Source organism: Triplophysa dalaica, chromosome 3, assembly GCF_015846415.1.
Source record: "Triplophysa dalaica isolate WHDGS20190420 chromosome 3, ASM1584641v1, whole genome shotgun sequence".
Lineage (NCBI taxonomy): Eukaryota > Metazoa > Chordata > Actinopteri > Cypriniformes > Nemacheilidae > Triplophysa > Triplophysa dalaica.
This window is the reverse complement of record NC_079544.1, coordinates 26936217-27068919: the sequence shown is the minus strand read 5'-3', so window position 1 is coordinate 27068919 and position 132703 is coordinate 26936217. Positions and strand designations below refer to the sequence as shown.

General features: G+C 39.7%; 11 protein-coding genes, 1 long non-coding RNA gene and 7 other non-coding genes across 28 annotated transcripts; 15 read left to right on the top strand and 4 right to left on the bottom strand.

Moving 5' to 3' along the window:
- Positions 1-1015: 1015 nt before the first annotated feature.
- On the top strand, positions 1016-1087 carry trnam-cau (transfer RNA methionine (anticodon CAU)). Its single transcript has one exon. It is a non-coding gene; the product is annotated as a tRNA-Met (tRNA).
- A 1000-nt stretch (positions 1088-2087) lies between these two features.
- Positions 2088-2159, top strand: trnam-cau (transfer RNA methionine (anticodon CAU)). Its single transcript has one exon. It is a non-coding gene; the product is annotated as a tRNA-Met (tRNA).
- Positions 2160-2354: 195 nt separating this feature from the next.
- On the top strand, positions 2355-2426 carry trnam-cau (transfer RNA methionine (anticodon CAU)). Its single transcript has one exon. It is a non-coding gene; the product is annotated as a tRNA-Met (tRNA).
- Positions 2427-3167: 741 nt separating this feature from the next.
- On the top strand, positions 3168-3239 carry trnam-cau (transfer RNA methionine (anticodon CAU)). The gene has a single exon. It is a non-coding gene; the product is annotated as a tRNA-Met (tRNA).
- A 196-nt stretch (positions 3240-3435) lies between these two features.
- On the top strand, positions 3436-3507 carry trnam-cau (transfer RNA methionine (anticodon CAU)). The gene has a single exon. It is a non-coding gene; the product is annotated as a tRNA-Met (tRNA).
- Positions 3508-3703: 196 nt separating this feature from the next.
- trnam-cau (transfer RNA methionine (anticodon CAU)) lies at positions 3704-3775 on the top strand. The gene has a single exon. It is a non-coding gene; the product is annotated as a tRNA-Met (tRNA).
- A 6929-nt stretch (positions 3776-10704) lies between these two features.
- On the top strand, positions 10705-11767 carry LOC130418230 (uncharacterized). The gene is made up of 3 exons (XR_008906307.1): positions 10705-10782; positions 11119-11217; positions 11375-11767. It is a non-coding gene; the product is annotated as an uncharacterized LOC130418230 (long non-coding RNA).
- A 22-nt stretch (positions 11768-11789) lies between these two features.
- Positions 11790-12996, top strand: LOC130417452 (gastrula zinc finger protein XlCGF8.2DB-like; the record flags this gene model as incomplete). Its single annotated transcript, XM_056743015.1, has 1 exon — positions 11790-12996. A coding segment is annotated over one exon (945 nt), but the record flags the coding sequence as incomplete, so codon positions are not given.
- Positions 12997-22151: 9155 nt separating this feature from the next.
- Positions 22152-27241, top strand: LOC130418224 (gastrula zinc finger protein XlCGF7.1-like). 2 transcript variants are annotated; one of them, XM_056744239.1, is made up of 3 exons: positions 22152-22208; positions 22667-22911; positions 26206-27241. In XM_056744239.1, exons 2-3 carry the CDS (start codon positions 22821-22823, stop codon positions 27033-27035), a joined length of 921 nt encoding a protein of 306 aa, XP_056600217.1. In that variant the 5' UTR covers positions 22152-22208; positions 22667-22820; the 3' UTR covers positions 27036-27241. The 2 variants fall into 2 exon arrangements, with proteins under 2 accessions (XP_056600217.1, XP_056600219.1); XM_056744241.1 differs by lacking the exon at positions 22667-22911 and having other exon boundaries at positions 22167-22208.
- Positions 27242-29135: 1894 nt separating this feature from the next.
- Positions 29136-33365, bottom strand: wrnip1 (WRN helicase interacting protein 1). The gene is made up of 7 exons (XM_056744231.1): positions 32720-33365; positions 32096-32290; positions 31487-31719; positions 31114-31337; positions 30757-30912; positions 29836-29915; positions 29136-29568 (listed from the first exon to the last, which is right to left on the bottom strand). The coding sequence occupies exons 1-7, from the start codon at positions 33236-33238 to the stop codon at positions 29287-29289; spliced, it is 1689 nt and encodes a 562-aa protein (XP_056600209.1). The 5' UTR covers positions 33239-33365; the 3' UTR covers positions 29136-29286.
- Positions 33366-34814: 1449 nt separating this feature from the next.
- On the top strand, positions 34815-43002 carry gpaa1 (glycosylphosphatidylinositol anchor attachment 1). Its single transcript, XM_056744229.1, has 13 exons — positions 34815-34904; positions 35419-35534; positions 35630-35809; positions 35944-36055; positions 36807-36954; positions 37311-37412; positions 37495-37691; positions 38346-38542; positions 39539-39692; positions 39936-40007; positions 40247-40443; positions 40873-41043; positions 41976-43002. Exons 2-13 carry the CDS (start codon positions 35461-35463, stop codon positions 42217-42219), a joined length of 1848 nt encoding a protein of 615 aa, XP_056600207.1. The 5' UTR covers positions 34815-34904; positions 35419-35460; the 3' UTR covers positions 42220-43002.
- A 3807-nt stretch (positions 43003-46809) lies between these two features.
- On the top strand, positions 46810-58647 carry LOC130418229 (phospholipase A and acyltransferase 3-like). Of its 6 annotated transcripts, none has more exons than XM_056744253.1 (8): positions 46810-46912; positions 50867-51531; positions 51881-52084; positions 52549-52924; positions 57386-57439; positions 57736-57844; positions 57977-58245; positions 58322-58647. In XM_056744253.1, the coding sequence occupies exons 5-8, from the start codon at positions 57422-57424 to the stop codon at positions 58436-58438; spliced, it is 513 nt and encodes a 170-aa protein (XP_056600231.1). In that variant the 5' UTR covers positions 46810-46912; positions 50867-51531; positions 51881-52084; positions 52549-52924; positions 57386-57421; the 3' UTR covers positions 58439-58647. The 6 variants fall into 6 exon arrangements, with proteins under 6 accessions (XP_056600231.1, XP_056600230.1, XP_056600233.1 ...); XM_056744252.1 differs by having other exon boundaries at positions 51633-52084; XM_056744255.1 differs by having other exon boundaries at positions 50867-52084; positions 52549-52710; positions 52795-52924.
- Positions 58648-74129: 15482 nt separating this feature from the next.
- Positions 74130-77216, bottom strand: LOC130418226 (oocyte zinc finger protein XlCOF19-like). 4 transcript variants are annotated; one of them, XM_056744246.1, is made up of 3 exons: positions 77165-77216; positions 76790-76958; positions 74130-76414 (listed from the first exon to the last, which is right to left on the bottom strand). In XM_056744246.1, exons 2-3 carry the CDS (start codon positions 76872-76874, stop codon positions 75714-75716), a joined length of 786 nt encoding a protein of 261 aa, XP_056600224.1. In that variant the 5' UTR covers positions 76875-76958; positions 77165-77216; the 3' UTR covers positions 74130-75713. The 4 variants fall into 4 exon arrangements, with proteins under 4 accessions (XP_056600224.1, XP_056600223.1, XP_056600222.1 ...); XM_056744245.1 differs by having other exon boundaries at positions 77030-77214; XM_056744244.1 differs by having other exon boundaries at positions 77072-77214.
- A 4700-nt stretch (positions 77217-81916) lies between these two features.
- On the top strand, positions 81917-82035 carry LOC130418545 (5S ribosomal RNA). Its single transcript, XR_008906354.1, has one exon. It is a non-coding gene; the product is annotated as a 5S ribosomal RNA (ribosomal RNA).
- A 2499-nt stretch (positions 82036-84534) lies between these two features.
- Positions 84535-97441, top strand: sharpin (SHANK-associated RH domain interacting protein). The gene is made up of 9 exons (XM_056744236.1): positions 84535-84820; positions 85154-85328; positions 86096-86182; positions 89877-90018; positions 90985-91075; positions 91158-91476; positions 95270-95364; positions 95605-95715; positions 95822-97441. The coding sequence occupies exons 1-9, from the start codon at positions 84653-84655 to the stop codon at positions 95846-95848; spliced, it is 1215 nt and encodes a 404-aa protein (XP_056600214.1). The 5' UTR covers positions 84535-84652; the 3' UTR covers positions 95849-97441.
- A 771-nt stretch (positions 97442-98212) lies between these two features.
- LOC130418219 (alanine aminotransferase 2) lies at positions 98213-109682 on the top strand. Its single transcript, XM_056744233.1, has 11 exons — positions 98213-98486; positions 98723-98812; positions 104417-104525; positions 104834-104967; positions 105943-106186; positions 106928-107007; positions 107079-107215; positions 107341-107515; positions 108089-108244; positions 108719-108831; positions 109059-109682. Exons 1-11 carry the CDS (start codon positions 98382-98384, stop codon positions 109147-109149), a joined length of 1434 nt encoding a protein of 477 aa, XP_056600211.1. The 5' UTR covers positions 98213-98381; the 3' UTR covers positions 109150-109682.
- Positions 109683-110123: 441 nt separating this feature from the next.
- Positions 110124-111179, bottom strand: LOC130418228 (gastrula zinc finger protein XlCGF7.1). Its single transcript, XM_056744248.1, has 2 exons — positions 111039-111179; positions 110124-110834 (listed from the first exon to the last, which is right to left on the bottom strand). The coding sequence occupies exons 1-2, from the start codon at positions 111121-111123 to the stop codon at positions 110230-110232; spliced, it is 690 nt and encodes a 229-aa protein (XP_056600226.1). The 5' UTR covers positions 111124-111179; the 3' UTR covers positions 110124-110229.
- A 6721-nt stretch (positions 111180-117900) lies between these two features.
- zgc:113293 (uncharacterized protein LOC550593 homolog) lies at positions 117901-120534 on the top strand. The gene is made up of 5 exons (XM_056744242.1): positions 117901-118100; positions 118664-119008; positions 119471-119773; positions 119991-120101; positions 120207-120534. Exons 1-5 carry the CDS (start codon positions 118058-118060, stop codon positions 120221-120223), a joined length of 819 nt encoding a protein of 272 aa, XP_056600220.1. The 5' UTR covers positions 117901-118057; the 3' UTR covers positions 120224-120534.
- A 4571-nt stretch (positions 120535-125105) lies between these two features.
- Positions 125106-130394, bottom strand: LOC130418220 (gastrula zinc finger protein XlCGF52.1-like). The gene is made up of 3 exons (XM_056744234.1): positions 130363-130394; positions 127739-127874; positions 125106-127115 (listed from the first exon to the last, which is right to left on the bottom strand). Exons 2-3 carry the CDS (start codon positions 127821-127823, stop codon positions 125950-125952), a joined length of 1251 nt encoding a protein of 416 aa, XP_056600212.1. The 5' UTR covers positions 127824-127874; positions 130363-130394; the 3' UTR covers positions 125106-125949.
- Positions 130395-132703: the final 2309 nt, after the last annotated feature.

Genomic DNA, 132703 nt, shown 5'->3' with positions numbered 1-132703 from the left:
TAACCCAGAGGTCGATGGATCGAAACCATCCTCTGCTAACCACTTATAATAAACAACAGTATCAGCCAAAGCATGATTAGAAACTTTGAAATAATATTGAAATCAGTCCAAATACCTGTGTAGTGAGTCTTGTTGTTGAATGGCCAAGCAACGGATTCCCAATGACTTAACGGATATGGGACCGAACTCCTAAACCAGGGATTGTGGGTTCTAGGCCCATCTGGGGTGTGTTTGAGCAGAGTGGCGCAGCGGAAGCGTGATGTGCCCATAACACAGAGGTCGATGGATCGAAACCATCCTCTGCTAACCCATTTTAATGAACAACAGCATCAGCGAAAACATAATTAGAAACTTTTAAGAAACTTTGAAATTATATTGAACTGTGTCCAAATACCTTTGTGGTGAGTCTTGTTGTTGAATGGCCAGGCAACGGAGCCCCAGAGCCTAATGGATAAAACACATCCAATCTGGGGTGTGTTTGAGCAGAGTGGCGCAGCCTAAGCGTGCTGGGCCCATAACCCAGAGGTCGATGGATCGAAACCATCCTCTGCTAACCCCTTTTAATAAACAACAGTATCAGCAAAATATAATTAGAAACTTTGAAATTATGTTGAACTGTGTCCAAATACCTGTGTGGTGAGTCTTGTTGTTGAATGGCCAAACAACGGAGCCCCAATGACCAAATGGATAAGACACTGTCCTCCTAAGCCAGGAGTTGTAGGTTCGAGGCCCATCTGGTTTGTGTATGAGCAGAGTGGTTCAGCGGAAGCGTGCTGGGCCCATAACCCAGAGGTCGATGGATCGAAACCATCCTCTGCTAACCCCTTATAATAAACAACAGTATGAGCCAAAGCATAATTAGAAACTTTGAAATTATGTTAAGCTGTGTCCGAATACCTGTGTGGTGAGTCTTGTTGTTGAGTGGCCAGGCAAAGGAGCCCAAGAGCCTAATGGTTAAGGCACTGGCCTCCTATGCCAGGGATTGTGGGTTCGAGTCCCATCTGGTTTGTGTATGAGCAGAGTGGCGCAGCGGAAGCGTGCTGGGCCCATAACCCAGAGGTCGATGGATCGAAACCATCCTCTGCTAACCACTTATAATAAACAACAGTATCAGCCAAAACATAATTAGATACTTTGAAATTATATTGAACTCAGTCCAAATACCTGTGTGGCGAGGCTTGTTGTTCAATGTCCAAACAACGAAGCCCCAATTACCAAATGGATAAGGCACTGGCCTCCTAAGCCAGGGATTGTGGGTTCGAGTCCCATCTGGGGTGTGTTTGAGCAGAGTGGCGCAGCCTAAGCGTGCTGGGCCCATAACCCAGAGGTCGATGGATCGAAACCATCCTCTGCTAACCCCTTTTAATAAACAACAGTATCAGCCAAAACATAATTCGAAACTTTGAAATTATATTGAACTGTGTAAAAATACCTGTGTGGTGAGTCTTGTTGTTGAATGGCCATGCAACGGAGCCCAAATGACTTAATGGATAAGGCACTGACCTCCTAAGCCAGGGATTGTGGGTTCGAGTCCCATCTGTGGTGTGTTTGAGCAGAGTGGCACAGCGGAAGCGTGCTGGGCCCATAATCCAGAGGTCGATGGATCGAAACCATCCTCTGCTAACCCCTTTTAATAAACAACAGTATCAGCCAAAACATAATTAGATACTTTGAAATTATATTGAACTCAGTCCAAATACCTGTGTGGCGAGGCTTGTTGTTCAATGGCCAAACAACGAAGCCCCAATTACCAAATGGATAAGGCACTGGCCTCCTAAGCCAGGGATTGTGGGTTCGAGTCCCATCTGGGGTGTGTTTGAGCAGAGTGGCGCAGCCTAAGCGTGCTGGGCCCATAACCCAGAGGTCGATGGATCGAAGCCATCCTCTGCTAACCCCTTTTAATAAACAACAGTATCAGCCAAAACATAATTCGAAACTTTGAAATTATATTGAACTCAGTCCAAATTCCTGTGTGGCGAGTCTTGTTGTTGAATGGCCAAACAACGGAGCCCCAATGACCAAATGGATAAGACACTGTCCTCCTAAGCCAGGAGATGTAGGTTCGAGGCCCTTCTGGTTTGTGTATGAGCAGAGTGGCGCAGCGGAAGCGTGCTGGGCCCATAACCCAGAGGTCGATGGATCGAAACCATCCTCTGCTAACCCTTTATAATAAACAACAGTATGAGCCAAAGCATAATTAGAAACTTTGAAATTATGTTAAGCTGTGTCCGAATACCTGTGTGGTGAGTCTTGTTGTTGAATGGCCAGGCAAAGGAGCCCAAGAGCCTAATGGTTAAGGCACTGGCCTCCTATGCCAGGGATTGTGGGTTCGAGTCCCATCTGGTTTGTGTATGAGCAGAGTGGCGCAGCGGAAGCGTGCTGGGCCCATAACCCAGAGGTCGATGGATCGAAACCATCCTCTGCTAACCACTTATAATAAACAACAGTATCAGCCAAAGCATGATTAGAAACTTTGAAATAATATTGAAATCAGTCCAAATACCTGTGTAGTGAGTCTTGTTGTTGAATGGCCAAGCAACGGAGCCCCAATGACTTAACGGATATGGCACCGAACTCCTAAACCAGGGATTGTGGGTTCTAGGCCCATCTGGGGTGTGTTTGAGCAGAGTGGCGCAGCGGAAGCGGGCAGTGCCCATAACACAGAGGTCGATGGATCGAAACCATCCTCTGCTAACCCCTTTTAATAAACAACAGTATCAGCCAAAACATAATTAGAGACTTTGAAATTATATTGAACTGTGTCCAAATACCCATGTAGTGAGACTTGTTGTTGAATGGCCATGCAACGGAGCCCCATAGTCGAATGAATAAGACACTGGCCTCTTAAGCCAGGGATTGTGAGTTTGAGTCCCATCTGGGGTGTGTTTGAGAAGAGTGGCACAGCGGAAGCGTGCTGGGCCCATAACCCAGAAGTCGATGGATCGAAACCATCCTCTGCTAACCCATTTTAATGAACAACAGCATCAGCGAAAACATAATTAGAAACTTTTAAGAAACTTTGAAATTATATTGAACTGTGTCCAAATACCTTTGTGGTTAGTCTTGTTGTTGAATGGCCAGGCAACGGAGCCCCAGAGCCTAATGGATAAGACACTGGCCTCCTATGCCAGGGATTGTGGGTTCGAGTCCCATCTGTGGTGTGTTTGAGCAGAGTGGCACAGCGGAAGCGTGCTGGGCCCATAACCCAGAGGTCGATGGATCGAAACCATCCTCTGCTAACCCATTTTAATGAACAACTGTATCAGCCAAAACATAATTAGAAATTTTGTATTTATATTGAACTGTGTAAAAATACCTGTGTGGTGAGTCTTGTTGTTGAATGGCCAAACAACGAAGCCCCAATTACCAAATGGATAAGGCACTGACCTCCTAAGCCAGGAGTTGGGTGATCGAGGCCCATCTGGGTTCTGTTTGAGCAGAGTGGCGCAGCGGAAGCGTGCTGGGCCCATAACTCAGAGGTCGATGGATCGAAACCATCCTCTGCTAACCCCTTTTAATAAACAACAGTATCAGCGAAAGCATAATTCGAAACTTTGAAATAATATTGAACTGTGTCCGAATACCTGTGTGGTGAGTCTTGTTGTTGAATGGCCAAACAACGGAGCCCCAATGACCAAATGGATAAGACACTGTCCTCCTAAGCCAGGAGTTGGAGGTTCGAGGCCCATCTGGTTTGTGTATGAGCAGAGTGGCGCAGCGGAAGCGTGCTGGGCCCATAACCCAGAGGTCGATGGATCGAAACCATCCTCTGCTAACCCTTATAATAAACAACAGTATGAGCCAAAGCATAATTAGAAACTTTGAAATTATATTGAGCTGTGTCCGAATACCTGTGTGGTGAGTCTTGTTGTTGAATGGCCAGGCAAAGGAGCCCAAGAGCCTAATGGTTAAGGCACTGGCCTCCTATGCCAGGGATTGTGGGTTCGAGTCCCATCTGGGTTGTGTTTGAGCAGAGTGGCAAAGCGGAAGCGTGCTGGGCCCATAACCCAGAGGTCGATGGATCGAAACCATCCTCTGCTGACACCTTTTAATAAACAACAGTATCAGCGAAAGCATAATTCGAAACTTTGAAATAATATTGAACTGTGTCCGAATACCTGTGTGGTGAGTCTTGTTGTTGAATGGCCAAACAACGGAGCCCCAATGACCAAATGGATAAGACACTGTCCTCCTAAGCCAGGAGTTGTAGGTTCGAGGCCCATCTGGTTTGTGTATGAGCAGAGTGGCGCAGCGGAAGCGTGCTGGGCCCACAACCCAGAGGTCGATGGATCGAAACCATCCTCTGCTAACCCCTTATAATAAACAACAGTATCAGCCAAAACATAATTAGAGACTTTGAAATTATATTGAACTGTGTCCAAATACCCATGTAGTGAGACTTGTTGTTGAATGGCCATGCAACGGAGCCCCATAGTCTAATGAATAAGACACTGGCCTCTTAAGCCAGGGATTGTGAGTTTGAGTCCCATCTGGGGTGTGTTTGAGAATAGTGGCACAGCGGAAGCGTGCTGGGCCCATAAACCAGAGGTCGATGGATCGAAACCATCCTCTGCTAACCCATTTTAATGAACAACAGCATCAGCGAAAACATAATTAGAAACTTTTAAGAAACTTTGAAATTATATTGAACTGTGTCCAAATACCTTTGTGGTGAGTCTTGTTGTTGAATGGCCAGGCAACGGAGCCCCAGAGCCTAATGGATAAGACACTGGCCTCCTATGCCAGGGATTGTTGGTTTGAGTCCCTTCTGGGGTGTGTTTGAGCAGAGTGGCGCAGCGGAAGCGTGCTGGGCCCATAACCCAGAGGTCGATGAATCGAAACCATCCTCTACTAACACCTTTTAATAAACAACAGTATCAGCGAAAGCATAATTCGAAACTTTTAAATAATATTGAACTGTGTCCGAATACCTGTGTGGTGAGTCTTGTTGTTGAATGGCCAAACAACGGAGCCCCAATGACCAAATGGATAAGACACTGACCACCTAAGCCAGGAGTTGTGGGTTCGAGGCCCTTCTGGTTTGTGTATGAGCAGAGTGGCGCAGCGGAAGCTGGCTGGGCCCATAACCCAGAGGTTGATGGATCGAAACCATCCTCTGCTAACCCCTTATAATAAACAACAGTATCAGCTAAAGCATAATTAGAAACTTTGAAATTATATTGAGCTGTGTCCAAATACCTGTGTGGTGAGTCTTGTTGTTGAATGGCCAAGCAACGGAGCCCCAATGACCAAATGGATAAGACACTGACCTCCTAAGCCAGGAGTTGTGGGTTCGAGGCCCATCTGGTTCGTGTTTGAGCAGAGTGGCGCAGCGGAAGCGTGCTGGGCCCATAACCCAGAGGTCAATGGATCGAAACCATCCTCTGCTATCCCTTTTAATGAACAACAGTATCAGCCAAAACATAATCAGAAACTTTTTAGAAACTTTGAAATAATATTGAACTGTGTCCAAATACCTGTGTGGTGAGTCTTGTTGTTGAATGGCCAGGCAAAGGAGCCCAAGAGCCTAATGGATAAGACACTGGCCTCCTCTGCCAGGGTTTGTGGGTTCGAGTCCCTTCTGGGGTGTGTCTGAGAAGACTGGCGCAGCGGAAGCGTGCTGGGCCCATAACCCAGAGGTCGATGGATCGAAACCATCCTCTGCTAACCCCTTTTAATAAACAACAGTATCAGCCAAAACATAATTAGAAACTATGAAATAATATTGAACTGTGTCCAAATACCTGTGTGTTGAGTCTTGTTGTTAAATGGCAATGCAATGGAGGCCCAATGACTTAATGGATAAGGCACTGGCCTCTTAAGCCAGGGATTGTGGGTTCGAGTCCCATCTGGGTTGTGTTTGAGCAGAGTGGCGCAGCGGAAGCGTGCTTGGCCCATAAACCAAAGGTTGATGGATCGAAAACATCCTCTGCTAACCCCTTTAATAAACAACACTATAAGCCAAAACATAATGAGAAGCTTTGAAATTATATTGAACTCAGTCCAAATACCTGTGTGGTGACTCTTGTTGTTTAATGGCCAGGCAACGGAGCCCCAGAGCCTAATGGATAAGACACTGGACTCCTAAGCAAGGGATTGTGGGTTCGAGTCCCATCTGGGGTGAATTTGAGCAGAATGGCGCAGCGGAAGCGTGCTGGGCCCATAACCCAGTGGTCGATGGATCGAAACCATCCTCTGCTAACCCATTTTAATGAACAACAGCATCAGCGAAAACATAATTAGAAACTTTTAAGAAACTTTGAAATTATATTGAACTGTGTCCAAATACCCGTGTAGTGAGTCTTGTTGTTGAATGGCCATGCAACGGAGCCCCAGTGGCCTAATGGATAAGGCACTGGCCTCATAAGCCTGGGATTGATGGGTCGTGTCCCATCTGGGGTGTGTTAGAGCAGAGTGGCGCAGCGGAAGCGTGCTGGGCCCATAACCCACAGGTCGATGGATCGAAACCATCCTCTGCTAAGCCCTTTTAATGAACAGCAGTATCAGCGAAAACATAATAAGAAACTTTTAAGAAACTTTGAAATTATTTTGAACTGTGTCCAAATACCTGTGTGGTGACTCTTGTTGTTGAATGGCCAGCCAATGGAGCCCCAGAGCCTAATGGATAAGGCACTGACCTCCTAAGTGAATCGCCGGGGCAGAAGCATTCAATACTTGGACAACTGGGAGGGTTAAGGCGCAGAGAAGAGAAGTTGGGTACCATCCTGGGACATTCTGGAGCAGACTCTGATCACAGACTTCTACCGGCTACGAAGTGAGCCCCCTCCTAGTACGCCCTGTGGCGCCACTGGTGGGGGGTACTGTCGGGCCTCGGGTCTAGCTCTTTTGGTTTTCGTCTGTCCGTCCTCTGTCTTTGTTGTGTTGGGCACAAGGGTTTTATTTTGACAGTTCGCCTTGTGCCCGGAGTCCACGGGTTGAACCCCCCCAAGTGTTGCATTGTTAATTCTCTAATTTCGGTTTCCTTGTCTTCACCGGGGATCTCTTGATTCTTTCTCCCCTCTCCAGCTACCTACGTGGATTTAAGTCTTCCTGTTGGCCTTGTGAGTAAGGATTCAGCTGCTCTATGGATGGACAGGTCGTTGCACCAACGGGGAACATTCCAGGAAAAGGAGCGTGATCAAGATTTAATACCTTTGTTGGAAGGCACCACCAGCCGACGCTCATAAGCAGAACGCAAACATTTGGATAGCACATGTGACTAGAGTTGAAGTAAGATGGGGCAGAGCCGGTGGTTCTCCTGTAAGTTAGAGAGAGAGAGCCTATTAATAGTTTGTCATAAAATGTAGAGTTGTCCAGTCAGAAATCAGTGGTACCTCATGGGTGAATTTTTGAGAAGGATGGAGTGTGAACAAAAATGATTATTGGCTGCACCAAACGATCTCGGACTTGAGTTAATCAGGGTTTTTAGTGTGATAATAACACACTCTTGTTATGTGGACATTGTAATATTACATATTTTTGCTTTCACCATTTACGACATGTATACATTTGAAGTAACTATTGAAAGATAGCTTCACCATCCAAGCCCAAGATGTCCAAAAAAAAATGAAAAACTCATGAAATACTAAATAACGGGTAGGGTTTTAAATGTAAAAAATTTGATCCTACCCAAGACACACTGATGTGCTTCATGTAGTTATTTCGGTCCGTGTATCATCTGATCATTTGATTATTCCATTCAAAACAACAAACGGGAAAAGAATTATGCACATTTTTTGGGAAAACGATGTTTTTCTTCTTATTTCAGCTTGAACGGGAAATCCAATAAATAAATAAACCAAATCATTTTTGGGTGATTTCGCAAGTCTTCTGCGCAATGCACAGCCGCCTACCTGGATCGGCTCTCACTAAATCCTTGGTGTTTCCAGTCTGACGTCATCACGCAACTCTGCAGCAAGTTTAACGATCATATGTAGTTTATATGGTTAGAGTTAGGTTAGGGCTAGTATCTGGGTTAGGGTGAAGTACCGGGATCAAGTGCATGCGATCTTGCGAAACTCGAAATGGATGCATTTACATATGCTTCGTTTGTACTTTTCACTCCCGTTAAAAGAGTCACACTGAGAGAGTAGAAAATATTTCCACCATGACGGTGGAAAATATCTCAAAAATATAATATTGGACAATGCTTAACGTTCACATACAATACTTTCCAGAGCTTATACAGTCGAAGTTTGTTAGCATTCTTGCTTTTAATATGTGACATTTAAGTGAACAGATGGCCAAAGCTTGCTAGCAGCAGCAAAGGTGTAAATCCATACATTACGGTCGTAATTTAGAAGTTATGTGATGCAAACTGCCCCTCACCCCGTAACGTCACTCAACCGAATTCATTAGGTTCCCCCTGCAAAAACTACAGTTCTGCTATAGAGTAATTCACAAAAACGTTCAGTTTGTGTTGAAACTGTGAGGTTTTTATGTAGTCATTTGCACTATTACATTGCATCAGTTTTAGCTAAATTAACCTAGTAAACTGCCAAATGATTGCAGTCATATGCCTATCTAGGGAATAATTTCCTTTATGCAGATTTTGCTTGCATTAGGCTACTGTTTTTAGGTAAGCCACAGCCAGTGGCGGAGCTAGAGTTTTCACATGGGGTGTCCTGGGGTGGCCAAGGCAACTTCAGGAGGTCCATAGACCATGACAGAAAGTCAGTGTGTAATAGTGATGCGCGGATGGCGGTTAGATCCGCGGGCGCTGCGTATGATCCGCGGGACGGGTGTGTCGGGTAATAAAAAAATACATTCTGATAATTGCGGGTGGATGATTTCATTTACAATATTAAAAAAAATTCTCAAAAAATACGAATTTGTTCTGAATGCATTTTAAAGCAGGCGCTAATTTGCAGTAATTTAAAAGAAATTAACGCGTGGTGGCGGTAGAGGACGGCCTATTTCTTAAAGCAGATATGGGGGCAAAATAGATCCGAGAGAAATTCAAAAAGGGAGAAATAAAAACAAAACAAAAGGTAGGAAAGAAAAGAACCGTGTGGAAGCGTTTTAACGAAGTGTTAAGGATGAATCAAGTGGGTATGTAATATGCGTGAGGCACTGTATGTATATGAAAGCCATAAGACTGGTACCTCTTATATGGTACATCATGTGTGTGGATTTAAACATTTACAGTCAAAGACAATGCTATAAATTCGGGTCGGGTGCGGAAATCTATATCAGTGGAACTTATACGTGCGGGCGGTTGGCGGGTGGATCATTTATTTAGGGGATATCTGCACCCTATTTGCTTTAAATGACGACACATATTTGAATTAACCATCAAAAAATTCTAAATAGTTCAAAAAAGTAAATGTCATATTGAAAAGACGCATGCACTAAACTTGTCTTGTTCCAAGTTTGACATTTTCACTTTTTTCTGGCACTTAGTATCAGGTTTATGGTGTCTACACTCTTAGAAATGAAATGTTGTATTTGATTATGTCAACTGGTCCCACAAAACTTAGTTGCTTAAATGGAAAAGGTAATATACAATTAATCGTAACATAATGTTTTAAGTAAATCGCTCATAACATTGTTAATTAAATGGTACATCACACACTTATTTTGAATAAATGTAAATTATTGTCTTGAATTTAATGACTATAGCTTGATCTAGGATGACCTGATTTAGCTAAATTTATTTAACAGAAATAAGCTTTGCTAATGTTATCCATTTGTGTTGATTGTACTTAATGATTGGAACTTAGAGCAACTAAGTCTGTAGGTCAAATAAAAACACTAAAATAAAATGAATTGCTCAACATTTTTTATATTTTACATTTGTAACATTTATTAGACATTATCTCATTTAACTTCAATAAGATGATATTGAGAAAATAGAACTCAACAGAAATGCAAAACAATTATTGTTACCGCCCAGGACCTAACCAAAGGCAACACATTTTTGAGTTTCAAACTCAAAAATATAACTAACTCTTTAAAACTTTTAAGATAAATGAACATTAAACACTAACAAGTGTTTCTTTTTACTGAAAAGTGCACAATATAAAACACTTATTTAAGAAAATAACTCTCAAAATGCAGTATACGCAAAGCATGCTGGGAAATATAAGTCCTCTGCCCTATTATTACTATTTTATGTTAACACAACACAACTCCTTTATGTTGTCCCAACATGAATGGATTCAGTTATATGACTAAACATAAAACAATCATGTTGTAACCATATTTTCCAAAAGTTGTGTTGATTTAACTTAAGCAAGTTAAGTAAATTGAAAAGGCAGCAAAAACATTTTTTTTGAGTGTACCAGCTCATAAGTGCTCGCATGAAAGCCAGTTTGTGGGCTGTGTAAGCAAACATCGATGTGTTTCAAATTGCTGCTGGTTTCGGATGCTAACTAGCTATTTCAATAAGACCACCTCTCAAGTGAAGTCCGCTTTAATGACTGTAGACGTCCCCTTCTCACCCTTTTTGTACACCAGAAGTGAAGCTACATTTCGTTTTATGACAAACAAGAAAATGAAGCAATCCTGAAATGCAACCTAGAGATTATGTTCATAGACATGCATGTATTTGTTTCACACTTCATCTTCTGGACACTTTACAGACAAAGCGATTAAAGAACACAGTTTGATGTGATTAAACAAATACTAAATTCTCAAGTCCCCAAAACATTAAATAGGCCTACTATAAATACTATAAATATCAACACTGAAAAACGACTTTTATTTTGCTTCACAGCGGTCACTTAGCGACGTCACGAGGATTGTTCTGTTTGCTGTGCTTCTGCCAACTGCTGCTGAAAGGTATGCTATTATTTTTAAAGCTTCGATATATATGGTGTTTAAAACCGTATAAACCGTAAAACACATGTGCTTTAATGAGATCGTCTCACGAAATCGTTTTGCGGTTGTTATGCGCATTAAATGTAAATTGTCACTTAATATAATAGTTAAAGGCCTGTTAACAACATATGCGAAAGCTCTCAAATGGGAATGTGCTTATTATTTATTTATACATTACCTGCCTAATAGTATGATAAAGCAAATATTTACAATTTTTATTTGGATTAGATTATTCCCATACTGTATAATTTATAATTTATTTCACATCTTGACCGGTATCTTGTATCTTCAATGTAGCAGTTCATCTGTAAAGATGGATTTTGTCAAAGTGGTTATTGGCGACATCAGTGATCCAGAAGCAATCAGAATAAAAAGCGAAGATACTGAGAAACAGAGGTTGGTGTCTAATTTAGATTCCTATTTTATAATGCAAACTTCTGCATACATTTTTACACAAAGTGCAATTTTTAATATTCTTTGGTGATTAATGTGCAATTTCTGTGTGAGTTGTTTCAATTTTATTTGTCATATGAAAATAAGATGTCACCAACAGGAAAATAAATGAGTAGTGGAGTGAAGGGCTCTGATGACCTGGAGCTACAGTAGAAACCGTTATTCAGCATGCTGGTTCTGTATTAAATGCTTGAAAACCGTCTGTTCTACGGCACATTGGAGTATAATGAAGCAACATCCCCACATTAACCATCTGAAAGCAAACCAAAATGCTTCAATGAATTGCAAACTACGACGTACTAGATAGTGTGGAACTGATTTTGTGCTTGTGTTGTAAACTAATATTGTTGCACAGTGATGAAAGCAAATGATTCGGCTCTTCAGTGCAGTTAGATACATGGGTTCAGGGCTGCGTCGTTGACAGCAATGTTTTGTCAATGATAAAATATAATAAAAGTGCTGTTTTATGCTTTTAATTTGTGGTTCATGCTGTCTTTTTTACTTAAATATTGATTTTAGACCTGACGGAGGTGAAAGATCCACAACGGAATAAATTCGAGGAGAAATATCAGTGTCAGGACCCTTATGAAAACATACCCGGAGAAAAACCTCGTACATGTCAACCAACTAACACAAATTCTTCACAAAAAAAGACGTTTGTGTGCCCCCAGTGTGGAAAGAGTTTCAAACAAAAAGGACATCTTGAAGATCATATAAGAATTCACACTGGTGAGCGGCCTTTCATTTGCCTTCAGTGTGGAAGGAAATTCACACACAAAGGAAATCTTAAGGATCATGTGAGAATTCACTCTGGAGAGAGGCGATTTGCATGCCAGCAGTGTGGAAAAAGATTCATGCATAGTGCAAACCTTGTGGATCACAAACGAATTCACTCCGGAGAGAAGCCCTTCACATGCACTCAGTGTGAAAAGAGTTTTACACATGCCACAAGTCTCAAAACTCACTTGCTCTCTCACTCTGGAGAAAAGCCATACACTTGTGATCAGTGTGGTCCAAAATTTCGCCTGGCGGCACACTTGAAAAGACACCTGAGAATTCACACAAGTGAGAGGCCGTATGTGTGTTCTTTTTGCGGAAAGAGCTTCTTATGGCTGTGCTACTTTAAAGACCACCAGAAGAGACACGCTGATGTGAAAGCCCACGTGTGCTCTGACTGCGGCAGTGCCTTCACTAGAGCCAGCGAATTAAAACGGCACCAAAGAACCCACACTAGAGAAAAACCCTACAAGTGCTCATATTGTGGAAAGTGCTTTTCTGAGTCTGGAAACTTGAAAAAACACGAGAGAGTTCATACTGGAGAGAAGCCGTACCTCTGCCCTTCATGTGGGAAGAGTTTCAGCCAGTTTAGCCATCTACTGAGACATTTAAAAGGACATTGTCCAAAGTTGTCACAGTTTATCCTCAGACCCCAAGCTGAACGACTTCTTCCTGGGACCTGAAAGTAAACATCAGCCCTAAAGTTGATCACAGATTATCATGCGGTCTGAAGATAAATGTTGAGCCTGAAGCTGAACAAAGTTTGTTGTGTGATGTAAAGGTGAACACAGGGCCTGAAAGTGAACAAAATTGATCTTCCGGACACTTTCAAGTAATTTGTATGAAATTCAAAATGGCAATTTCATCTAAAAGGGTAATTTGCTAAAATGCTTTACTTGAAGAACAACAATTAAGATTTTGGCAATAAATTATCCAAAACCAGTAGCATAGTGTTATATATTTTGTTTGCTCATGTACTTTCATCTTCCCTGATGGTTGCAACAATGTTTGAATCCAGAGAAATTCACAATTGAACCAGTTTATCCCCCTCTTGCTGTCAGACTACTCCTTTCTGGTCCTAAACTGATGTGGTTTTCCAAGCACATGGCCCAGGACTAACCGTACACTGTAAAAAAATTCTGAAAAAACAATTTAAAATAAATTGTAAACTGGAAAAACAGAAATATACCGTAAAATATTTTTTTCAGTAAAATTATAGGATATAAGGATAAATATTAAATTGTTTCCCCCTTTTCTTGTGAATGTGTTGTTCTGTAATTTTATAGTTTTTGACTGTATATCAACAATAAACTTTAAAAAAAGAAATCTTGTTAAAAAACTTTTCTGGTAGATGGGGCGCCAGAAAAAACGTAAAATAAAGGGAGATTTTTACGGGAGAATTACAATTCCCCTGTTTTTCTTGTAAATTTTTCGTTTTTTGGCATAAAAAAATATATATATATAAATTTCATGTTTATTTTACGTTTAACGAGGATAATCTGTAAAAAAAAAATTTTTACAGTGGAGCTAGATTTATGGGAAAGAGAAGACATTTCGTTTCGTTTATTATATTTATATTGCATCGATTTTGGAGCGTTACAGTTTCACAAATGAATGTGTTTTGTACTTAAAGACACCACATGTCATTGTTTTGTAGTCAAATCCGACTTTAGTGACACTCCCAATGTGTGTATGACTTGCCATGCGTTCCAATTCACCTACTTATACTAGTCCTAATAGTAGGTACTTTTGAGCGCATGGCAAAATAGAGTGCACAAACTGGGACAAACTAACAGGACGTGGAAGTGACTGTTGTTGCCTAGACGAGTCACCCACATCAAAATACAGCTCTTCTTTCAAATAAGGTATTAATCCATTCAATATGTCATATGTATTGTTTACTGTATAGTTACATTTGTTAATTTAGTGATGCATAAGTTATATAATATATTAATGCAGTGGAGCGTCACTAAACTCCGCCTACTCGTGTTGATTTGTGTGTAATATCATCCGTCAGATTGTGCATCATTCTGCACTTAAAAGGAGTAGACCATCAGGGAATCTTTGAAATACTATTTTCAACATGCTACGATGCGGGACATACTAACTCTTCTTTCCAATACTATAAGAATACCCAAGAATTACAATTGCTGTCATGAATGTAAAATACCACCCACTGGCCCAACGACGGAATCCAATGGTATGGTTGAAGGGAAGTTATGAAGTTATTTAAAAACTGATACAATTTGGTTCAATTTACATGACTACTGTTGGAGGGATTTGACTCCAATTTTAATATAATATCAAATAAGTTATATGATATTTTCAATGTATCTGTTAATCAAAGTTAATTTTACCTTTAAATCTTCATACTTTATTTATATATATAGTTTTCCTTTCACACAGAGTCTCACGCGACCGGGTTCGTGGATCTCACGGTCACCAAACTGTCAGTTCTGATCTTAAATCAGAGATTGCCGGGTAAACTAATATAATTAAGTCTGCCCGCCCAATGCTTGCTAAGAAACATAACAATAGTTATTTTAGTCACGACCATGCAACTTGCTAAGGCAGGTGATAGGTGGAATTGTGGTACGTGTGAGCTTTAGTAAATGTTCCCCACCTGTAATTTCAAAACTCCAGTCCGTCCTATCCTAACAAAATTGATTTTGGGGAAACAGAACAGGCTCCTTTCAATCTACCAGTAATAACAGTGTCTGAAGAATTTAGATATAATCAATAATAACAATTTATAATGCCAGGCTTGGCTCTGAACACTGTAATAGGCTTTGTGAGAGATGTTTTTATTGCTCTTATTTTTGTTGTCCTAATGTTTGACCCAATTGCTTCCATTGTTTACTCAAATTGTAAGTTGCTTTGGATAAAAGCATCTGCTAAATGACTAAATGTAAATGTTAGGTACAACATCAATTAAAATAATAGAATGCACATACAAATAATAGACAAAGATGATTAACATAATATAAGAATAAAATAAAACCACAAAGTTTATCATGCCTGGCAAAATTAAGACACACAGTTGAAGTGTGGGAAGTTCTGGTTACAGATGCTTCCCTGAGTCTTTTGCACCTTATATACCCATGTAACAAAGAAATGTCTTAAAGAGTATGTAGCATATGGTTTTTAAGGTTCTACTTTGGTTTATGGAGTGTCCAACAACAAGTTTATGTACATACAATGTGTAAAAACACTATAATGTCGTAATAATAGGCAGTTATTCGTACCTTACTTGTTGATTGACTCTCAAATGATTCGTTCCACGATTCATCCGTCTAGGCCCCTCCTACCCGCTACCTTGTGTCATGTGATTGGTCAGATGGTGTAGTCTGTTGTGATTGGTCAAACGCGTTCATCATTTATCGCAAATGGAACCCCCCTACCATCATTACAGGATTACGGTTTACATGTGGTTGGATGTCTTTTTATATATGTGTAGCTAGAGATGGCGGCGATTTTACCGTACCAATTTGAGCCCGAGTCTGACGAGGAAGAAGTCGCTAATCCACAACAAACTCCACCACGACTGGAGCAGGATGTTTGTCAGTGGCACGTGACAACTCTTGTCATAAAAACTCGCAGTGTGACAACATGCATGTTTTGCTTTTGCTCATCAATGAAATCAAATATTATTTTTTCTTAAAATACTGTTGTAAAGGGATTTTTGTCACGGAAGGAAGGAGAAAGGGTCTGCGTGGCTGGTAAGTAGCTTTTATTGCTCACAAAACAAAACAAAGTAAATAATATTTAATTGTGTCCTCTCGACACATTCGCAATCCTTGGGTTTCGGTTTCTCAATCGCCTCCTTCTACGCAGCCAAACTCTCTGTCGACTCTCCCCATGTGCTGGCTTTTATCCTCTTCACGCCAATCACTGCAAATACAGACAGGTGTTTACAATCAGTCTTTGACCTACTTATTTCCTGCTGATTTCCTGTCTCTCTCTCTCCAGACTCCACTAGACCACGCCCCCCTTGCCACATACCCCCACCGCCCGACTCAGACCGGGGCCCCATCCGGCCTGCAGCTTCCCGCCCCCTCCTAGAGAGGAAGTCCGCTACTACCATCTGGGTCCCCGGTCTGTGGACCACCTGGAACTTAAAGGGTTGTAAAGCCAGATACCAATGGGTGATCCGCGCGTTAGTATCCTTCATGCGGTGGAGCCATTGGAGGGGTGCGTGGTCCGAACTGAGGGTGAACTCCCGCCCCAGGAGGTAATAGCGAAGGGTGAGAACGGCCCACCAGATCGCCAAGCACTCCTTCTCAATGGTGCTGTACATTAGTCGCAAGCTCTCAAGGAGGGAGACGATGTACAGCACCATTGAGAAGGAGTGCTTGGCGATCTTGGCGATCCACCTCCTGGGACAGGACCGCTCCTTGCCCCCTGTCCGATGCGTCCGTCTGTAAAAGAAAGGGGAGAGAGAAATCAGGAGCGTGCAATAGCGGGCCACCACACAGAGCAGCCTTAACTTGGGTGAAAGCCTGCTCGCATGGCTCCGACCATTGTACGGGATCTGGTGCCTCCTTGTTAGTGCGATCCGTCAGAGGGCTGGTGAGGGTTGAATAGTCCGGCACAAACCTTCTGTAATAACCTGCCAACCCCAGGAATTGCCTCACCTCCATTTTGGTCTTGGGTCTTGGGGAGGTTGCAATTGCTGCTGTCTTGTCAATTTGGGGACGCACCTGCCTGTGACCCAAGTGGAAGCCCAGATACCTAACCTCCACTCGCCCAATTGCACACTTCTTCGGGTTAGCCTTGAGTCCCGCTCCTCTCAGCGAACCCAAGACCGCATTTAGGTGCTGCATATCCCGCTGCAAATCATTACTATAAATGACAATGTCATCCAAGTAAGCAGCAGCATATGCCGCATGTGGACGTAGGATACGGTTCATGAGACGCTGAATGGTCGCTTGGTCTCCGAATCAGCCGAACGGAAGTGTGACAGATTGTCGTAATCCAAACGGCGTAGTGAAAGCTGTTTTTTCTTTGGATAAAGGATATAAGGGGATCTGCCAGTATCCTTTTGTCAAATCCAACGTCGGATAAAAACGAGCCGCACCTCGCCGATCAAGCAGCTCGTCAATCCGCGGCATTGGATATGCATCGAATTTCGACACAGCATTCACCTTGTAATAGTCCACACAGAACCGTACCGAGCCGTCGGTTTTGGGAACCAGAACTATCGGGCTGGCCCAGTCACTGTTGTACTCCTCTATTACTCCCATATCTAGCTTTAGTAGAGTAGGCGGGGCGAGACCGTGGTTCGAGTCCGGTGAGTAATTTTGAATGAGCGCCAGCTATGCGCACACCGGGCTCGAATCACGTAGGAGATAGGGAGCATATAAAAGGAACGAGCGACCGGACCCGAACATATGTTAAGTTTATATTTATGGTCTTGTGTATTTGTATTTATGTTTATGTTTGGTTCGCCGGCGGTCGTCCGTGAGGGGCCGCCGGCTTTATTACTTTATTAAATGTTTGTAAATGTTTTCCGGTTCCCTACTCCTTCCGTCCATATCTTGAACCTTATTACATTAGCATAGCGTCTAATTCTTCCTGAACCACTTTTTTCTTGTGTTCAGGTAAACGATACGGCCGACCACGTACAAACACTCCCGGTGTGGTCTCAATATGGTGCTCTATGAGTCTAGTACGGCCAGGCAGAGGCGAGAACACATCGGGAAAACAAGCCTGCAACCTGTCAAAGTCAGTGATCTGGGATGGCGAAAGGTGATCCCCCAGGGGCCAGAGTGTTCGGTTGAGTTTTTCTTCCTACCTCTGGCCCGAGATCATCCTCCCTTTCTCCACCGTCGCCAGCATCACTGCGTCCAGCTGACTCCATTTTTTAAGGAGGTTGAGGTGGTATAATTGATGTGCTCTGTTTCTGTCTAGTCTTACCACCTCATAATTGAGGTCCCCTACTCGTTGTGTAACCACAAAGGGTCCTTGCCACTTGGCGAGTAATTTTGGGCTGGATGTTGGAAGCAATACGAGGACTTTCTCTCCCGGTGTAAATTGACGTAATCTGGCGCCCCTATTATATTGCCGGCTTTGTCGGTCCTGGGCCTGTAACAAATTCTCCATAGAGAGCCGCCCCAAGGTGTGGAGTTTTGTTCTCAGGTCCATTACATACTGAATTTCGTTCTTGCTAGCGTTAGGTCCGTCCTCCCCAAGTTTCCATTAGGACATCTAACACCCCACGGGGCTGACGTCCATAGAGCAACTCGAAGGGGGAAAACCCAGTGGAGGCTTGGGGAACCTAGTGCACGACAAATAACAAGGGCTCCAGCCATTTATCCCAATTTTTGCCGTCCTCGTGAATGAACTTTCGGATCATGGTTTTTAAAGGACAGATAAAACGTTTGACCAGTCCGTCCGTTTGTGGGTGATACACACTGGTCTGAATCGTTTTCTCACCCAACAACCCGTATAGTTCGCGGATTGTCCGTGACATGAACGTCTTTCGGGATTCCCACGCGGGAGATTAACGAGAACAATGCGTCCACCACACTTTTAGCGGAAATATTGCGGAGCGCCACTGCCTCGGGGTATCGGGTTGCATAGTCCACAATGACCAATGCAAAGCGGTGCCCTCGTGCGGAATGCTCTAACGGCCCGACCATGTGCATACCATTTCGCTCGAAGGGGACCTGGATTAAAGGAAGAGGGCACAATGGTGCTTTTGAAGTGGCCGGTGTGTTTTGCGGCCAAAATAAACGGGCCGTTAAGCGATTCAGTGTTGCGGTATGCCCCAAGTGTCTTGCCATCGGATTAGCATGAGCCGCCTGAAAAAGCATTTTCCGGCGGCTCGTTGGAATGAACCATTGTGCTGTATCCTTCTTTGACTGAGCATCTTGGGTCACTCGATACAACCTGTCCTTTATCATTGTCAAAATATGGATAGGTGAGCGGCTGTGCCGGTTGGAGAGACTGCCCGTCGATTGCGCGGACCTGCTCAAACGCATTTTTCAGCGATTCATCTCGGGACTGATCCAGGGGAAAATCATCGCACGATGAGAGAATCCGTCTCTCAATCGCGCTCCGTTCCACTGAATCTGTCGTCGAGAGTCCCGGCTCCGCCACTCCAAATTGTGCAACCGCCCCTCTCCACTCCTGTCCATCCCCAGAGACACCCGCACATAAATACCCTAATAACACACTAAAATCCAGCCAATTCGTCCCCAAAATCAGTGGATGTCGGAAGTGTGAGTTAAACGCTACCTCAACTGTATACAGCCTGAATCCACCAAGGTCCGCGTGGGGAGGTGGCCACCGTCCCCAAGCTCCAGCGACCGGTAACGCAGTTGCTGCTGCTCCGGGGTGCGACCGACCCGTTGGAGGACCACCTTTCGAAGGTCCGTGTAGTCCAGGAGGTTCTGGACTGGCAGTTGTTGAGCCACGAGCTGGGCCTCCCCCGACAACAGCGGGATTAGCCGGGGCTCCCAACTCCATCAGGGCCAGTGAGATACATCCGCGGACCTTTCGAAAAGGTCTATGAAGGCCTCCGGGTCGTCCTGTGGCCCCATCTTATGGAGCAGCACGGGGTCGGAGGGCCGGTGGCCGCTGGTATCTCCCTTCTTGTAATCCAGCCACGGAACAGCTCGCGGTCATCCGACTGTGCCTGGAAGAGCCTCTGGAATCTTACTTCCTGGTCTCCCTGTAGCGACAGCAGGGCCTGATGTTGCTCCTGGTAGAGACCAGCGAGCGCATGGATAACTTCCACTAACGGCGAGCCTGGCGGGTTCTGCATTGCGGCGGCGTTCTCCTACCTTCCCGGGTTTCGGCACCAATGTAAAGGAGTTCTTGTCACGGAAGGAAGGAGACAGGGTCTGCCTGGCTGGTAAGTAGCTTTTATTGCTCACAAAACAAAACATAAAGTAAATATAAATAATATTTAATTGTGTCCTCTCGACACATTCGTAATCCTTGGGTTTCGGTTTCTCAATCGCCTCCTTCTACGCAGCCAAACTCTCTCTGTGGACTCTCCCCTCGTGCTGGCTTTTATCCTCTTCTCGCCAATCACTGTAAATCCAGACACGTGTTTACAATCGGTCTTTGACCTACTTATTTCCTGCCGATTTCCTGTTTCTCTTTCTCCAGACTCCGCTAGACCACGCCCCCTTGCCACAATTGTTAATACGTTAGTAATACTATTATTTCGTCTTAACTGTGCGTTGTCATGGTACTTTTCAGAAAGTCGACGTCATGAAAAATTATTGTAGTTTTACCCAAATATATCTGTATAGGTGCACATGAGGCAAATGTGTCAAAATGCAAAGTTAATAGCAAGATAAACCAACTGTAAAATAACGGTACATGCTAATGTTAGCAATTTATGCATTAGCTAAACACATACATAAGGTACGAAAAATTTTCCTGAAGTAAAGACAAAAATCAAAAGTCACACTAACAGGTTGGGATTTGGAGGAGCTAACAGGTCCAAAAAGAGTTTGTATTGCTACCTCTTTCAAGGATAGTCGTTTCACATACCCTGCAGTGAACGTGCCAAGATTATGAAACCAATCTTCGGTTAAATTACGCGCGAACAGTACAACCCTGGGGTTATACTTCTTCACGTCTCGATTTTGTGATTCAGAGTCGACTCCCATTTTTACAAGCAAATTACTTTGTTATTTATTCACCTTCGGACTTACAACTTGGCAGACAGCTTACTTTCAAACACGGCAACATAACAGACTGGATGAAATGTCATTTTCATGATCTCATGCTACGTACTCTTTAGAGTTAAAAATCTCAATACACTCTTTGTTAGGTTTGAGGGATATAGACCCTTTTACCCTTCGCACCATGACCTTTTAAACAATGCCAAACATGATGTTCAAGTCTTCATAAACGATATACACAGTATGAAAAGAGTAAGCACTTTTCCAATGATCATGGCTTGAAGAGATGAAGGGGAGGGGAGAGGTGTGATAAGTTACTTATAGAAAATAGTCATGCTTTGCTGTATGCAAATGTACCTTGAGTATTTATGTCATTTCTTTAAGTGATTGTCCTTCAACAAAACCTCGAGTTATATGCTGTAGATGAATTTGGTTCACTTTAAATTCAGTTGACAGTTGTTAATTTGTTTCTTTTATTTACTGAACGCTGAAGAAATTAAATAACAAAAGCAAATGTAGAATTCCTCTTTATTGAATGTAAAAAATGAGAAATAAATCTAGAGATCTTTTAATATTTATGGAGCTACAGTACCAAACACCGCTGCTTTACCATTGGAAAATCCCAATGGCAAACCTGGCTCATACGGGACACCTCAATCAATCATATAATGGCAGTGAAGTCAGTGGCGGTTGAGTTTTAAGTTGCATAGTTTCTTGAAACAATTTAACATTGGAATTGAATCTGTTCATTTAAAAATAGAGTTTATTGTGCTTACACAGCAGTGACTTTAGTCACTTAAAATTTCCTTTAAACCTAATTTTTGAAATCTGTAAGCCTTTTATAGCTCTATTTTTATTTAGTAAAATATTACATTTAGCAGACGTTACAGTGCACTTAATACAGGGACAATCCCCCCTGGAGCAACATGGAGTAAAGTGTCTTGCTCAAGGTCACACTGGTGGTGGCTGCTGGGATCGAACCAGCAACCTTTTGATTTACCAGTTCAGCGGTTTAATCCACTAGAGTCTAGACCACCATCTCCATTTATATTTAAAATTATTGAACATTTATTAATCATCGTTAGACAACAGGCATATGCTGCAGTAATAATTAGCAAAGCAATTCCAATGAAATTATTTTGAAAACCTGTATTTATTATTCAACAATATTCAGTATAATACGTATATGAAAAAATGCAAAGAAGGCTCCTGGGGTATATAGTCCATAAATCAGTGCTCTTTGGATACAGGATTTCTTAATTAATCAAGAAACACATCACTGCAAAGGCACTTGAAAGTACTATCAAAAGGAAAAAGCCTTTATTGGCACATGGCTTTATGTGAAATCACATCACACGTACACCGATGCAGGCTTTTTTTAGATAAAGCCTCGTGTCAATGAGAGTTGATAGAGTTGACCAATGATAAACGAGTCATGGCGGCGGGGGCGGGGTTTGCGCTTATCTGGTTGTGGTTTGGGGGGATTTACTCGTGGTGCGTCTCTGCAGATGAAAGGTTAGCGAAATTTATGGTGTTTAAATCAGTACGAAACGTTTTAAATGCTTCAACAATTCTGCTTTAACAAGATTTTATTACGAAATCATTTTGTGTATGGAGTGTGTAATAAAAGTAAATTGATACTAAATGTAAGCTATTAGCCTGTTAAAAGATGCGAAAGCTGAAATATTTTGTACACCTTGTTGTTGTTTTTAGCCTTAACGTCAGTGTATTCATGTACAATACCGCTTAACGTGACCTGCCCTACATAATTGCATTAGGTTGTTGGGTGTGAGTAAAAAATGATATGAATATTTTGAACAACCCCGGCCTTTAACTTAAGCAAGTCCCTTATCGTCTGTGAATCGTTTTACTTAGAATGTTTATTTCAAGAAGTGATCAGTTAAATAATTCAAGTGATGTCATCAAAGGATAAGAAACGGTGCCTAAAGTTGTTATTATTGAATATGTTTCAGATCTGGTCATGCATCTGGCAACTTTAGTGTAGCAGTTCACCAGTATTTAAATGTTGGAACTATTCCTATCATTTTACCCTGGAAGTGACCACTTGGATTTAAACCAACAAACATCTTGTGTAGTAATAAATAAACATAGTAATACAATCTAAAGATGGATTTTTTCAAAGTGGTTATTGGCAACATCAGTGATCCAGAACCATCGAGAATAAAATGTGAAGATACTGAGGAACAGGAACAAAGAGGTTGGTGTCCAAGTTGGGTTCTTATTTAATAACGCATACTTCTGCATACATTTTGACACAATGTGCAATTTTTTATATCGCTGTGCCATTACAAATAACAAATGTGTAAGTTCTTTTAGGTTTTTTTGTCATGTGCACAAGATTTCACAAAGAGGTAAAAGAAAGGAGTTGTGGAGTGAAGGGCTCTTATGACCTGCAGGTAGAAAGCGTTCTTCAGCCTGCTGGTTCTGTTCTTTTTTGAAAAGTTTCGCATACACATGACAGCGTCATAAAACCGATCTGCATTTACACGGATGCGGGAAAACAAATAAAACACTGTATTATGCATTACTCACAACAATTTAAATGACAGCACATGTGTTTCATTCTACACTCATTTGCAGACAACAAGTGTGTGTAAACACTTACATATAGAAGTAGGACAAAGATGTTGAGGAGTGGAGCCAAAGATTATGCACAATATTTTTTTATTACAGTAGCTAGCATATTTACTTCCAGAATCTTCATATGTATTTGTTTTGTCTGTTACTGTTGATCCCTTAGTTAAAGTGAACATCTATACTGAATACACATACATACTGTAGTGTGCACAGCATGACAGTGTACATAAATGTACATGTGAGTGCTATGACAAACTCCACTCAACAGCACACTGAACGAGAAAAGACACGAGAGTAGTGTTTAACATTGTTCACACCTGTGTGAAGTTTGGTGAGCATGTGGTTAATTATTTTATGTTTGTGTTTAGAGTTATGAACAAAAATAAGATTTTTAGAAGAGTTAAAGTATAGTTGCAAAATGTTTGTGACCTTTTGCATTTTGTGTGTGTGTTTGGTGGTATTGTGTGTAGAGTTTTAATGGACCTGTAGTTTCAGAAATGGTGTGTAGACAATACGTTAAATCTGCAATACGACAGAAACTTATGATAGTATAGTAATGACAGTAAGATGACATTAAGGACGATAGTACAAGCGACATTAAAGACGACAGTAGGGGAGCCCAGCCAGCCAAAAAAAGTGACTGTAAAAAAACTTAATCTTATGACCAAATTTTTTCGAGGCATTTCTTGCCTCGACGTAACCTTGTGACTTAATCTGCCGGTCGTGAAAATGTAATGTTTTGTGTTCGTAACCAGTTAGTCATTTATATATTTGTTTTTATACTCTTTCGGCGAACATGCAGTATAACTAATTTAACTTGTCCTTATTTGCCCATAAGTATTTTAGAGACTTTTTAAATAACATAAATATAAGATATTTATTTAATATGATTGTTGGTCTTTTTATACGGATTTATATGTTGTCTTCAGGTGCTGTGTTATGTCCCGTTGCCGTGGTTATTCTAAACCGGTTTAAAGTGTATATATACCTTAAAAATAATAAAATATAATGAAATAAAACCTAATGTTTTTTTTGCACTCTCTTATTTTACTAAAAGCCGTTTATTGATTGAGCAGTATTGAGTCTTCCCTGATAAAACTAGATTTCCTGTCAGAGGAACTTTAATTCCTGTCTGTACAGAAGGCCCTCAAAAAAGCGTTGTTACTACTGTAAGACAACATTCTGTCAGAATATAAGTTAAGGAATCCATTTAAAGTCTTTTTTTTTTGTGAAATTAAAACATGTCTTACTCGGGAGAAACTTCTGGTCCTCCTGTTAGACACAGCTCTGCTGTGCATGTGCTGTTCTGATCTTGAACGTGCAGGAGGCGCGCACTGTTACATTCCCCTACAGCAGAGAGTGGCCTGCATGTAGCGTATTTAATATCTATAGGCTTTTTGAATCAACAGATTTACAATGTCCAGGCTAAAAAGTTTTAAATGTTTATTGGTAACAAAACAGGACCGTTCTTGGTTATCATGTAGCGTCAGGAGTTTGTGCAGGCGACATCATGAATTGTTTTTTTAAAGGCAATAAAATTACTTGCATGGGACGTGTGAGCTACATTGCTAGCTGGTATGTCATGAAATTACAAAAAAGGAGCAATACATTACGTAGCCATTAGCTGTTAGCTGGGAAGACAGTAGGTATGACAGTAACCAGACAACAGTAAAGATAACAGGAGAAAACGACAATAAGGACAACAGTTAATACAACAGAGAAAAAGACACAGGGACGACAGAGTAAGATGATGTCAACAGACAACAACATACACATAAACATAAACGGATTTCCCTGAAGAAGTAGGCAACGACCATAGAAAAAGCAAATGTATAGTAAATTATAGCAAAGCATCAAAACATTTTTGGAATACATGGAACTCCATAGTTGAAAACCTTTGAGATCTTATGTATATGTGATGCACCATAGACTGTCGAGGAGCTCACTTATGCTCTGATCCAAGTCTGGGAGGATATCCCCCAAGATACCATCTGCCATCCCATCAGGAGTATGCCAAGACATTGTCGGGAGTGCATATGGGCATGTGGGGCCATGCACATTACTGACTAACATTATGAGTTACTAAATCAGCCTGTATTTTCCTTTTCTACTGTGATTTTGCTGTGATTCCTGCCCTGAATGTGTTGTTGATCTTGGCTTTCATTCACGATTGTCACATTATTTTTTTCTCACTAAATTATGCAAAGTATATAAGTGACGGCAGGCTGCGTTGACACCAGTAAGTGATAAAGTTAGGGCTGGATATCGATTCTGATGTTCTGATTCGATTCCGATTCACAAGCTCTCGATTCGAGTCAATGATTATTGATTTAATACAAATCCCATAGATATTTCTAAAAAAGATCAGTAAACATCAGATAATGGTGAATTAAAAAAGGAAATGAAGAGCCACAAACCTGTATATTAAACTTTAAACACATCTGGGTACAGTTGCATACCTTGATAAAACAGGATCAGATTACATTTAAGATACAGTATAACAAACAAAATTTCACAAAATAAGCTGTTAAGAGAGGCTGCAATCATATGTACCACTGGCTTTTATGTGAGGGTTATGTTCAATTTGACGACAAACCGCATCTGCCATGTTGATTAAGCAATGAATGGACCATATTTTCCCTGTTGTTACATCCACCCGTTGTAAAAAGAAAAGTGACAGTGGATAGTAGTAGCAATAACATTCTTGTTAATAAATGTTCCGTGCTTGCGAAAATCTAACAGAAAACACCTTTTTAGAATCAATATTGAATCGGCATCATTTAAAAAGAACTATAAATCCTTTTTATTTGTCCAGCCCTAGATAAAATAAAAACGGATAAAAATAACATCTGCTTTTTAATGCTTTTAATTTGTGGTTCATACTCTTCTTGACTGAAATGTTGCTGTTTTTCAGACCTGATGGAGGTGAGAGAGGAAGTTCCACAACTGAATAAAGTCGAGGAGAAACATCAGTGTCCGGAAAAACCTCATACCTGTCAACAAACTAACAAGAAATCTTCACCAAGAGGGACTTTCGTGTGCCCTCACTGTGGAAAGAGTTTCAAACAAAAAGGACACCTTGAATATCATGTAAGAATTCACACTGGTGAGAGGCCTTTCTTTTGCCTTCAGTGTGGAAGCAGTTTTAAACATAAAGGACATCTTAAGGATCATATGAGAATTCACACCGGAGAGAAGCCCTTCACATGCACTCAGTGTGAAAAGAGTTTCACGCGTCCCACAAGTCTCAAAACTCACTTGCTCTCTCACTCTTCAGAAAAGCCATACACTTGTGATCAGTGTGGTCTAAAATTTAGCCTGGCGGCACACTTGAAAAGACACCTGAGAATTCATACAAATGAGAGGCCGTATGTTTGTTCTTTTTGCGGAAAGAGCTTCTTATGGCTGTGCTACTTTAGAGACCACCAGAAGAGATACGCTGGTGTGAAAGCTCATGTGTGCTCTGACTGTGGCAGCGCCTTCACTAGAGCCAGCGAATTAAAACGGCACCAAAGAACCCACACTGGAGAAAAACCCTACAAGTGCTCATATTGTGGAAAGTGCTTTTCTGTGTCTGGAAACTTGAAAAACCACGAGAGAGTTCATACTGGAGAGAAGCCGTACCCCTGCCCTTCATGTGGGAAGAGTTTCAGCCAAATTAGCCATCTACTGAGACATTTAAAAAAAAGTTGTCACGGTATATCCTCAACCGCTAAGTTGAACAGATTTCGTCCTAGGACCTGAAGTTGATCACAGTTTATCATGCGGTCTAAAGATATTGAGCCTAAAAAGGAACAAAGTTTATTCTCTGGCCAAACACTTTCAAGTAATTAGTGTGAATTTAAAAAATACAACATTTCCCAAAATAGCAATTTCATGTAAATTTGCTAAAATGCTTTACTTGAAGTATAATAATTGAGATTTAAGCATTAAAATATCCAAAACCGTTAGCATTGTTTTAAATTTTTTTCACTTTCATCTTCCCTGATGTTTTCAACAATGTTTGAGGTTTGAATCCAGAGAAATTCACAATTGAACCTGTGTTCTGTCCCTCTTTGGGTCATTTTCACTAAACCACTGAAACATCGTGGCAGTACAGATCTTGCTTATAAAAACTGGATGTGCTACTAATATGTTTTCAAATGACAAAAAAATATTGACAGAATATTAATTTATAATATAAATTAATCTTTTTGAATGACTTTACTAAGTTTGATTTTATGTGAAGAAACGCATCTACCAGTAATAATAAATTATTAAATTTTAAAGGTACACTACTGGTCAAAGGTTTTGTACACTTGACAGTACAATGTTTCTCAATGTCTTAAAAAGGTTTTTATCTGAAGCTGTGTGCTACCTACTGTAGTTTTACAGACAAAAATATAATTTTGCAATTATAAACTTTTTGTTTAATTAAAAATTACTTCGAAATGGATGAATGAGTACATAATGAAAAAGAGCAGCCAGTAAGAGCAAGGAATAGAGGGGAACTCCTTTAATATTGACGTACATCTCAAAAAATTACAATATTGTGAAAAATGTAAATATTTTTTGTCACTCATTACTGAGAGTGAAACCCATTCATTACATAGAGTGAAATATTTCAAGACTTTATTTTTTAGTGTCTCAGAAAATTTGAATATTACATAAGTTCAACAAAAAAAGGATATTTTAAACAGAAATGTCAGGCTTCTGAAAAGTATGTTCATTTCTATGCCCTCAATATTTGGTTGGACCTCCTTTTGTATGAATTACTGTATCAATGCAGTGTGGCATGGAGGCATCCTGTGGCACTGCTCAGGTGTAATTGAAGCCCAGGTTGCTTTGATAGCGGCCTTCAGGTGATCGGCATTGTTGGGTCTGGTGTCTCTCATCTTCCTCTTGACAATTCCCGATAGATTCTCTATATAGATTCTCTATGGGGTTCAGGGAAGGCAGGTTTGCTGGCCAATCTAGCGCAGTACCACCATGGTCATTGAACCAGCTTTTGGTACCTTTAGCAGTGTGGACAGGTGCCAAGTCCAGCATCTCCATAACGCTTGTCAGCAGAAGGAAGCATGACATGCTCTTAATTCCATGATAGATGGCTGCATTAACTGAACTACAGAAAACACAGTGGTCAAAGCCCTATTTTCAGATGAAAGTAAATTTAGCTTTGTATTTGAAAATCAAGGTCCCAGAGTCTAGAGGAAGAGTGGAGAGGCACAGAATCCATGTTGCTTGAAGTACAGTGTGAAGTTTCCACAGTCAGTGATAATTTGGGCTGCCATAACGTAACAGTTCCGTGAAAATTATTTATTCTGTTATTTGTCAATCACAGTGCTTTAATATCTTTAAAGTGTGTCATAACTCCACATTCACATATGAATAGTATATCACACTGATAAGTAATTTACAGAACTTTATTGTGAAGAAAATATTTATCCTTTTCTGAATCCACCTGGATCTTAGTTTTCTTTGCCACAACATACGTGTTGGGCAGCTAAAGAAAATTAACATTAAATCTCAAGAATCAAGAGCCCAACTAAAGCAAACACTGATCACAATAATGGTGATTTGTTGAAAATGATCATTATACCAAAACAAATTCTTATCAGAAAAAAAACTTTTAAAAATGGTCTCTTATTTTTTTTGCGGCTATATGTTGTGTGTGGTAAATGCCCACCCAGGATATATGCTTATCTTATCCAAAGATTAGATGGTTCCATTGACGATGATGTGCAGTTCCTAAGACTGCAAAAACATGTAGTAGATGATAGTGGCTATCTGTTTTTTAATCATACAGAATTTAGCATGCATGAATAGAAATACAAAAATTCAGAAAAAACGAAATAAAGTACTAAATATTTTAATTACAACTCTTTATTAAAACTTTTATAATATCAAACATCAACAGCAAAATCAATCTCCATTTTTCAATAAGTTCAAAATGTAGGTTTACAACCCACAATCATATCTGCAACCTTCAAAGTATTCTGCGTTAAGCAAAAGTCAATCATGAATTTGTAGGTGTCCAGCTAAAAAAATTCACACCACGGAGTTCCTCGGGAAGGTATTCTTGATCCACTGAGCCATTGAAGTTTGGGTTATATTTGTATCCTTTAGCATAGCCAAGATTCTTCATTAGTTTGGTGGGGGCGTTACGTAGGTGAAGTGGTACAGGTGGCAAAGGGCCCTGGTGGTTTCTCAGAGAGGCCTTTACATTATTATAGGCCTTGTACACCTCCACAGATTTAGGTGCTCTGGCCATATAAACCACACACTGGGCTAGAATGACCTAAAATAATTAAAGAGACAGTCACATTTTCAAGGTGTACTTTTTTATTAGTGTGCTAGCACAATGTTCCATCAGCTAAGCTATAGGAACACCAGATAGAAGGTCAGTAATGTTAAAGGTGCCTCTCTATGGCTACCTCTGTTCTGCTACTTTACATAGGCCTACTCATCTTAATGTAGGTTGAAGTCAAAACGACATTTCCCTTACCTATCACTTGTCTCCCTTTAAAGTACAATGATGAAAGAAATCAATTTGGTTATACTATACCTCACATTCAGGCATGCCAGTGAAGTGACAGGCCTGAAATGCTGATACAGCCTGAGTGAGTGCCAAAGGGTCTGCCAGACCTAAAATGGACAGACAGATCAAGTTAACAGTAACTTTTCTTTAGTTGATAAATTCAGAATTAATAGTTACAACAGAAAAGGAAGTTAGGGTCACACAATATGTCAAAATGAAAAAAATATTGCAAATGTGCATTTCGCAACTGTCACATTTGTTTTACGTACTACATCTGTAAAACATGACTGTTATTTTTTTCTCCATTTCATTGTTCATAGTCTGTTTGAAATACTTGAAATTGATCTTACACGTGTAAAGCATAATCATTTAATCGAATGGCGCAGTCCTAAAGAAAGGGATTAAATTAGTACATCTTAAGCATTCATGTAAAAAAACTCTCTTATCTTCTGAGATCGTAAAATAGAAACATTTAGAACTCAACTGTTCAAAATAAGGTTTAATAGAGAAATGAAATGTGTTGATTTAATAAGAAAAGATTGTTTGCAAATATAAATACCCAATATTTCTGGGTGGACTATCCCTTGAAGAAAAAATGAAATATAAATAACGTAATTTCTTTATATCCGTGGTTCTCAACAGGGGGGCCTGGGGCCATCCAGGGGGCCCCAGTTGACTTCTAAGGGGCCTCAAGATTTACTACAATTAGACAAACTAAAAACCAATATGTCTTATTGTATGGCAATTTAAATAATAAATAAATGTTTATCTAGTTAATGACAAGCTCTAAAGTATTTTATTGAGAAGAATCTTTAAAAAATGTATGAGTGGGAAGGTGGCCTTTGATTTAAGTTGAATACAATGGGGGGCCTTTTAGTCAAAAAGGTTGAAAACCACGGCTTTAAATTATGATTACTCATCATAAATGTAAAAGGGAAAGCTACTTGCCAATATCCTCACTAGCGAACCGGACCAGTCGGCGAGCTACATACAGCGGGTCTTCACCTCCCTCCAGCATCCTTCCCAGCCAATAGAGGGCAGCGTTAGTATCAGAACCTCTCATTGACTTGTGAAGGGCTGAGATACAGTTATAGTGCTCCTCACCTTTGTGACACACACAGACATCAAAGGGTCCCAGAAATATTTTAATGGATATTAAGAAAATAATTGCATCCTATTATTATTATAAGTATAATAATAATAATAAAAAAACTCCCTATGCAACACTTTACAATACGGTGTCATTCCTAAGCAGTAACAACGAATAATAATAAACAATTTTTAATTGACAATATATTTGAATACCTGCTTTATCATAGAGAATGTGTGATCTCTGAAGGCCCTCCTTAATGTGTTGCTCATGCACTATTATTTGTTGAGGAGCTGCGTCGGGTTTGATGGAACCGGTGCGCATCTGCGCAACACACGCCTGCACGGCCAGCTGGAGACCATTGAGACCAGCTCGAGCATCACCATCACACAGGTGTGCTACAGTGTCCAGAGCTTTCTGTTCAACAAACACCTGAGGGCTAGGGGACGCGGATGTCAAAACCAAGTGTATAAATAAATATGTGAGGGGTAGAAAAGATTGTGACATCATCAGTCTGGCTCATTTGAGTGACAGGGAAGCCTGATCAGTGTTTGAGAAACGAATCCGCATAAAGACACAAACACTTACTCTGAGCAGAGTGTTGAAGAGCCCTGTTCTCCTGCATTCTCCTGTAAAACCTGCAGTCCAAGAAAGTCAACAGCCCGACGCAGAATCGAGCCCATCGCCTCCACCGACAGCTTCTCCAGAACCAGAACCCTACAGCGGCTTAATAATGCGCTGTTCACCTGAAAGGATGGGTTCTCTGTGGTGGCCCCAATAAGAGTGATGGTGCCACACTCCACGTGAGGGAGGAAAGTGTCCTGACATGAGAACAAGACCACAAAATAATACCGATATGGATGAACAAGACTTAAGCACGCCAAAGGTTCCAGAATAAAACTTTATGTGAGTCACGATAGCATTATTGCTGGTTTAAGATAAAACATCTGTGTGAAACACTACAGTCTCAAGTTGATGTGACAAATTTACATGATATCTCTTGTGTCACTAATTATTCTATTTATTGTTTTATCATTTCCTTGCTAAATTATCCTGAAGTCTTCTTGTGGTAAAATATTGCACTTAGTTACAGATTATTTTTGTTGTTTAATGCATGACGTCGTTCATATTCCAAGTTTGGCCGAAAGATTCAAACATTTTTGGAGCGACAGCGGCTTAAATTATAATGTAACTGACCTGCTGGGATTTATTGAAGCGATGTATCTCATCGATGAACAGAATGGTATTTCTCTTGCACAGACGGAGCTCATTCTGGGCCTGTTTGATCACCTCTCGCACATCACTGGTTGACGCGCTGGTGGCGGAGAGCGTCACAAAGCGTCCTGTGCCTTTCTTCTTTATGGAACTTGCAATAATGTGGGCGAGGGTGGTCTTTAAACAATCAACATACAAAACAAAACGGTGCACAAAACATGCAGTTTAATGAATCAGACAGGTAAAATGATTCTGTGGGGTGGTGGATAAAGAATATTTGTTGGAGCTCCGGCCATCTCCAAACTTGGAGTATTAAACAGTGGTTAACATAAATATCTTTCAATAATAAAAACTAAGCTGTTATTTCCCTTAACGAGATTATACTAACCCTTAACACTGAATCAGACTGGTATTACTAAAGCGTCAACCCTCTGTTTATCACACAGTACGTGCTTTTCAGAGAGCATTGATACGCCGTGTAGTGTATAGGTGAAAAAATATAGTATCGTTTAATTCCTGTGGGGATAAAAACACAACAAGAATACGCAGTATATCGTCTTGCAGACCTCAAACAAAACATCAGTGCGTTAAATACAAACCAGAGACCTTTCCACACCCTGGTGGACCCCACAGTATTAAAGATGGGATATCCTGTGACTGCAGCAGAGATCTGAGCAGGGTCTGTTCTCCGATCAGTTTATTCTGCCCGAAATATTCATCCAGTGTGCTGGGTCTAAGTCTTTCTGCCAATGGTTTTTCGTTTTTCAACATTAATGTTTTCGAAGTTGATGTGGCGGATGGTACTGCATCAGGACATTCAGGTTGATGCATCACTTTCACTTCTGCAGTGTCTTTACAAGTGACCACCGATTCAAGCTTGTGTCTGTGATCAGCTCCTTTGGATTTGCTCTCAAAGAGGGAGAAGAGTGCAGCAGGTCGCGTGTCAGTCGTGTTGATCCGGGGTTTTTTGGACGGTGGTGCGGGTGTGTCATGGTCAAGCGCGTCTTGACCAGACTTTACGTGGCTCTGTAAACACTCATCCAAGTGGGCATTAATTTTACCTACTTCAAATCCCCTCGTGCAAACCGGACATGTAACGCTACCATCTGATGCATTCTCAGCCATATGTGACAGCTTTGCTGTGTTTATATCTCGACGCTACGTGTTAAATTACCTGTCGCGTCTTCTCACTCAATCCCACAACAAGCTCGATCTTCCTCGTGGTTTCAAGGCGCGGACGTTGATCTCGCGATATTATGTGAAGTTAGTGACCTCCGTTTACAACACTGCTGCTGCAAAATGTAAAGGATGAAAACCAATATTTCTTAATAAATGCACTTTTTTAATAAGTCATACTTTATCCTATTCAGCGTGGCGGGTACAAAAAATGTGATATACGATGTATGTTCGATTATCTTTGAATCTAAATATGTTCAAAGATTTTGCCTAGATCTTGATTTCGCTCATTGTAAAGTATCTTACACTTATTGATAACAATAAGAATAACACGTATAAAAATGTATGATAACTTTATTGAGATGCTTTACTTTTTATCTTTTTGCTAGGCGTGTTTTTTATTTTATGTTAATGTAATGCAGTGCTGTTTCTTTTTGAAAATATGAATAAAAAACACACAAGCCCGGAAATTGAATAACATATTTTCTAGGGACCCAACAATGGAAATCTGTCATGTTCTCACCCTCTCGCTTTAAACCTGTATTACTTGTTTCTTTTTCAGAAGACAAATGGAGATAGTTTACCCATTCACTTCTCCTGTATGGACATAAGGGCATGTGAATGGGTTTCGCCGTTGTTTGGTTATTAACATTTTTCAAAATATCTTCCTTTGTGTTCTGCAGAATAAAGTTTAAACAGGTTTGAAGTGACGAAAGGGTTTATTTTCGGGTTAACTATCCCTTTACTATCCCTAGTAAAGGGATAGTTAAGCCCTTTACTATCCCTTTAGTAAGGGACTATCCCTTTAAAGCTTATGTAGGCTACTCTTTAAGAAGAACCTTGATTTTAGATTTTATTAGGTGCAGGAATTATTTCATATTTGTGAATTGTAAAAGGTTTATGACAAATAAAATTGCCCTAAAATTTGTTGAATGAGACATGTTTTTGTTGATGGAATAAGACCCTAACACTTTTTAAAAAAAAATTGTTTGCTGTACTGCATTACTTTTTGTTTTATTATTGAACACACAAACACACACATATTAGTGCAGTTTTCATAGCTTTCTTTTTAAGCAAAGAACAAAAAGAATCATGGTTTTAAATCAACATAAAATTCGAATATTTGGCATACAGTAAGCCAAATAAATGTTTTTACAGTAGGCCTACAGCCGTGTGGTCTGAATTGTACTGATGGCTTACCAATAGGGTTGATCTGATATCTCATATATATTTTTGGTATATAATAAATATTGTACAGGTTCAATTGTTGTTAAATAATAGTCTTACTATGGGGAAATCTCACATTCACACGTGTAAGTGACATAACATTTTCTATTTGTATGGATAAATAATAATTTACTGTAAATATACTGTTTATGTGAATTTGTTATGAGAAAAATAAATACATGAACAAATAAAAAAACTATGACCTTTTCTAAAGGAAGTGTACCAGTTTGTAACTGACCAATCCTGTGACAACAAAGCGGAAGTTTGTCCGCACCATATTACTTCCCCCCAGAAACACGGAAAGAGCGAAAAGAAATGAATGAATGAATGTACGTTACAGCAAATGCTGTTGTAAAACTGGATATTGATCCTATTTCGGCATTTTAAGGTACAGTGTAGAAACACAATTACAATTTATATGATATTAGTTTATTTAAATGATATCGCCAGTGTTGCAATTGTTCTAAAAACGTATTTAATTTCCAATCGCAGCGGAAGAGCAGGAGTATGGATTAAAACAGCTGCACATCAGTAAAGCTGAATACATTGACAGTTAACGTTACATTCATCAAATTTAGAAATCCAACCTTAATATGTTTCTATGTTATTCATTTATTGCTGTCATGTACATGCGGTTTCCCTTGACGTTTTTTTACTGTTGAATCTTTATCGTAGCGCTTTACAATATTGATGATTTGTTATAAATATGAATATACTTTATTAAATGAAAGTTTCGATTATTTGTTAAAGTATTGTAAATGTCAAGAAAATGTTGTGTTGTGTTAAGGACAATGTTTATTCGCCTACTTGAGTAATGAAAAGAAACAACAGTAAAACATTTTGAAAGGGGTTATTAAGATGTTTGGAAAGAACCCACATTAATATCAGCAATATACCCACAGATCACAGTTCTCCTGGAAGAAAAACAGCAGTAGATTATCACAATGGGACTGTTGTCTGACCCCAACCGCAGAAAGGCCTTGACCAACCTCTTGACCCGCCTCAACACGCCCATATGGTAAGGGTTAAAAATGTTTTTCATTTATATGTTTTTCTCATCAACTTTTAAAAAGGTCTTTATTGTATGGTTTTTCTGTCCATTTGTTCACTCAGTATTGTTTGCTACTTGGCGGCCATCATGTGGTTCATGGGTCTAGCATTTGAGCCCTTTACGCTACGCACATACATGTCAGAGAACGCCATGGGCTCTACCATGGTGGAGGAACGGTTCCCCTCTGGAGAAAGAGCCCTGTCCACAGCGAAAGAGTTTGATGCACACAAACGAAAAGCTGGGTGAGTCTTACAAAATCACCCCGTTTGGTTTGAATGGTCTTTGTTTTCCAGACATTTTATAACTGTGTATAAAATCTAAATTCAGGAATATCATTGTTGCTCCAGTGTTTTTCACACTCTCTCTTTCTGTTTAGTGGCATGCCAGTGGAGTGGCTGGTTAAGACGATGCAGGCCAGAGGACTGGAAGTGTTCACTCAAACTTTCTCCCGCACGCTGCCCTTCCCTGATGAGAACAAAGAGCGCTACGTGAGTGACTTGACTGTCTATATAATGACACAATACAGTTTTAGAATACAGATGTTCAATTTTTAGTCGCTCTAATTGATTCAATAAAATGTTCCTTTAAATGATGTTCCGTGTCACTCTGTGTTTTACCTGCCTATGTTCCATTTGCGACACTGCGATGCTGTACGCGGTAGACCAATCACAGCATGCTAGACAATCTGACCAATCAGATCAGAGTAGTTTGACAGAAAGGAGGGGATAAGACAGATGAATCGCCAGAGTCAGTCAAGAAGTATGGTAAAAATAACTGCCTTTTATCAGATAAGTGTCTTTACACCCTGAATACACGTTACTTGTTGTTTGACACTACATAAATCAAAGTAGGACCTTAAAAAAAATAAAAAATATTTACCCTTTTAAAGAACCGTCTCATTCATTTTTGTTTTTGAGTGGCATTACCATTATTATTATTACATAATAAATACATTAAACTTTAGAGGAGTGTTTTTCAACTTCTGTCCTCGGTCGAGACCCCCCATCCTAAACTGTTTTAGATGTTTCTCTATGTAAAGTATCGATTCGACTCATCAACTCCAAATGTTAGTTAGTGTGTTAATAAGTCTTCCAAATACACACATTAACCAGCTGATGCGTTGAGCATAGTGTTTTATAGAGAGAGACATCTAAACCATTTTGGGAGGGGGGCCCAGTGGACTGAAACTTTAGGGGTTTGTCAAGAATGAATGAAATATGTTACTCCTCTCACTTTCAGATGGTTCGAGGCACTAATGTGTACGGGATCTTGCGGGCGCCTCGAGCTCCCAGGACAGAGGCGCTGGTGATCAGTGCGCCCTGTAGTCCTGGTAACAGCAACAACCAGGCGGTCGGACTTCTGCTGACTCTCGCACAGTATTTCAGGAGTAAGTCTACAAATGCGCTGAAAATGTTGATTAAATTAGCTTAAAACATAAGAATGCAGAAAAAAACAAAAAGCATGATTTATTTAGATTTCTTCACATCTGAGTTCTTTATACGCGACAATAACCATTGGCTTATCTTTTCATAAAGTATGGCAATGTTTAGGTGTGGTGATCCAGAAATCTCTTTGTTTTCTGTATGGAGACACACAGATAGTCTGATAGTTATGTCAACTATCCATATTGTATGCTTTTAGACTAGGCTTGCTTCTGGGAGCAAGGACACATTATATAAGCGCCTGTTTTGATTAGTTATTAATATGAGATTGATCCTATTTTTTGTCTGTGTCTTCCTTAAGGTCAGGTTTACTGGGCCAAAGACATAATATTCTTGGTGAATGAACATGATCTGATTGGCACGCAGGCCTGGCTGGAGGGCTACCATCACACTAACATTACAGGTGTGTACACAGGGGGCCTAAATGCTTGAAAAAAGTCCTAAAACTGCTGATTTAAATGCGATTTATTCTCACTTTTATTCAGGGATGGAGTACTCGCCACTGCAGGGTCGGGCGGGGTCGATTCAAGCTGCACTCTCATTGGAGCTCAGCAGTGATGTCATCACCAGCCTAGACTTGGTTTTAGAAGGGCTCAATGGTCAGCTTCCCAACCTAGACCTGGCCAACCTCTTCTATGCCTTCTGCCAGAAGTTAGGTGTTCTGTGCACCATTCAAGGAAAGGTAAGGTCTTAAACAGAAGTGCCTAACACTGATGTTACTGTGTTTCTGCTGGTTGTGAACCTGCAAATATTTAAAGCTCAGGGTAGGTGTTTAATAGTTTTATCCTCGCATGGAGTAGGCTGTGAATGACCAAGACACTTGGAATAGTTACAGATTTTCCAAAATCGTACTGTGCCTCTGCCATGTTGGCATTCCATGACAGTATAACTTTCATTTATTCATCCATTCTGTGGAATGCACAGAAATATCTTTTAAAGAATCTGAAAAAAGAACGAAACGCTATATCACAACAAGAGCTGTGTGCCTACTTCCCTTCTACTGTAGTCATATGAGAATGCTGTGTGACCCAGAAAGTGTTTGTTTCTATTGTTTTATTAGTGTCTATTTTTATTCATTAATATCCTTTATTTTCATATACTTCTCCAGTCTTACTTAATCATGCAGCGTCCCAAGTTTTTAAGCATGCTTCAGTTCAGATATGAAATATTAAGTGATTCACATGAACCCTGGCCAGCACATCTTGATTCATCAAGTTTGAAAACAAGTGGATGAGCTGTTTGTTTGTCCTACAAGGATTGTCCCTGAGAGTGGGCTCAGACAAAAGTGTCAGCGTACTTGATAAACATTTGATAAATGCTGTTATTTGTCTCTCAGCTCCAGAGGAATGACTGGGACACTGCTGAGGGCTACACCCATGCGGCTCAGACCCTGATGCTGATGGTGTTGAAACAGGCCAGCGGACGTGCTTGGGGTGATCACGGCTTATTCCTCCGCTATCACATTGAAGCTGCTTCTATTCAGGGCATCAACAGTTTCAGACACTACAAGACAGATGTCACCACTATTGGCAGGTTTGTGTTGTCTACGCAACTCAGTATTTTAAACATGATTTTAGTGAGTATATTAAACATGGAGAGAGCTGTTCTCATTCTCTGTTCTCTGGCTGCCATGTGATCACCAGAAGTTCATTACAGTTATTATTATTTATATATACAGTATATTAAATTAGCTTTCATTTATTAATATGGATATATATATATATATATATATATATATGTATATATATTAGTTGTAGTTTGATTTTATTTCCACTTAAAAGGATACTTCACCTACTCACCTTCGAGTTGCTCCAAATCTGTATACATTTCTTTGTTCTGATGATCAAAGAGAGATATTTGGATTTTCTTGCCCCCCATTGACTGCCACAGTAGGATAAATTACTTTATCCTTTTCTGTCCTGTTGAACACAAAAAAAGACATTTTGAAGAATGCAGGACAGCAAACAGTTCTGGGGCACTTTTGACTACCGTTGTATTTTTTCCTACTATGGGAGTCAATGGGGGCAAAATCTGTTTGGTTATAAACATTCTTCCAAATATCTTTCTCTGTGTTCATCAGACCAAAGAAATGTAAACAGATTTGGAACTCGAAGGTGATTAAATGAGGACAGAATGTTCATTTTTGGGTGAAGTGCCTCTTTAAAAATGTTTGTGCCAAAACTTTTTTCAGTTTATTTCTAGGGCACCGTTTTAAAACGTTCATTTAATTGAACCTTTTCAGATCATATTCAGGCGTATAGTTTATTTGATTTTAATGAAGAGAAATGTTGAAATAGTTTTCTCAAAATAAAAGAAAGGGTTTCACATGCAGCTTCAAGCATTAGTTGTTAATCTTTCAATCCAGCCTGCAGGTCGATTTTCACTGTCTGCATTTTGGTTTAATTTACCCCCATCTGTAAATAAGTATGATTATAAATTTTATGCATTCCAATTGGGAACACCACAGGTAATATGAGTCCATCAGCCCATCATTTCTCTTGTCTGTGTCTGATTATTTATGTTCGACAGGTTGCTGGAGGGAATGATCCGCAAATTGAACAATCTCCTAGAACGTCTTCATCAGTCATATTTCTTTTATCTCTTGCCGTCTCTGTCTCGCTTTGTGTCCATCGGCTACTATATGCCGGCGTTTGGCCTCCTGGCAGTCATCTTACTACTTCGAGTATCCACATCTCCCTCCGTGATTCTTTATTATGCCTTTATTTTTTGATGATGATCATTTGAATGGGACTGTTGGCTGTAGCTGATAGTTAATAATATTGCATATAGTAATAATACTTGTAATGTATGTCAACACATTTTTTCGTTGTTTACAGCAAATAAGTCATTGTGCATTACATCGTTCAGAACAACGCTCTATTTGGTAAATCGTGGTTGTGTGTTAGAATCCTTGACTTCAGTGCAGGCATTGGATCTATGGGTTCATCTGGGTACACCTGCCCTGGCACAGGTGGATGGAGTCAGTGAGGTGGAACAGGTGAGTGTCACTATATTTCTTACCATGCTCACTCACTTGAGAGATGAAGTCATCTGGGAACAAAAAAACGCTTTATTCTTGAGATAACATAGTCAGTTTATTTTGTGACACTTGTGTGAAATAAAAAGAGTTTCGAAAAATGTACAAAAGATAAAAACGGATAAGAACGACTGCATCGCATCCAGCAATGGACGACAGGTCCTAATTTGCGTGGCATTTGTGTTCTTGTTTCTCTGAAGTCATCCAGTCCAGGGGTGTTGTCCGTGTTGACCCCAGTGGTCATCAGTCACCTGACAGGCGTGGCGCTCTATCTGCTTCCAGTTCAGCTGCAGGAGATGGCCGTGGAGCACTTCCCTGTGTCTGAAACTGAAGCTGTTGTGCTCACTGCCGTGGCCATATATACCGCAGGACTTGCACTGCCGCACAATGCACAATGGTAGATACATACATTTGCTCTTCCGAGACTGCCTACTCGGGTAGCATTTTAAGGCAACGTAGGTGCTTTCTCAAAGCTAAGGCTCTTCTAAAAAGTAGCCAATTTAACCTTCATCAAACACATGTAACATTATCCACAAAAACTATTGGTTAAAAAGTAGTTTCCTGTAATTCAAACTGGATTGTTTTACCCAACTTTTGTGGATGCCTCTTACTTTATATTTATTCAAGTATTGCACTATTAGCTTTGCAACTTGCAAACTCAATTGTGAGAGTGCTACATATATTTGGGGCGGGCAGACCTGGTGCTTGCGGAGAGCACTCCGCATTAGCGCCTGTTGAGGTTGCATGACAGTTACCTTTGAAGTCTCACTAGGTCATCGGTGTTCATCAACATGAGCCATGTGTTTGGTGTCTACTTCTGTGACAGGCTGTTATCTGGAGAGGGTACAGAGCAGGGCTGGAGGGTGCTGAAACTCACCTCTTTGCTCTATCTGGCTGTGCTGTTGGGCTGCACGGCTCTCATTAATTTCTCTCTTGGATTCATCTTGGCCATCACACTGGTGCCCATCGCCGCCTGTATCACACCACACATGCCCAGGTAAAAGAGCACCCAAGAGCACACACTTCATGCTTTGCTAATTTCATTTTGACATTTTGTTTTTGAACTTCCAACACAAAGTCCTGTATTTGTATTTTCATCTGCCAAAAAAAGAAAAAATAATTGAAAGCGATAGCATTGTTTATTTATCAATTGAATTAAATAGTCTATAATAGCGCTATACTATTCTTAATGTTCATTCTTTGCCCAATTCCTTCGTTAAGTTGAATATCGTGCCAGCCCTGTTAATACACCAGAACTGATTTCTATTTGCATCTTCGTTGTTTAATTTGTTAGAATTGTCTGCAATTTCATTGCTCTTGCTTCTAACTTTACAGTTACAGCAACACTCAGTCTAACTTCGTTAGTCCGAAGACTTTCGTCTTGACAAACAGGACACAACCTAAGATAGAAAAATGTATTTGATATTAGCCGGGTTTCCAATCTTTTAAAGTTTGCAATAACAGGAGGAAATACTAATGCGAAATTGGTGAGTTGGTAACCGACAGTAAATAAAAAATAGTAAAATCTGGAAACCAGAAAGACACAATTAACGGTAACAGACGATTCGTCTCATGGCTTTAATATTTGCTGTATCAGAATTTATTAGGCAAATGCGTTTCAGTCTCTCATTCTACGCATATGTTTTTTCGAGGGAAAAAAACGAGTACTTTCGAATTCTCCATATATCAAAACAAGTAACGCTACATATCAAAACAATAATAGCCGGCGAGTACGATCCTTTCAAGATGGCTGCGCCACTGCAACATGGAACATAGGGTGTGACGTCAGCTTCAAGTTCTCTATACAGGGTTTATTTTTATGGGAAGCATATCATTTAACTGAGATAATGTGATCAATGCTTTTAAATTGTGTTTTTAAAAGCCTATAATCACCTGTCTGTTTTTGTTTCTCTATTTGTCTCTGTTTAGAGCTTTGAGCGCGCTGGCTGTGGTGCTGCTCAGTCCTGGCTTTGTGATCCTCTACTGCGTCTTTATATATCAGGAGCTCATAGAATCACCTGTCAGCATCAGCGAGGGCTGGATTCTCTTTCTGTCAGTCATCTCACAGGGCATTCTTGATCATGTCCTCTACAGATCGCTCGTCTACCCACTTTTAGCTCTTTTCATTTACCCCTGCTGGCTTATGTTCTGGAATATTCTCTTCTGGAAGTAACCAGATTGTTTTTAAAACTAATCCTACTGTGTGCCAGCCAAGAAGATGTATTGTTCAGATGTGGAAATAATCTGCCTTCAGAGGTTGGCAGAGAGGAATCTCCGACCTAACCGAAGTCCAAACATGGAGAGTTTGTAGCTGAATTTTTTTGCTCAATGAATTAAGTTGAATGGCCAGTTTTATTTCTGTCTCTTGTTGGCATCGTTTGGCCAGACAGCTGAAGTCATTTGAATATGTGCACGAAGGCATAGATAGGATTATATGAATGGATATAAAGTATGCCGTATAAAACAGACATGTATGTTGATAACCAGACGCCTCAAAATAAACTTCAGGAATATGTTATGTGTGAAAATATGCCACTGAAAATACTTCAAAGAGTTTCTCTTCATAAATATTTGTTAGTTTTGGAGTTAAATAACTTCAAACCCTGTACAGTCCACCAATTACAACAAAATAACATGTATATAGTATATAAAACACCCGATTATGTTTTCTTTGTTGTGGTATTTTTTCATTAATTATTCTTTTGAGTTCCAGTTCAGTGTAGCTCAACCCTAACTCCAACACCTCAGATTTTCTGATTCAGTAAATTGAATTATTGAATTCATTACATGTCATGCAAGAATGTCTTCATATATACAATGTGTATATATAAACCCTTTTGGTTTTTAAAGGTAATTTTCAAAATATGTATAGGAATTTCTACTTTACAATTATGTTTAATTGATTATTGCATCACTATTCAAGCTTTCGCGCACTAATTCTAATAAAACCGTTTGGAATTAATTTTTCATGTGCATATTTATACACGAATGAACTCACTGTTTATTTGAGTGAACTTAAATTCCTATTCTACCTACATATGAGCTTCAAATAACTGGAATATCAATTCCATAATAAAAATAGATCGGTCGACATTATAAAAGAACCTATTTAACATATTGTCAAAAAAATGCTTTTAATTACTTTTTTGGACAGACATTTTATCATCACATAAAGACCTGGCACAAATTCTAGGGAACTTTACAGGTGCCACAGTATTAAGGTCTCTATGCAATGTACACTGATGAAACTTAAATGAAATAAATGCTATGTTGGATTGTCAGAAACTGTAATTATTCAATCGAACAATATTATTTCGTTTATCAGGACTGAAAACCTCAAATTACAATATACCAGAACAATTTGCTACAATACCATAACGTTGAGGTATGTTAATGCGCATATAAATTGTTAATTCAAAACTATAAATAATTTACGTATAAAATGATACAGAATTATATATAATATTTCTTACTTCGAACTACAACAATAACACTGCAAACCAACAAAAAATCTATTTGTTCTTTTTGTTCAATAAAAACTGTTGAGAGGTAAAGCATTGACCAAACCGTCTAACCATTGGGTTGTAAATAACAAAAAAAAAATTTGACTCAACCATAGCAGCATTTGATAAAGTACTATTGGTGTAATTCATTAACCAGTAAAACAAGTTTGTAACTGGAATATCACCGTTCATAGCAGCACTGAAGGAACTGATATTCTGACCTACACTCACTTCCTTTGTTGAATGATCCCAGACATCAGATAAGATGTAAAGGTACACTTCAATCTCTGTGACTACTTTGGACAGTGTTTTTTTCTTATGAGCCAGCAGATAGATGGATGTGGTGAAATTGATTCCACATGATGGACGGGGGTACATCTTCTCTTCAGTTGGCTCACTGCTCTCGTGTGCTTTCAGGGTTTCTAAAGCAGGAAGAATCTGAACCTCTGACTCACAATCGGAACCCTTGTCAGGTGGTTCTCCAGTATCAATGTGTCAGTGTTGTTTCAAGTAGCTCGCCCTGGTAAAGTCATCGACACTGGCATGAATTTTCTGGTGGCATTTTAAATCTTTGAACCATTTTAAAGTCTTTCCACACAAAGCACACCAGTGGGTTTCACATCGGCATGACTTTTCAGGTGTATTTTTATGTGCGAGTGCAAAAGAAATGAATGGCTTCCTGTTTTCTTCCGAGTGAATCAGCAGATGTGTTTTTAAATGCCCCAACTCCACAAACTTCTTGCCAGAGCACTGCGTTTCTTTTCCAGGATGAGTTTTGAAATGAGTCTTAATGTCTCTTAGAAAGGTTTTATATTAAATTGGAAACTCTTTCCACACTGGTTGCAGGTGAAAGGCTTCTCTCCGTTTTGTATTATTTTGTGGCTTGTCAGCTGCTCCGTGTTTCTGATACGCATTCCACACAATGACATGTAGAGCAATTTTCTCAAGTGTGAATTCTTGTTTTGCACTTAAGTGTTATTTTTTGGGTGAAACGCTTTCCACAATTGGTTGCAAGTGAAAGGCTTTTCTCCGGTGTGAATTTGCATGTGATTCCTTAGGTTTCCTTTGAGCGAGAAACTCTTGGCACACACTTTGCAGGTGAAAGGGTGTTCCCGCTGTGAGTTCTCATGTGGCTATTGAGAAGCCCATCACGTATGAAACTTTTCCCACATTACTGGCAAGTGAAGGTATTTGATCCTTTTTTTTTTAGTTCTTGTTTGGGAGAGGTTCCTTTCAGTCTGTAGGCCACCAACAGATATTCTAAAATGATGAGGTCTCAGATGTTGATGGTTTTCCACATCAGTGAATTTGTGAACGTTGTCTTTTATCGCCACAAGGTCAACAAGGTTTCAAATTGAAATGTTTCAGGTCAAATTCACAGGTATTATCCATTTTTACTAATGTTTTAACTTTATTTAAACAATATTTAAAAATATGGATACAGCCCAATTTTGATTCTAATTAACACATTATTTGTCAGAGACTGCAAATTTGAGGATAGTATGATTGAAACAAGTGAAGTTAACAAGCTTTAAATCTTAAATAACCGTAACATTTTATTACAGATCTCTAGAAAATTTGAGAGTGGGAACTCATCACATTTTCTGCACCATATAAAGCTTTCCCACAAGAAGAGTCGCAATCCTCTTTCTTCCTCAGCATCTTCATTTTGTGTTCTGTGTCGTTCTGCAACTGTCATGTCATCAATCTCTTCTTTAGTAACAGAGATCTCAGTCGTTTGAGATTTTCCTGCTTGTTTGTCAACTTCTCTGTCACGATTAGGATAAATAGAAGAAGTAACGATAAGTAACGTTAGATCATCCTGCGCCTCTCTTGTGTTTGCAGTTAGAACTTTCATAAAATACATGACAAGCATCACACGTCTGTGTTTATTTCATATTAATAACGCTGGGACACAAATAAAAACGGATTTACCCGTTTAATAAACCTTAAATGCTTAAAACAAGAGAACATCGCCTAGGGTGCTGCAGGCGCAATCCACATGACATCGTACCATCAGAGCAAAATAAAAGTCTATTTTTGCGGTTCAACAGCAGTTTGCGTTCACAACGTTGCTCTATTACTGCATGGAAAAAAAATCCATAATGTTTCCCCCTCCATTTTCCTGCAGATAGGAAGCAAACCTTTCTAATGCATGACCAACAGTCACATTTATACATTTACTATACTTTTCACATTTTATTATTGTTACAAACAACATAATTTTACTTAAAATCAGACACAATAAATTTATACAGCTGTCCTGTGTAATGTAACAAAAGGTTACTTTTGGTCAAAAGGTCAATTTTGAGTGTGGCATGTATTATTATGAAAAATTATGTATTCTGGCGCTTTGAATCAGGTTTATGTAATAGAATTGAAAAAAGAGAAACCTGACTTAAATAGACAGTCCACCCAAAAACGAAAATTTTGTCCTCATTTACATTATATTTGACATCTTAGGAGACAGATTTATTTTACATCGAATGTATGTTTAACGAACGAACGTTTAACATGCAATTAAATCGATATGACCATTAGGATTTACTCATGTTAATGACTAAACTAGGATGGGGATGGCAAATACTTTTTTTCCATACAGAAAGTTATAAGCTGAAAGTAATGTCAACTCCTGATGACATATTAATGTCTTAAAATATGTATTCTCTCATTACAAAGCTGCCTGGATCACACTTGGTAAACAGAGTAAATGAGTAAACAACACATTTCAGAATCAGAAAGAGCTTTATTGCCAAGTGTGCTTGGACACACAAGGATATTATAAGACAAAAGGACAATAGACAGTATAATGTATGTACAGATGTGCTAAACAGGGGCATGGGCGTTAATCTCATTTAACAGTAGGTGGGGACAATACACATACAATTTCTCAAGCGCAATTTTTGAAGGGGACACAAATAATACAGTCAAAATAGCACTAACTACGACACTAAGCATTAGGTTCACAGGTTTATCATACAGACATGCAGTCATATTATAACTGAACTGAACTGTCACAAACTGTAATAAAGTGAACAAAAAAGCTTTTTTCCATTTATATTTTTTTGTCTCTGTCTTTACGGTACTCTTTAAAAGCTAAAATCTCCACCTTTTGAAAATATAATTTTACAGTCCACTTTGTGAAATACTTTAACAGGACGTTATTTTATGTTGTGCCGTTTGTAAACAGTATTTTGATTTAGTTACGTCTTCGTCCCACTAAGTGTGCATGTGTCTTAAGTGCGCATGTGCGGCTGACAGTCGTTTACAGCCAGACCCTTCTAACGACAGCCGTGAGACCGCGACAGTCATAGTAATTATAATAAGACCGCGAAAGTAGTGGCAAGAAGAACATTGTACTGGGTAAGTTTCTCATCTTTAAACCAAACTTTTTAGTCGTCGTCCTGTCTCGCTAGTTCGCTTCCCATGATGTTAACGAGAGCTGTAAATAACTGAGCTGCATATTATGGATCCAAAAATAGGACTAACAACCATATTTGGGTGCTGTGTTGGGCTGCGCGGTTTGGAGAAAGATCTCATTGCGATATTTCCGACAGATATTCCCATTAGATTTGCGATTTAATTCGAAGTCTTCATCTTATTTCGAGCAGCACACACTCTAAATGACAGAAGTTTCATTTCATTTCTGTCCAATAGCTCTTTTCAAAACTGCTTAAATGTCCGTTACTTTAACTATATAAAATAAGGAAACAAAAACCTATATATATATACACATTAACCCTTATATACATATGTCTGTAAAACTGGTTGTATGATTTGGAATAGTGAATCATATTATGTATGCAGATGATCTTGTGGCGTTTAGTCCTAGCAGTGCTGATCTTCAACAGCTTTTAAATGTATGTTCTGATTATGGTCTTGAACATGATATTTTATATAATCCTGATAAAGGTGTGGATATGATTTGCAGAACTAAGGAGGATAAAAGTATACATTCTTCAGTTTTTAAATTGTCTAAGAAGAGTCTCACTGTGTGTGCGAAAGTAAAATACCTTGGACATATTATCACTGAACACATGACAGATGATGAGGATATTGTAGGGCAACGCTGTGTGAAGTATATGCATGCAAATAAACTTTTACGTAAGTTTATTCTCACTGCACATCAGTAATGAGTACATGCTGTGTTTTTAAAAGAAGTAAAATTAATTACCCACACAATATGGAGAGTTAAATCAATGTATTAGATTATTTGATTAGATTAATAATTCTTTTTTATTACTAAAGTAATTAAAAGTAAAGTGCATTCCAACTGGTATCGCCCTCTGAAGTGCCCTACCGAGTGACCGCAATCATGGCTGCCATAATGAAGGGTTGTTCCAAACCGAAGTACTCATTACTGGCCAATTCAAATGGCCCTTCAGAATTAAGTATTTCAAAGGGTACAACTGATGGTCACTTCGGGCTCCCATGATTCTTTGAGCAGATTCTTTGCGTGGTGACGCCGCCTCCTCATGGGTGCGGGATGATGACGCAGAAGCGCACTTCAAGAAACAGTTGTTTGGTCCCCTACACCCTTTAACCCCTTAAAGCTCTCACTCCGGAGGGTAAACCATTCAATTATTGCAAGCAGGGATATTAAAGAAAAAGAAGAAAGGTCATGGCAGTAAGAGTGCAAACCAGTTAAATATACAGAGTGCAGATGTAAGGTAGTGCAAAGAGCTTACTAGTCTGTTTAAAGTGACAAAGAGAGCAGGCTTTGTATAACCTGTCAGAAGAGGTAGTTGAAGAGGGGCAGACTGATGCTGAATGAGGTAGTGAGCAGTCCGATGCTGCATAAACTGACTAGTAAGGGTGAGTGTATGTTGTGGGGGGGGGGGGGAGTGGAAGGACCTTCTAATGAAGTCAAAGTTTGTGCATGGGGCAAGAGAGGGGGAATTTAGCTTCCTGACTGCCTGGTGTATGAAGCTCTCCTTATTCTGCGGGTGTTGGCCAGGAGACTCCGCAGTCTCCTCCCTGATGGCAGCAGCCTGAAGAAGCTGTGTGTCGGGTGGCTGGGATCCCCTGTAATGCAGAGGGCTTTGCGGGTGAGACGGGTTCAATAAATGTTTAGTATTTTGGTAAAGAGAAGTGCGATGCTTAAGACAGCTTATTGGTTTAGAGAGGTATGATGATAGCAGTAAAAAAAAATTAGTTATTTAACTTTATATTTTAACGTGTACCATGATGTTCTAGAATTTACTGTGGCGTAGGCAGTGACTTAACCAACACTGACTCCGAATTCATTGATTGAAAGGAGGGCAGCAGGGCACCAAGCTTTTGGATGCAGCTCATACCACAGCGTCTCAGCTCATACCACAGTGTCTTACAAACATGTGGTATAGATCCATGTGTGTAAATGACATTTGGAAATAACACATCTTTAAATGAAGGAGGAAAGGTCACCTTCTTCAACATTTTAGACCCGTTTTTTTTGTTCTCGTTTTTTTCACATTACTCCTTTTTAAGGGAAGGACATTACATTTATTGACAACATTGTGACTGAATGAACCGTAAACCATTTAAGTTTTTTACATTTAAATTGAAGTATTCAGCACAATGCAAAGCTTATCCAAGTTATACGTTTTTATCAGTTTTTTTGTTCATGGAATCGAACCCACAATCTTTTACTCAACCACTGTGCCACACACAAATCCTTCAATATCCGCGTTATTTATGGTGTATATCACAAATCATATAATATATTACTACAACTATTTACATTCTGCATCTCTTTATTTGTGTATCATAACGTATTGAGCCAAAAGCTGGAGACCAAGCAGAAGTTGCTTTCAAATGCAGATTCCTAGATGGAGAACATATGAAGAGTTTGGAACTCTGGTTTTATAAATGTTTTTTTCGTTGTACATTCCAATGAATATGAACCAAACTGCCATTGGTATGATTTATTTTTAGAAGGAGGCTCTTCATATATACACACACTGCTCTAGTATCACTTTCTTTATGGTAGGTCATTGCACTTTTTGCGAAGGGGGGTTGTCTCCCAGTCTCGGAGTACCTTTCCCCTGGGGGTATGTAGCGACGAGACAAGACAACATAGACAGGAGCCCTCGGAGCGACCGGAAATAGAGGAAAAAAAAAATTATAGTCCGGTTCCCCGACATGCTGCTAGAAAGGTTCAATATAAAGGAAGGAAGAAGGCGGGAACCAGCAAACATTTAAACATTTAATCAAAATCATAACAAAGTAAAAAGACAGCCGGCAGCCCCTCACATACGACTGCCAGCGATTAAAACAAACCACAACTAAAATCCAGGCCTGATCCTCTCTCATCGACGGTCCAGTCGCTCGTTCTCTTATGCTCCCGATCTCCTCCTTGATACGAGACCAGTGCGTGCACAGCTGGCGCTCATTAACGCTCACTTACCGGCCTCGATTCACGTTCTCGCCCCGCCTACTCCACTACAATAATGTAATGTAATAAAATGAAATCGCTTGTTAATCAAAATATGCAAATATGATATGTGAAAAAAGACCACGCTAGGACCTAATTTTGCTATGGGAGAATGCTGTACCAGAAGCTGCGTAAAACTGAGATATGGGGGGAAATATGTAAGCAGCAGGGTGCATAGAGTCCATTCAGAAATCGGACACACGCCTTTAAGTGGCCTGACATCTACACCTAACAGACAGAGAAACCAAGCGTGTACAGTAACGTTACTGCGAATGCACACTTTTGCGTACACATTCACAAACAAAAGAGTGCCTTGTAGATTATTTCTGATAGCAATCAAAAGAAACCGAGATGAACCGTTACTTGGCTAAACTCTCCAATATTTTGTATTTATACTGTGAAACCAAACTCAACCGCTAGATAACAATGTAACATACGGTTTGTTTTAATGTGTCACAAATACAGGACCCATTCAACAAAAAATGTATTTAATAAAATTAACATACAAAAAATTCAACAAATCGTTGATTTAATAATGTAATGTATATCGTATCTTATCTAATTTATCTTAATATTTATTTGACATTATTAGACAGTAGCCAAACACAAACCGGAAGTAAACTGGGGGTCAGTCGCCCGCGCATCCTATGAAACGGTCTGTTTTTAACAATCAAAAGCTCTGAGTTTCACTCCATACATCATGGTCTGTTGATTTAGATATGTCAAATCAATTGAAAATCACAAAAACATATTTTCTCTCAAATCTTTACTTTATTGAATATAAAAGTAAAATAAATAAACTTCAAACCTATGTGTTAGTGAGGTCAAAGTAAATGACCGTTAATTTTTAAATGAAGGCAGTAGTGCTAAACTTGAGCTGCAACACTTTTCTTTTATTATAGTTTCAACCGGGATCACCACATGGGTTACCACTTGTGATAACAGAATGGTGTGAGGGTGTTCTAGCAGCACGATGAAGAGCTGAAGAACAAAGGGAAAGACACATGTGACTGCATTTATATGCTGTGGGCAGGCAATCCCGACTCTCGTCTGTCAACCCAAACAAAAATTCATCTTGCACTCATGACCCCAGCCACAAATCTTAACTCTGGTATCATTAATCGTGTTCGACTCATACAAATGCACACAGAAATTTTAAGATATAACAGCATTTCAATGAGTAGGTTTGGATGACGGTAATATGCTCAATCTCCGTGTCTCTCTGCTCGCGAATACAGCTAGGAACTAAACTAAATATCATCACATAACTGCCACTCTTGGGCGGTCGCTGGCCAGAAAGCGAACAAGTCCCCACATTTTCAGATTCCGGCTACAAGAGTCTTCATTCGATCACAACCAGACCTTCCATTTGCCCTTGCCCAAGGAGCCGACCTTAGCGTGAGGCTGCCTCCGTTCTTGGCTCCAGCGGCCACCTCCCTTCCTCCTCTCTCTTCCTCATGCCTGCCCTCCCTTCATGCTGGCATCTGCTGCTGCGATGATATCCCACCAAACGCCCTGGCTCTGGACCTCAGCACCACTTAGAACCTCCAGGCAGCTCCATTAAAGGGTAACTAAGCCTACCTTCGACCTTGTATTGACTATCAGAGTTTAAACAGCATCACTGGCAAGAACCGCTACCCCCTCTCACTCATAACCACGGCCTTCAAGGTTTTGCAGGGAGCCATCGTCTTCAACAACCTGGATCTCTTTAATGCTTATAATCTGGTCAGAATCCGGGAGGGAGACGAATGGAAGACGGCATTCAATACACCAACAGGGCACTATGAGTATCGGGGATTGCCATTTGGCCTAGTCAATGCTCCACCTGTTTTTCAGGGTTTTATTAATGACGTGCTCAGAGAGATGCTTAACACTTCTGTTTTTGTTTATTTGGATGATATTCTTATTTTTTCCAGTGACCTCAAGGAACATGTTCAACATGTCAGACATCCCTTGCCCAACTGTTGAAGAACAAGCTATTCGTCAATCTCGAAAAGAGCGAGTTCCATGTCCCAGCTGTCTCACTTCTCGGCTTCTGGGTGTCCAAAGGCAGCCTCCAGATGGATCCCGGCAAGATCCAGGTGATCCTTGATTGGCCGCAATCGCCCTCAGTCGAACAGGTATAACGCTTTCTGTGGTTTTCCAACTTTTATAGGAGGTTTTTCCAAAGTTTTAGTTCTGTTTTAGAACCTCTAACCTCCCTGAAAAATAAATCTGACGGACCCTTCACATGGACCAACAGAGCTAACCAACCCTTTTATTTACTGAAACAACGCTTCACAACATCCTAGTTCTCCCAGACCAAGAGTTGCCCTTTGTTCTGGAGGTAGACGCCTCAGACGTGGGCGTGGGAGCCGTAGTCCTGCCTAGAGAAAATACAACATTGGGAAACGAGAGTTACTGGCCGTTAAGATGGCGTTAGAAGAGTGGAGACACTGGCTGGAGGGGGCCAAACACCCATTCCTCATCTGGAGGGACCATCGAAATCTCATCTACATCAGAGACGCCAAGAGTTAAAACTCTCGACAAGCCCGTTTGACCCTCTTTTTTAACCGCTTTAATTTCACTCTCTCTTACCGCACAGGTTCCAAGAATCTCAAGCCAGATGCCCTCACTAGACAATTTGAACCTTCCAAGAAGTATGCTCACCCAGAAACCATCCTTCCTACTTCCAGGGTACTAGCCCCTATCCTATGGGATCTAAAGACAGCCATCAGAAAAGCCCAACTTCACCAGCCTGACCCAGGTAATGGCCCTAGGGGATGCCTCTTTGTTCCTGTGCGTATGCGTCCCAAGGAGTTACAGTGGGCACATGCTAACCCCTCCTCAGGACACCCGGGGGCTACTAGAACCTGCAAACTGGTCCAGAGGAGGTTTTGGTGGCCCAGAGTGCAGAGAGATATCTGGTCCTTCGTCTCCACCTGCGGCGTTTGTGCACAGAACAAGGAACCACCCTCAAGGTTTGCTGCACCCACTACCTATCCCGAGATGTCCCTGGTCCCACATTTCTCTGGACTTTGTCACACACTGTAAAAAAAATCCTGTAAAATTTACAGTAAATTACTGGCAGCAGGGTTGCCAGCCAGTTACTGTAAATTTTACAGCCACAGTACTGTAATTTAATTTACAGCCATTTTCTGTAATTGCATAATACAGGAAAAAACTGTAATTTTGAATAGCAACAGTGTAATGCTCTATTTTTTACAGCCAATTGCTTGATTTTAATTTCCTGTATTTAGAAGAAATACATAATCACTGTATATCCAGTATGTTTTGCATACTGGATATACAGTGTTTATTTATTTTTTAATTGATACAAAAATACATTACAGACAAATTTTGTACCTTGTTGTACATAAAATAGTTTTTATTCAGTTACAACTTCATAGTAGCATACATGGCTTTTTAAACAAGGAATGTTTAAACAACACGTTAACCAACATAACCATCATGTAACAACATCGCAGAACAAGGCCCAAGTGAGTCTGTAAAACGGTCCACATCTTGATCCATCAGAGCACAACAAGTAGCTAGAACTATGGAAAAGAAAGAGAGAGAGAATAATGTTAGATATTTATAGTCAGAGGAAAAACAGAGGACAACATATACAGTCAGAGACAGTGAATATTAAAATGATGTAATTCAAAGATGAGATCTGTGTGTGTGTGTGCTTCTACTTTTCATCAATTTCACTGAAAATTCATCATTGTGTTTAGAAGAGCGGCAACATGTGGGTTCACTGCAACTGTTTCTTCTGTATCCTGGCATTTTAGATGACGCTTCTTCTTGTTCCACTCTCTGGATTAATATCTACAAAGAGTCAGGAAAAACAAAATGTTATATATTAAATATACAAAATATATTATATTTAAACACAAGAATTAAATCATCAGCTTGCTAGTGTTAAATAGGGGACACTTCTAAATAATTTTCACTAAAAAAATCCATCTCTCGTTGAGAAATATTGTTTTAAGGTCTTAACAGTTATATAACATTAACATATCTATAAAATGCAGGTAAGGAAGTTGTTCAACTAATACCTTTCATTGGACTCCAAGATACACGCTGCCCCATCCTGGTACTCAAGATTGAATATGTAACATGCAATGAACAGAGTGGGAAGGCCAGACATGAAGCTGTGCTGAGCACCGTCACACACAACCTAACCTTCAGTAGTCAGCATCATGTGGCCTGCATGGCAAAGTGTGTCCTAAAACAAACAATACCACATGTGACAATAGTTAATAGTTACTATAGACTTTTATCTTGAAGCTTTTTACATTTAAACTATAATTAAGTATAAGTGACTCTACAAACAAACTCTAAGCAAATTACATAGAGTAACTTACACTTAAAACTGTACTTCTGCAGAAATGTAAGCCATTAACGTTAGGGATGTCACGGTGAAGAGATTGTTACACAGGTATTTATAACGGGCCGTCTCACTCCCACCCTCGAATGGTCCTATTTGGTGGACAGTCCTGCTCTAACCAATGAGGGTGTCGGTAACGTCGTTTGCTCAAGCTCTCATCTGGCCTCCGTTACATATACTGTATATCTAGCTGGTTATGTACATTAATCACTTGAACGGGCTATCCTCCGTGAACATCGACTTACCTCAAGCTTTGGTGACTCGTTTTAATTTGGGCTCTCGATTTAACGGATAACTGCATTTGCACATTTGAATTACACCACAAATTAATCAAGACCGAGTGTGGTATTCAACACTAAGTTCCCGTGAATCCCAACAGTTGAAGCATGTAACTTTTACCGTGTCTACGGCCGTTCGATGTTCAACATTAAAAAAACAACCGTCAACTTACTAATACAATGAACTGTAGCTCGTCACATACCGACTTCGCTCCTGGTGTGAACAAAAACTCTAAATAACATGAACAACTTCTGTCCTCAGGTGCTATAGCGACGGAGAATGTTTGAAATCTTACCGCGACGGCGCTGCTAAAACCCCGCGCAAGACTCATTCGGTCCCCGCGGATGGAGGTTGAATCCGGGGTTACCAATATGAAATGCGAATGTAGATACCTCTATATAACGTTACCAGTATGATAGTTACCAAATATGGAAAAAAAACGTAATAAGTCACTTACCACAGTGAATCACTCATTTTGCGCACTACCCCAATCTCGACTGTTGAAGATCATCCCGCCCATTGCACATTTAAATTTACAGCTATATTACGTACATTTGAGTTAATCCGTCACATGACCCCAGAATGCATTGCACTTTACAGCAATATTCTGTATTATTAAAAAAACAGTCAGCTTCTGGAAAATAACGCTGTAGTTTTTACAGCAATTCGTTACAGTGCAGGGTTACCTCAGTCGCAAGCTAACACCAATATCTTAATGGTGGTGGACAGGTTCTCCAAGACATGTCATCTCATACCTTTACCCAACCTCGCCACAGCAAAAGAAATGGCCGAGATAATGAGACATGTTTCAGAATCCATGGTTTCCCCAGGACATGGTCTCCGATCGCGGACCACAGTTTGCTTCCCGTTTCTGGTAGGCGTTTGGGCAGCTCAGTTGTGCATCTGTCAGTCTTTCGTCTGGGTTCCATCTCCAATCTAATGGCCAGACCAAGAGTGAATCAGGACATTGAGAGGACTTTGAGGTGTCTGGTCTCCAATAATCAGGCAACCTGGACCTCTTAACTCATGTTGGCCGAGTTTGCCTATAACACCCGGTTACATTCCTCCCTACACATGTCTCCCTTTGAATGCCTTTATGGTTTCCATCCCCCTCTGTTCCCTGGACAAGAGCCACAGGCTGAGGATCCAGCGGCCACACAGTTCGTCCGGGGGTGCCAATGCTCCTGGCAGAGAGCTCGGTCAGCGAGCGGCGCCTTCGGAAGCTGCCTATCAGGCATCACCCAAGGACACTCATTTCAGTTCTGGTCGCTCCGTGACCACTCTCCGCTCTCTTCACCTAATTACATATTTTTGTGATCCAAGCTGTTGGCCTTCTCAAGCAAAGTCTAGTTTAAGCTATGGTTCAAGCAAAGCTTTCCGTATTGTTTTGTATTCCATACGTCTCCTGTATCTCTGACCTTCTGCAATTGGGTTTCCTGTAGCTCAGTGGTAAGAGCATTGCGTTGCAATTGATTCTGAGGTGGACCTCAGTCGCTTCCTGCCAACCAGGGAATCGAACCTACGACCTTAGTGTTACACACCCGAGTCTCTAACCATTTGGCAATGACTTGACTGAGAAATGATGAGTGTTTCATTGAGACTAAGGGGTCAGTATTCTAAACAATGTGTCATAAAACAAAAATCAAAGAACCTGTCCTGACATGTTCTACCTGGTCATGGAAGAATGAGTTCCAATTAAGTGTTTTTAGGCCTACTCAACCTAACAAAGGAAACCAATGGTCGGCATTTCAACTGCTAGCCAGTAAGTGTAGGACAGCCCTTTCATTTTAAGACATAATCGACTAAAGGAATCAAACAAAAACGGAAAGCCTTTGGATTTGTATTTATTTTAGTTTGGGAAAGATTTTAAATGAACTTTATCATGATTTGTTCAGCTGCATTTACTTACTTTACCACTTCTTGGTTATAATTAGTTGCCTGGTCGAGTCTTTGCCATTTATATAATAGTTCAGATGTTCTTTGTTTTAAAGTTTAAAGTTATTTGATTTTGTACAAAAATGTAATTCTTAAGATTTTATCTGTTGTTCAATTGTCATATATCTTTGTCTTATTCATTTCCCTCACTGATTTGCATCCAAAACCTTCAACTTAACTAATTGTCTTACTCATCTTTTATTTTTCCTATTGTGTATGTAATGTTTAATCTATAAATTGTCACCAACTTTTGCAGTCCCTATGAGTTGAATATAAAGTTGCTAAAGGCTCAAATACACTACAATATTTTGCCCAGATATTTTTGTCCAGACTTGTTGCTTGTTGTTTGTCTGTGCCAGTCTGCAGATTTGATCAGTCTATGTGATTCTATCTGAAACTTTCAAAAAGTCTGCAAGTCTATGATGTCTCGTTTAAAATAAATCTATTGAGACTTGTAAAGTCTTGGAGTGTATTCCATCCATTAGTGTATACCGAAAAAAGCAAGAGCCGTTTAAGGGCGTTCACCAATGAGAGCATGCGATTTCGCCTCTTTATAATTGTACCAGTTGGTTCTTCACTTCTGATTTTACCGCTAATAAAACTGCATGGATAGTAATCTTACTCACAAACACACCATTGTAAATAATATGTAATATCAGTTATTTGATCCAAACACGTTTTCTTACTCATTAATTTGTGATCACATCCAATGTATTTGAGTTTCTCAAAGCCTGGAAAAGCCTGTTTTGTTTATGACAACATTTAGAAAAACATACATAAAGTGTACAATCCACACAGAAAAAAACTAATGTATTTACTTCTGTTTATGTCATAGGATCAGTGTCAAAACAGATTCAGCTTGTAGGTTGCCATGCCACCAGTTAAAAAGGTAAATGTGTTTTAGCAGTAAGATTGTAGAAAAATATGGAAAATCAACTATTTTTGGCGTTGTTTTTACTTTGGTTGTTTTTGTTGAGATTATGGTTTATTGCTTGGACTATCTCAAAGTTTTGGTAACAGAGAGTAAAAGAAAGCTGAAAACAACAGCGGCTGTCTTCGTTTACACTGTCTTACACAACAGCCACAACCCGTTTACTTTCAGTTTTATCTCTATAGTTAAGCAGCGTGTCTCTATTTCCCCCCAAACTGTAGCTATATATAACACCTGATATGATTGTCTCCCAGTATGATGAGGAGCCAGAACCAGGAGACCTCATTGAAATCTTCAGAAATGGTTACCAGCACTGGGCTATCTATGTTGGTGACGGTTTTGTGATTCACATGGCCCCACCTTGTGAGTTATGATAAGAATAATAGATATAACATTACAGTAAAATACAGTATCACATAAACAAGTCTATAAATAATTAGTTTGAACATAATGACTTTACGGATGGAAACGTTTTCTTTATCTTTTCATTTACAGCAGAGTATGCTAACGCTGGGTCTTACAGCATGATATCAGTCATGTGTCCCAGAGCCTTAGTGAAGAAGGAAGAAATCTGGGATGTTGTAGGCTCAGACGAGTACCGTATCAACAACCTTCTAGACGACAAATATGAGCCTAGAGAAATCAGAAATATCCTACGGTACGCACAGAGGCTTGTGGGCAGAAGGTGTCCATACTGTGTGGTCAATTATAATTGTGAGCACTTTGTCACAGAGCTGAGATATGGAAAGCCAGAGTCCCACCAGGTACGGGAGTTGGTTTGCATCACATCAAGGTTTTCTCAAAGATAACGATATACCTTATTCCTTTCCATTCTCACAGGTACAAACAGCGGTGGAGATTTCTGTTGCAGCTGGTATTGCAATGGCTGCCATTGGAGCATTTGCTTATGCTGCTGGCTTTTTTGGCTCAAGAGACAAAGAGAAGCAGACAAAATAAACGCTTCGACATGCACAACCGAAGATTTACAGCAAATGTACATTTCGTAGTGTATATTTATGGTAAACCTGCAAATAAAGATAACCACATTTGTAGTAGAAAAACAATGAGAGAGCTTTAAGGGTGTTCACCAATGAGAACAAGCTATTTTTTCCCCTCCATGATTGGTCGGTCGTTCCTCTTTATAAATCCATTAGCTGATTCTTCATCTCTGTTGTTGTTTACGAAAAAGCATCCACACCTTGATTTAGGTTAGATTTCCCTTTAGAGAAAAGGGAAGTTTTTTTAAGTGTCAGTCTGGCAGAAAACCTGTCAAGATTCTCCTATTTACATTGAATCATAAATACGTTTTTATTTTTAAAAGTCATAAGTGTTGGTTTGAAAAGTGATTGGAATATACCCATAAACAAAATTTATTTGGGTTACAAGAATTACATCAGCACAGACTGTGTTCGGTAAATTTTCCATGAAAGTCAGAATATTTTTCTAGTATTCTGTTTAAGTTGTTTTTATAAAATTAGAGATATTTCTTCTTTTGACCTGATGCCAGAAAGTGCAGTGTGCATTTTCATGGCGATGTTCAGATTTAAAACTGGAAGACTGTTAATAGATTCCTGAAACATCATACCTTAATATTGTAGTTTCATGAACCAAGCAAAAACTAAATTAGAATTTTAAAGACTACATTGATCACAAGCTCATCCGAATAAAATTTAGAAAAAGGTGATACATTAAACTAATAACTATAATTCAACTCAACTTTATTTATATAGCGCTTTTTACAATTTCCAATTGTTACAAAGCAGCTGTACATGAGACATATTGACTATAAGCAAAACAACTAAAGTCAAATACCTGTAAAAACCAAAGGAAAAGGTGAAAACACAGAAGACAGACATACCCACATACAAAACGCACACAGACAGACAGACACACATGCACGCACTCACAGTGAAAGCACACATTTAAGATATTAAACAGACTATAAATTTGTATATGCAATATTAATTATGTAAAACTTCTGAATTCTAAAGCAGCCCCAGCAGCCAGGCAAATAGTGCAGAACAATATGCAAACGGTGGCGAGAAACCCAAAACTCCAATCGAGAAAAAAACCCTAAGGAGAAACCAGGCCCAACCAGGGGATTCCAGTTCCGCTCTGGCAAAAGCTGCTGCCTCTGCACAAGCTCGAGAGTGCTTGCAAGACAAGGCTAAATGTTTTTTTTCAATAATCTAATAGCATTTGAAATGTTGTAGTGAAGTTGTGTCAGGTCGGCACGTCCTATATCCAGGTCTATCATCTCAGCTCTTGTCAGGTCACTGCTTCCTATTCTCTGCACTGCCATCAGGTCTGGGCATGAACTGCATCCTGCGGTAACCTTGGAACAATGAGACAAGACCGGCTGAGAGTAGAGTACTGTTCTAAATAAGGCAGCATAAACCCTCTGAGGATTGATATTATGGAAGTATAGTGTATGCAAATTTAAAAAGATGCGTCTTTAGTCTAGATATAAACTGACAGAGTGTGTCTGCCTCCCGGACAGTGCAGTGAAGACTGCAATACAATAGAAGTTCTCTCAAAAACTGCGGAGCTAAACCATGTAGGGCTTTATAGGTAATAAGCAAGATTTTAAAGTTAATGCGATGCTTTATAGGTAACCAGTGCAAGGTTGACAGAACCGGGCTAATATGCTCATACTTTTTTGTACGTGTAAGAACTCGAGCTGCCTCGTTTTGGACCATTTGGAGTTTTTGTAATAAGCCTGCAGGGCAACCACCTAACAGTGCATTACAGTAATCTAGTCTTGATGTCATAATTGCATGAATTAACTTCTCTGCATCTGACAGTGACAGCATATGACTTAGTTTAGATATATTCTTAAAATGTAAAAACGGAATTTTGCAGGCGTTGGCGACATGGCTCTCAATTGACAGATTACTATCGAATAGAACGCCAAGATTCTTAGCTGACGACAAGGGTTTTATGGAGCATCCATCAATAGTTAAGCAGTATTCTTGGTTTGTTACGTACGGCGGTTTCCGGTCCAATAAGTAACACTTCTGTTTTTTCCGAGTTCAGTAATAAGAATTTGTTACTCATCTAGTTTTTTAAATCAAATATGCATTCCATTATTCGATTGAACTTTGTTTCATGAGGCTTCGAGGAAATATAAAGTTGAGTATCATCAGCATAACAGTGAAAGCTAATTCCGTGTCGCTTTATTACATCTCCTAGAGGTAGCATATATAATGTGAAGAGCAGAGGCCATAAGACTGTGCCCTGTGGTACACCATACTGAACTTGCCAGTATGTGCCCAACACAACAAATCAATCAAAACGCTACAAATATAAACTCTGTTTGCATGAGTTGCTGACACTTGCATCGAATGATAACATTTTACAACACTTTATTGTAAATGGCGTAATTATCCAACATCTAATAATTTTTATTTAAAAAACTTCAGCTAAAATGTCATTTCTGGGTAAATCATTTCTTTAATATTGAGCCCTGACCACAGTTAAAATCCTTTCCAAAGATTTAGCTCAAAGAAAACACAGTATGTAGTTTGTAAAATGGTAACTGAACACAATATCTTTTTTATTGAAAAATATATAACCAGAACATTATGCATTAGTGGTCTTTGTTTTAAACATAAAGACATTAATGTACACCACTCGGGTTCAGTTATTGGACTTCTGTGCTAGTTACAGCTTGTTCAGTGCACATGGCACCAGGACACCCTTGGCCGGAGGTCGATGATCGACTTTGTGGTTGTTTCATCTGACCTACGGCCGTATGTCTTGGACACTCGGGTGAAGAGAGGGGCGGAGCTGTCAACTGATCACCACCTGTGGGTGAGTTGGATCCGATGGCGGGGGAGGAAGCTGGACAGACTCGGCAGACCCTAGCGTACTGTGAGGGTCTGTTGGGAACGATTGGCCGAATCGCCTGTCAGAAAGATCTTCAACTTCCACCTCCGGCAGAGCTTCGACCAGATCCCGAGGGAGTCTGGAGATATTGAGTCCGAGTGGACCATGTTCTTCACCTCCATTGTCAACGCGGCCACTCGGAGCTCTGGCCGTAAGGTCTCCGGTGCCTGTCGAGGCGGCAATCCCCGAACCCGGTGGTGGACACCGGAAGTAAGGGATGCCGTCAAGCTGAAGAAGGAGTCCTATCGGGCCTGGCTGGCTTGTGAGACTCCAGAGGCAGCTGACAGGTAACGACAGGCCAAGCGGACGGCAGCCCGAATGGTTGGGGAGGCAAAAACTCGGGCCTGGGAGGAGTTCGGTGAGGCCATGGAGAAGGACTATTGGTCGGCCTCGAAGAGATTCTGGCAAACCGTCCGGCGCCTCAGGAGGGGTAAGCAGTGCCCTACCAACGCTGTTTACAGTGGAGGGGGGCAGCTGTTGACCTCGACCGGGGATATCGTCAGGCGGTGGAAGGAATACTTCGAGGATCTCCTCAATCCCGCCGTCATGTCTTCCATTGAGGAAGCTGAGGCTGAGGGCTCGGAGGCGGACTCGCCCATCACCCGGGCCGAAGTCACAGAGGTAGTCAAGAAACTCCTCGGTGGCAGGGCACCGGGGGTGGACGAGATCCGACCTGAGTATCTCAAGTTTCTGGATGTTGTGGGGCTGTCTTGGCTGACACGCCTCTGCAGCATCGCGTGGGGGTCGGGGACAGTGCCCTTGGACTGGCAGACTGGGGTGGTGGTGGGAGGGTGTGCTCAAACTATCGGGGATCACACTTCTCAGCCTCCCCGGGAAAGTCTATGCCAGGGTATTGGAGAGGAGAATCCGGCCGATGGTAGAACCTCGGATTCAGGAGGAACAGTGTGGTTTCCGTCCCGGTCGTGGAACACTGGACCACCTCTATACCCTCTCCAGGGTGCTGGAGGGTTCATGGGAGTTTGCCCAACCAATCCACATGTGTTTTTTGGATTTGGAGAAGGCATTCGACTGTGTCCCTCGCGGTATCTTGTGGAGGGTGCTCCGGGAGTATGGGATTCGGGATCCTTTGCTAAGGGCTATCCGGTCCCTGTACGACCGGAGCAGGAGCTTGGTTCGCATTGCCGGCAGTAAGTCAGACCTGTTTCCGGTGCATGTTGGACTCCGGCAGGGCTGCCATTTGTCGCCGGTTCTGTTCATAATTTTTATGGACAGAATTTCTAGGCGCAGCCAGGGGCCGGAGGGCATTGGGTTTGGGGACCACACGATTTCATCTCTGCTCTTTGCGGATGATGTCGTCGTGCTGGCCCCATCAGACCAGGACCTTCAGCATGCACTGGGACGGTTTGCTGCCGAGTGTGAAGCGGCTGGGATGAGAATCAGCACCTCCAAATCTGAGGCCATGGTTCTCAGTCGGAAAAGGGTGGCTTGCTCACTTCAGTTAGGCGGAGAGTTACTGCCTCAAGTGGAGGAGTTCAAGTATCTGGGGGTCTTGTTCACGAGTGAGGGAAGGATGGAACGGGAGATTGACAGACTTCTTTAGAGTGCACGTGCTGATGGTACCTTAAAGTTCTCTTGTCTGCATAGCCTTTCTCACGAACACAACGGGAGATTGACAGACGGATCGGTGCAGCTTCTGCAGTAATGCGGTCGCTGTACCGGTCTGTCATGGTGAAGAAGGAGCTGAGCCGCAAGGCGAAGCTCTCGATTTACCGGTCAATCTACGTTCCCACTCTCACCTATGGTCATGAGCTGTGGGTCATGACCGAAAGGACAAGATCCCGGATACAGGCGGCCGAAATGAGCTTTCTCCGCAGGGTGGCTGGGCGATCCCTTAGAGATAGGGTGAGAAGCTCGGTCACTCGGGAGGAGCTCAGAGTAGATCCGCTATTCCTCCACATCGAGATGGGCCAGCTGAGGTGGCTCGAGCATCTTTTGCCCCCTGGACGCCTTCCCGGGAAGGTGTTCCGGGCATGTCCCACCGGGAGGAGACCCAGGGGAAGACCTAGGACATGCTGGAGGGACTATGTCTCCCGGCTGGCCTGGGAACGCCTCGGTGTCCCCCCGGAAGAGCTGGAGGAAGTGTCTAGGGAGAGGGAAGTCTGGGCATCCCCGCTTAGACTGCTGCCCCCGCGACCCGGCCCCGGATAAGCGGTAGAAAATGGATGGATGTACAACATTCAACAACACTCACATTTATTTAGACATCGATACTTGGTCCCCTGAAGATGAACGTTCTTCACTGTGACACCTCTGGACAACGCCTTTTCTCGTGAGCCAGCAAATAAATAGATGTGCTGAAATTCATCCCGCATGGCGTGCAGGGGTACGTCTTTTCTACGGTTTGTGCACACTCATGTGCTTTCTGTCCCGATCGTGGTCGGGTTAGGGCATCTTCTGCGCGTGGGTGTTATTGTCATTGTCGAGCACGGGGTTAGTTACCCGCTGACCACGTGCTCAGTCTCTGCGTCATTCTCCCCGCCCCCGTGTTTCCTTAGGTTTCCCCTACACGGGTTATTTTCCACTCCACACTCACACTCCTGTTGACAATCTTCTAATTAAGCTCATTTCGTAATTACCCCGCACCTGCTAGTCATTTTCCCATGTTATGTTTTCCCTATTTATTTCCTCAGTGTCTCTCGTCCATTGTCTGACCGTTGCATTTTGCCTGCTCAGACTGCCCTAGATGTTGCTGCGGCTCATCTAACGAAGTCTTTATACTATTCCTGTCTAGTCTGTCTAGTTGCTATCATTTGTCACAGTTTCCTAGATATACTCACCACCATTCTGCATCTCGCTCAACGAGGACGGCTACCCTGTGGAATCTTCCTCTGTGTCTGATCTCTCCTGGTATTGTTCTCCAGCCTCCGTTGGCGCCTAAGGACTAAGAACACGAACACACCGTGGCGTCTTCAACCCAAATAGGTTGTGTTTCTTTAAAGTGCACGTGCTGATGGTACCTTAAAGTTCTCTTGTCTGCATAGCCTTTCTCACGAACACAACATGCATACGCATACTCTCCAGAATGAATTTTTAAGTGACTTTTCAGGTCTTTTTCAGGTCACACTGAGGGCACGTGAAGGGCTTCTCTCCAGTGCAAAGTCTCAGGTGAATCTTAAGGTTTCCTTTAAATGCGAAACTCTTCTCACACAAGGGCTACCTTTCTAGTCGAATCTCTTTTCAGGAAGATGGCATGCAACATTTAGTTTAAAGATGTGATCAAGTTCTTGGTAATTTTTTTATCATTTGCTTGTTTGTTTGCTTCGGTTGTTGTCGGGAACTATACAATTTTTCCTCAGTTTTCCTTCAAGAAATGTTTCTTTCAATGATCAGATTTTTGAAACTGATGTTTATCCTCAACGTCATTCATTTCTCGATTTTCCTCTTTTGTCCATCTCATCTGAAATAAAATAGTATATATACTGTATGTTTAAAAACAATTTAAAAGCATATAAAAACGACAGAAGATCAAGCTTCTGTTTAAACAAGCTTTGCCAATCATCTAATCTGAATAAACTGGGCATCTCTGCGAAGAGCACATTCAGTCAACCTGAATGTAAAGTAGGGATGCCATAATACTCAATATTATATTGATCCGTTCGGTATGACCGTTCCAGGGTTCAATACCTGTAAGTGAATTGCGTTTTTTCCGTTTTAGCGTTAATAAAAATTTGTCCACTTAATTACACTGTGAACTGGCCCTGTCCGTTTTTGTCTGTATGCTGAGACAGATATACGCATCCCCACGAGTAATATCTGATAGCGAGTGGTGGTCGGGTGGTGAAGCGAGAATGCCTGCAACACAAGAAGCAATGTGGGGGTGGCTTTATAGGCCCTTTTCACATGACGTCACGCATCTTCCGTTTTGCCGTGAAGCAGTGTAGCGTTACTTCCGCTACCGTTACTCCGCTTACCAAGTCCCTTGCACAGCCTCACACATGAACACGCCTGCTTCAGTGGTAAAACACTGGGTAAAATGAATGGTTACAATATCAGGAAAGGCAATTCCACGCAACATTTGAGTGTCTAAGAACACCTGATTCCTTTGTAAATCATAAGGTAGTTGTAAGGATCACCGTCAAGTCCAGCTGCTTGTAGTTTCAGCAAATAATTGTGTTTTTTAGTCCCGTATTTTTACTGCATACTGTGCTAGATGATGAATAACATCTTGCAGCAAATTTTCGCATACGACAAGATCAAAGCTAGATAAAGGATATAAAAATATGATAATTAAATAAGGATACAAACAATAATAAAGCGTAAAAAAAATACTGTAATTAAGATTTACAGAAGATGAATATACATACAACAAACTTAACATAAAAACCAACGGAACAGCGCTGAAGGAAGTCTGCTACATTTGAAATGTCAATTATAAGCCACACAGGAAACCATAACACTTAAACATAAATAAGTAATTAATAATAATATTAATAAAGAATAATAAGGAACCAGAGCAGAAAAAAGAACACCTCAGACCAGAGGATAAAAATAAGGGGGAGGAAATAATCTCCATAATTCACAATATCAAATCTTAATGCTTTTCCAGAGTTTGAGTCCAAAGTCTAACAGTGTCCTCTGTAGCACCATGAATGTTTGCAGTCGACAATTCAAATTTATCCCTTTTTTCACAAGGTCAAGCTGTAGCTTAACACCCTCGTCATAGCCGTTTTGTAAAAGCGTATCTAATGTTGAAGATTTTAACTCTTAAGAGCTGTAATCTAGATGAACATGCCTTCCTTACATTGGAAGCATAGGATATGGAGACATTTCTAATAAACCCTTTAACCGTGTCCCAAATTGTCCTTGTGTCATCAACTGAACCTTTGTTTATGCTGACGAAATCTGTTAACTGGCTTGAAAACTTACTTTTAAATATTTCATCTCGGAGAAGTTTGGTATTGAAACAGCATCTAGGGGCACGAGCTGGGTTAAAGTTTATCAAAACAGAAGCAGTCACTGCCTTGTGGTCAGAAAACGCTACCGGCAGTAAGCTAACATTTGCAATATTACAAAAAAAGCCTCTAAAAGAAAAAAATAAATCGATACAGGAAAAAGATTTGTCTCGAAGATAAATGTGTGAACCCTGTCACATCAGGATTTGAGACACGCCAGAGATCCAATACTCCCATATTTCCGATCCAGGACTGTAAAGCCTTGGAAGCATATTTTTACGTTTTCTGAGTGCCCTGATCTATCCAATTAACGGTCTACAACAGCATTGAAATCAGCACCAATAAGAAATTTGAAACCAGGAAACTCTATAAGCACCTAAGTTTCGAAAGTGTTAGGGGCATAGATTGAAACCAATGCAATGTCTCTATTTGCTGAGAATGAAGCAACAACACGGAAGAAGCGATCAGACAAGCAAATTGCATCTTTCTTGACCAAATGAGTCTCTTGCAAGAAAGCTATACTTATTTTTTGTTTCCGCAAATAGTCTAAAATCTCTTCTAAGTCTAAAAAAAACTCTTTTAACTGGATTGTTTAGGCCTCTTACAATGAGGCTGAGAACGTTCAACATGACGCCATCTATGCAGTAATGGAAAGATAAGCCATGTCATATTCAGGAGAAGCAAACTATGCATATGAGGAAAAAGAAGGTAAATGGAGATAAAATATTAGCTCTAGTCCAGGTATAAAAGAATACAACTTCGAACAATATAAACACAAAAAAAGAACAAGGAGAAGACAGGGCACACCCATGTCAAAAACTCCTGAAGGGTAAGAAAAGGGGCTAGGATCTAAACAAATTGAAAATAAACTAATACAATTATCTCCTCAATATCCTAGCTTAAAACAAAGTTCAAAAGCTTACTGCAAATACACGTTACACATGATAAAACTCTCCCATTTCTCTTGCCTACCACCCATCATATGAGATTACAGGTGTGTCAATTACTCAGAATTGAAGATAAAAGAGTTCACATACTACCGTCCATATATGCTTTGGGATTTTTTGGATCGCTGAAAGATTTCTGAATGCCATTCATCTTGAAGACCAACACAGCTGGGAAGTTCTTTTGAAAACGAATGTCTCTCTTAAGGAGCTCCACGCAGATCGGGTTGAAGGCACTCTTGGCAGGTGAGATGTCAGCAGCGATACGGAGAAGCTGATCCTCATAACGAACTTGGCCTTTGCTTCTAGCTGCAGACAGAATTGTAGCAATGTCTCTGAAACGATGAATCTTGATCATAACCGGAAGAGGACGGCCATCGGAATTGATAACTCAAGCACTTTTCGAATGAAAGTTTCAACAAAAAAATAAGGGGTTGCTTCCCTCTGCAGACTCTTTGAGGTTTAAAATTCTGATATTGTCCCGTCTAGAACACCCCTCCAGATCAGTAATCTTCTCTGTAAGCGAAGTTTCTGTTAAGTTTCTTGAGTGCAGCCACTTTCCCTTTCAGCGGTGCGATGTCGTCTTCCAAGGCGGGGATGCGTTTCTCTGACTCAGCCTGACGAGATGTTAGAGAGTGATGGCCGTCACCTCATCGATTCGCTTGATGATACTGTCAACTTTCGTGCATCCCTGTCTATAGTCATTTGTTGCATCGCATATTGCGGCTCACGTGCAGTAGTAGACAGTGTAAGGGCTTATGTTTATAAACTGATGCTTAAAGTTCGGCAACCGAGCTGTGCACTTCCTTCAACAGAATAGCTTGTGAACCCTTAAATTACACAATTACTACAATGACGCTGTAGTGGAGTAGGCAGGGCGAGACCGTGGTTCGAGACCGGTGAGTAATTGTGAATGAGCGCCAGCTGTGCACACACTGGGCTCGAATCCCGTTAAAGAATGGGAGCATATAAGAGAACGAACGACTGGACCGTCAAAGAGAGAGGACCGGGCCCGGACACATGTTAAGTTTATGTTTGTGTTGCCTGCAGTCGTCCGTGTGGGGCTGCTGGCTGTTTATTTATGTTGTTTTTATTTAATTAAAATCTGTTTAAACGTTTGCCGGTTCCCGCCTCCTTCCTACCCTACATTGAATCTTGTTACATTGGCCGAAACCCGGGATGAAGGAGAGACATGCTGTAGGAGAGTCCTCGCCGCCGAGTGGCCTCGCGGTGCCGGAGAGTTCGGGCAGTGCGGACGAAGAGCGTCTGCCAGTGGCTGCCCAAAGCGGTGGCTCTGGGGAAACGTAAGTGCACAGTGCGGCCACCGTCAAAGCTTCGGTGGAACGGCGACCTTTGCTGCCGCGCCCCTGGGTCAAGGTGGGGTGGCTTTCGTCCAAGCGGGGGAGTTGCCGCCGTCCGCCAGAGGCCGGAGCCTGCGTCCGTCCCCCGAGGGGGAGGAGCAGGGGATAGGAGTGCCGTGTGCGGCCACCGCCTGCCAGAGGCCGGAGCCTGCGTCCGTCTGCCCAAGGGGGAGGAGCAGGTGCCGGGGAACCCGCCCCGACTCCCAGGTAAAGGAGGAGCCACTGCCGGCCGCCAGGGGGCGGACGGTCGAGCCGTCCACATAAGCCCAAGGGCCACCGCAAGGCACCGCGAAGGAGAGTACTCCGGCTGGTTGAGGACCAAGCGGCAGCATGTCGGGGAACCGGACTATAATTTTTTTTCTCTCTCTTTTCTCTAGAGCAGCTTTAGGACTGTCTGATCACTGCCTGGTTCACCTTATCCCAGCCAGGCAGAAACTAAAATCTGCCAAACCTGTGGTAACGACTGTTAAAAGATGGACCAACGAAACATAGCGGGCTTTACAAGCCTGTTTCGAGTGCACCGATTTGAGTGTCTTTAAAGGTTTTAACACCGATCTGGATGAGCTTGCAGAGACTGTAACAACATACATCAGTTTCTGTGAGGATCTGTGCATTCCTACTAGAACTTCCTTAAAATACAACAATGATGAACCATGGTTCTCAGCAAAACTCTGACAGATTCGCCAAGCCAAGGAGGATGCCTACAGAAAAGGGAACAAAGTCTTGTACAGGCAGGCTAGGAACACATTGACAAAGGAGATCAGAGTGGCTAAGAGAAACTACTCTAAATAGCTGGAAAACCAGTTTTAAGCCCTACCTCTGTGTGGAAAGGCCCTAAAGACATCACTAACTACGAGCAACCATTCCCCAAATTTGCAGGCAATCAATACCTGTTCAATGATCTGAATGAGTTTTACTGCAGATTTGAAAATGCTAATGTTAACATCTCACACCAACTCTGACGTTCTCTCTACACAACACCTATCACCTTCAGTCACCCCGCCTCCTGCACTTCAGATCAGTAAAGATGATGTGCGCAGAGTCTTCAGGAAACAAAATACAAGAAAAGCACCAGGCCCAGATGGTATCTCCCAAGCCTGTCTTAAAAGCTTTGCTATTCAACTGGCCTTCATCTTCTCAAAGATCTTCAACAGATCACTGGATCTGTGCACAGTTCCTTCCTGTTTCAAGCACTCCACCATAATCCCCATCCCAAAGAAACCCAAAATCACAAGACTGAATGACTACAGACCGTCGCTCCCACATCTGTGGTCATGCAGTCATTCGAGAGAATGGTATTGGCTTATCTGAAGGACATCACAGAACCCTTACTGGACCCCCTGCAATTTGCCTACAGAGCAAAGAGGTCTATTGAGGATGCAGTTAACATGGGGCTGCATTTTGTCCTGAAACATCTCGATAGACCAGGGACCTATGTAAGGATTCTGTTTGTTGACTTCAGCTCCACTTTCAACACTGTGTAACGGGACTAGGTGATTGACAGTTGCATTAGCCTATTATTGAGTAGTATCTTCTATTTAAAGCCTGATTGGTTGTTACCTGGGATGCGTCACGTCCGATTTCCCCGTTTGTTTGTTCGTGTTGACGGAGCTTGTAGCTGGGTGATGGTGCTCTTCTTTTGTACTGCTTAGCGGATTTGATGACTGTTCGCCTCTCAGGCATGATTCCCTGTATCCCATTGAGTTATCTGTGGGTATGACTGTGACCAATCCGTGTCTATTAAGCGTGCTATCTGCCGTGATATCCTGATGGATTCTCCTTCTCGTTCTATGCGGTGATTTTGTGTGCTGCTGTGTGCGCGCGGTTAAAGTGCTGCAGTCCATAGCCTATAGCCGCATCGACGCGATCATCACCATAAACAAAAAGGGGACTACTCCTTTGGCTCCTATCGTGGCGTTTTAGTGTTCTGCCTCATATTTCTGGCTGGTGTCGGAGGACTATTTAGTTCTTCCCGCTTGTAGGGGAGCTAATCTGCCCTCGGTTTCTTTTTCGTCTTTGATTTAAACTTTTGTTGTGTTTCTTTTGTGCTTTTTATATTATATAATTATGTTGAAGTACAGTTGGTTTGGTTGAATTTATCTGCTTTTCTTTCATCGTTATCCGAAGCAGCTGATCAACCATCGAGTAGTGTGACTCTTGTGGTCATCTACTGAATTCAAGTTGTTTTGTAGTAAGCTCAGGTGACCAATTATTTAATTCTTTTGTTTTCTGCCTATATTTGTTTGTTATTGACATTCATTGCTGTCAGGACTGGTTTTATTATTGATGTCTACATTATCATTTTTATAGTTTCTTATTTGTTTATTGCAGGAGCTGGGGTCCCACGGTTAGATTGCCCTTCCTCCTTGTGGTGGTGGTTCTTCTTTATCGTGTGCGGTGTACACTGTGAGTGCTTGATAGTGTGATTAGACTGCACAGGTGTGCGTGTGCGTGGATGTGTGCCTTGTAAAACCAAACTCCACATTGATTACGGCTCCACATTAAATCGTACTGTTGGGAGCCTAAGCCCTGCTGGTGTTATTTAGTTTTATTTTTTTGTTTTGTTGAAGTGGCGTTTCAGTGTTTCTTGTTATACGTGTCCAATGTTTTAAATCATTTTTGTATTAATAAACATTTGTATTTTTGTATATTACCCACCTCTTGTCTAATTCTGAGGGAACCGAACCTGTGTGCTTTAATTGGTTGAGTATTTTCCCTGGGATTATCTCCTAGGGTGGCGTATTCGGACTTTCTTATTAGACAACTTGGGCTTGTCCCAACTCGCAGCGCTACAACTGCTCCAGACAAAGTTAACCCAGCTATCTGTCCCTGGCTCTATCAGTCAGTGAATCACCGGCTTTCCGACAGACAGGCAACAGTAAGTGAGAGTGGGGAAAATCGCATCCAGCACTCGCACAATCAGCACTGGCGCCCCCCAAGGATGCGTTCTCTCCCCACTGCTCTTCTCCCTGTACACAAATGACTGCACTGCCCAGGACCCTTCTGTCAGACTTCTGAAGTTCGCAGACGACACCACACTCATTGGCCTCATCCAGGGTGGTGATGAGTCTGCTTACAGACAGGAGGTTGAGCAGCTGTCTTGTCTTGTGCAGTCATAACGACTTGGAGCTGAACACGCTTAAAACAGTGGAGACGATTGTGGACCTCAGGAGAAACCCCCCTGCACTCCCCCCTCTCACCATCATGAACAGCACTGTGGCAGCAGTGGAGTTATTCAGGTTTCTGGGCACCACCATCTCTCATGATCTGAAGTGGGACAATCACATTGGCTCTATTGCTTAAAAAGCCCAGCAGAGGTTGAAGAAGTTTAACCTACCACAAACGCTATTAAAACAGTTTTACTCAGCAGTCATAGAGTCTGTCCTCTGCACATCCATCACTGTCTGGTTTGGCTCAGCCACAAAGTCAGACATCAGAAGACTACAGACGATGGTTCGGACTGCTGAGAAGATCACTGGTGCTCCCCTGCCCACCCTCCATGAACTGTATACATCCAGAGTGAGGAAAAAGGCTCAGAAAATCACCCTGGACCTATCACATCCAAGTCATCATCTCTTCACAATGCTGCCGTCTGGTCAGCGCTACAGAGCACTGAGCACCAAAACAACCAGACACACAAATAGCTTCTTCCCTCAGGCCATCTACCTCTTGAGCAGTTAAATGTTCTTTTATACATGATGTATTTTTATACAACTTTTTCTGTAAATAATATTTCATTCTGCTGTATATAACACATACCTTTTACTACAATAGTCTATCCTTATTTTTTACTTGTACATATTTACATACACACATAACTTTACTCTCTATAGCTTTACTCTTATGTTCATTGTATTGTATTTCTTAATTTTTTTATACCCATAGGCCCTTATTTAAATCATCTTTGTAACTGTTTTTTATTGTTTGATGGTCTCTGTGTGTTGTTGCTGATTCTGTGTACTGGATACTCCTGTCACCAAAACAAATTCCTTGTATGTGCAAACATACTTGGCAATAAAGTTATTTGATTCTGATTAAAAAAGATCAGATTCCATCTGGTTTGTCCTGTTCACACTGTCATGCAGTAAACAGATCTCGGATTTTGGTGGCAGTGTGAACGTGGCTTTAGTGTCTTCATTCTCATCCTTCTGTGCGCTTCTCGATCACTTATTTTTACAATAACGTCAATGTGTCACATTGATTTTTGCTGTTATTTTCAAGATATTTGTGTTTTTACACAAAGTTGTTATGAAAGAATGCAATGCATTATTACGTAATTAAATCTAATCTAAAGTAAATAAAAGAAGTATTTCAAACCTTTCCTGAGACGAGGAGCAGATGTGGAGCTTCTTAACTTCTTCTTCGCATCCAAAGTGTGCAAAGTATTGCATTGCTTCCACCTTTCGGATGTACTTAGGTTAATTCTCATGAAAATCTTGGTCTCAAAATGTCAAACATAATTTTGTTAAAATCACTTTTCTCAACAAATGTACTTTATATTTTTAACGATATTTAAAACTTTTACTCACAGTTATTTACTTTTTTTTTCAAAAAGTGTAAACAATTCCACTACCATAACCATTTAAAACCATTTAATTGTTTTTAAATGTAGATATATTTTAAACAGTGTTAAACAGTCTTTTAAAAATATTACGTAGGATGAGGATATCAGTCCTGGACCTGTCTTTTCCCCCACTATTTCTTGATTTTTGCAATATGCAATAAATGCAAAATGCAATAAAACACAATTTATTCCTATCTCAAATTATCTTTTGTCCAAGGTCTCTTTATTATGATAACATTTTGTGTTCCCGAATTGTAAACATTATAATAAAAATCTGTAAATCTTTAGTGCAAAGATGTTTTAGTGGTTTCGTAACCCATTTGCTCGCTGCAATGTCAATTTCTTACATTCTTAACATCAGCCTCTTGTTGTTCTGAGCATCCTTGTTGTCATTACTACTACTTGTTTTCAACATCATCTATTCATCTGAGATTTAAAGGCTCCTACGTGAAGTCTTACACTTTCTCCTCCAAATGTTTGTCGATGAGAGAAACAAGACTGGAGTACCAAGGTTCTTCAATGAAGTCTTTGCAAATGTTTTATTTACTTACACCCACTTTAGTCTACCATACCTTTAGCATTCTCTCTCTCATGTTTTCCCTCTCTTCTTCATACTTTCTAAAACTAACAAGTACATGCTCTACCATGACTTATTCTTGACAATCTTCACATCAATTCTAATTACTATTCCCTAATCTTCACAATGCCAACTGTTTTACATTGGTGGTAAACAAATTCCTTCCTTTTAGTCTCGCTATCCAAATAGCTTTTTTGCGTACGGTGCTTTTACCTTCTGATTTTGACAACTTAATACTTTCATTCAAGTCAGCACAAAAAAAAGGTGTGTGACTTGTAGAACGCTTATATGGTCTCAAATGGAATACCTAATGGTTTTACAGCACTAAACGGAAGTATAAACGGCAGTTTATGCTATGCGCCTGCTTCTAGAACTAAAGGAAAAAGATTTATAAAATGAAATGGGTGTATTCATTTATTCCAGTATATTCACTGATGTACATTCCACGTATTCAAACATACATTGATAATGCAGCTAAATATATATGTTATAAGTTCAGATGAAAAACATTCTAAACTTGAGACAGGCTCCTAGGTTCAGTTCCATTAAGATATTGCAGACTGACTGGTCAGAGTGTTGTTAACTACAATCTCATTTGACAGATAAGGCTTTTAGAAGGTTTCGCATCTTAACTCTTCATATACATCGTTCAGGCATAACATCAAGACCACTAACAGATGAAGTGAACAACACTGATTGTAACTTCATAAGTTGGATATATTAGGAAGCAAGAGAACATTTCGTCCTTAAAAATGATGTGTTGGAAGCAGGATAAACAGGCAAGCGTAAGGATTTAAGAGAGTTTGACAAGGGCCAAATTGTGATAACTAGACAACTGGGTCTGAGCATCTCCAAAACTGCAGTTCTTGTGGGGTGTTCCCAGTCTGCAGTGGTCATTATCTGCCAAAAGTGGTCCCATTAAGGAACAGTAGTGGAGTCCATGCCTCGATGGGTCAGGGCTGTTTTGGCAGCAAAAGTGGGTCACAAAATGTTTTTAGGAAGGTGGTCATATGTTATGTGTATATACAGTGGTATGCAAGTTTACAAAACCCTTTCAGAATATGGAAAAGGCTGAAACTATTGGAAAAATAAGAGGATTTTTGAAAATGAAGGTTTATTTTTAATTTTGTCCTGCCATGAGCAAGTTATTTCACTAAACATAAAGTTCACACTTAATAATAACAGAATTTCTCAGAAATAAAAAATTAGCTCAGTGCAAAAGTTAAGACGACCCTGATTCTTAATAATGTATGATGTTACTTAAACAATCAATGAATTTTATGTTTAGTCATAAGTGTTTCTTGTTTGTCTTGAGTCATGGTTTAAATTGTTATTCTTTCACTGATACATCTTATTTATTCCTTTACTAATGTCGTTCAGAAGATTTAAGATCTTTTTACATCAAAACCATTTTCAGAGGTTTACACCCACCTGACTTTAAATTAATCGTTTTGCTTTGTGGGCAGCACTGAATGTAATCTATTGTTCTATATAACGTAATAGTTGTGTATGAGTCTCTTGATTGTCCTCAATGTAAAAAGAGGAATCTCAACATCATAAAGTTACTGCTGGACATGAGTAAAATATACAGAAATGTTGAAAAAGAAAAGATTGTGGAAGACCTGGATAATTTTTCTCAAGATCAGTGGACAGTCTAATGACTCATGACAAACAAGAAACCCTTAAACAACTAGGACTAAACATAACACTGTCCTTGATTGTTTAGGTAATATCATACAGTATTAAGAACCAGGGGCTGTGTACTTTTCCACTGAGCTATTTTTTGAAATTCTGTTATTATTCTTTAGTGTGAACTGTATGTAAACCTTTCTTTAGTGAAATAACTTGCTCAGGGCAGGACTAAATTAAAAATGAACCTTAATTTTAAAAAATCCTCTTATTTTTCCAAAAGTTTCAGCTTTTTCCAGATTCTGCAAGGGGTGTATAAACTTTTGCATACCACTGCATGCCCCAGGTGGCACTCTTTAAACAAAGTTTGCGCATCCCTCACTGATGTGGATATCGAGACGACCTTTGTATTTGAAACCTCTTCCGCAGCACTGGCACTTAAACGGCCTCTCATCAGTGTGGCGTCCCATGTGGTTTATGAGACTGCCTCGGTTTTTGAAGGTGTTTCCACACTGAGGGCATGTGAAAGGCCTTGCTTTACTGTGAGTTACCATGTGGCTTTTCAGGCTTTTTGTGCACTTGAATTGCCGTTTACAGTGTTGACATGTAAAGAAACCCTGGTTGTGAACTTCCATGTGCTCCGTAAGTCGTCTTAGGTATTTAAAAGTTGATCCACAATGTTGGCATTTGAAAGGTTTTGGTGTAGTGTGAACAGCCATATGCTTCACAAGGCTTTCTTTGTGTTTGAAACGCCTCTCACACTGAAGGCAAACGAAAAACTCTTCTTCGTTGTGAACGCTCATGTGGTTTTCAAGGTATCCACGGTATCTGAAACACTTTCCACAGCGCTTGCATTTCAAAGGATTCTGTCCATGAGTTTCTTGCACAGAATTTTCTACTTCTGTCCCTTGAGCTGTAATTTCTTCTGAGAAATTATTCTCTGTTTTTAGGCAAATAGACGTTTTTTCTTCGTTCATCAAAACATCAGGTGTCTGATATGGTTGTTGGCCCTCCACTTCAATTTGCTCTTCACGTTCCTTTTTCACTTCAATCAGGCCTGAACAGAACATATCAAGAATCAAAATACAAGCTGGTGTGACAAAGATCAAAAAAAATTAACTAAACCAGTTGAACCTTCCATTTAAAGGCCTGCGCATGAATATTTTATCCAGCTAAATTTAAATCACATTTTCAGATTGCACATTTTAATTTCTCAAAGACAAATATAAGATGTAGGCTATACGAAAATGCATCGGTTATTTGCACCAGTTGCACAACATTTAAAGAAAAGAAATCATTAGAACTCCATTAGGAATTATTTTCTGTTTATTCTCTTATTGTTTGTAAGAGACCAATTGTGGGGAACTGTCTTAGACGTTTACTCTTTAATATTTCTTAGCATCAATAAATGAAAATCAAAAGTTGGACCAACCTCTTTGAACACAGAAATCTTCTATTTTAATTTCGTATGTATTTGTTATGCTATTATCTTCATTTTCCCCTTTAACACCCTCCATCTTGGCAGCCAGCTTTCACTAATTTCACCTGCTGTTTGTTTATTCTGCCCGGGAACTTTATGTCGTGAAGTTTCGATGAATAATCTGTTGAAGTAAAAAGCAAAATGAATCACTAGTGTGTTGACACGGTGTTATAAATAACAATAACCACTCACTGGAAACCGAATATTAGCATTTCACACGAAGCATTAACGTACTCTCATATTCTATGTTTCTTTAACACGAAAAAAAAGTTAAATCGTTTCAGTTTTGTCAAGGTACATAAAAAAACTTTTTCTGCCTTGTTACACCTCAAGCTCGATGCTACAATGTTCTATCGGTGGGCTCGCGGTATAATGCGTCGAAACATTTCTTCTTCTTGACGCTTGGTAAACCCGCGTCATGACGCATTACCGCCACCAATTGGACTGGAGGACACATGACTCCAGTAATGGAAAAACTAAACCTTCAATAAAGAATAAACCATACGTATTTATTGAATGTTCTATATTTTGTAGGATGTTTGACTGAGTACGATTAACAGTGGATAAAAACATGAAATTAATTAACTATGTTGCAGCATTCCCACCGAGACAGTTGCACCATTCCAAAGACTGAAGACTCATCGCCAGACAAACTGAAAGGCATACATGCATAACAACATATGATTAAGAAACTTTTTCTTGATAGTCAGATTTTTGGATGACTTTTGCATTTCACTGTACAATTCAAAGACATGTATTTACATTTGTTAACTGGGTCCAAACTTGTCATTTTAAAATGTAACTCATGAGTTGAAGGGACACAGAAAAACAATGCTGATTTAGCACATAATCTCACTAATAAACATGTCTTTGCTATATTTTCTCAGCAGGATCCTGTGTCACCGGAGGACCTTCAAACTCATTATAATAACTGTGTGTGCTTATAAATCATTATTAGTTTACAAAAAGAAGAGAAAAGCATATGATCCCACTCTCAAAAAATACATGTAAAATGTTAATTAAGTGACAAACCTGTAACATGTCAGGCCCATTGTTGGCTCAACACTGTGTGCAAGATCCTGAGAATAATAAAGAGTGTATTTGCACAGTTTTAGTTCTACTGAATTCCTTTTAATGCTGGAAATTACAAACACACTGAATGTGCAAGTTCCTTTGCAATTAAAATGCCATAATTTTCTGAAATTTCCAAGAAAGTTTCCATCTCTCAACCCGTATATTAAATACATTTTTAATAATTGAATCATTCTGCAATTGCATCAAATATATTGCCATTTCATAATAATGTGATTATTTTTATTTATTTAACAGGAATTTCACATGACTTAAAAAAAACTTCTTGCATTTTACAATGACACGTCTCAGATTGGTTCAGACAATGAAATCTCTTAAACAGTCCCAAACGTTTAAATGGGGCCACAGACGTTCATAACCTGTTTTGCATGTGCACAGACATCCAAGAGGGTCCCTAGTCAGACGTTCAGATGTTGAAACAGTTTTGCACGTCTAAAGACGTCCATAGGGCGTCCTAATCAGACATTCAGATATTGAACCAGTTTTGGATGTGCACAGATGTCCAAAAAATTCCTGTTCAGACTCTTAGGTATTGAACAGGTTTTGCACGTCCAACAGACGTCCAAAAGGGGATCTGAACTGACGGACGTTATACAGACATGATCTGATAAGCCATGACAAAACCTGGGGCCTGTTGCACAAAACTAGGATAAGGGATTAAGCCAGGATATCTTGGTGATCCTGGCTCAATTGATCCGTAATCCGGTTGCACAAAAGCTGGATAGGGGGCAGGAGGATATGTTATGGTATAAATTACCATGGAGATTTATTCTGTGGAGCTAGCCTGCTCCAGACCAGGCTAAATTCCAGGATCTATTTAATCTCATCCCTAATGTCAGTCAGCAGTCACCACAAATGGAAACCAATAGTTATTTCACTGCTCACTATACATTGTTATCACATATAACTAGACCCACTGTTATTATTTAAACGTTTGTGATCATTAATTTCAATCATTTTGGATAAATAATGATTTTTAGATGATGTTGCTATCATTAGATAATTTACAGTTTCCCATAGACTATAAGGCTATATATAAAATTATAGAATATTACGGCCACATAGGGAAAAAAAAGACAAGTCATAATATTGTAACCAGTTGTTTTAAAGGAGGACAGTTGTTAAAATGACAGATGTGGGGCATTTCGTAAAATTGTACTTCAGTATGGTTTCATAAAGAAAGACATGCTGATGTGCCAGAATATTAAGTATCACATTGTCATAAGTATCAAAACTGTAAAAAGAATATGTAGCTTTTCTGCAGAAAGAACCAGCCTCATAAATTTATGACTTTATCCTTTTTCCTCAGTGTGGCCCTAGTACTCTGTCATATAAACAAATACACATTCCATATAAACATAAAAACACAATGTGTAACATTATGTTCCTTTATTGAATAAGGACAAAACAAAGCAGGTAAACCATCAGCTCCTTTTGAAACTGAAGTCACAGTGACTCTACAAGATGGAAAGCACAGAATCAAAGCATATTATACAAAATGATACATATACATTCAAAGGTCTGTATATAACACACCCTGCATGTCTGCACACTAAAATAAATGCAGGACAAATCCATACACATCAACTGAACAGACAAATGAATGGATGCAGTAGCCTCCCTGCAGCCTTGTATTACACACAGTATACCGCACACACATCATAAGAGGCCAAATTCTTAAAAAAACGAACCCAAAAAAACCCAAATTCCTCTGCCACCGCAGGACATATTTAACCAAAATTGAAAGCACACATACTAACTAAAATAATTCAACACATATTGGTCCCTCAGCAGCCGACCACTGTCGTCATCAGGGAAGATTGCCGGATTGTCCCATTCCATGGCTGGTGGCACTCTGGGGGCCCTCTCCTTCCTCAGGCAGGCCACATTGGGGAGGACCGCACAAGCCACAGTAATATCACATGCCCTAACAGGGCTGACCCTTGATTTGTGAAGGCAGTGAGAGCGTGCCTTCAGGAGGCCAAAGGTCATTTCAACTCTGGCCCTGGTCCTGGCATGGGCATGGTTGTAGGCCTGCTGTGCTTCCTGGGGGTCTGTGAAAGGTGTCAGGAGAAAAGGCTGGCAGCAACACACCAGAGAATTCACCTAAATGACCTAGCAAAATAAGTATAGTTTAGACAAAAAATATAAACTTTAAGTAAATGTGTGCTTAAAACAAGCAAAAAAAATCTGTCAATATAATAAGAAAAATTATTTTGAAATAAGTTTACTTTTTCCATAAACACTTAATTTTAGAAAAGTTCTCTTGTTTCACTGGCAGATTTTTTTGCTTATTTTCCTAGGTAATTTTGCTCAAGAAAATATTTAAGATTTTTTTTTAGATATTTTTTTTTTTTAACTGAAAACAAGACAAAAATACTAAGTAAGAAAGACATTTTTGCAGTGCAGTGAGCAACCGACCTTGGGTCCTTTGAAAGGCACTATATAAATTAAAGTGATTATTATTATAGATCATCTATTTAATCAATTACATTTTATTTATATAGCACTTTTCACACTTGTTTCATTCTGTCAAAGCAGCTTTACATTAATAAAAGCAGGAGAAACACAAAAACATAAGAAACAGAGTACAACGGCTAAGATTAAACCGTACTGAGCGTGGTAACGTTAAATAATAATGTAAGGCTTTCGTAATAATTTATCATAGCTTTATACAGTGTGATGGAGTTACTTTACACAATTTCACTCATATCTGCGGTGCATTTCAATTAAAAATGTAACCGTTTCATAATTACAGTAGAACAGCGTTTTTGGAGATGTGAATTAAATATTTGAATTGTAATTGTGATGTTTCAGCGGAGCGGTGAGTGTGTAATTGTGCACTATTTACGCATTAAGGCGGTCTGCAATACTTTGCCACGCTTTTTCTCTTTGCTTTATCACTGTGGCGGTGTTGCCTTTCTTCTTAATTATATCTTTTACCTCCTCGTATGCCTCCATGAGGATTTGTGCTTCCGAAGGGGAAAAGTACGCGGCTCTAGTTGCCATGGTAAATCAGTTAATCTGTGATCTGTGGCGGGGTCTATTTGAGTGAGCCGTGAGCGCGCACCTATCCAGGATTGGTTTCACCTGGCTTAATGAATCCGTGTCTGCTCATCCTGGCTTGGTCTTTGTGCAACCAATTAAGCCTGGACGCACATGTTTTGGCTTCATTGAGCTCAGCTGTGTCATTTATCCCGGATGTCTTAATTCTACTTTCGTGCAACAGGCCTCTGGTCTTGACAACGTCCAGCTTGCGTTTTAAAAACATGTTTGCTTATAGGTGTCATATATGTAGCTTATTATTTATGACTAGTGAGATAGCTCCAGCTAATTTTTGTTCCACGTCGCCTCTCTCTTTAACTCTCCTTTTTGTTTGTTTCTTGGTTTTTCGGTATCAGAAAAGTAGATATAGAGACGCAACAAGAAAGGTGCATCGCAAAATAGATTTACAGTCTACTCTTAATTGTTTTTTAAAAGTACACGCAAAATTGCGAAGAGACAGGAACGTGCGACAAAAAAATGAAGTCTACAGGAGTTTGATGTAAGATTGTCTTTCAAGACTCTGTCTTTTCTTTAGCATAAATGCCAATTGTATAACACGGCAAGGATTTGCGAGTCGAGTCGACTCCTCCGGCCTGAGCAAAGTAAATCTTTACAAAAAATGATAGCGAGTCGAAAGGCGTACTTCAGACTAGGAAAAATGAACGGCAAGCGTAAAGCATTCGAGACACCATAGCCGTGTAAAATGAAAGGTTCGTTTGTAGGCGTCAGTCAGACTAATACTGAATTAGAAATATGCACGGACGGAATATGTGACGAATGAAAACGAAGGTAAAATATAAGTTTAATTTCCACTTGATATTAGGCCTGTCTTTAAGACAGTCCAAATACGAAACGGAGGCACGTGAGTTCTAAAGCGAACGGGTCAGAGAGAGCCGGCCGGGGGTTGAGCGCTATAAGAACCCGCTTTTAATATCGTCGTTCGCTTACGGCCATACCACCCTGAGAGCGCCCGATCTCGTCCGATCTCGGAAGCTAAGCAGGGTCGGGCCTGGTTAGTACTTGGATGGGAGACCGCCTGGGAATACCAGGTGCTGTAAGCTTTTGGTGTGGGCTTTCCTTCCATTGTCGACCAATGTCTCGTTCCCTTTTGATCGGGGTTCATGCTTCCGGTCAGTTTAAATGAGCAGCGTGCTAGACAGCGCATCTAGGCCGAACAGGCCTAAGGAGGTTAACTGTCAATTTAGTCCAATGCGCACACGTGCTACGCTTGTAAAAACTGAACTATTTGTGTGTGTGTGTGTGTGTGTGTGTGTGTGTGTGTTTGTTTGGTTATTTACTTACTTTTCTTAATAATTATCCCCTCTTACGTTGGCCTAAACCTCTTTGGTTGCATTCGTCATAAGCAGTGGTGTACTCCTAAAGAAAAAAGTGGTGTACTCTACTATACAACGATAACCCCGACCACACATGGCCAAAAGACAGGGTCAGTGTGTTTGTTTGATTTGTTTTTCTAGTAATACATGACAATTATTTCAGTTAAATATTTATGCATTATTCTTCACTTATGCTTTGAATATGAAGTTATAGAATTGGAAAAAAATAAGGTCTTTGCAATGACTTTAATGGGAACGAGGATGCATAGAAAATGTAAGGATTCTGACTTTAAACAGTAGGGCTATGTAAGTGCTTTGTTTCATTTCATCATGTGTCATTTAAAGAAAATTAGTATTAAAAGTTGTGACAGATACCAAAGTTTTGCGATGCACAGAATATCGTAAAGAGATAAAGCAGCGCAAGAGAACCCGTGAATTCAGTGTCAATGCCAGATGAGAGGAGCCCTTTAAACCAGCTTTGACTAAAAGTGATCAGTTTTATCAATATTAGCTGACGGCTTCAGCAGGACCCTTTCAGTCATTGATTGGATGAGCTCCTCAGAGGCGAGTTGTCAACACTGAAGATGATGCGCTTGGGGTGGTTGTCGGAGGTGGGGCCGCATGACATTTTGTGAATTTTCTAAAGAAGTGCACCAATTGTATGACTGATATGTGAATGCGATACGGTTAAAGGGAAAGCAACCACAAAAGCAGCTTGGAGACGTTAAGCTGGAGAACAAGTGGCCATACGCTAATATAGATCTTTAGAAGTCGTTATACGCAAACAGCACTTCGGAAAAAGTAAGCATACGGCGTATGTGTGCCTGCCCCAACTACACCACTGATCTGAACATCTGCTTGACGTCGCATGTTTGCTGTATCCTACCCGGTTAAAACGTTTTTAAAGTAACAAATAATTTTGCAGATGATGAAAGTAAATGTGTCTTGTGGAACGTTTTTCAGAAGAGATCAAGTGGTAGGGTAACAGGACTGAGTAAAAACCTGGATCGACATGACTACAAATGTGTAATATATTGAAAATAGGCTATTATAGATGTTTTGTGGATAAAATTAAGATGGAATATGGAATTACACAAAAATGCAAATAAAATGAAAGATTTTTGAAGGATTTAACCTTTATGTTTTATTTTAGGGTATAATAGAGAGTATAGGCAAACATTACAAATGCTATTCTGGGCAGTTTTTATTTAAAATTTGCAGTTAGCTCTCTGTTAAAAAAGCAGCAGAAGCTGGACAGGTAGGTTTTGAAGTATGGTAGCTGCCGGTTAGTGTTGGTTAAAGGTGATCCTAAGTAGCCTATTTCAACAGCTGTGTAAACCCAGTGATGTACTTCTGCACTGGATCATAAGCAACGCTTCAATCAAAGCCTGTTAGCCTGACATTGATTCGATTAAGCCAAGTTAAATAGGCAAACATGCCTTATAAAAAAGGAGATGAAGCCACCAGGCAGACATATTAGTATCCCCAACCACGAGAGGATTTCAATGACAATGAGTACTTAAAGCAAAATGAAAAGTATTATTTTTAGGAAATGTTGTGTTGGGTTGTTTTAGACCTTGGAACACATAAATAAATGTACATACAACTACCAAAATACTGAGAAATACAACCTAATATTTAAAAGAGAGCATAATGTTACTTCCAATTTTTTACTTTTTAGTCTTTACATTTTTATTACCTTTTTACTATTATGGATAGGAAATCATCAACTAAAATCATAAGATTCACCATAAAATCAATATATATATATTCCATTCCATTTTCTACCGCTTATCCGAACTACCTCGGGTCACGGGGAGCCTGTGCCTATCTCAGGAGTCATCGGGCATGATACACCCTGGATGGAGTGCCAACCCATCGCAGATATATATATATATATATATATATATTTAAATATATTAAGACATCTTTTGAAGTTTAAAATCACAACTATAACTACTTTTCTCTTTGACGTACAAAGAGAAAAATCACCCCCCAAAATCTTAGAATGGTAACATTCAAAAAAAAAATTGTATCATATAAACTGCGATTGCGATTTTATATGATGCTTGCAAGTAGCTATAATCTAAGCAAATGCATTAAACACGTTTTATACGTAAACCATAGACCGTATAAAATGACATTTACTTATTGAAATATGTATTTTGTTTTTCTCTGTATACGTTCGGAACTGTGTATTACAGTAATAACAAGGGGGCAGTAAATACCAGACGGACCTCTTCCTGTTTTGAAACGAGCTGCCCGTCACTCGTGATGATGATGATGATGATGATGATGTTAACGGTTTTTATTATTGAGCTGTACTGATCGCCCTGCTGAAAGCATGTCTGTGAGCTCGGGCTGCAGTACGGTCCTGATGTCGGTGCGCGTGTCCGTTCGGCCGCTACGCGTGGGCTCCGACTCTCTGCGGCTGCAGCTCAGCATGAACGCGAGCCGCGCGGGACACTTCACGCTCACGCTCAGACACACCGACCGTGGAGGACGCAGCGTGGTACATCAGCATCATTCACACCTCCATCACCTTTATCAGATCATAACTGTCTGTCAGCCTGTCATGTCCTGTTTGTTCCTACAGTTCATTAACCGTACTGTAAAGTACCCGCAAGTAAACATCTAGCGCACTAATTTCTAAAAAGGCATTTTTGCTAAGCTAGAAGGTTGACATCTCATTGTGTTCATCTCAGAGTTGTCAAGGGGTATAAGACTGTAATATATCTATAGAAAACCTAATAGTGTTCATATACATAGAATAGACTGAATGGACCTGTTTTGTAAATAACATAAGATTGTTGATGTTTAGGATAAGCTATTCTCTCTCTTTCAGTCTCTAGCAGAATTTGATCTGCGCTCGGTGAAGTATGAGGTCACATCGGCTCGATGTCATGAACTGCGTCTCAGCAAACCACCCCACGACAGCCTCACATTTACCTTCCGCAGCGAGCAGGAGGCTCAGGAGTGGGCCACTGTCATGATGTCTTCACTGCGAGAGGCACACAGAGGTCTGCTGCCACTTTCCTTTGTCCGATACCAGGCAGTTCTTCTCTTGTAAATGAGTATTTGCCACAGTGTTAAGTTTTAAGCAGGCAGACAGTGGAGTGTTAGAGTAAAGCTCCGGTAGGAAGAAGCTTATTTATTTAGAGAATTGAAAGCATTACCAACAGTTAAACCTTTCCATACGGCAGTGACCGTGTGTCATTTAGATTGATTCCTAGTGACGAGCTACACTTGCCATTGACTACCATTAAGAATTGACAAGATGATAATGATGATGTTGATTTAAGGCTGTAGTTTTCAAAGTTGGAATGGGATCAGTGCTTAAACAATAAATGTTGGATCTAAGGCACAATATATCCCAAAACCACTTGTGCAGTGACATATATTTTGAGTATCCGTCTAAATACATTAATCTTCAACCATGTATGAATTCAGAGAAACACTTTCACATACCTTTTCATAGTCACCCATCAATGGAGTCAGGAAGAAATCTTAATCTTTGTGTATTGTCGCTGTCCCACATTACGAAACCTCGGATGTCCAGATTTGCTGTTTTTTGGAAAATTTAAGAAACATTGTACTTTTTTAATGATTAAATACTTTGGCATCAAAGTTGACAAGCAGTTTTGTATACATTTTTTGATATTTGCAAAACTCAGTGACAAACATTTAGAGCGAATAGTAATTATGATTCATGGCAAAAAATATTCCAGGTTTTGGAAAAATGCTAATGACCAAATAACCTTTTTATTTATTCTTTTGTGTCTAAAAGTTGCCAACATTTCACATCTCTCACATGATGGACTGCAGTATGTGAAGTGTGAAGACAAAAGCTCTACCTTTTCAATGTCAACTAAAGGTACAAGTTTTCTAATGGAAGTGCCGGCTTGATTTCAGCTTGCTTTTACTTGATCATATATTTATTAGCAATTTCAATCCAGTTTTTGACTAATTTACCACAGTTTGAATGATTTACAATGGCTGTAGTTTGAATTGACACCTGTTCGTTTGCAACACGTTTTTCCTTACTAGAGTGCCCTTTGTGTACCGTTGTTGTGTCACTTGTGTATCTGTATCAGTGTGGTAATCTATATTATATTATTAAAATTAGGGGTGCTCCGATCAGGGTTTTTTGAGCCGATCCTCGATCACTGAAAGCTGTATTGGCCGATACCGATCACCGATTATAGGAACTATTTGAAGCTTTCTGAGTACCAAAAGAGAAAGTGTGATGAATTAACTAATGAATATTAGTAAGTAACATATTTGGTAACACTTTCCTTGAAGCATTTATGTATAATGCATTATAAAGATTTATTAAAGGGTAGAATGCATTATTAATATTCATAGTGTGTGTTGTAATTAGTGTTGGGCTTAACGCCGTTAACGCAGTGAGACTCTTATCGCGCGATAAAAAAAATGTCGCCGTTAATCTTTTCTCAAAGTTAGGTTGGGAGCTGGGTCTATACTTCGCAAGCTATGATGACTTTCACCTTGATATTTTAGCGCGGATGTATACCAGCTTAACTGCACTGTACGGGGCGAGAACGAGATTTTTCAACTCGCGTCATTCGCGGAAGCAGAAGCCGCCTCATCATCTCATAACCAGGGCTTCATTCGCGTCCTTAGCGCCGCCTCATCATCTCTTAACCAGGGCTTCATTCGCGCGATTCGCGCCGCAAGTAGGTCTATTGGCTCTTTGCATTAACATATAAATCACTCGCGCTTGACACGCCATTCGCGTTTGGTCTGAACACAACATAACGTTACTGTGAAATTACCGCATCAAACGTGACGTGCTAACATGGATGCAGCTATGAAGCCGCCGGGTTTGCTTCAGGGAATATTAATTTTTAAGAAGCTTCCCAATAGAAACATCGACAAGACTAAGGTTGTTTGCACCTTGTGCAATGCGGAATTGGTTTAAAAAAAACACTTTCTCTCAACAGGTAGTGGTCTAGCTTTAGTTGAAACCAGTAACTTTGTATTGAGATCTAATGTATTATGGCTCCTGTATGACATATCGCTTGTTGCTCCCTCACTCTTTGTAAATCGCTTTGGATAAAAGCGTCTGCTAAATGACTAAATGTAAATGTACTGTAGGAGCTCTTCCAGTCTCAAGTACCACCTAAACGGAAATCATCCCTGAGCTAATGTGGAAGTAAACACAAGTTCATCTTATTGAACATAATTTAATTTTCATCACCAATTATCATAGTAGAACAGCTTTCTCAAGCAGTTTGTGATGCATTTTGGAAACAGGAGATGAGCCCCTGGTCTAATGCGCCACCTGGCTTGAGAAACCCGTTCTCAAAGACTTACTTTTAGTCATTATTTGGGTAGCACACATATTCTGAATGCCTTCGGCAGAATTCAAATGAGCCATTTTAATCTAGATTAATCTAGATTAATCTTGGAATTAATCTAGATTAAAAAAATTAATCTATGCCCACCACTAGTTGTAATGCATTATATGTAGTTGTAAATAATTATAACCAATTTAAAATGTGTCGTGTTACATTTAATTGCTTAGTGTTATAATGAATTAACTGTAATAACAACTATCTATTAGACATTACAATGCATTAAAATGTGCATTACACTGCTTGAAAACTACTTTTTTAATGCATTAAACATACATGCTTCAAGGAAAGTGTTACCACATATTTTCATAAAACATAGCAGCATGTGACATGAGTCCCAGAAAGCCTTTGTCTTCCACAATATAAAGTGGCCATGATCAAAGCAAATTTATTACACTATTTTATCTGATAATCTGATATTTCTTTATGCTTCTTACAGTCCTTGCAGTAGGGTTGATGCTTTAAAAAATGTCTCTGTTACTGACAGCTGAGGAGAGGTTGTGCTAGACTTAGACTTTTCATTTATTATTCAATGTTTCAGTTGTCGGACATAAAATAACAATCTAATTACAAGCAAATGTTTATGTTCTTATGTCCATACAATAACAATGACAGGTGCCTGTAAAAGGTGTTTTGTACTCACAAGAAAGCTGTGGTTTGGTCATATGTGACCCTGGATCACGAAACCAGTCTTAAGGAGCACGGGAATATTTTTAGTTAGTCGAAAATACATTGTATGGGTCAAAATGATTGAATTTTCTCATGTTCCATTAAGATATTTTGTAAATTCAATATATTAAATATATCAAAACTTTATTTTTGTGAGTGGATGGCCATTAACAGGGCCTTTTATGAACAACTTCAAAGGCAATTTTCTCAATATTTTGAATATTTTGCACCCTCAGATTCCAGAGTTGTAAACGGTTATATCTCCGCCAGATATGATCATATCATGACAATTTATACATCAATAGAAAGCTTAATTATTCAGCTTTCAAATTATGTAAAACATTTATTTTCCAAAAATGTACCAATAAGACTGCTTTTGTTGTCCGGTTTCACATATATGTGCTGCTTCACTGAACAGAGAAAACGCAGTTCGAGATATTTTTCCACTCCCTGAAAGCTATTATTGATACAAAAAGACGCTATTTTATGAAGTAAAAACTCTGTAAAGACGGCACCACATCGCGCCTGTGTGTATGCGGGGAGTGATGGATGCATCTCGAGTCTCTGTTGACCACATGCGCGTTTAGCAAAACTGAGCAGACATTTGAGAGTAAGATCATGAATAGAAACACACGTCCCTTCGCGATAGTCTACCTCCTTCCGCTCACAATCACGTTCTTCACGATCACGTTCTAATGACACGAAATGATAAAAAGGGGAATTACAAATCGCCTTTATTGTAGTGCGTCAAAATGACGATTAACTTTAGATATTTCTATCACTGGTAGAACAAATGAATCTTTGGTTGACGCGATCTCTGCATCTGAGTGGCGCTCGAGCTGCTGAACTGCCGCTCACTTTGCGCGAGGCTAACTTTGAAAACTACTCGCACTCCTTTACGTGACTAACCCTCAAACGTCTAAAGAGGTTGTTGGTGTAAAAATGTTTTGGGTGCTTCTCGCATCGTGGAATTCACATAGTACACACGTATCAGATTGATAAAGCATTGTCTATTTCACACACCTTGTAGAATTGCCAGACCGGTGAAGCCATTTTCATATCGCGTAAAATAAATGTCTCGTCAATTTTGCGTCATCTGATCGGCTTTTCTGGATCGGCCTTTTTAGAGACCGCCGATCATACTTCCCAAAGTGATTATCGGCCGATTATGATCGGCCACCGATCAATCGGAGCACCTCTAATTAAAATATATATTGGTCTATTAACACCATTGAAATATAGCATGACAAATTGGGTTCTTGGTGATATTGATATTATGATCTGAATATTTTTTTTTTTGCCTTTGAGGCCTTTTTTTGTTTTGGAGGAAAAGCTTCAAATTCAGAGCGGTTAAATCCTAAAAATGGGATGAATTCAGTTTTTTACATCAGTGTACCATGTCTGGAGCATGTATGTTGCAAATCCAACACGTAAAAAAAAAATCAAATAAACAACTTATTTAATATACAGACCTTATTTTACATGCAGCTTTTTTACATGCATCTCTTTTGTCTTCCATAGAGGAGTTGTGTATAGAGCTATCCCAAGCAATAGAGGCTGGTGATACTCGTGCAGCGATGCGGTACGCCTCAGATCTGGCTCAGCATCAAATAGCACTGACTATCCAGCCATCGCAGAGGGATGCGGAGGAAGGCGAGATAAGGTACGTGCGTATAACGAAAACTATGTTTCGTCATTTGGGTAGTTAACATGACATTTTTGTCTTTCTATGTGACATGCAACACTTCATCTAACACAATTTATTTTTGTACTTAAATTTTTTTATTGGTCTGCAGAATAGTTTCCGTTATTTGAGCAAAAAGTTGCAACTCCCCTTTCTCCCCCTCCACTCCTGTCCTGGAGGACGTGTTTCCTGTTTAGTTCCAACTCCAATCAAATTCACCTTACCAAGTCTTCAGCATTGCTTTGGGCACTTTGTTTTCTGCGATACGGCAATGGCGCCGCCATTACAGTGAAAGTTAACAGAGGTGTAAATGGTATTGTTCTTTTTATCCAGAAAAACGGCAGCTTTACCATTCACTTGTATGTGTCTATAGGGTAGTCAGGACTGTAAGGGCAGCACCGTGATTTGTGTATTTATAACGTTCAGGATCACTTAAAAATGAGGGTGGTTGTTTGTTTGACAGAAATGGAATATAATATACAAAAATATGTTTTCAGAGCTCAAGAAAGACCTTACAAAATTAAGTGTTATGTTTTTATTACCTTAGAATGAGGTATTTATATCTACATATACACCACGGGTCCCCTTACATTTAATTCAGCATGTTGTTTCTGCAGTAGCTCTAAATTGACAAACTGCTCTACAGAGCGCATTTCCTAAATACGTTATCTGCTTCAGCGAAGAAGTGAAAACGTGACGACATCTTAGCATTGTGTCAGCCACCGTAGTGCTTGGAAAGGGAGATGGAAGCATGATGGAGCGGGCCTTTGGTTGCAATTCGCAATCTTACCACTAAATGCCACCAAATTCAAGGCATCCATCAAGGACCAGTTCTTTGAAGAATGTCCGATTTTTTAGGGATTTTAATATTAAATATTTTATGTTTTTTGTCATAATGTATCTATGTTATTATGCCGACTGACCTTCTGCTGTTTGTATATTCAGTTTAGCTGTTGTAGTAGAGGATACAACGTCATCTTGTTGTGTCACTGTTAAAATCCTTCCCCATATGACTGTTTCCTCTATGAAGCAGCAGGTAAAAAGATCACGCTTCATGAATTAAGCTTTTCTGGTTGCTGTCCTTCTGTTTTTCTTTAGTTATACAATTTCCCTTGCAGATGTTTCTTGAGTATGGCTTTCACCCCAAGGTGCAGCGCTGGGTGATCGGACAGTGTCTGTGTACTGACGTCCGTTCCTTAGCGTCGTATGGCATCTGTAGAGATGGTGACACAGCATTCCTCTACCTTCTGTCTGCCCGTCACGCCTGTCTCAGTCAACAGCAGTGCCAGCAGGAGCAAGAGAACGCCGCCCTAATGTTGACACCGGCACCAAACCCCACACCTGCCCTCACGACAGCCAGCAGCAGCAGCAGCCCTGCTAGCCATGACTGGAGAGGATACAGCACGCTACCTCCTCGATTTACTCACAGCAGCTCAGGTGAGCTCACTAGTCTCACAATCTCGCATCTTTCTTCCTTTTTGTTCAGTATATATACAGTATATATACATTGCAGAAAAAATTAAGAGACCATTGCATTTCAGATCAGCATTTCTCTTAATTATTTCCGCAGTTGTATGTATAGATAAATTCTCTCGCCTCTTGTTATCATCCTGCGTCTGCCTCTTGGCTGCCAGGGAGGTTAAGTATGACAGTATTTATTGATTTTAAGACAACAATGTCACATTTTCTTAAAGGCGTTTTATGACAGGATTTCTTGTTTTGCTTTTGATTTAGTGTGTTATATAACTGTTTGTGCAAATAAAGTACGGTGGCCGTAAGGTGCAAAACAAAACAACTAATTGCAAAACTAAATACAAATCTGAAAGCGAAATAAAAACATTAATAATAATTAGTGGTGGGCATAGATTAATTTTTTTAATCTAGATTAATCTAGATTAATTCCAAGATTAATCTAGATTAATCTAGATTAAAATGGCTCATTTGAATTCTGCCGAAGGCATTCAGAATATGTGTGCTACCCAAATAATGACTAAAAGTAAGTCTTTGAGAACGGGTTTCTCAAGCCAGGTGGCGCATTAGACCAGGGGCTCATCTCCTGTTTCCAAAATGCATCACAAACTGCTTGAGAAAGCTGTTCTACTATGATAATTGGTGATGAAAATTAAATTATGTTCAATAAGATGAACTTGTGTTTACTTCCACATTAGCTCAGGGATGATTTCCGTTTAGGTGGTACTTGAGACTGGAAGAGCTCCTACAGTACATTTACATTTAGTCATTTAGCAGACGCTTTTATCCAAAGCGACTTACAAAGAGTGAGGGAGCAACAAGCGATATGTCATACAGGAGCCATAATACATTAGATCTCAATACAAAGTTACTGGTTTCAACTAAAGCTAGACCACTACCTGTTGAGAGAAAGTGTTTTTTTTAAACCAATTCCGCATTGCACAAGGTGCAAACAACCTTAGTCTTGTCGATGTTTCTATTGGGAAGTTTCTTAAAAATTAATATTCCCTGAAGCAAACCCGGCGGCTTCATAGCTGCATCCATGTTAGCACGTCACGTTTGATGCGGTAATTTCACAGTAACGTTATGTTGTGTTCAGACCAAACGCGAATGGCGCGTCAAGCGCGAGTGATTTATATGTTAATGCAAAGAGCCAATAGACCTACTTGCTGCGCGAATCGCGCGAATGAAGCCCTGGTTATGAGATGATGAGGCGGCTTCTGCTTCCGCGAATGATGCGAATCACGCGAGTTGAAAAATCTCGTTCTCGCCCCGTACAGTGAAGTTAAGCTGGTATACATCCGCGCTAAAATATCAAGGTGAAAGTCATCATAGCTTGCGTTGTATAGACCAAGCTCCCAACCCAACTTTGAGAATAGATTAACGGCGACATTTTTTTTATCGCGCGATAAGAGTCTACGCCGTTAACGGCCCACCACTAATAATAATAAATAAAAGAACAACGCAATATCAACAATAACAAAATAAGAGACCATAAAACACAACAACAGTTCCAGAAACAATATAACAAGTCAAAAACCACAACTACAAATCATTAAAACTGTAAAAGGTAGGTATTTTGTTTGAATGTGATAGTGCGCCAAAACGTTGCTTGCTGATCTTTGATTGGCCAATCAGTGGAAGGGAGCGTTTCATAAAACCCACATGCGGAAAACAAGTTTTCAAGCTGTTTTTTACCGGTGAAAATCAACTTGAATTCTCGTTTTTCCATTTCCGTTTTCTCACTCCCGTTTGTTCAATTTCAAACCGAAAAACAAATGACCAAAAGATACACAGACTGTTATCAAACTTGTTATTTTGTTTCCTGAATTGTCGTTGTGGTTTCTGACTTGTTATTTTGTTTCTGGAATTGTTGTTGTGTTTTATGCTTTGTTATTTAGTTTCAGTCACGCCACACATTTTTACGTCAGTATCAGTGTTAATTACGTTGACAAAAACTAAGAAGAAAAGTAATCGTTAACGACATGTTTTCACTGACGAAAAAAGGACGATAACTAAATAAAACTGAATGCATTAACAAGAAATGCCTGTTTACTTATCATCTAACACAAGCTGCTGCATAATGTGAAATGCCACAAAGTCAGCCAAAAGAAAAACCAGCGCTGCCTTCTACTCATTAGTGAAGTAATGATGTGAGTTAAACTGTAAATTCGATCAAAATATGTAACATGTTTACATGACTAAAGAAATCTAATGCAATTTATGACTTTTTGAAAGCTATTCCTCATCAACTACTGTTTAAAGCAAAGACAGTGCAGGCAGCTATTTTCTTCAAAGAGGCATGCCATGAGCCAATAGCGTTTGAGTGTGAGAGCATTCATTGGTTGAATGAACTGAATGAATACGCCCTACGTAACGAGTCATTTGAGTCAAATGGGTTTGAATGAACTGGAACATGTCGTTCATGGTCTAATGTTCTGTGTTCCAAAAATGCATATCTATTTGCTGATTTTTTTCTGAAAAATAAAATTAAAGACCTGGTTTAATTTCGTTCTAAGGTGAAATAAATGATATCAAAACAGTTGAATCTTTGTATGGAACATTTAATTACACCAAGTAAATGATTTACATCCAAGCATTTGGCAAACGCTTTTATTCAAAGCAACTTACATTGCATTATCCTATACATTTGTTTCTGCAATTCTTTGGGATCGAACCCATTACCTGGGCATTGTTAATGCCATGCTCTTACAACTGAGCCAAAGGAAAGCTAATCCATTTTGATTTTAGGAGACTAAATATAATCTATATTTATTTTACTAAAATGTTTTTCATTTTTCGTAGACTAAAACTAGACTAAAACTAAAACGATGGTGTTGAGTAAAATGTGACTTAATCTAAATTGCATTTACGTCAAAAGACTATGACTAGAACTAAATCAAAACTTGCTGTCAAAATTAACAAATGTCAGTATGTAGTCATGTTTGCATGATGCCGCCCAAATATTCAGTCATCACAGCCATGGTGCTGCAGCCGCCATGTCACAGCAGAAATGCATGAGACGAAATAAAAACATACCTCTGTAAAGCGTCCTTCTGGTTACATTATCCCAACTAGATGCTGGTTTTACTCTTTATGCACTCATGTTCTTGTATTTATGCTATATATTATTATCGGTCCGATGCGAATCCACTCCAAGTGGGTAGCAAGGCAAACTGACCCATGAGAGGTGCGCCCTCTAGGCTTTCACACACTCTCCAGCCTCCGCTACGCCTGCATATGCGGTTTTGATCCGCTGGTTTCATGATTTAATCAGACACTGCAGGTATTAGCATACTGCTTTTTCAACTGTTGTGACGTGAAACGTCTCCGAGTGAGAGGGGAGAATAACTGACAATCGGCCTCGTCCTGGATGGTTGCTGTTATGGAAAAGGGCTTCACATTTCTTCATACGTATGAGGTATTCGGCGAATCACAACGCACTGATCAACTGGCCAATCAGAGCACACTGAGCTTTCAGAGCGATGAGTGTTGTAAAAATCGTACGCATTTTAGAACCTTAAAAACAAATAAACTCATTGTATTGCACCAAAAACCCAAGTTAAAATTGTTCATATGCCCCCTTTAATGAGAGAGAGTAATACTAAATTGTAAATAAAGCTGAATCGGACAGTAAGTTCAAAAGTATGACAGTACAGTAAGTGAATTGTAATCGTTAATGATTCTGATTAGATTATTAGCAATAATTGCATCTGGTCATAGTCAGGACTTGATATATTGTGGTTGTCTGCTTGAGCAGGTGGTACTGGCACAGAGAAACCTAACGTCAATGACATCATTAACCTTGATATTTTGCAACTCGGAGGGTCCAAACTGAAATCCAGTAACACACAGGTAATAATTACATAATCTGACAGACATTTACCGTTTAAGTACATTGCTAATGTTTACAAGGCTTAATTATTTACAATCCTGATGGTTTAGAAATGTGTTGGTCCCAGATATACTTTGCAGAATTACAAGGTTGTAATAACTCTAGTTTTGAATAAACTTTATAACTTATATTTATGTAATGTAGTTTAATTGCTTAGCTAATAGTGGGATTTGTTTCTCTCTCTCTGTCTCTCTCTTTAGTTGGGGTGGTCCTGCCCTTCCTGTACATTCATAAATAAATCCACAAGACCAGGCTGTGAAATCTGTAGCACAGATCGACCCAACCCTCCAAATCACTGTAGCATTCACCAGGTTCATGCGCCCCAATCTGAATTATCATCATCATCATATCTTCATTGACTGTGCTGGTGTCAGAAACATGCATGTGTTCTAATGTGTGTTTTTGTTTTGTTTTTAGGAAAAAGTAAGAAGATCTGACAAGTGAAACTGGGTTGCAAATACAGACGTATATGAACAAAACATTACAGACACCAAAATTCTAAACTGTCATTTGTATGTATGTGTGGGTTATTTTTCAACAAAGCTGTAACTCTAGTAGTGGCTACATAGCTTAAAATAAAAAAAATATTCATAATTTATTCACCTTCATGTAGTTGAAAACCTGAATAATAGCACTCTCTTCTGTAGATCACAAAGGAAGATATTTTGAGAATTGTTTCAGTTTTTTGTGTCCATACAGTGGAAGTCAATGGGGTCCAATGTTATTGTGTTAACAATGTTCTTCAAAAACAATCTTCATTTTGTGTTCTGCAGAAGAAAGAAATGTATACAGATTTAGAATGACACGAGGGTGAATAAATTGCGAAAGAATTTCCATGCTTGGGTGAACTATTCCTTTAGTAAACTTGGTTTTCCAGATAGCCTGGAGTTGGAGTTAAAAACGTTGAAACAGTGTAGCTTCAACATACAACATACAGCGGTTTGAATTTTACCCAGACTGCCTGGCCAAAAATAAAGTCGTGCCCTTTAATATTTTGTATATTTAACTTTGGCTACGACAGACATTTGTCATGCAATCTATCAACAACCTTGCCATGTGCAGCATTTTTCGACAAGATCTTATATTTATGACATACGAGTCAAAGCGAATCGACCAAGTCTTCACCAGGACATCCCAAAGACTATCACTGGGGTTCAGGTCATGTTGGTTTTCTTAGCTTGATTTGGGTTTTATAGTGATCATTTCAATCTAAATGAAATGACTCTTTTCTTGGCCAGGCAAGTGTATTTTTGATATCTGTCTTGCAAGAAAGAAGATTTACAGTGTAAATGCAGCTCGATATGTAAAAAACCAAAACACTCTAAAATCTTTCCACCTATTTTATCTTTAGAACAGAACCCAAGTCTTTGAATCATGACTACTGCTATAACTTGAAATTGCTCACATTAATTTGATGAGGTAATTTAAAAACTGTATTTTGCCATGACTTATCACATCATTTTTTGACAGTAAAGTCATGTTTTTACTTGACATTTTAGGATGTACAGTATCAATCGACAAATATGCTTTCAATATATCCGGGTTTGGTTAAGTTCACTGGTGTCTGTGGGTGCTTCGGTTTTAAATGTGATCTTTATACATTGTGCACCCAAACATTGTAACAAGGCCAACACATGGTTGGTCGTTCAAAAGTGTAATGTTCATTAATGCATGTGATGTCTTTTTTTTGACAAAAGTACTCTAACTGACTTAACATTGAAGCCTTTGTTTATGTTTGTAACATAGCTTTATTCAGACACAGGGTAATGAAGTGCATTTATTTTTATATATAGCTTATTTAATGATATCTATGGTTTTAATATGGTTGCATATTAATTGTGAAATGAATTCAGTGTTTATTGTAAACTGTTGTGAGAGACTTGCCAGTGTACATGCATTTCACCATGGCATCGCTGTAAATAAATGGAAATGGAAGAAATTGATAGAAAAATGGTTATTCACACATTCTATTGGCATAATGTTAAGTGATATATTATACAATTGTCCAGCCGACAAGTAAACAATGAAACATTGAAAGCTTGTTATTTGTTCTATCTATTAAATAATGATCTGTCAATTTAATCTGAAAAATTTGAAAATGATGCCACCCGAATATCGTATTGTCACTCATTCTGGCCAGGCTATAGGACCTATTCACAGCTTTGTAATCTTTAGTTTTGTTTGAAGATTTGTGTGAAATTGAAGACAGAATGTAAAGATGAAAGACTTTCTTGACTTTGAAGAGATTTACTGAACGTATTGTTATTTCAAACCTATTTGATTTTCTTCTGCAGAACACAAAAGAAGGTATTTTAAAGATGTTGCTAACCGAACAAGGCCTGGACCTATTTGTTTATCCTGCTACCGACATTCTTTAAAATATCTTCTTTTGTGTTATGCAGATGAGCAAAGGTATGAAGATAATTATTGACTGGTTTCTGTTTAGCTTCAGTGATCATTAAAGACTAACTCTGGTCAGTATTCTACACAAGTAACACATTACACCACTGAACGAAGAAGATCTTGGCAAAAATTAAGCTCGGACTGAATGTTCGGTAAACTGATTTTAGTGTCTGCCATCCAAAAAATATGTTGTTTCTAAATGCTTTTGGGAAACACAAAATTATAAATCTTGATTTGTGATTGTGAAAAGCTTTACTAGATCTCAACTGGAATAACAGTACTAGATCATTTTCCTGTCATGAGATGTTGAACAAGGAATAGTCACTTATTTGCCCAGGGTGTCTTGCCAAATGTTAATATCTCAAGATGCCCAACCCTTTCCTGATAAGTTTTTCTCATGAATAAAGCCTAAAGATTTGGGTTTCATTTTACACTACCTTCGAATATTTAGCTTTAATGTGAAGATCTCGCTGATCTAAAGTGCTCCAGAAATACAAATGAAGACAGCTGTTACAAGTCAATACAAAGAAAATAGACATCACTGAAAGACAACACGTGTTAATTCTTCACAAGGATGTCTTTCCTGAGAGATATCTGTCCAGTGATAAGGAACGCTTCACTTTCAGAGAAAGACGTTTTATTGAGACATGCTGCGCAGATCAAAGCCGAAATACAACAGGTGTGATTTTACATTTTGACCCTATTTCATCTTCTTTTTTGAATCATCTAACCTTATTTAATACATGCTCATTTCATTTAAAAAGTATATTTTGCAAATGAGTCAATGATGTAGTCAATGATAATGACAAAGTAAAAGTTAACATGTTGTTTTTTAAATCGACGTCACTGTTTGGCTAATGGTTTGGTTAACATTTCAAAGTGTGTTTGTAATACTTTAATTTGTTTTATATGTAGGGTAAGAGAAAAGGTTATAAAGCAGTGCTTGATTTGTCTTCCGGTGACCTTCACAGTGGAGGGATAAAACCCATCACATTTGTTCGACAGGTACAGTAGCAACTGTCCATATTTCAATCACTTTGCAAAGAATGACTAGAAAGGCATGATGCTGATAAGCAGTGTAATTAACTAAAAGCATTGGTAAAACTTTACAATATCATTGAATTTATTACTAACATGAACTAATAGTGAACACTACAAGGTTTTAATAATGATTTTTAATAATGTTAGGTAATGTCAATAAAATTTTAAATGTTGAAATGTGGATTAATAAATGCTCTCAAATTATTGGTAGTTCCTGTTGAGTAATGCATTAATTAATGTTAACAAAATTACAACCTCATTGTAAGGTGTTACCTCTTCAGTGAATAACTAAATACAGTTTTTGTGACGGTTCAGCTATGTTAGAAGTAACTCTTGTGTCATTGTATTGTGTCATGACACACCACTATGGTGACTTAATGGCAGGGGTTTTGATAATGAATTTATTGAGACAAAACACTAGATAGGTATTCACAAGAGTTCAGGGATACGCTGCCACCCAATTCACGGGGAGATGCTCGACCCGGAAGAATCTAATAGAATCCGTAGGTGTGAAAAAGCCAAGGGGTGACGGCCCAGCTGTGGAGGCTCGGTGCGGGGAGGCGTCTCGACCCGATGAACTCATGAGGAGCGAATCCGTGGATGTCCACTTGGAGACGAGTGCTCAAAGGTGGGAATGTGTCAGGACCATCCACAAGGCGTGGGGGGGGAGGTCGACTGCTGGCCGGGTTGAGGTCGGAAGTGATGGCTGGCTTAACCCTGGAAACATGAAAAACAGGATGAACTCGACCAAGACTAGGGGGAAGCTTGAGCCGGACGGCCACCGGATTAACCATCTGGGTGATGCGGAATGGCCCAATGAACCTGGGTGCCAGCTTGCGAGAAGGTATCCGAAGGGGAAGGTCATTGGTGGAGAGCCAAACCCGCTGACCACATACATAAACAGGAGGAGAAGACCGGTGGCGATTGGCCGCTGAATTGGTCCTCTGTGAGGTTCGGGCCAGAACCTCTTTGGCTCTCGCCCAGGTGCGACCACACTGCTGGACGAATGCCAATGCAGAAGGGATTGCAGCATCGGGTTCGTGTAAGGGAAACAGGGGAGGATGATAACCCATCGAACACTCAAATGGGGACATACCTGAGGCGGAGACGGGGAGGGAATTGTGGGCGTACTCGACCCAGGAGAGATGCTGGCACCAGGAGCTGGGATTCTGAGACGTCAGACAGCAGAGTCTCCATTCGAGATCCTGGTTGGCTCGCTCATATTGTCCATTGGTCTGGGGGTGAAAACCTGAAGACAGACTCACAGAGGCCCCGATCTGTCTACAGAGCTCTTTCCAGAACCGGGAGGTGAACTGAGGACCCCTATCGGACACGATGTCGACTGGAAGACCGTGTAGACGGAAGACGTGGTCCACCATCAGCTGAGACATCTCCCGGGCGGTGGGAAGCTTGGGTAAGGGAACAAAATGAACCACCTTAGAGAAGTGGTCCACCACTGTGGGGATGACGGTGTTGCTGCCAGAGGGAGGGAGGCCAGTGACGAAGTCTAAGGCGATGTGTGACCATGGGCGGGTGGGAATGGGAAGAGGGCGAAGCAGACCAGCAGGAGGACGATGGGAGGGCTTACTTTGAGCACAGATGGGGCAAGCCAACACAAACTGTCTGACATCGGTGGAAAAGGAGGGCCACCAAAACCGCTGACGTATGAACGCCAGGGTTCCCCGAACTCCTGGATGGCCAACCAACCTGGACGCATGACACCACCGAAGGAAGTCAGGATGGAGCGCAACCGGCACGAACAGCTTGCCCGCTGGACACGCTTCTGGAGCTTGCACATCTCGTTCGGCCATTACTACCCGCCGTTTGATGTTGCTGCGCTGACCCCTCCAACCAGTGGCGCCACTCACCCAAAGCCAGCCGAACCGCCAGCAACTCTCTGTTTCCGATATCGTAGTTGCGTTGAGAAGGCGGTGAGAAAGAAATGCACAGGGGTGCACCTTCTCATCACGGCTGGAGCGTTGAGACAAAACCGCGCCTATCCCGACATCAGAAGCATCGACCTCAACAATAAATTGTCTTTCAGGGTCTGGAAAACAAAGAACAGGAGCAGAGACAAAGCGGGACTTGAGAATGTCAAAGGCTACCTGAGTTTGGGAATTGCATTAGAATGAAGACTTGGTAAGGGTCAATGCCGTAAGCGGTGAGGCCACCTGGCCAAAACCCTGGATAAATCCCTGGTAAAAGTTGGAAAAGCCAGGAACCGCTGTAAAGCCTTGCGAGAGTCGGGGGTGGGCCACTCGGCGACGGCTTTCATCTTGGCAGGGTATGGTTCAATACCCTTAGGAGAAATTATATGGTCAGGGAACGAAACCGTTTCGGCATGAAAGTCGCACTTCTCTGCCTTGACAAATAGCTGATTCTGCAGTAGACACTGGAGTACCTCACGTACGTTTTGGGTGTGTTCCTGGAGAGAGGGGGAAAAAAAGAGGATGTCATCCAGGTAAACAGACAAATCGGTTAATCATGTCTCCCAAAACATCGTTAACAAGGCTCTGGAAGACGGCAGGAGCATTTGTCAAACCAAACGGGAGAACCAAATTCTCGTAGTGTCCCGAGGGTGTATTAAATGGCGTCTTCCTCTCGTCTCCCTCACGGATACGAACCTGGTGATAGGCGTTGCGTAGGTCTAGTTTAGTAAAGACCCGGGCTCCCTGTAAAAGTTCAAAGGCTGAAGACATTAGCGGTAAGGGGTATTTATTCTTAACCGTTATCTCATTCAAACCTCGATAATCAATACAGGGGCGCAGGGAGCCATCCTTCTTTTGGACAAAGAAGAAACCTGCACCGGCTGGCGAGGGGCGGATGAGTCCAGCCTGCAAGGACCCGTGAATGTATTTATCCATGGCTTCTCTTTCAGGAGCGGACAAGGAATACAGGCGACCCCTATGGGGAGAAGTGCCTGGAAGAAGATCTATGGCACAGTCGTAGGGGCGATGCGGGGGAAGTGAGGTGGCTCGTGACCTGCTGAAGACGGACCGAAGATCGTGATACTCCCCTGCGACCCCGGTTAAATCAGCGGCTTCGACCTGAAACACAGGAGACAAGACAACAGGAGAAGGAGAAGGACCAAGACAAGACACATGACAGAAATTACTCAAGGCTAAAACAGAATTATTGGACCAATCCATGTGTGGGTTATGCTGTGACAACCAAGGATGCCCTAATATGATGGGAGTATTGGGGGAATCGAGGATGTACAACTTTAAACACTCACAATGGTTGCCCAAAAGGAATAGGCTTACGTGTGGGGTGACTTGGGTTATCGAGGTGAAGGGATGTCCAGCTAGCGTTCAGACAGAGATTGGTCCAGGGAGGGGTATGGCTGGAATCTTCCACTTGCGGGTCATGGAGGCATCGAGAAAGTTCCCCTCAGCGCCAGAATCCACCAAGGCAAGACCAGTGTGAGTGGTACCTTCCAGCACAAGATGAAATGGCAGCTGAGTACGGGAAGCCAGAGAGGAAAAGGGAGTGGCGCCCACACAAACTCTGGTGGCTTTTCTGGCGCGGAGGCTTTTAGTCGACACTGCAGCACCTGATGATCGGCCTTGCCGCAGTAAAAGCATAGTCCTTGAAGAAGACATTGCTGCTTCTGGCTGGAAGAGGTTCTTCCACCGGAGGAGAGCTGGTAGGAGGAGTAGCATTGTCCGCCTCCCGAGCACGGCAAGATGTGGGGGAGGGTCGTCGGCGGCGACGGGCATTGACGCGGCTCTCGATCCGTAAGCAAAGGTTGGTGAGTTTCTCAACAACTCGCGGAGGGTCAAGAGCAGCAATTTCGTCCGCAATAGAGTGCACATACGCCACTCTAGCTTCCTCGGAGGCGTAACGACGCGGCTGCAGTGCGAACACCAGGGCACATTGGCACAAGAATTCCCGACGGGCATTAGGATCTCCACCGTAGAGGGGTGGGTTGTTGGCGTGGGGTTCCAGCTCGGAAAAGATCCGCCACCTGAGCATTCAGAATTCCTACCTCCTGAGTTGCAGAATTAAGGCGAGATTCCTGTTGGCCCAACAAGGCTCCCTGTTGTTGTAGTGCTGTTGTTGTAGTGCAGAGGTTCTACCTCTGCTGAGTCACGTGCGCGGTCAGACCGTTCTGTTATGACACACGACGATGGAGACTCAATTGCAGGGGTTTTGATAATGAATTTATTTAGACAAAACACTAGATAGGTAATCACAAGAGTTCAGGGATACGCTGGCAAACACGGGGAGATGCTCGACCCGGAAGAATCTAATAGAATCTGTAGGTGCGGAAAAGACGCGGGTTGACGGTCCAGTTGTGGAGGCTCGGTGCGGGGAGGCATCTCAACCCGATGAACTCATGAGGAGCGAATCTGTGGTTGTCCACTTGGAGACGAGTGCTCGAAGGTGGTGATGTGTCAGGACCCCGGATAGAGAGGAAGTTAGGAGCGCCAGCGGGAACTGCAGGGAGCAGAGAGCTGATAAACAGGGTAAGCAGGAATCCTAATACTAGGAGAGGATCTACGGGAAAAGGCAAGCTTGCCAAAGCTATGACTATGACAATACTTGGACAATAACAAGGCTTCTAACAGGCTAGACACGTTAGTCTGTGGCAGTCAGTGCAGGCTATGAACAAAGCAACGGTCTGACACAAGATGAGGGAACAAGAGGGATTAAATAGGGAAACCTAATGGGAAGCAGATGAGACAACTCGGGAAAGCGATCAACCTAATGGCCGGTGATAATCTACAGGTGGAAAGTGTGATTAGAAACTGTTTAGGGGAAAGCCTGATGGGGGAAACACAAGGGCAGGGTTATGACGTAGACTCCGAGTGCTATCAAAACAAACACTCGCATGCGCTCGGCACAAAACAAACACACCTACGTGTAAGACAAAGAACCGCCGTTTCCGGGGTCACGGTGGTATTGTAAATGGGGCGACATAAGAACAAGTTTGACAAAGTTGCTGTAGTTGGTTACTATGTTTAATGAACTCTTAATGTGTGGGGTTCTTTTGACCTCACAAATGTTTTAATATAAGATAAGATAAATATAAGACATAAGTTATAATGTGTAAAAATGTACCAATTTAAATCACTCTTAGCTTTTTTAACACACACTTTACCTTCATAATATTGTGAAGAAAAAAAACATAACTTTGTCCTTTGTTTTTATTATATTTTTACATTTGATTTCTGAGATCTCTGAATTGAGTTCCCACACGAAGCAGTTGATTAACATAGATAGTTCAAATACAAATACGGTAGTCCTACTGTATATGTGGAATGTCACATGACTAAATCGGTAAAAACGTCTCATTACATCTGCTTTTTGTAATATAGTTATTTATAAAATCTTTCAGATGACGTTTGTTTAAAAACATCATATTTATCTAAGATTGATCTCAGTCGGGTTGGCACTCCATCCAGGGTGTATCCTGCCTTGATGCCCGATGACTCCTGAGATAGGCGCAGGCTCCCCGTGACCGAGGTAGTTCGGATAAAAGCGGTAGAAAATGGAATGGAATGGAATGATCTCAGTCGATGTTTATAAACCCATAATGGATGAGAACGATCGTGTTTTTTTCAGGTCCTTGCTGCTTGTTTCTATCCTGCTCTTTTGCAGGATGACAGTCTGCCATTGGATGTCACACAAAGAGCAAAATGTCTACTTAACGAATGTGCGGGTGGAAGCGTTGGTGAGTTGACCACATATAGTGTCATTCTGATTTGAAATATCTTAGTTTCACTATACAGTACAAGTGTTTTATGTCCTAACAGCATATTTAATGTACTTACTTACTTCTAATAAATTTTGAATGTCCTTTTTATTCAGTTTCATAAATTCCAGAGCTCAGTATACCGATTATAGCTCAAGAGTTTGTCACTGCAATTGATCACTTTCCAAAAAATGTATTAGCTTACTGCCTAACTTGTTGGGCAAAAGGAAGATAACAAATATGAGGTTATCTGTTATTTGTGATGCTCACAATAGCACTCTCTTCAGGCTCGTACACAGATTCGAGTGGAATTGCCAAAATCAAACAATGTGTGTCTAAGTTTATTTCCAGAAGAGATGGAGGAGTTCCTTCATCACCTGAAAACATCTTCCTCACATCTGGATCGCAGCGGGCTCTCATGGTTAGATCATTAGAGTATTTGTTTTCCCAGGCTATTTTACAGTCTCTGTCTTGTTGGTTGCCTGGTGCATGAACGATGACGTAATGAAAGAAAAAAAAATCTCTTCATTTTCCATGAATACAGTTACTGCATGGGCAAGGGTCAAAGGTTATCTACCAGAGAGGTCTGATATTGCATACCACACTCAGAATAGTTCAAGAGAAAAAAATATGTTAACATCTGAAGTTCTCCTCCTTAGTAAAGTTCAGGTAACACACACAGTTCTCACATTCCAATTCCTTCGATGTTCCAGTCTCACATTAATTGTGAGTACCTTTACAGTAGTATAGCATACGTAGTATCTTTGAAGAGTATTTAGTTTGATCACATTTATAAAAGAGAGATACAGCTGTATGATTATTTCCAGAAAAACACGAGCTTCTGGAGGTAGCCAGTGAGATGGAACAACAGCACGAGCACACAACACATCATCACATTAATCCCTTCATGTTGTTTACATTATGCACATACACAATGATTGCCAACAAAGAACAAATATATGACTTTGAGTTTTGACTTACCGCGTGCAGTTCATGTCCAGCATCTTTTAGCACTGGAACCGTGCCATCTATCAGTTTCAAACAATCTCCAAATCCAGTGTTATATCCAACTTTTATATAACATCCATCATTGAAATGCCATGAACAAACAAACACACCTCAAACTTCTCTCCCTATAGTTTACGAAACAGGGATCCAGACTAGTTAGAGTGCTGGGGGAGTGTATCAAGCACAGACATGTCATAGGTCCAACTCAAGTTTACCATGTTAAGCATGAGAAACCAGCAGGTTGAACAGTGTAAAGAAGTCAGAATGCATGAAATAGCATTTTACCTTCACTTTAAGCTATCAACTATAAGGTGTTACCAACTCACACAATTTCTTACAAAAGGCGTGTAATTGCTGTAAAATAAGTTGGTAATACTTTTTGTTGTAGATAATGCTGAAGCTGCTTGTTCAGAATGAGGACTCATGTCAGACGGGTGTTCTTATACCCGTACCCTCCTACTCCTCATTTAACCTGGCTGTAGTAAGCCAGGGAGTTGTTATGGTACCTTACTGGTTATGTGAGGAGCAGGGCTGGACACTACCAGTGGAAGAGCTTCGCAGAGCACTCGTAGAAGGCAAAAGGACCTGCAATTCCATGGCGCTATATATCTGCAACCCAGGGAATCCAACAGGTAACCGATGAAACAGGGCTGATCCTTATCATTGCACAGAAGAAATCACATTTATTTTCCATTTATTACCAAAATATTGTTTTCAATGGCCACGCTTCAACACTTTTCTTTCATGGAGAAATGTGAATAACTTTACGCCCCATATTTAACAGCTATTGATTGCCCTGTTGGACTATATGATTTTTTCAACCATTTTTTATTAATTCTCTTAGTGACTTGGAAAGGGCACAGGCAGCTATTTTGATGTTTGCATAATGGTTCCACGTAATTTAAAGCTTATAACCACACCACATGATCGAAGATTCATCATTGTTTTTCTTTTAAAGGGATATTTCACCAGCAAATCAAAATGTTCCCATGTTTCTTGTAAAGCAATGTTGTCTAAGTTAAAATGTCAAGCCTCAGGTTTACGTGCATCCGAGGGATAACAGAAGACAGCAACGTAAATAGCGCTATCAATGTGGATATTTCTCTTTAACAACCGCATTGATTCGATTCAGAATACCTTTGTTAAGACCACAGAGCCATATCAAGCAGTTCTTTGATTGACGAATGCACTTTTTGTAGATTCAAAAAGTTGACGCCCATTCACTCCCATTCAAGTAAAATGATACGTGATATTATAACTTGGACTGCATTTTTCTTCAAGAGGAAAACCATATTCAGTCAGGATGCCTTGAGGGTTAGTAAAACATGGGGAAATGTTGATTTGCTGTTGAAATATCCCTTTAATTTTACCAGGTCATGTACAGAGTCGAAAGTCCATTGAAGAAGTGATTGAGTTTGCTGCAGAAAAGAAGCTCCTCCTACTGGTTGATGAGGTGATATGATCAAATGCAAATGTTTCTAAACCTCTTGGTCTTCAGTGAGCTGAACATATTTTAAACCCCAGGTGTACCAGAACTGCATATATGGAGAGGGAGCTGAGTATTATTCTTATAAGAAAGTGTTATCGGAAATGGGATCAACTATTTCCAGTGCTGTGGAGATGGCCTCTTTCAATTCTGCCTCCAAAGGCTTCATGGGAGAGTAAATATTTTTGATTCCTGATGTTATATGCAAAGTATCATGTACCCTTCTCCATTTAAAGTTTATACCATGGACAGTCTATCTAGTAGACTGAATATCAAACTTGTCGCGTTCTTTATACCCAGATGTGGACTTCGTGGTGGCTACATGGAGCTGGTGAATTTTGACCCTGCAGTTATGGATTACATCCGTAAACTTTTCAACAACGAGAGCTGCACAGTAGTTGCTGGACAAATTGCACTTGACCTCATGGCAGATCCTCCAAAATCTGGAGATCCCTCATTCCCCATCTTCTCGGAGGTTGGTGTAACAATGTTATTTTAAATGTTGTATATTAGATATTGCATCTCTGTGAAGGACGTAACATTTGAGCAACGAATAAGCAGGGTATTTAAACCTAGAAAATTGTAACATGGTTGTGTATAAAAACATTTGTTAAACGTTCTTTTTTACATTAGCCGATAAATTTAACATCACATGCTAATGCCGGGGCACCTGTCGTGACCACTAAAGTTGTCAAGTGATTCAAGTAGCCTTCAGATAGTTCCAAGAAGTTATGTTTTCTCTTTAAATGCTTTATTTCTTAAATCTTTTCATTCATTAAATGATTTGCATCTTTAAATGGATTAAAAGTTCGTCACCATCGGTTTGTTTAGCCGCAGCTCCATGCGTTAGTTACTTATGGGAACTATTGAACCTCCATGAATCGTTATTGTTGTGTAAAAACTGTTCCATTGAAGTCAAAGCTCTGCTATCATTAAAATGTTTACATATTAATTTGACAATTACATCATAGCTGAATGTAGACGATAAAGTTTTTGTCTTTGTGTCTCTTCAGAACATAACTTAAAAATGTTTTGTCTTTTCTATCAGGAGGTCGAGTCAATTAAAAACATGATACGTAACAACAGTCATCGGACTCAGAAGGTTTTTGATGAGCTGCCGGGGATCACCTGCCACCCATTGAAGGGGGGATTTTTTGTCTTTCCACGTCTACACTTCCCTCCAAATGCAATAGAATGGGCCAAGGTCAAAATTTGTTTTAAAATCCTGTTTTATTTCAAAGCTTAGTGCAAAATAGCAACGATGGCAGAAACCTTTTCGTCCCTAAATGTCTCTCGCTGACATTTTAACATGTCTTATGACAGGTGCTGATGTAAAACTAGTATTATCAAAAAGCCCCTAATACATGTGATGTAAATTGTGAGCCAGTAGACAAACCTCTGAGAAGAAACAACTTGAAGTAATGAACATTGATTAGAAAATCATAAGAAACATTAGAAAATCTAAAGTCAACAGATAAATGTCATTTAACAAAGACATAGTCAAACAGACCAGGTACTGAGAATAAGTAGCATTGGGGTGGTCACTTGCAAGACCTTGCGAAAACACAAAGACAGAATATTAGGAACTCTAGGAATTGCCCCGTTGAGTGTCCCTGGACACGTTTGTGCTTTAAAGGCAAATTTTATACTGTATATATCTGTATTTCTGTCTTCTCAGGATAGAGAGATGGAGCCGGACATGCTGTACTGTTTGCATTTGCTGGAGGAGACTGGTCTTCATGTGAGACCAGGCTGTGAATATGGACAAAAAAAGGATACCTATCACATCAGGTAGTTCAACGAATATATATATCATTACCTCATACAAATTCAAAGCACATCACTGTCTTTTCTAAAGAGATTGATACATTAATCAACTTACCTGATCGGTGATGCTGAAAATGTTATTAAAATTAAAAGGATTTATTGTTGTGATTGAATTATTGTTAGATTCCTAAATCAAAGAATCTCAAAGTCTTTCATCTTGTTCAGATAAAAACCTTTTACTTTTCTTTCAGGCTTTGTTTGGCAACTCGAGAGGAGATCATGGAAGATGTTATACAAAGACTGAAGACATTCCACATGCGCTTCATGAAAGATTTTTCTTAGAAAGTGTGTGTTTGTTAGTCTAGATTGCAAAACCAAATGTCTATTAAGAGGAACATGTAAGATCTTTTAAATAATTGTTTTTCTTGATAATTTGTAAAACTAAAATGCTTTCAGTTTAAGTTAACATAGGATTAACAAACATTTATACACATAAATTGCCACTGGCCAATAATTTGACTAATCTAATTTAAGTGTCTATTTACCAAAAAAGTTCTATCTCATAAATTATGATCATTTATTTATACTATTCATAATAGGAATTTCTAGGTAATTTTTCCTTTGAAATGATTCAGTATATTCCAAGGTATATAGATGTCTTGATTTGATCATATCACATCACATTACAACGTTATTGTACTTTTAATTTATTGAAGATTTCTTATGATTCTGTATAGATTTCTCACAAAAGAATGTCCCTATTTTATTTGTTTGATGAATCAGATTTTTGTGTACCTTTAAGTATTATGATGAACAAGTGTACAAGTACTTTATTTGTTCATAAAAATCTTTGTCAGTAAAATTCTATAAAATATGCACTGATTCAACATGCTACATTGTGCACTTTTTCCAAATAGGCTTAATTAAAAATGGTTTAGGGAAATGGTTTACATCTATATTTTATAACTTGAGCCAGTGAAAATAAATAACGTGTCCTAAATAATATTTTCACTATGAAAATAAATAGATTTCTGCAATTTTATGGGTGGCAGAGTTCCAGCTCAAAGTAAAGAACATTTTCATCTTATGCAATGGCATTCTCTGTTTGGACACACGATTATAATTCCGTTGTTTTCAAATACAGTTCTATCCAGATCCACAAATCATACCGACATGTTTATTGGTTTAGCTTTAAAATATGCAGCAGTTTATTAAAATCACATAAACCCATGCAGAAGTCACAGCAAATGTCTGTATGCTCGTGAAGTTCAAACAAGCTTGTCAATATCATATTGATAATAGCGATTGTACCGAAACCAAACAAAATACAGAGTTGAAAATGACTCAATGAAATCAAAGAGCGGTTTTGTGAGAAACGTCATCTTCGGGTGTCTCATACAATGGCAGACCTAGAGATAAACTTCACTCAAACAACTTTGGACAATGCTTTCTCTTATGTTTCAGTAGAGAACTTGAGCATCGAAAGGACTTGTCACATGAAGAACAGTGGTATGGTTTCTCTCCGGTGTGAACTCTCTCGTGTTTTTTCATGTTTCCAGAATGATTGAAAGGTCTTCCACAATATGAACACTTGTAGCGATTTTGCTGCGTATGGATTTTTTGATGATTGTGCAAGTCAGAGGATTTAGTAAATGTACTCCCACACTCCACGCACACATGAATGGTCATATTGCCATGAGTTTTCTGATGCTCCTGTAAATAGTATAGCCATGAAAAACTCTTTCCACAAAAAGGACACAAGTAAGGGTTTTCTATTGAATGAAATTTAAGGTGCCTCTTTAGGTGTGATGCCAAAACAAATTTCCTACAACACTGATCGCAGTTAAATGGCTTTGCTGGGGTATGCGAGTCGCGACCGTTTTCTGCAAAACCTTCTTCAAACCGACTGCTGGCGAAATCATTTTTTGTTCTTGTTTTCATAGTTCCTTTATGGGAGTTCTTCCGAGACTGGCATTTTACCTCCACTTCATCGATTCCTTCACTTGCCTGTATCATTTCCATCGGATCTAAAATAAACATTTAAACTTTTTAGAAATGAATACGAGGGCCATTTAAAGGGCAGTGTAAAGAACAGACATCGAGACACTACACTTTTTTTCACTGGTAACAGCTTATACAATTTTAAACGTTTCTTCGATTGTAACACATCACAGCTCCATTGATTTTGTCACTGAAACGACGTGCAACTTAATGGAATCAAGGATACCAACCTCCACACTCCTCAGTATCTTTTCGTTTCGTGCTGCATGTGTGAGCATCATCTTCACCACTGATGGACTCTTTGATAAACTCCATCTTCACATATGGCCTGAAGACTTGGTTGTTTCACCTAGACTTACTTTCTGTCTAATTCCAAATGGCAGCTGTGGTGCAGAGACTATTCACAGTATTTATAGGTTAATTGGTGTGGGCGGGACTTAGCAGGTAATGGCGTCTGCTGATTTGGTCGGCATAGCTGGGAACGCCCACATATTCGTTTGTGACGTGGGGGGAAACAATCCATACATCACTCATGCGTGTGGACCTCGTGAGGCGCTTGATTCGAGCTCTGTGTTATGATTACGATTGATTTTTACTTGCTGCAGTGTCAAAAGATTGCTATGCGGTGAACTGAATCTCTACAGATACTGATAGTATCAGTTTTGCCTAGCTGGAGACTCAATAAAGTGTAGTTTCCAGGCCATGCTGTTGGGTCTTCTTTTCGGTCACAGATGCTGCACACAGTCGCCCACCCAATACGGCTCGTTTTTAATGTATCTTGCTCTCATGTATCACTTGCTCTAAAAGTGTTTTTTTATGTGAAGACCATACATACGTTTCCACTGAGGGGGGAAAGAATGATTTCTCCCACGCCAACTCCGCCCCAGCTCGTGTCCCCAGCTATGGCACACCAACCAAGTCGCTGGAATCCTTGTTTATTTATCGGTATGGCTAGTGTCTAATAATACTATTTATGTTCATATATATTTATAGTTTATAATAATTGTCTTAAATAAACAATTTATTGAGTTTTGTTGTATGTTAATTTCTTAGATACAAAAAATTGTTGAATGGGTCCTGTAGTTTGGTCGCATTAAAAGAAACCGTATGTTACATTGACAGTGGTTAAGATTGCTATAGCAGTCTAAATTCAAAATACTTAACAGACAAGTTTAGCCAAGTATGCTTTTTCTTGTTTTCTTTTGCATGTCATCGGAAATAATCTACAGGTACTTTCAGGCACTGTATTTTTTGCGAATCTTCTTTACCAGAAGTTAATTGCAGCCCACGAATGTGCTCATGCGCTGTAACGTTTGTTTATGTTGTTGCTTAGAAGTTTTCAGTTGGCAGTAAAAAAAATACTTATAAAATGGTAATCTGTGTCAGGTTTATTTATGATAGTTCCATTTATCATCTGTATATCTGAAACCCCAACCTTTGGGGATGTTCTTGTTATTTCACAAAGTTTACTGTAGCCAAACCAAAGTTCTGCTGGTATCTAATAAAATGCAGGCAGGTTTTAGTAAGCCAAATGTGTTTTACAGTTTGCCATGTGGTAGGCTATTTTAGTCAAATACCAAATGTAAATGTGTTTGTTTGGTAATTTATTGAATACCTCCAGCTATTACCATTATTAGGTGACAATAGAGAACTATCAACATTAAATTAAGAGGCCTTTTTGCAGCTCTATTGAAAGTCAGGCTCTAGTGAGCACCACTGAAACCACAATTGACTCATAAATAGTTAAATTATTTACATAATTGTCTTCAAAACTACCCTGATCTGTTGAGAGTTAAATTACAGATTTATGCTATAAAGATTTATATATACTTAAATTAAGTAAAACCACAATTAAGTACTTTTAGATGGAGTTTAGCATGTTACATGCATGTTACAAATATAATGATGAAATCTTTTTTGCATTTTTGTGTGATTCCATATCCCATCTATGCTGTAGCATTTTGTTCATGAAAACATCCATAAAATTTGAGATAAATCACACATTTGCAGTCATGTTCACATCTGAAAACCACAAGTAAAATATAGAGCAGAAAGTTTCATCATCTTTGTCTACGATATTGCAGCTGACCACTTGAGTGTCCAGCTACATTTTCAGTCGTGCAACCAATAAACCTCTTTGGATGACATAAACAACACTGATTCCTGTAGCTCAGTGGATAGCACATGCTGCTAACAATGGTAAGGTCATGGGTTTGATTCCAGCGATTGCACATAATTAGAACAAATATATAATAGTAATGAAGAATCTGCTAAATGTTTTTATTTTAATTACACAAACGTTTGAGCCAAATACAACCAACAGAACATTTATAACCAATTTAAATGGTAAACAAATATCTTTAAGATTTAATCATACAGTAATGCCAACAATGATTCCGAAACCAGATATATTTTTTTGATATATTTTTACTAGTGGGGATGAAGGACACTGTAGTTAATTTTTGTAATTATGGATAGAAAAATAAAGTAAACTGTGTTGTATTATACCTCAAAAATTCTTCGATCAGTGGACGGCCAGTAAAACTGTTAAAACTTTGTGAACAAATTTGTCAGACAATTTGACTTGACCATGTTTTGCTAAAGTGTTCTTTTACCCTAAATTGCTAATGTGACCTTTTACACCACATACTTGATAAAATGAAGCATTGCTTGGTAATTTGTTCCCCTAAATAGGTATTTTCTTGTGTGTATTTAAATTTAACAGCTGACAGCTATTCAACATAATCCATAACAAACCTTTCTATCATATTATCAAAATTAATTTGTTCTGACAAAGTTTAACTCTGATTTCGTGTCATATTTTATAACCATTTTCTAAACCAATGCGAATAAACTGTTATAATGTGAGAAATGTTGAGGGTGTCTAAATAAAATGTATGTAAGATAAAAAATGTGAGTGATCACATGACAGCTAAAATACATACCAGCTTTTGATACCTTTGGCAGTGTGCCAGGTGCCAAGTCCTGCTGGAAAATGAAATCAGCATCTCGATTCTGCATTTCATTTGGAAATCCAGGTCCCAGAGTCTGGAGGAAGAGTGGAGAGGCACAGAATCCATATTGAATCCAAGTCCAGTGTGAAATTTCCACAGTCAGTGATAATTTGCGCTGCCATGTCATCTGCTGTTGTTTGTCCACTGTGTTTTTTGTAGTCCACAGTCAACGCAGGACATTTGAGAGCATGTCATGCTTCCTTCTGCTGACAACCGTTATGGAGATGCTGGACTTGGCACCTGTCCACACTGCCAAAGGTACCAAAAGCTGGTTCAATGACCAAGTTGGTATTGTGCTTGATTGGCCAGCAAACCTGCCTGCCCTGAACCCCATAGAGAATCTATATAGAGAATCTATTGGGAATTGTCAAGAGGAAGATGAGAGACACCAGACCCAACAATGCCGATCACCTGAAGGCCGCTATCAAAGCAACCAGGGCTTCAATTACACCTGAGCAGTGCCACAGGATGCCTCCATGCCACACTGCATTGATGCTGTAATTCATACAAAAGGAGGCCCAACCAAATATTGAGGGCATATAAAATGAACATACTTTTCAGAAGCCTGACATTTCTGTTTAAAATATCCTTTTTTTATTTATCTTGTGTAATATTCTAATTTTCAGAGACACTGAATCTTGGGATTTCATTATCTATAAGCCCTAATCATCAAAATTTCAAGAAAAAAGGCTTGAAATATTTCACTCTATGTGTAATGAATCTATATACAGTTGAAAGAAAAAGTATGTGAACCCTTTGGGCTTACTTGGATTTCTTCATAAATTGGTCATAAATTGTGTTCTGATCTTCATCTTAGTCACAACAATAGAGAAACACAGTCTGCTTAAACTAATACCGCACAAACATTATACGTTTTCATGTTTTTATTGAACACAACATGTAAACATTCATAGTGCAGGGTGGAAAAAGTATGTGAAACCCTAGGCTAATGACTTCTCCAAGAGCTAATTGGAGCCAGGAGTCAGCCAACCTGGGGTCCAATCAATGTGATGAGATTGGATGTGTTGATTAAAGCTGGCCTGTCCAATAAAAAACACACACCAGTTTTGAGTTTGCTGTTCTGAAGAAGCGTTGTCTGATGTGAACCATGCCTCGCACAAAAGAGCACTCAGAAGACCTACGATCAAGAATTGTTGACTTACATAAAGCTGGAAAGGGCTACAAAAGTATATCTAAAAGCCTTGATGTCCATGTGTCCACGGTAAGACAGATTGTCTACAAATGGAGAAAGTTCAGCACTGTTGCTACACTCCCTAGGCGTGGTCGTCCTGTAAAGATGACTGCAAGAGCACAGCGCAGAATGCTCAATGAGGTGAAGAAGAATCCTAGAGTGTCAGCTAAACACTTACAGAAATCTCTGGCACATGCTAACATTTTTGTTGACAAATCTACAATAAGGAAAACATTAAACAAGAACGGTCTTCATGGGAGGACACCACGGAGGAAGCCACTGCTGTCCAAAAAAAACATTGAAGCACGTTTAAAGTTTGCAAAAGAGCACCTGGATGTTCCACAGCACTACTGGCAAAACATTCTGTGGACAGATGAAACCAAAATTGAGTTGTTTGGAAAGAACACACAACGCAATGTGTGGAGAACAAAAGGCACAGCACACCAACATCAAAACCTCATCCCAACTGTGAAATATGGTGGAGGGGGCATCATGGTTTGGGGCTGCTTTGCTGCCTCAGGCCCTGGACGGATTACTGTCATCGATGGAAAAATGAATTCCAAAGTTTATCAAGAAATTTTGCAGGAATACTTAAGACCATCTGTCCGCCAACTGAAGCTTAACAGAGGGTGGACGATGCAACAGGACAACGACCCAAAGCATAGAAGTAAATCAACAACAGAATGGCTTCAACAGAAGAAAATACGCCTTCTGGAGTGGCCCAGTCAGAGTCCTGACCTCAACCCGATTGAGATGCTGTGGCATGACCTCAAGAGAGCGATTCACACCAGACATCCCAAGAATATTGCTGAACTGAAACACTTTTGTAAAGAGGAATGGTCCAAAATTTCTCCTGACCGTTGTGCAGGTCTGATCTGCAACTATAGGAAACGTTTGGTTGAGGTTATTGCTGCCAAAGGAGGGTCAACCAGTTATTAAACCCAAAGGTTCACATACTTTTCCACCCTACACTATGAATGTTTACATGTTGTGTTCAATAAAAACATGAAAATGTATAATGTTTGTGCGGTATTAGTATAAGCAGACTGTGTTTCTCTATTGTTGTGACTTAGATGAAGATCAGAACACATTTTATGACCAATTTATGAAGAAATCCAAGTAAGCCCAAAGGGTTCACATACTTTTTCTTTCAACTGTAATATATGGGTTTCACTCTCTAAAATGAGGGAAAAAAATATTTACCTTTTTCACAATATTCTAATTTGTTTAGATGCACCTGCATATATTTTTAAAGAGAATGACTAAAGTCAGTATATATAACTGGTACTTACAATTTCCTATAGCTCAGTGGTTAGAGTGTGGTGCTTCCCATTCCATGATCATGGGTTCGATCCCATGTACTGCCCATGCTTCAAAACAAATGTATAGCCAAAGCATATTGAAACGTATGTTTCTTTGGATATAAGCGTCTGCTAAATGCGTAAATGTAAATTAACTTTATAAATACTTGGACGGCGCATTGACCGCTGGATCGTACGTCCACAGTGCCACCATACAGTCCTGGCAAAACTAACCTATAAACACATACAACTTGGACTACAATTAACTGTTTAACGGAGTCATAAAATAATCATTTTATCAGAAACATTTTTTGATGTTATGTAATTGTATGTAAATAAAATATTACTTTGGTGTTTGTTAAAAAAAACTTGTTCAATTTGTTTTGTTAAATAAAACTTATAAACCATCTGCAATATTTCTGTTTTATTCTCGACTAAATGCTGTTGCTTGCTTGCACATTGCGAATCATATCCCCTAACATGATGCCTGTGGATTCCCATGAATAGCCTATATTTCACAGTTCCTTATGACAATCAGAGAACGATTAACCTCCTAAGGCTTTGGTTTGGCTTGTATTTTAGATTTCTTCTAGCTATTTGGGGTTAGGAGGAATCAGTAAATATAATAACCAAATATTATATTTGAATATGAAGCGCTTTTTGAAAAAAACAATGACCACACATGTGGACAATCGGTCTGTATCCACAGAAAATAGTCAACACCATGAGTAATAAAGAACAAATCTCTTTTGTTAACAGCCTGAGTACACTGGGGGAAGTGTGGGAATGCTGTGGGTACACTGTGGGAATGCTGTGGGTACACTGTGGGAATGCTGTGGGTACACCAGTGGAAGAGTGGGCATCCCCGTGGCAAGTGTGGGCTGGGTGTGGGTACACTTGGTAAACTATGGGCTTGCCCCATGGTACTGCTTGCAATCCTTGTGTAAATTTATGTTTTCAAACAAATTCTTCCCAAACTACGTTTTTCTAAAACAGTTTTTTTTTTAAATTACATTTTCAAATTAGCAAAGTCAAAAAAAATGTTTTACCTTTTGGACGTTTTGGCCTGCCATAGCTGCCTTTATTTTTCCGACGTACGTTTTCGCCGCCGTCTTTAAATTTTTATGTAAATTCTTTTTCTCTTCTGACACCACCAGATGACAGTGTAAGTGCCCACGTTTGTGAACAAAAGGTTCCAGTTACACAGAATTATTAAATATTATCGTTCACAAAACCAAAAATCTGATGTCCGCACATGTTAATTTAAGCCTAAATATCGAATTTTTAAGTAACTAGACTAGAGACAGAACGATGTTGTACTCCATCGTAAACATTAGAAACTAATTCGGTACAGAATCGCGCCTCATGCTGCTTTTCATTCACTCTCGCGGTCGTTCTGTGACGCGCACAAGCATCGCGTGGAATCGAATACACAAAAGGTCAGATTTCAATCGGAAGTGGTCATGCCAGTTTGGAAATTGCCCAATTACTCCAGTGGGGCACAGAGAAACTCCACCCACGACTTGCGAGCTGGATTTACTTCATCACAAACTTTATTAGTGGAAGCTCGTCCACGACATCCATTGTGTTTTAGCGCGAACTTCTTACTGTTGGTCCTCTGACTCGCACGTGAATGCTCGTTTTTGTTGAAGAATAATTCTTATAAGGACGCACTGTGACAAACAGCATTTCCTTGTGTGAAACAATTCACCATCAGACGCAGTTTAAAGATATAAATTAAAATGCTTCTCAACGCGTTTCATCTGCACTTCCTATTTATGAGCGGTACGTATTATTTATTTTGTTTATGTAATTGTGTGTCTATGTTACCCTGTAAAAACATCTCAGTGTCTTAAAATAGCCTCGAAACAAGCAGCTATATTATCCAAGTAATTTTTTTAAGGGGGGCAATTTTATTTATAAAAAATCCGACCGTTAATTTATATAAAATGTAGGCTACATATATTATTTACGTTTATTTAATTAAAATAGTTTTTAATGTTAGTATTTAATCAGCAAATCGTCGTTTTAATATACACTTAATATTTTTGTTGAATTCTAATAGACATATTTGAGTTACTCAGATTTACTTACTTTATTTACTTGCATTTCCTCAATTTAAACAGATCAATTTCATTTATCTCATAACTTTAAAATGTACTAAATTTTTTCACAGTAAATTAACAGTTCAACATGTAAGAGTGTAGATTGGATTACTACATTGAGCTACACCCATGATCCACCGAACTGAATCTAACATTATCTTGTTAAAGTCTACTAAAACATAAAAAAAGAAGCAATTTCTGTATTTTTCACAATACATTTTTGATGATGTTTTTGTTTTCCAGGTTTGTTTGGTGCAGCGACAGATAACATTAAGACACTGTCAGTGATGGTGGGAGGGTCGGTCACCCTACACACAGATATCGAAGCAATTGAAAGAAATGATCACATATCGTGGTTGTTTGGATCTGACAGTCCAGGCACTCGTATAGCTGAAATAATTAAATGGTCATATATGTTTTCGATATATGTGTGTCATAAGGAGCTATTCGGAGACCAGCTGCAACTGAACCATCACACTGGATCTCTGACCATTAAGAACATAAGTACAGAACACTCCGGACTTTATAAATTAACCATCATCAACAAGAGAAAGACTTCGTACAGGAGATTCTGTATTAAAGTCTATGGTGAGCAAGTCTTTTCAATATATAAAATGTAATAATTTGAGGATAAATTCACACTTCAATTACATGTAGCTCAGTGGTAAGAGCATTGCGTTAACAACGCAAGGTTGTGGGTTCGGTCCCAGGGGATTGCAAATGCCTATGTAAAAATGTGTAGGATAAAGCAATGTTAGTCGCTTTGGATAAAAGAAAAATATATGTCATTCTTCAGTCTCCTTCGTGTTCTGTTGTTGTTTTGAGGAATCTTTATGCAGTATTTTCTAAACAACAAGAAATTATAGTTTGACTCCGTTTGACCTCTGTTGTGTTCCACCAAAGCATAGTGCGGGTTTGAAATGCCATGTTTTTGTCATAAATGATCATAGATTTTGGGTCAGGAGTTGACTTTTGTTCAATACCTGAGTGGTTCTCTTTCTGTGCTTTTCATTTGTGAGATTATTTTATAACTATTGTCATGTGTTCCAGCCCCTCTTGCTGTTCCAGTCATTACCAATGACTCTACACACAACTCTAGAGCATCAGAGAGATCTTCAGGTTCAGAATGTGTTTTGCTGTGTTCCGTGAGAAATATATCATGGGGGACTCTTTCCTTTTACAAAGGAAATGATTTACTGTCCAACATCAGTGGCTCCGATCCCAGCACCATTCTCTCGCTGTCACTGGAAGTGGAGCATTATGATAAAAACCTTTACAGCTGTGTCGTAAATAATTTCATCACCAACCAGACTACACAAATCAACATTACAGATCTCTGTCAGCCGCATTCAGGTAGTCTGTGCCAGCTTTGCTTGTTATATTTCTCCAGTTTTAAATGACTGACTCCTTAAAACCTGAGAATTTGCTTAAGAAATGAGGGTATTAAATTCTTGGATTTGTTTGCAGATAAATGCGGGGATGAGTCTATTTTTTTTTTTATTGCTATGTTTAAATTCATATTTTTTTTTTGTGTGGTTGTTATTGTCACTGACATAATTTGTTATTTCAGAAATCTCTTTGCTGTACTGTTTGGTGCTTCTATTGTTGATTCCTTTAGCTGTCGCAGGGACAGTTTGGATATTGTGCGCCCACAGAAAACACAGAAAAGCAGAGCAACAGGGTGAGTATCACATACAGTTATTCAAATTTGTGTATTGTAATGTTTGTTTTACACCTCCAAAAAGCTTCTTATAAAATGTGTTCTGGAATTTTTTATTTCAACCAGCTGATGAAAATTGCTAAAGCTTCATAGAACAAAACAGACAATGACATAACTTGCACACAGGATTTTAATTGCAGTGTCTTTGTTTGTGTCACAATCACTCAGAATGTCCATCCAGACATTATAGTGGTGTAATGTAGGATGCTTTTTTTAAACCGTCATGTTTTGCTTAACCTGTGTGTTGTTTATAGACCTAAACCAATGTGATTTGTAATCCTTTGTGTTGATCATGGATGTTCCAACACTCTATTTTAATTAATATTTAAACACAGATTGCCACGTTGAGGTCAACTGTTTTTATTTATACATGCATTGCTTTTATTATGATTCTTGCAGCTGCGGCATATTTTGCCCTCTTGTTTATTTTATTACAAGTAAAAGATCATAATATTTACTTGTTGAACTATCTTTATTAGCAGCTCGGTGTACATGGTCACATTTTTAAATAAATTATTAACTGTTTTAACTGTTTGTCAATGTTCCACATTAGCATAATCTATACTGTAAGAAATGGACACTTTATTTTTTTATTTCTGTTTAATTTCTTTATTATTTTATTCATAATTATAAAGAATATTTGTCAAAGAACTTCTATGATCTGATGTAATGTACAGCAAGATGAATAAATGAGTTGAATTTACATATTGTACGTAACATTATGTTCACAATAGGAATGTTGCACTTATTTGGAGACCCATTTTATGACATAGATAACCTAAAAGAGGACTCCACTTGGTGTGTGACGTCTGCAGTGATTTTCTCACTGAAGGGCAGATGAGCACCAATAATTTTCAGGCAGACAGAATTTTCACTTTATTGGATTATTATTGTTTTTGGAATTTGCAGCCATAAAATAACGTCCCCAGAGCGTTGCAAGGAGGTGTTACACAATAATCAAAATCTATGTTGTATTCTAACCAGCTGTTTAAGTTCTTAATTGTAAACGGCAAAGAATTGGTATAGATAGCACAGACATGCAATACAGCAATTAAATAGATGTAGACATTTGGTGTGCTTTCATGTGCATGCACCTGCTCTGCAACATCATGTAATAATTACTTTATTTAATAACATGCAGATGTACAGTGAGTCAATACAAATGAGGGGTTGGGGTATACTAAGGCATGATATATTTTGCAAGAATTTATTTTGTGCAATATAGTTTATTGGTAATCACAAATAACTTTTCACACATTACCACTTTAAACCACTGTAAACACTTGAGCACAGATGGCAAAGCTTAAAAACATGCAACAGAGGCCCATTTCAATTAAGAGGTTAAACCAACTCTGAATTAAAACATGGGGGTAGTTTCCTGGGCAGGGATTAGATTCAGAGACGGTTTATGACTTGAAAGGGTCCCCTTTGGGAAATGCGAGTTGATTTAAACCACAGACTTACTTTCCCCTTGGAAATCGCAGCGACCAAGCTGCGGCCGGACATGGCTCTGTGGTCCAGGACGCTGCCAAATGACCACGTATCAAAATGGTGTTGTGTGATGGAATGTTACGGAACAGGGGGCATTGAGCATGCATTAACGGTGTCAGTGGGGTTATAACAGCCTTAGCCAATGGGTTGGCGTGTATGGTTATGTCGATTTTGGTAATGTGTTGTAATAGTATGCCGTATCGGACCAGGGGCACTGAGCAGACATTAATGGTGTGGGTAATCGGGGCCTAATGGTTAGAGTCGGACATGTGACCAGAAGGTTGCCGGATCAATTCTCAGTTCCGGCGGGTAATGACTGAGGTACCCTTGAGCTGCAGCGATAGATGTTCACTGCACTGGGTGCATGTGTGTTCACGTCTTGCAGTGTGGGAGTTCACTACTCATTTGATGGGTTAAATGCAGAGATCACCATACCTGATAAATAGGTCACTCTCAAAGGACAGGTTCAGTGGAGGTACGTGGTCATCTGTCAGATGCAGAGAAATTAATTCATGCATTCATGACATCAAGACTAGATTACTGTAATGCACTTTTAGGTGGTTGCCCTGCAGGCCTATTACATAAACTGCAACTGGTTCAAAACGAGGCAGCTCGAGTTCTTACACGTACAAAAAAGTATAAGCATATAACTTTCAGATCTTGCTTATCACCTATAAAACCCTACATGATCTAGCGCCGCAGTATTTAAATGAACTTCTATTCTATTACAGACCTCCACATGCATTACGCTCTCAGGCGTCCTGTCAGTTGGTAATACCTAGAATTTCAAAATCAAGTGCAGGTGGTAGATCCTTTTCTTATCTAGCGCCTAAACTTTGGAATATTCTTCCCTGCACGGTCCGGGAGGCAGACACACTCTGTCAGTTTAAATCTAGACTAAAGACGCATCTTTTTAGACATGCATACACTACACTTCCATAATATCAATCCTCAGAGGATTTAGGCTGCATTATTTAGATCAACCGGAACCAGGAACACATCCAACAACAAAATGATGTATTCGTTCTCCTGAGGTTTTTTTTCTCGATTGGAGTTTTGGGTTCCTCGCCACCGCTTGGATATTGTTTTGCACTGTTTGCCTGGCCGGGGGGGCTGCTTTAGAATTTAGAAGTTAGACATAATTAATATTGCATATCAGAATTTATAGTCCGTTTAATATTTGACCTGTGGTTCTCTCTCCTATGTGTGCTTTCACTGTGCGTGTGTGTGAGTGTGTTTGCTTGTGTTTGTCTATGTCAATGTGTGTAAGTATGTATGCATATTGTGTGTGTGGAGCATTTGTATGTCTGTCTTTTGTTGTTTTCACCTTTTTCTTGTTTTTACAGGTAAATGCCTTTAGTTGTTTTTCTTGTATTCAATGTGTCTCATGTTCAGCTGCTTCGTAACAATGAAAATTGTAAAAAGCGCTATATAAATAAAGTTGAGTTGAGGTTAATCAAGAACTGGCCAGTGGTGCAGACAGGAGAAGCCAATGGCTGCCAGCCAGATAAACCTGTAATAATGCAACACACACCCAGCTCTGATCAACCTGCGGTGGGCCTCCCTTGGCTGAGGGTGTCTTGTTATAAAGGGCCGAAACACCCAATGAGGCTGAGGTGCACAACTGATGATGTGTCTCATTGATGTGAACCATACAAAGGGCATAATCAGCAGCACGTCACCAAAAGGCATCTTTCACCCTGGATAATGGGTGTGATGAAAGTGGGATACACAACTCTTGAGATGTCTGTCTGATATTGGCAAGGAAAGGTAAGTATGCTATGTGTTTCTATAATCAGTTATCCTCAAACACAGAAGATGCCTCCCAGTGAAACCTCAAACCTCCTTTCCTCTATTCATGTTCTTGACTGGTTCCCCCTTTCATGCATAAGGTGTGGGAAATGTCCTATTGGGCAATTAAACTGCTAAACTAGTGGGATTATAACACCTAGTCCTACTAAGCAAATCTTAGCTGTGCATTTAGAGGTATAAAAAGTGAAAGTTAAGATGATCATGAGAATGAAACCATTCTTGCTCTGCACCAAATGCCTGGGCTACGCTAAAAATAATCTGCACAGGGTTTAGGGAAGTCTAATATTAGCTTCACAACATAAAATCAACAATGAGCCCTATAAAGGTATATTAAACACGTCTTTAATTAACTGTCAAATATATATTTCATTTGTCACCAGAAAACTTTTTTTTAAACTTACATTACATTGAATCTTGTATAATTTAAACATGTTGCCATTACTTGTCATTTTTACAGTGTATTCACAGGGCCCAGAAGTAACAGGAGTGCCAGGGAGCCCTCACAGATGAAGAGCCTTGTCTAATAATTCATTACATTTATATAGCGCTTTTCTGGAAACTCAAAGCGATGCAGCCTTGAAAAGCTTAGAGGACCCATATCAGAATCACAATCAGAATTAGCTTTATTGGGCAAGTGTGTGCATTTTAATCAGAAATAAACATTTGTTTTCATTGTTGATTTCTGTCCCAAACTAGATGGTAAAGCCTAGATGCCCAGGGTCCCCTCGGGCTCATGGCAGTCAAGGACCCCTGGGCACTGACCCTATTGGCCCGGTCAGTAATCCGTCCCTGATTAGATTAAGCATTAACATAGTTTTTACAAACATGCCTTGCAAAAAAAACATTACTTGTGTGGATTCTAAGACAAAACAATAACACTGAAAACATCTTGCAGTAACATTCTAAAATATATCAGTCTGGTTGTGTACTGGAAACACACCAAACAGAGCTGATTTACTCTGAGATTATAAAAGAACTCTTTAGCTAATTTGGTGTAGCTCTGACTAAAATGAGTTAAACACATGCACCATGATCAATGCAGCACCGATGTGACCAACAGCACCCAAAAAAGTAAAAAATTCAATTTTATATCGCTTTTTACAATATACAAGCAGCTGTATACAAACACCCAACCAAAGAAAAACAACGTAACTTAAACACACAAAAAAATGGGGTGGTAACCCGGACAGGGATTAGCTAAAAAAATAAAAATTCTGTCATTAATCAACCTCAAGTACATCCACCTGACTTTAAATGAATGGTGTTGAATGAAAGGGATGATATGACACGGCTAAAACTAATATTATAGTTTATTTTAGATGTAATGCAATGTGTATACAGTTTTTAAAATCAGGGGAATGTAAAGGTTTGATCTAGGCTACTTTTTAGAAATTCTGTTAGGCTATTATTGGTGTGAACTCTATATTTAACATGTCTTTGGTGAAAAGTTCAAGACTAAGTTCAAAATAAACCTTCCTTTCCATAATTTTAAGCAATTTAAAAATTCTGCAAGAGGGGTATACACTTTGACCTCAACTGCCGGAGAATAATCATTACTTGGCTAAACCTGCCTCTCCTATATTTTGAATTTAGACAGCGATACGAAGCTCAAACACTAGATGTCAATGTACCAAAAGCTTTCTTGAAAAGCGACTACACGGCCCATTCAACAAATGGTTTATTTGATCAAATTAACATACAACAAATAATACAATTATTATACAATAAAATAATAATATAAATTAATAAAATATATTAAATAAAATATAAATAGGTTTTTTATTAGACACTTGCCAGACGGATAAAGAAACACAAGACCGGAAGTTGCACTACAACATTTCAAATGCCATCAAACAAGAGTATTCAGATTCTTCACCCAAACACCACAAAAATAATGCAAAAAAACAACATTTTGGTCAATGGGGTCAACAGTATATGGCAACTAATTGCAAATGTACCAATCTCACTGAGAATAAATGTATTTTTAAAATGTGGAGAAATCTAACACTTAAAAATATGCTTACAACATTTGCCAAAAGCTACCATGGACAAATGTTGCAATTAATAAAATAACTTTCTTAGTTTACTTGAAGTGTCGGATTTAAGGATGGTCTTTCCTCACTGTGACAATATGTTTTATGTGTCAGTATATAAACCGACGGCTAAAATGCCAAACTTGAGGGCTCCTTTCCAGTTGGAACATCCTCATGTTCTTTCTTCAGTAAAGATTATCTGGTGCTCTTGTAAGTCACTGGCTCTACTAAAGACTTTAACAAGTACACTAAAGACTTCTCACAGTGACACTTGAAATAGTCAATTTTAAGTCATTTTCACGTGTTATTTTACATGTGGTGGAATAATACATGGGAATCTTGTCACAATGTGAACTGTGGTGTAATCCATTTTCCAAAAGCATAAACGTATGCTTCCTCATAGGTTAAAGAAATGTGTAAAAATGAATCCACACTGAAAGCATGCTGTCATGTGACTCTCAAGGTCTGTAATTCTAGTCTCTGGTGTGAATTCTCGCATGTTCCCGAAAATTACTTCTGCAAGCGAAGCTTTTTCCACACTCAACACAAGTGTATGGCCGTTCTCCTGTGTGAACTCTCATGTGGACCTTGAGACTACCACTGTGTGTAAAACTCTTTCCACACTGATCGCATATGTATGGACGCTCTCCGGTGTGCACTCTCGTGTGTTCCTTAAGTGCTCCTTTTTGCACAAAACCCTTTCCACATTGCTGACATGTGTTTAAGCTTTCTTCGGAGTGAATTCTCATGTGAACTTTCAGGTTACTTTTGTAAACGAAACTCTTTTCACACTCAACACAAGTGTACGGTCTCTCTCCAGAGTGAACTCTCATGTGGTCGTTCAAAATACTTATGCTTGTGAAACTCTTTCCACACTGAACACATATGTACGGGATCTCTCCAGAGTGAACTCTCATGTGGACCGTAAGGCGACTGCTCTGTGTATAACTCTTTCCACACTGGACACATGTGTATGGGCGCTCGCCAGTGTGCACTCTCATGTGATCCTTCAAGTTACTTTGGTGTGCGAAACTCTTTCCGCAGCAAACACATGAGTATGGGCTTTCTCCGGTGTGAATTCTCATGTGGACATTAAAGTTACCCTTGAAAGTGAAACTCTTTTCACACTGAACACACGTGTACGGGCTCTCTCCTGTGTGAATTCTCATGTGAACGTTTAGACTACTACTCTGTGTGAAACTCTTTCCACACTCAACACATGTGTACGGGCGCTCTCCAGTGTGCACTCTCATGTGATCTTTAAGCGATCCTTTGTGTCTGAAACTCTTTCCACATTGAAGACACGTGTATGGACGCTCCCTAGTGTGAATTCTTAAGTGATTTGCAAGTTTTCCTTTGTACAAGAAGTTTCTTCCGCACTGAGGGCAGGTGAACAGCTTTTTTCCAGTGTGGATTCTTACGTGCAGCTCAAAGTCCGTTTTTCGTCCAAAGACCTCTTCACAATGAAGACACCTAAAAGATTTTCTGCTTTCAGATTTTTGCCTTGCTTTTGTAAAAGTCGTTTTCATTTGTGAAGAACCAGAAGACAAATCTTCCGTTTTGAAATTATGAGGTTTCTGGTGCTGATGTTTCGCTTCATTCTGTTCATCACTTGCATATGTCCGTTCCAGCAACAGATCTAAAATGAAACGAAAGATAGTCAGACCTATATTTTATGTTCTAGATAGAGTTTTTCGATAGAGTCACTCTTATGCTAAAACCTTAAAATGATAATTCAACCTTAATATAATTGTAGGTAAATGATACTGTATATGCTTAGATACATTTTTCTAGAGGTCAACAGATTCATCGGTTTTGCTAATAAACCAGCAAATCTAACCGCTTTTCTTGTACTAGTAGTACTTTCAACCATTCATTTGACCAAAAGGACGAGCAAACGATAAGGTCTAACTAATTTATGACTAAACTTACGATGAAAGTATATTGACATTAGGTGACAGACAGCACAAGCACAATATATTTATATTATTTATAATGCCCGATCTTTCAAGTTCTGAAAAGCACATACAGTTTTTCCATCAAAGAGTTCATTAATTTCTTTTGAAGTGAAATTATATGTTTGTGGGAAAAATATTTTGGGTTTAGTCCGAGATTATGTAGCATTTGAATGTAAACAGAATGTATATAGACCTGGTAAGCATGTAAGTGCTTTTTAAGTTTAAATAAAGATTTTTACCATTTCTTCAATCTATGAGCTCATTCTCACCAATCATTAATAAAATAAGAATTATGGACACAAACCTGTCTGTTCCTCAGTATCTTCATTTTTCATTCTGGACGGGTCTGGATCATTCACATCTTCCTTTTTCTCTTCAACAATTTCCATTTTTACAATATTGTCACAGAATCGCTGTGTGGGCCATTCAGAGGAACAGATCTGCCAAAATCAATAAATAAAATACCTTTTAGCCAAAGTATGCATTATGCTTATAATTAATTGTGGTAATTATTCTGTGCAAGATATATGAGCAAAAAGGGGAGACAACTGTTTGTAAATTTGTGTTAGATCAAAGTCCTTTTACGGAGCCTTAGGAGAGCCCCGTCCCAGAGAATCCTCAGTGTTTATTGATTGACAATTGGCTCATTTCACTGATAGGCGGGCCTGCCTTCGCTAGAGTGGCCATATTGCCAATTGCATTCCTCACCATTCATTGTAACGGCACATCATGGCGCATCATGTTAACGTCAAAATCTTAGTTAAGATGGACATCTATAATGAACTGCAACACGTCTCACTGACATCATCATAGTGTCTCCAATTAACTCTTTACTGCTGTCTGTTGATAACCTTTTACTGTCTGAGACATGTTCGTTTAAACATATACAGTTGAATATATATAGTCAAACCAATTTGATATAGGTTCAAAACCACAGTTTAACATACAGTGGCCGCGACGGCATTAAATACATTCATTAGACCAAAAAGATGAGCAAACGATAAGGTCAAATGATTAGGACGTATAAAGTCAGCGATTTGTTTGTTTCCCACTGTACAAACTTAAATGATGAAATGTAAATATCACATAAAAAGGCTTGGCAATGCAGTGTGACACCCCTCTGGTGATAACTGAAAATGAATTTTACACGTCATAGTCAAGGTTGCGTTATCTCACTTGGCATCATCATGGGATGCAGTGATTCACATGAATGTGAATGCGACTCCAACCCTGGTGTCGCCAACATAGTTAGCGTGAATAAAGTCCCGATTATACAGGTGGGTTTTCGTTTTAAAAATGGGGTTTTAAGACAAAAACAACCTAATTTAAATTGCCGTTTCCATACAAATTTCAGAAAAAACCCATCCATCCAAACTAACCCACGGGTCGTTGTAACAGATTTTACATAGTTATCTAGGGTCAAGCGATTTGTGCTTTTGGCATTTTTCTTTAACTATTAGATGATAATCATCTGTGAATTTGTGATAAGTTTGTCTGATAAGTCAGACAATCTGATTTGGCGTTTATGAAGTCAATTTCATTATAAAAGGTTTTTGATTTAAGCCCGGGACACACCAGGTCGATGGTTGGACGTCTGGCAATATTGAACTTAGCTTAGTTTTGTTGGGTTAGCCTGCACTGTTACATCAAGTCTGACGTCAGCAATATTTTGATTCCGCATGTCAAATTAGCTGCAGACCTTTTCGGAGAGAAATAGAACTACGATACGCTGTTCAGCTTCAAAAATGAGCCATGAGAAAAAATGGTGAAAAGAATTGATGAAAGCAAACCAATGAAGTCACTGTCATACCAACGACTTCACCCATTTAGTGCGCTTTCTCCTTATCCATTTCTTTCCTTTTTGACAAAAAGACCCCACCAAGGACTGATAATGCCAGTGCAGACTGAAACTTAGTGCCCATAACTAAAAAAACAACACAAATTCATCTGAAATGAGCGCTGTTGGTGTAAACAATGGTGAACTCTGCGTGCTTATAGTTCTGACTTTTCCGTTTTTACTTTTTCAATGTCAAGCGCCACCTGCTGGTGTGGGAAAGTAATGTTCTCAGAGAGTCATCGCTATTGATGATCTAATATGGTCTTTCCGGTGTGTGTTTAAGTGTAACTCTTTCTGGTGTGTTCAACAACTTTTTTTAGCGCAGGCATTGCAAGGAGACGTCCGTCACTGTCGTGTTTCCTCAGCAATAGTTCTTTGGTGTAAATTACCTGTGTCTTTACCTTAAAGGGATATTTCAGAGGCAAAACAAAATTTCCCCATGTTTTACTCACCTCAAGGCATCCTGACTGAATATGACTTTCTTGAAGAATAATGCAGTCGGAGTTATAATACCACGTATAATTTCTAAAAAGCTGTAGAATCGGATTTAATGGGGGACAATTTTTGAAGCTCCAAAAAGTGCATCCTTGGTTCACGAACTGATCGACACGGCTCCGTGGTCTTGTGCTCTGGTGGGAAATATCACATCTAAAAACATGACTATTATTGAGGAATACTGATGATATTTTCTAGAGTTCAATGCAGGCTGTTTGTGATTTGTAAAATTATTACTTAGTTATTTTGTTGTGTTATATGGGTTTTTAATATGGGACCTGTGTGTCTCTTTATTTTTATTTGATCAACAAATTGAATGGAAGTAGCTCGTTCTTTTTGAAATGTATTGTTTTTGTCGGTTTTTAGACAGTCATGGTTCTATGGTTGCGCAAAAGCTTAACGTTGCACTGTATACTCGATTTTTAATTATAAATAAATAGGTCAGGCGAACGCCTATCAAACGCATATTTTTCACTCCGTTCGTGTTCTTTGTCACTTTATATATAATCAGTTACCTATAGCAGTCACACATATCCAAGAACGTTAGAGTAAATTCACACTTTTCCTCAGAAGCCGATTAAGATGTAAAAACTTACAGCTGTGTTCACTCGTCCGGTGTCATGACAGTAAGTTCTTCTAGTACTTGTCTAGAAGCCGTTTGGCAATCCATCGTACACGGCGCTTTAGCGCCCCCTATTGAATAGGAGCGCACACAGGTTGAAATAAACCACATACTAACATTGTACGGTCCTTCTAAACGTCTCATCCTCCTAATCATGCTTCACGCATCATTCATTTTAATATCATTAAATTGATTAATTTAAACATTTATTTTTTATTACATAATTCTCTTACCGTGTAGACAGAATATGGATGGACGTTTCACATTTTATGTTGTTTGATTTGACTAATGTAAATATATTTAAACTTACGGCAGTTTTGTAGTATATTAAAAAAATGAACAAAAACTCTCTATTAGATACAAATCAATTTAATTGACATTTATTTAATAGCTTTCTATAAATACATTTCCTATCTAAGTGCACATTCTAAATGATAAATAAATGTATATCCCAGCATACCACAGTCCTGTGTTTTCTCATACTTGGCCATATTACATACCTGTTAATTGAGCATATTAAATGAATATGACTGATAAACACACTTTATGAAAATCATTATAGTGAAAGTGTTTTATATATTTGTAGGAAATCCATGGTTATTTTTAAGATAAAGGTCTATCAGCAATGAACAATTCTTAGCCCTATTTTACTGACAAAACAAGCAACAAGCATAAACATGGTTTATACAGGAATCATGGAGTTAAATGTAATAATTTTTAAGATTTATTAAAGACACTTTCCATACATTTTAAGACACTTTGTCGTCGCCACTTCAGGTTTAAACCGGTTACATCGTTGACATCACATCACTTTAATTTATACTGATTGTAAGAAGGCAACTCTTTAGACAAATATGAAAAATTATACAAAATATAGTACCTTGGTCAGTTTTTAAAATCCTAAAAAATCAGGCCATCTTTGAAGACGCATCTCTATTTTCTGTCTGGAGGTAGATGAGCTTTAATTACAGCATTCATGACTAATGTTTCCTCTTTAACAATGCCATGTTGTTTTATTCAGCAGTTGGGTTGGTGGTGACGAACTAGACTTCATTGTGGTAGAGTTTGAGCCTTGAGGTCTAGTCGACCTTCATATCGGAGGTCATATTGCTCATAATCCTTCTCAAACTGATGTCCCAGTTTGACAAGCTCCTATAAGCTCCACTGAAAAATGCAGAGTTAAACTGCATTTTTGAACAGGTGAATTTTAACCAATTACAAGCTGTGCCATAAAATACAGTCTGCAGGGTAGTAAGTACGTCTACATCTGTCAGGCAATGTGGAACAAAAACATTTGGTAAAATACAGTTAGGGATCATCCAACTCTGAGGCCTTTCCAAAGATCGGGAAATTATTTTAGATGATAACTTTTAATCATGAGGCCTGGGCTGCATTTCCCAAAACCATTGTAAGCCCACGTTGATCGTAGCTCCTTTGGTGACAATGGTTCTAAGATCAACTTAAGGTTACAAAGCTGTTGGGAAACACAGCCCTGGTTGAGAGGTGGAAGTGGTTGAAGCCAGTGGAAATGAAATTACAGGTGTTGATGCACATCTTGTAAGCTTTTAAATCGGTTCATCCCCATTTTGTAGGTACTTTATAGCAAACAGTGTGTTGCATTTATTACATAAACTCATGCGACAATTATTTAACACTTTTTCTACGCTGAAGACGTGTATGATGATTCTCCAGAGTGAATTATTTTTCACACTGAGGACATGCGTACCGGCGATATCCAGAGTGTAATTTCATGTGCATCTTTAGAATATCTTTGCGTGGGAAACTCTTTCCACACTGAGGACATATGAAAGGGCGCTTACCAGAATGAATTCTTCTGTGAATTTTAAGTACCACTTTGCGTAAAACTCTTTCCGCACTGAAGACATATATGGGCTCTCTCCAGAGTGGATTCTCTTGTGGACGGTAAAATTACTTTTGTCTGTGAAAGTCTTTCCGCACTGAAGACATTTGTATGGATACTCTAAAGAGTGAATTCTCATGTGAACGTTAAAATGACTTGCGCGCTTGAAACCCTTCACACAGTGTGGACATTTGTAAGGGCGCACACCAGTGTGAATTCTGATGTGGTCTTTAAGTGTTTTTTATGTTTAAAGCATGTTCCACAGTGAACACACTTGTACGGGCGCTCTCCAGAGTGCACTCTCATGTGGTCCTTAAGTCTACAGTTTTGTGCGAAACTCTTTCACACTCAAGACATGAAAATGGACGTTCTCCGGTGTGGATTATTATGCGCGTCTCTAAGCTCCCTTTTCGTGTAAAGACCTCTTCACAACGAGGACAGGCAAAAGAGTGTT

Coding starts and splice junctions, on each gene's coding strand:
- sharpin (XM_056744236.1), top strand. CDS start 84,653: ATGTCTGTGAGCTCGGGCTGCAGTACGGTCCTGATGTCGGTGCGCGTG. Junction 91,076..91,157: donor TTTCCTCTATGAAGCAGCAG/GTAAAAAGATCA, acceptor TTTCCCTTGCAG/ATGTTTCTTGAGTATGGCTT. Junction 95,365..95,604: donor TGAAATCCAGTAACACACAG/GTAATAATTACA, acceptor CTCTCTCTTTAG/TTGGGGTGGTCCTGCCCTTC.
- LOC130418229 (XM_056744256.1), top strand. Junction 57,845..57,976: donor GATTCACATGGCCCCACCTT/GTGAGTTATGAT, acceptor TTTCATTTACAG/CAGAGTATGCTAACGCTGGG. Junction 58,246..58,321: donor GAAAGCCAGAGTCCCACCAG/GTACGGGAGTTG, acceptor CCATTCTCACAG/GTACAAACAGCGGTGGAGAT.
- gpaa1 (XM_056744229.1), top strand. CDS start 35,461: ATGGGACTGTTGTCTGACCCCAACCGCAGAAAGGCCTTGACCAACCTC. Junction 36,056..36,806: donor ATGAGAACAAAGAGCGCTAC/GTGAGTGACTTG, acceptor TCTCACTTTCAG/ATGGTTCGAGGCACTAATGT. Junction 39,693..39,935: donor CAGTCATCTTACTACTTCGA/GTATCCACATCT, acceptor ACTTCAGTGCAG/GCATTGGATCTATGGGTTCA.
- wrnip1 (XM_056744231.1), bottom strand. CDS start 33,238: ATGGCTGAGAATGCATCAGATGGTAGCGTTACATGTCCGGTTTGCACG. Junction 32,291..32,719: donor GTCCACCAGGGTGTGGAAAG/GTCTCTGGTTTG, acceptor GATTGTTTAAAG/ACCACCCTCGCCCACATTAT. Junction 31,338..31,486: donor TCTTCAACACTCTGCTCAGA/GTAAGTGTTTGT, acceptor CGCGTCCCCTAG/CCCTCAGGTGTTTGTTGAAC.
- LOC130418228 (XM_056744248.1), bottom strand. CDS start 111,123: ATGGAGTTTATCAAAGAGTCCATCAGTGGTGAAGATGATGCTCACACA. Junction 110,835..111,038: donor AGATACTGAGGAGTGTGGAG/GTTGGTATCCTT, acceptor TGTTTATTTTAG/ATCCGATGGAAATGATACAG.
- LOC130418226 (XM_056744246.1), bottom strand. CDS start 76,874: ATGGAGGGTGTTAAAGGGGAAAATGAAGATAATAGCATAACAAATACA. Junction 76,415..76,789: donor AGATTTCTGTGTTCAAAGAG/GTTGGTCCAACT, acceptor TGTTCTGTTCAG/GCCTGATTGAAGTGAAAAAG.
- LOC130418224 (XM_056744239.1), top strand. CDS start 22,821: ATGGATTTTTTCAAAGTGGTTATTGGCAACATCAGTGATCCAGAACCA. Junction 22,912..26,205: donor TGAGGAACAGGAACAAAGAG/GTTGGTGTCCAA, acceptor GCTGTTTTTCAG/ACCTGATGGAGGTGAGAGAG.
- LOC130418220 (XM_056744234.1), bottom strand. CDS start 127,823: ATGGAAATTGTTGAAGAGAAAAAGGAAGATGTGAATGATCCAGACCCG. Junction 127,116..127,738: donor AGATACTGAGGAACAGACAG/GTTTGTGTCCAT, acceptor GTTTCATTTTAG/ATCTGTTGCTGGAACGGACA.
- LOC130418219 (XM_056744233.1), top strand. CDS start 98,382: ATGTCTTTCCTGAGAGATATCTGTCCAGTGATAAGGAACGCTTCACTT. Junction 107,516..108,088: donor CATTCCCCATCTTCTCGGAG/GTTGGTGTAACA, acceptor CTTTTCTATCAG/GAGGTCGAGTCAATTAAAAA. Junction 108,245..108,718: donor ATGCAATAGAATGGGCCAAG/GTCAAAATTTGT, acceptor CTGTCTTCTCAG/GATAGAGAGATGGAGCCGGA.
- zgc:113293 (XM_056744242.1), top strand. CDS start 118,058: ATGCTTCTCAACGCGTTTCATCTGCACTTCCTATTTATGAGCG. Junction 119,009..119,470: donor ATTCTGTATTAAAGTCTATG/GTGAGCAAGTCT, acceptor CATGTGTTCCAG/CCCCTCTTGCTGTTCCAGTC. Junction 119,774..119,990: donor TCTCTGTCAGCCGCATTCAG/GTAGTCTGTGCC, acceptor TTGTTATTTCAG/AAATCTCTTTGCTGTACTGT.